Source organism: Podarcis cretensis (genome assembly GCF_951804945.1).
Source record: "Podarcis cretensis genome assembly, chromosome: 4".
Lineage (NCBI taxonomy): Eukaryota > Metazoa > Chordata > Lepidosauria > Squamata > Lacertidae > Podarcis > Podarcis cretensis.
The window spans coordinates 16,929,585-17,073,581 of NC_137173.1; the positions used below are offsets into that span (position 1 = coordinate 16,929,585).

The following is a 143,997-nucleotide window of genomic DNA, read 5'->3' on the forward strand; positions in this document are numbered from 1 at the left end:
ATTCATTTATCTAGTCCAGAAAAGGCTTAGTTTGTGTGCTCTTGGAGGTCAGTCCATCATTACATGGATGGGGAAGGGGATATGTAGCCAGATGCACAGCTGCGTCGGCTACTCAAACAGAAAACTGGTCCAGGACACAGATATCCCTTGCTGGCTTGGGACAAATATTAGCTATTTTATTTTGCCCGTTTAGTTTCAAGTGCTGGAAAAGGGCAAATAGCTCAATAAAGCTGCCTGAAACCTCACAACAAGAAGGAGGGGACAACACCCTCTTTTGGTACACAGGTATCAACAAGGGCTTGAAAATGCATAATGCTAGGTCCATTCTGTTGTAAACAAAAATCTGCCCTTTTTTCCCTTATGGGGTATTCAAGAGCCCATATAGAGTCCTTATGCAAGTTCCCTATTCGTAGGAGAAGATAACAGAGGCCAACCAGAGAATATTGAGAAGCAAAGCAGCTAGTAAGCCTGATCTTTATTGATCTGTTGCAACAGGGTGCTCCCCTCACACGCAGGAAAGGAAGAGGAAGAGGAACCCAGAACCAAGGTGTGTCTGCACTTATATAGACATTTTAAATTCCCTTCCCTGGAGCTCAAGACCATCCCTACATACATCATACATACATCACAGAAGGGGTGTAACCCAATACCACCCCCTAGATACATCATACCTACATCACAGAAAAGGAGGTCTACAGCAGAAATCTGAGTGCATGGTTCATCTTATCTGACAAGTTACCTGTTAATGCTCACTTGACTGGATACCCTGGGGAACCTGGCCAGTCTTTTGTAATGATAAATACTTAGTTCCTGAGCCAGGTCACAGGCTCACCCTGTTCAAACACAGACATACCCTTAAGACAGGATTTGTGAAGGAAAAGACAATGGGGAAGCTTTTCCATTTTCCTTTGACCTTGCAGAGAAAACATTTGGTCAGTTTGGGAATCAAAAATGGTTTCAGGTCGGTCTTCCTGTGCTGATCTATGTACGTGCTTGGTTGGTACATTTATGAACATTTAATATATATCCAGGGCAGCTGTCTACCAACTCCACCTGGTACGCAGGCTGAGACCCTACCTGCCCGCGGACTGTCTCACCAGAGTGGTGCATGCTCGACTTCCGGGTTAGCGCGATCGGATTAATGGCGGATTCCCTCCGAGCTCCGGAGGGAATCGGCTCTGCTGAGGACGGGTCTTACCGCGCCGGCGACGCGGGGACCCTTAGAAACCGCAGGCGCGGAAGCCTGCGGACTTGGTGACTCGGCGGGCACCTTTAAGCACCTTCCCCGACCCACGAAGAGCCTTTTTAAAGGCTACGGAGAGGGTACGGGGAGTGGCGTGGTGCTGTGAGTAGACCGCTACTTCAGTGGAGCGTAGCCACGAGCCATGGCCGGAGAGCGCTGACTTTTTTCCCAAAATTCGGACTGGAAAATAAACAACCCGTGAGTAGATTGGAATCTGGACTTTAAAATTTATACCTTTGAATTTGGTACAATCGGGGGATGTGCTAAAGGGAAGTCCGCACCCCCCCTACCTACAAACGATCTAAAGCAAAAATTGGAGAACTAAGGTGGAGAGTATTGTTTTTGCTGTCAGATAAAAGATACTTCAATGAATTTGACAGAAGAAGTCTTTGTGCTGGAGAGAAAGTGAGGAATTTTGGAAGCTTTTGTGTAAACCCCCCCCCCGAACCCGGGAGTGTCCTGTGCGTAAGCTGGAGGAAAAAGAATAAGGAGTTTGACAGCTGTCAAAGGAGCTGTCAAACGGGCGGTTAAAGTTAAGAACTTTGTTACTTAAAAACTCTCTGAATTAAAAGTGTTGCATTTGAACTGAGGTGGTTGGAAACAACGTAGCTATAAACAATAAGTAACGGACTGTTGGAAAAGGACTTTCAAGTAATTGGAATCCCCCTAGGGGGAACTAGAGACATTACAATGGCTGCAGAGGGAAAATTACTGGCAGAGATAGAAAAAATGTTTTTTCTCGTGGGAATCCTGCAAGAGCAGAGTACGGCTATGAACAAAGAACTTATGACCTTGAATTCTAAAACAAACAACTCTGCTGAATGCATAAAGGATTTGACTAATAAGAAATCTGCAGCTGAACCAGAAGAGACATTTTTGGAACAGGTGGAGAGGAAAGAAGGAGTGGAAAAGGAAAATACCAATCAGAAGCCTATATTGTCAGGAAATAAAGAAGAAGATCTTCGGATTACAAATCTGCGAAAGATGAGAAAGATGAAGGAGGAAGTCCCTGGAGTACCTGGAATTCTGGAATTTAAAAGAATAAAGAAATATGATTGGGACTTCCTCTTTGAGTATGGGAGATCAGCTGACCTTTTGCAGCAACTGCTTTTAAGTATTTTGGATGGAAGAAAACTTGGTGTGACTGCGACTGAACTCCTTCGAGACCTGAGGACCAACAAAAAGGGTTACCAACAAAATCGGCGGAGAGAGACTGACAGAGACTTGAAGGCCTCGGATGTGAGGAATCCGGGCTAGGAACTGTTTCTGTGGACATAAGGGATGGAAACCGGGGTAGGGAGGGAGGGGAGAACAGAATTTCAAAATTTTATGATTTTTGTATTTGGCCATTATGACATATAATTAATTAAAATATAAAGGGAGAAATTCGTGGGAGGGAAATTAGGTCGACCTTAGAAAAAAGATTTAATGTTTATAAGAGAATTGGATAAGTTAAATGTGGACAAGTAAAAAGAGTTAAGTTTTAAAAATAATAATAATATGTTAAAGATGAGAGATAAGAACTTGCTGAATTAATTATTGGAATTGGGATGTATGAAGAGGGGGTGGGGGGAAGTCAAGGAAAGAGGGTAAAGAAAGTAAGAGTATGAAATTATATATGTTTTGTTTTTGTTTTTGTTTTTGTTGTGTGTGTGTGTATAAAATGTGAAAACCTAATAAAAAATTTTATAAAAAAAAAAAACACAGAGTGGTGCATGCTCTAGTTATCTCCCACTTGGCCTACTGCAATGCGCTTTATATGGGGCTACCTTTGAAGGTGACCCGGAAACTACAACTAATCCAGAATGCAGCAGCTAGACTGGTGACTGGGAGTGGCCGCCGGGACCACATAACACTGGTCTTGAAAGACCTACATTGGCTCCCAGTACGTTTCCAAGCACAATTCAAAGTGTTGGTGTTGACCTTTAAAGCCCTAAACTGCCTCGGTCCCATATACCTGAAGGAGAGTCTCCACCCCCATTGTTCTGCCCAGATGCTGAGGTCCAGCGCCGAGGGCCTTCTGGCGGTTCCCTCATTGCGAGAAGCAAAGCTACAGGGAACCAGGCAGAGAGCCTTCTCGGTAGTGGCGCCCGCCCTGTGGAGCGCCCTCCCATCAGATGTCAAAGAGATACACAACTACCTGACATTCAGAAGACATTCTAAGGCAGCCCTGTTCAGGGAAGCTTTTAATGTGTGACATTTTAGTGTATTTTTGGTCTCTGTGGAAGCCGCCCAGAGTGGCTGGGGAAACCCAGCCAGATGGGCGGGGTACAAATAATTAATAATAATAATAATAATAATAATAATAATAATTATTATTATTATTATTATTATTATTATTATTATTATTATTATTATATATCTAAGACCTTAAAATTCCACATACCCGGCAGACAGCCTCACTGAACTCAGTGGGACTTACTGCCAAGTAGGCATACACAGGGTTGCCCTGTAAGCCACTTGAACCTTAACTCCCATTGAAATTAATGGGATAACCCAATCATGCCTTGGTTTCAATGGGCACTCAATTCAAGCAACTTATTCTGAAGCCCAAGCTGAAGGCTGTGCCATGGAGGATGGAACAAGCTTGTTTTCTCCTGCTCTGGAGGGCAGGACTCAAACCAATGGATTCAAATTACAAGAAAGGAGATTCTGACTGAACATCAGGAAGATCTTTCTGACAGTGAGAGCTGTTTGACAGTGGGACGGTCTCCCTCTGGAGGCTGTGGTCTCTCCTTCCTTGGGGGTTTTTAAGCAGAGGTTGGATGGCCATCTGTCATGGATGCTTTCCCTGAGATTCCTGCATTTCAATGACCTTTGGGGTTTCCTTCCAACTCTACAATTCTAAGCCAACAAATCATATAGTAGAACCTACTGTAGGCATTCTCAGCGCAGACTTCTTTTTTTGCTGATGGAGTATACACATCACTACAGGAATGTTATTTAAATGTCTATTACCTCCTTGTGGAAAAGTAGCATAAAGTGGTACCTCAGCTTACGAACTTATATATATATATATATATATATATATATATATATATATATATATATATATTAGTTTTTTAACATATCATTTTCAACAGTAATTAAACATACTTTTCCATCTTATTAAATTTTTTTGACTTCAATCCGTCCTGCCTGAAAATTTTCCAATCTAATCTCTTAGTATGCATTTCTTATTTTCCCTATTACATTTCAAACTCATAACCAATATCTCTATCTTTTTCTACTTTGTAACACTTCGTATATTTCTCCTTACAAAATTTCTTGCAGTCCTACTAGCGTAATTTGTTGATTACAGCCGCTTTTCAAATAATTCATATACTTCTTCCAATCTTCTGTAAATCTCTGGTTTACGAACTTAATCTGTTCCGGATGTCCATTCTTAAACCGAAACCGTTCCTAAACCAAGGCGTGCTTTCCCTAATGAGGACTCTCGCCGTTGGTGCCCTTCCACTGTTCGACTTCCATTCTTAGAGGGACGTAAAGTTCGCAAACCGGGACACTACTTCCAGTTTTGCGGAATTCATAAACCGAATAGTTCATAAACAGGGCTGTTCTTAAACCGAGGTACCACTGTATAAGTAAACACAACCAATCAATCAATCATCAGGCTGAGGTGGGGTTTTTTCTCCTGTGACTTTTACATTAGGGATGGGGAAACTACAGCCCTTCAAATGTTGCTGAGCATGGCCATTCCTAACTACTGGTCATGCTGACTGGGGATGATGGGAGCTGGGAGTCCGACAACAACTGGAGGTTGTTGTTTAGTCGTTTAGTCGTGTCCAACTCTTCGTGACCCCATGGACCAGAGCACACCAGGCACTCCTGTCTTCCACTGACTCCCGCAGTTTGGCCAAACTCATGCTGGTAGCTTCGCAAACACTATCCAACCATCTCATCCTCTGTTGTCCCCTTCTCCTTGTGCCCTCCATCTTGCCCAACATCAGGGTCTTTTCCAGGGAGTCTTCTCTTCTCATGAGATGGCCAAAGTATTGGAGCCTCAGCTTCAGGATCTGTCCTTCCAGTGAGCAACTGGAGGTTATTGGTCCTTCAATCTTGTTTTGAGCTGTGTGCCGATTAGTTGGGTGCCCTGCCGCAAGTTCCTTATTCAGCTTCTTCTTGCAGCTCACTCCTCTTCCCCCACAGCTCCTTGAGGATGAAAACCATCTTGAAAAAACACAGGCGATTTAAAATGCCTTGAAGCAACCCAGAGGAGAGACTTCAAGAAAAACAGACACCCTCTGGATATGTGGGTTTCTAAATGCCTTGTCTCATTTGCAGCAAATATCAATTCCTCCAGGAAGGCCCTTCAGATAAGTATTTGCATAAGTAGCTTGATAAAACATTTTCAGTCAACACAAATTTGCCTGGAGGGGAGGGGAAGGGGGGGGAGGAGAGAATCAGCTACTCCGTCCCTTTAATACTTCTTGAATAACTTTTCAGAGCTGCTAGTAAGAGAACCACTAAAAGCAACAAAGGCAAAAACCCACCCACCCCCAATGCTTTTGTGAATCACATCGCTCCAAGAACAATGAGAATGCATCGCTAAATCTGGCTGGCGTTTGTATAAAAATTTAATAATAGTGTCATTAGCTTCACTTAGAGGGAAAACCAATCTCATTTAGCATCAAACCACGGCACTGCAAAAATATTTTGCGTTTCCAACAGTTCATAGCGCCTTTGAGGAGTAACCTGGGCCTCGAATTTAAATCAATCATGGGCTGCTCTCAGAATACACTGTCTGGAACCTCCCCAACGCCACATCCCAAAAAGAAACTTTCTTTTTTGTGACAAACAAGCCGGGGGGGGGGAGAGAGAGAGAGAGAGAGATTCCAGTTTCTGGATTGCTGTCATTTGTTTCCCCCTATTTTTTGCCTTGTCTCACTAAACAAGTATTGAAAGTCGATCATCATCAACGACGTGGGTGAAATTGAGCAGAAGAGGACAGAAGTCTTTGCACTGCAATCTGAAACACTCCCATCTCAGAAACTGGTTTGGATTTATAGATAGTTTTTGTACTCAAGGTCTGTTTTGAAAGCAAGATCGAAAGGAGAAAAGCAAGGCATGGTGTCCAGTTAGTTTCCTTACCGCTCCTCAAGGTATTTTCAAACACAGATCCCTTTGGGAAAGCCTGCGAGCACTCCAACTGGAGAACAACCTTTACCAAAGGTGTCATGGACTGTGAAGTCGCTCAAAGTCAGGACAAAAGGGGAAAACATGCTAAGAGGAAGGTACGTTTGGCAAACCCTCACCATGATCAACTCCCGCCCGGAAACCTATGCCCCCACTGTGGAAGGACTTGTGGATCCAGAATTGGCTTCCATAGTCACTTACGAACTCCCTGTTAAGACCACGGAAGACAATTTTACTCAGCTACGAGTGATCGCCAAAGAAGAAGCAGCAGCAGCGCTGGAGTCAAAGGCATCTCTCCCAGCCAGCCTTCAGCCAGCCTGCCCAAGATGGATCTGTCCTTGTTCTCCTATTCCAAGCCTCCTGCAAAAAAGGCCCTAAACTCTTCCTGTGATGACACACCTTTTACCCTGGCAACCTTTCACATGTCCACCTCAGAACTGCAAGAAAGGACAGTTCTCTTGCATTGCCAATGCCTCTCACTGGCCCTGTATTGTTTCTTAAGGGCCCTAGCTTGTCCAAGTCCTTTAGCATAGGCTAGCTCAGGAATTGCTCTGCGGCTTGGATTTTCCCTTCCTATCCCAAAATAATCAAAATTCCACCCATTTATTAATTTATAGGGTTTAGCAGGGTTCCACCCCGCAAAACCTATAGCAATGACTCCTGCCTCCCCACCAGTTTGCCCCATAATCTGATATACAGTGGTACCTCGGGTTACATATGCTTCAGGTTACAGACTCTGCTAACCCAGAAATAGTACCTCGGGTTAAGAACTTTGTTTCAGGATGAGAACAGAAATCACATGGCGGTGGCATGGCAGCAGCAGGAGGCCCCATTAGCTAAAGTGGTGCTTCAGGTTAAGAACAGTTTCAGGTTAAGAATGGACCTCTGGAACGAATTAAGTACGTAACCAGAGGTACCACTGTAGTTTCCTGATCAAGGCTAGCTGTCATGAAACTCAGGTCCTCCTCTTCACCTTAAAATATATATATACCTGTAGCCATGGCCCCCAGGTGGGAGGGTAATAAGCAATAACAAGGCAACTCTGATCAACATTGTAGGTAACTTTTCCAATTCAGATAACGCAAAGAGGAATGGGATTATATTCCCCATAGTACAATGTCACTGTGGGGTTCTGACATGGGCTGTTCCTTTCTTTCCCCTGTTCAGTCATGTTGCGTATCTTTTACCGATCTAAAATTTCATTTGAAACTTTTGGATTAATTCAGCCCGGAATTAATCATTACAGACTGCTGGGAGAAAACACACAAAAAACATATTCAGTAACCAAGACTGCAGCTTTCCTTGCCAGCATGGTGTCATCTAAGAAGCTTCGCGACAAGAGAAAATTGTGGGATGTTGGAGAGAATACCTGCTTTGGAATAGATTTAGGACAACGCCGTGTAATTCAGAATATATTCCGAGGCTTAGCTGTTTGCAGATCACCCCTCCAGGAGCTCAAAAAAGCACCAGAAGGGAGATATGGAAATGCTGAGCTGAAGCAGGATTAAGAATCCCTTTTTAAAATTATTTATCACCAGGCACTATTGCAACTCTTTGGGCAGAAATGGATGTTTAAAAAAAATAAATAAAACATGGAATGCTCGCAGGTGAACAAAAGCCAGGTGGGAACTTTCCATTTCTTCAAAACTTGGTGAGGGAACAAAACAGATCTAGCAGCAGTTTTAATGTGTGTATAGGGGAGGGAGGCAGCTTAAAGTGTTTACAGGCCAATATTTTTCACGGCTGCAAAAGATTTATTCGTGGTTCCTTTCCCAACCATGACTTGGGTGCTGCCAGACATGGCTGAGATTGTGTCATTTGCCAGCAGAGAAAATTGCCCCTTCTGCTTCCCCTTCTCCTTTGGTTTCATGGGCCAAATCACGCCTTCTGAGATAGGAGCAATAATACAAACAATGATGGGGAAGAGATGTAGCTTGGAGGGCAGAGCATGTGGTTCAGGTGCAGAAGGTCACAGGTTCAGTCCCCAACATCTCCAGGTGGGGCTGGAAAAGACTCCTAGCCCCATAGCCTGGAAAGCTGCTACAGGTGGGCAGGAAGCTGATGCACCTCAGGTCCAGCTGGCAGGCCCTCCGCAGGCATCTGATGGGCCACTGTGAGAACAGGGTGTTGGGCTAGAAAGGCCAGTGGCTTGATCCCAGCAGGATGTAACAGTGCCACTTATTCTCCATATTAAGCCGAGACCTATTCGGTTGCAGGAGATAAGGCTATTGATCAGAAACTGCTAGTCACAATGGTGATTAAGTGCTTCCAGGATAAGAGGCAGCATGGTTCTGAATGCCAGTTCCTTGGGAACAGCAGCAAGGCATGGCTATTCCCTTCGTGCCCTGCTTGCTGTGGTCTAAACCACTGAGCCTCTTGAGTTTGCCGATCAGAAGGCTGGCGGTTCAAATCCCCATGACGGGGTGAGCTCCCGTTGCTCTGTCCCAGCCAACCCAGCAGTTTGAAAGCACACCAGCACAAGTAGATAAATAGGTACTGCTATGGCGGGAAGATAAACGGCGTTTCCGTGCAGCTCTGGCTTCCGTCACTGTGTTCTGTTGCACCGGAAGTGGTTTAGTCATGGCCACGTGACCCAGAAAGCTGTCTGTGGACAAACACGGGCTCCCTTGGTCTGAAAGCGAGACCCCATAGTCGCCTTTGACTGGACTTAACCGTCCAGGGGTCCTTACCATACCACTCTCAGCACTGTTCCCCTATGAGCTGTGAGGCTGGGACTGGTGAAGCCACAACTCTGATTACAGTGTAATTGGAGTGGGGAGAAGGAGTTAGACTGGGCCCGGTGGAAGATACCTGGAATGGACAGATAAGGGTGATCTCAAGGTCTGAGCTTGCCACCATCATCACCATCACCTTCCTGACCATGATGGGCAAAGCAGATGGAATCTGTGTTGGGAAATAACTGGGGTTGATCCCGAAGTCTCATGTGTTTGAGGCATAGCTGTCAACCTTCCCTCTTTTTGCAGGAAATTCCCTTATTCCAGCGCCGTTTCCTGCTGGTATCCCAGATTGTTAGATATCCCATAGACTGTCCCTGGGACAGGTGAGGCTGCTGATCCCTTATTTTCGAGGCTGCTGATCCCTTATTTTCAAATCTGAAAGTTGACAACTATGGTTTGACGAACTACAGAAGAAAAAAATGGCTGACTGCCTGAATTCAAAAAGCACACCGGGCTTGGCTCACTCTTTAGCCAAAACAGCCCTCAGCAGAATTTAAACACAAATCTATGCAGCATTTGCAAAGCGTGGGAAATATAGGTTGCTAGACCTTTAAATGTCCCAGTATTAAGCGCTTACAGTTCTCTAGCCCTCCCAGAGTAAACAGACCACAAACCTGAGTGAGTTTAAATGCTTTGCTTACAGTAATCACAGGTCTCACTCATGCATCGTTCAACACTACAGCAGAAACAGCACAGGTAAAAGCTTCTTTAGTATAAAGTACAAAAGTATCTTCAAGCATGGAGTATGGACCTGGGAGCTCCAGCCACATGAGTTAAAAACATGGTTAAAAACAGAGAGAGAGGGAGGGAGAGGAACTGTAAACAAACAATACTTCCTCCCCAGCTGTGCCTTATCTAGGAATTTACAGCTCTGTAGTCCTTAACCCTTTCATTTGCTAACTAGCATAGATATGCATTGTTAGGTTTGACTGCAAAAGCTCCCACAGTCTGGAAGACTGTTGCCCCACTAACACAGCTTCCTGCAGGCGGGGCCTGTTGCTGACTTCTGCTGGATTCTGCTGGAGCAGGGTGAGTTCCCTGCCTCTGGCCAGTATCCAACAGTTGGGGGAAAGGATAAATGAGTGGTAAAACACAACCAGGTTCTTCCTTGCCGCTGTTCACAGGGGGAATGGGAGAGATGGGAAGCGGGGCTCCCTCCATCAGCTCTGCTGTGACAGACCAGCTCTATCAGACTCCCTTTCACTCAGCTGTCACCTGGGGCAGCTGTTCCCTAAGGCTGCCTTAGTAGGAGAGATGGGAAGCAGAGCTCGCATTGTACTTCATTATGAAGCTCCCTCCCAATTGTGAACAAGCAAGAGACCACCACTCTTGTGTCCTGAGAGCAAAAGGTCAGATTCAGGAAGGCCTTTCCTTACAGCTAGCAAAAATCCCTGACTAAGTGCCAGAAGTCTCCTGCTGAGCTCATACAAAACAAAAAACAAATGCCGCCCTCAGGAACATAATGAATGCATTTCTAGAGCTTAAAACTGCAAAATAAATGAAAATTTGAAAAATCCCATCTACAGGTAATAAGTGTACCCTTTGCAAAACGATTAGTTTAAGCTCCTAATTTATGCCTGCAAGGGGAGATGGAAGATGAAGATAGGGTAATTTATGACACAATGTTTATTCTTCACTATTATAAAAACCAGGAAGAAATAAAGCAAACCACTTACAACTAACAGGCAATAGACTTACTTGTTTTTATCCACTAATTCCTTGTTGCCCTGAAGCTCTTGAGATCCATTTTGCATTTAGCTGATAATGCACGCCTTACATAAATGCGCAACAAGCGACGTGAGCTAATCTTGTGTGGAAACCTCCCCCCTCCCCCCCATTTCTCAAATGTTTTCTTCCCCATGAAAGAGGCTCCTGTTTTTCTGCCTCCTTAGCAAGGTGCCTTATAATGTCTTTATAACATGGATGGGAAGCTTCAGGTCCGGGGGCCAATTGCATCTCTGTCTGGCCCTTGGGACACTCTAGAGCAGCCTTTCCTCAACCTGTGGGTCCCCAGATGTTGTTGAACTACAACTCCCATCACCCCTAACTAGCAAAGCCAGAGCTCAGGGATGATGGGTGTTGTAGTCTAACAACATCTGGGGACCCACAGGTTGAGAACCGCTGCTGTAGAGGCTACATCTCCTTTCTCTCTCCTCAGGCTCTACTCCTCACCAGTCGTCCTGCTTCTCTGTGTGTCCTGTTGCCTGGCTGGAGTGAGTCCTCAAACTCAGATGATGACTCCTTCTCGCCTGGTTGGAGGATGGAGATGGGTGTGTGAGCGTGGGTGGAAGCTCCTCTTCTGTGCTGCAGAGAACGACAGCAGAATGTTCCGGAAACAATCCATTTGCAACCCAGTTAACTCAGGAGCAAAGCGACAAAAAGTGGGGGAGGCATACCAGCATTCAGTTCTTTTCTGCTCTTTTCACGCGGGAATTGTGAGGTAATAGAAAGTTTGGAAAGGTTTGGGGAGCAGCAATGTTGTTCGGCGATGTCTGATGTTGTGCCACACCGCACAACACTGGTGTGGACAAAATGTGGCACGGCATGGCAGCGGATCGGTCAAATAGCCAGTGTTTTGTAATGCAACAAGTTATTGCAGTGTGAAAGAAATGTTAGGAAATGGGACAGAAGCTAACGAAATACTCCACATGTCTGAACTAAGTCTCTTCAGGAAGCGAGGAGAGGGTTGCCATGGACCGAGTGAGGGAAAGGGGCTATGTACCAGTCGCCCTGTTTGATAACCTAAAACAAGTTTGTTTCTCTCCCCACTCCAATAAAAATATGACAAAATGGATGGAATGTAACAGTGTGGTTGGAGGAGGCTGGCATCAAAACATCTCTCTTGCAAAAAGGAACAAAGAACCTTTGGAAGGGAAAAGACAAGACCATGTCGCTGGGGAAACCAAGAGGCTCCAGAGGCATTAGCAATAGCAGTAGCTTGTTCTATCTGCATGTTTCTGCTGTGCTCACCCAGAGTTACTTCCCCAGAGCAGCAAATAACCACCAGGGAGTATGAGCAGCCAGCCAGTACTATGTCCTGAGGATTCCTTCCCTCCTGTGTACACAATTTCCAGAGCAAGGCAGCTTTTTAACAGTTGTTATTTGCCATGTTGTTTCAGTGTCAGAAGCTGCTCGTCTCTACCTCAGAACAGTGAGGAGTGTTGTCTTAAGGTGAAAAAACAGGGATGCTATTTGTGTAGCTGTAGCACCTTTAGTGGGCCTGAGCCACCCCCCTCTGACAGTTTCCTCCACCCGGGTGACCTCCTTTAGCTCAAGACGACAAGCAGATACACACCACACATTGAAAGCACACCAAACAGGCATTTAAAGGACATGGCCTCAAAGAATTCTGGGAGTTGTAGTCCCCCTCCTCACAGAGCTGCAATTTCCAGCATCTTTCACAAACCACAGTTCCACAGTTGGGGAAGGCTGGTCTGACATAAGCTGCACCTGTTGCATGCTGTATTCATTTAATTCTCCTAGAGCCCCTCAGGTATTATCTTAAGAGCAAAGGAACGGCCATTGTGTGTGTGTGTGTATTTTAAAGGCATTTTATAATAAAGTTTTGACATCGCACTGGATGTGGTTGAGATTACAGAATGTTTGCTGCTCGCTTTCCAGCAATATTTACCATCTGGCAAGGCGATTATGGACAGGATGGAAGAGAAATTGCGCAAGGGCTATAGACAGAACACACCACTATTTGAAGGCTCTGAACAGATTCAAGTTACCAGAAAGGACATTCCGACTAAACATCAGGAAGAACTTTCTGGTGGCAAAAGCTGTTCTGACAGTGGAGCAGACTCTCTCGGATGGCGAGAGGCTTTTAAGCAGAAGCTGGGTGTCCATCTGTCGTGGATGCTTTAGTTGAGATTCCTGCATAGCAGGGGGTTGGACAAGATGACCCAACTCTACTATTCTATGGTTCTAAGGCAAATGGCAACTTTTTTTGCCTCAAAATATCGATCGTCAAATGACGGGCCAGTCCTACGGCTGAAAAGCTACCCTAAAATATACTTGTTGCTTACTTTGAAGGTCTATCCTGTCTTCCAATCAAATGACTCCAAAGGCAGCTTACAACCAACAGGTAATCTCACTCACTCACAAATAGTCCTTAGTCCTCTAGATGACGGAGGAGCCCAGAACATGGGTCTGGAGCTGAGTGTCCTTTCAGGCAGGGAAGAGGGAAGCCAACTCCCGGCGGCTGCTTCTCTTCTTCGGCCAATGGATGTCGCCAGGCTGATCTCTTCCCTTACCACAATATTCTTCCTGGGGGGACAGGGGTGCAACCTCACAGGAAGCTAACTTCACACAGTGAGTCAGACCACTGGCCGTTCTACATCAAAATGATGTCCACTCTTGATGGCCAACAGTTCTCCCAAGATTTCAGAAAAGGGATTTCCCAGTCCTGTAGTTGGGAGATGGTGGGGATTGAGCCTACGACCATCAACCCAAGCCTCTGCCATCAGCCAGATTGCCTCTCCCAGTAGACCTTTGGTGGAGGCCAGAGCATGCATTCCTTCCCCACTGCACCCTGAAGGTCCATCATGAAAGCAAAGGAAAGCACAGAATTGTGTTTCCATTTTTATTTGATACAGGCAAAGTAGGGCTACCGAACACATAAACTCACAGCCCTCTGGCCCAGCATCTGTGAAAAAGCTACATTAAAACTGATCAGAATATAGCCCACTTAAATATAAATTCCCATACAGCATATAAACATAATTCAATTGTATTCAATGCTTTGTGAACATAAAAAAACAACACACACCATTTATCTTACTTGCGGATGATTATTTCTGTTCCCATCTTTAAATACATGTCAGAGTCAAGTTCTACAGTCATTCATTAGTGCCATCTGCCTTCATCTAAGCATCTCATCTCATTTGTAACATCTTTTTTAAAAAATCACTACGTCACTATCTTATTTTAAAAAGAAGATTTTTGCTACATTTAAAGATCTTTGGCAAGTATTCCCCGGAACTTTTATTTTGTACATGCCAGCTGCTCTGGTTTCAATGTCTTTAGACCAGCTGAAGCCCAACACACAACGCTAGAATACAAGAGTAGTGCCATTGACACAAGAGGCAATACACCTGTGCAAAATCTGCTGTGAATCAGCAAACCCAGAAGTAGCGAGGTCCTACACAGTAGGAAATACACGGAAAAATACACAGTGCGAACGCTTTAAATATTCACACATACAGAACGAACTCCCAGGCGCCGCGCGGTTTCCAGTTAAGCCGCATCTGTCGGCATTTTCAAATACGCTAGGCGGAAATTAAGGAGTCCTTCACACTCAGGTGGTGCCCAGGAAAGCAAGCCTGACCAGCTGGCCAAGTGAGGGGAACAACCAGATGAGAAAGCATTTAAGCATTGCTGGTAGGGCGGAGAGTCTGCCACACGCTTTTGCCAAGGTTGTCGGCATGGAATCCTTGCAAGAGACAGGAACTAAACGCTCCCGGTGCCCTGGATTTTGGAAGAGGGAGTCTATTTTACAGCGGCAGGTGCTGGGGGTGCTCAGAGCTTGAGAATTCTGCCCCCAGCCCTGTTTACAAAAGGCACTTGTGGACTTACCAAACATGACTTTGGACGGCACGGCCTCTCAGCCTCGCCATCCAGGTTGTGTGGGCCAAAGACTCCTGCCAGCCAAGCGTTAAGGGCTCAGTTCTTTCAGTGCATTTGGAGCGGGCTTTGCGCAGTCGTCTCCAAGTGGGATTTATGGGGCAGGGAACAGATAAGCCAAGTGGATCTGGCAGCTTTATATCCCCTGAAGGCACACAGAGGATTGCCAGAACCACGGAAGCAGGGGGGAGAGAGAAAAAATAAACTCTGCACTGCCTTCGCTAGAGTTCTCGATCTGATTTAAAGTCTTTGCACAGAAGGGTAGCAAGCAGGGTGCGCTTCAGATGTTGCACCCCTCCCCAAATCTCCCCTGGCTGTTGGCCACTCAGGCCAGGCCTGATGGGAGTTATAGTCTGACAATATCAAGAATGCACCATGTGAACAGATGCAGAGTAGTCAAGGGGAGGGCTGAAGTGAAGGAAATGGCAGCCAACCTGAGGTTCTGAACATTAATCTGCTGTGTTCAGGGTGGAAAAGAGAAAAGGTCGGATTTCGGGATCAAAGCAGGGGGAGCGTGGATCTCTCCCCATATGCCGCTTAGCTGCCAGCAGCAGCCCTAGATGCAGAGCATCTGGGGAGCAAAGTGTCGCTTTTGCTCATGGCGGGCATTCTACCAGCTCCGTAGGCTTTTTTTCCAGGACTGCAGGATTAAAGAAGCACACAGATCTAGTGGGGAAAGAGCCATCGCAGCAACATGCGTTTTCACCAACTCAGTACAAAGCGGCTGCTTTGCAAAGCAGGGTTTCTGAACCATCATGCGTGGCGACGTGTAGCCTCCAGGTATCTTTTGCAAACAGCCCGGGGGGAGAGGCAGGGAAGAAGAGTCGAAAACGTTGATGCTTTATGTTTTTATCTTGTGGTGCAGGGTTTCCCAAGCTTGGGTCTCCAGCTGCTTTCAGACTACAGTTCCCATCATCCCTGACCACTGGTCCCTGCTAGCTAGGGATGATGGGAGTTGTAGTCAAAGAATAGCTAGAGACCCAAGTTTGGGAAACTCTGGTGTAGTGGTACGCATGGAATGAACAACATTAGTGCTGCTGTTAACTGTTGCATAGGCTTTTTCATTTAAAAAGTGCAGGACATGACTACAGTTTTAAATGTAATTCAACACATACACACACACCCAGGCAGGGATCCTGGACAGGAGTTAAAGCAGGATGACTCCAAAAGCCCCACTCTGTGGCATGTAGTGTTAGCACTCAATTCATACACACAGAATTCACACTCCCCCCCCCCCCAGTTTTAGGAGGGGGAAGGATCACATGAATCAGGCCTACATTCAGGTGGGGGGAGGTGGTACAGATCCTGGGGGCCAGGATAAGACCCCTAGCTGGGTTTAGGTGTGATCTGGCTTTTTATGAAGTAAGGGGTTCCATCTCAGCTGCTGATGGAGAGAAGTTAAAGGAGCCTGTAATACAGAACACACACACACACAACGTCATTTGAACAGGGCAAAAATCTAGCCTGTGTCCTCCTGGGCAAACTTCACTGAAATTAAAAGGGATCTGCGCACCGTCATTTCCATGGGAGCTTACACAAAAGGAGCTTCCAAAAGCATGGAGAAGAACACCATACTGGCTGCACTCTTTAACAAGACTACAACAAAGGAGAGATCTTAGGAAGCACGAGTGCAGCCCCAAGTTAAGAGCCCTTTAACATCTGAAGTCCAAGTAGTTGGAACACGGTTCAAAACTCTACATACAATCAAAATTTGTTTCCTCAAAGCAGAAGTGGGTGGGAACCTCGTGAACTCCATGCAGCATGTTATGTTACTGTTATTTTTTTGCTTAAAGTAGAATACTGGAGAAATATCTCCTTCGCAATGTACACCGCTCAAGTACAAAATAGAGGAATTGCTCCATAGTGTTAGGAATAAAATAGAAAAATATACAGGAGCTTGCAAGTTTGTAGAGTCAAAATCAAGTTACAATGGAGAGAGAGAGAAAAAACCATTTAAAACAAGCTTGCATGGGTACTCATAATCGTGGTTCTGCTCCACAAAAAATAACTAAGCAGACATTGCACGTGCAAAATCTCATCGCGGCAGAGGTTATTTTTGTTGTTTTGCATAAACAGGTTTTAATATCCTCATCGCTGCAATCGAAGACACAATTTTGACACATTTGGTCTCTCTTTACCCCGTGCTATGGAACCTGTTCATTTAGTTACACTTCATTTCATGGGCAGTGACCTGCAAGGGGAAGGAAATTGCAGCGGAGGAGCTAGCTCAAAACCTGGTCCCAGGTGGAGCAGAATCTACTGGGTGGTGCCTGTGGCTAAGCCCCATAACCAACCTAACACAATTCACATTTTAAAAGCACATCTGTATTCTCTCAACTGCTGTGGGGCTTGCGACGGCGGAGATCTTAGACAGGCCGAGTGTGGCCAAACAAGACATGAACGGGAAAGTCGTTGGTTTGTATCGGCCAAACATGGTGTCAGAATAGTGTTTTGCTCTCTGGTCCCATTTGCAAATAAATATGTGGAAAGCCATAATGCTTTGAAACCGTGCTCTTCACGAGGTCATATGGAAAAGGAAGGAATGCAAAGACCTTGGGCCCGAACAACTTGAATGTTGGAACAGGAGTGGCTTTAGGTCCTCGGAAATGCACTTGACAGGCTCCCTTCTCTAAACCTTCCCATTCAGAATTTTTGGTTCTCAAAGAAGTCCGGAACAAGGAGTTCCGGAAAGTTCATACTTTTCCAAGGTTAACCGGCGTTCCGGCCAAGTGCGAAACATTGAAAGAGCCCGGAGACGGCTCTGTAGTGTTGAGAGAAAACAAAGAAGCCGGACAAACTATCTCTTTCATGGCCACGTACGTTCCGGTTACGAAGCCAATCACACCCATGGAGGCGATGCAGATGTCTTTCAGAAGCATCCACAGACTTTGCTTCTCCTTGTAAAACGTGAGGATTTCGACCAGCGGCGGCAGGATCAAGGCTAATGTGCTGCTGCTGATGGCTCCGACGAGAGAGATGACGATGTCTAGGCGAGGGACTGAAACAGCCAGAATGCCTAAGAAGAGAGGAATGGGAGAGAGAGGCATGTTATTTTCAACTTTAAGGTATCTGGCACAAGGATGGAAGAATGAGGAAATCCCGACGAAAGAGCAATGGCAAGAGAAATTGATGAACTACGCAGAAATGGCTAAACTGACATACAAGCTGAGAGATAAGGATAACTGTGACTTTGAAGAAGAACGGGAACTTTTCACATATTACTTAAAAAGACAACAAAATGAATTGGACTCCTTGGAAGGTTTTGAATAAACATAGGTAAATCTATTGATTTTTAATGTAGTAGATAGAAAATATAAGGAGTTATACAATTTTACAGTGTGCAGAGAACAATATGAGTTGAGAAATCAGAGAGAGGAGCGGAGGGAAGTCTTGGGGGAGGGGGTTGATGGGAAATGGGGGGAAATGATGAATATGAGATGTTTTGATATGTTATTATGTAGAAATTGTTAATATTTTTTAAAATAAAATAAAATAAGGTATCTACATGAAACAGAAGTGAACAAGTTGAAGCTCTCAGAGCTGAAGGATTCTAGAGGGTCTGAGAAAGCAGAGCTAATTCACTGCCAATAGTCTTAGGATGGATGAACCTATCAATTTTGCTTTCTTTCTGTTTCATATTTTCCCATTGTAGGGTTCCATTTTACCATATTTCCACATCAGTTTGCAAAATAAAAATAAAAATCCCCATGAGAATTCGCCAACATTTCCCCTAACACAATCACTTCTGCAACGGATTTTGCCTGCTGCATGTATCTTTTCTACTAAATCTTCTCTAGCAAAATGCACATTGTATCTTGGTTACAACAATACATGCATTTTTGTGCATATTCTTGGGTTGCGGAACTGCACCGCAAAATTTGGAGAACCACGAATTCTGAAGAACACCTAAAGTTTTGGTTCTCCTTGCATTGTTTCCAGCAGTATGAATTAGGTCGACTTGCATTAAAATGCCAACGAAATTTAATTACTTCGTCATCCCTACCACCGGACAGCCAGCAGACAGCTGCTTTCCACAGAAGGATACGGGTCAAATGGGACCATTGCACAGAAATGTGCAAGACTTGATGTTAGAAGGAAAAGTCTCCTGACTCAGATGTTGTGGGGAAACAGATCTGGGCATTATCGGCGTATTGTAAGTGCCTCCGCTATGGAGGTGAGAGATCACAGAAATGTTTATTTCTCTCTGCTTTGTGGAAGAGACAGACAGACAGACTAAATGGCCTTTGGGGGGTTCGAGGGAGGGGTGGAATTCTGTTGCTTCAGTTCAAAAGAACTACCAGTCCAAGTGTGTTAAGCCTGAAGCCGTATTTAAGTCTACAAATTATATCCCACAGGAATGTGGTAAACTCGCCAATATATTATGCACTTAAATTTTAGATAAATCCCACTTTATCCCAGATGTTTGATGTGGGGAGTGTAGAGATGCAAAACCAAGACAGAGTCCCACCAACAATAGCAAACCCAGGGCACACCATGTATCCCAGCTTCACAACATTTAAAATCCCAGCTATATCATCATCCCCACCTCTGGGTAACAAATTTGACCAGCAATATTTGATAAACCGTTCCCAAATCTCTTACACTTCTCTGCTGGGATGGGAAAAAAGATTATCAGCATAAGCATTTTTTGTACTCTCATAATTCAGATGTCTGTATAGCATGAAAATTATACAAATTGCCCCAGCAGGTGAACATCAGTTATAAACTAATCTCAGCCTCTTTTAATTGGGCGTGAAATCCAGGTTGTTCTATAAAATGAGAAAATTCATCACAAAGTGCACTTTGCTAGCACATTTTTAATTCCGTTCTCTCTCCACGGAGTTTAGGGACAAAATGCAGGGATCTCTCCGACATGATTCCTCACGACAACCCTGTGGGATATAGCAGCAATTGGAGCAAGGTCACCTAGCAAGCTTAAATGGGGGGTGGGGTTGAAACTGAACCCAGACCTTCCCTGTTACAGACCTTCAGATACACCGCTTCGCACCTTTCGGTGCACTGTAACTTCCAAAGCAAACCAATTTTTGTGCAGCAGAATCAGTGCAGCTGGTTTGTAATCTGCAGCAACGGGTGCAAGCTCTGCATAATGACCCATCTGTCAGAATCTCCGCTCGACCGAGCTGATAAAGCTCATCTTCCGGAATCGCCCTCCGACGTGCTTAACGACCTGAGCCTCTGATAAGGCTCCAGGCACATCCCCCATTCAGCAGAGTTTTCCAGCACAGGGAAGAGACGAGAAGGTATGAGCTGCATGCTAGGTTTTATTACTAAGCTACGCAGACAGAAAGAAATGCATCCTCTCTCTGTGAGAGCAGAGAGCAACTGAAACTAAGGAACAAAGGAACAGGAAACCAGTACGTCACATCCGCCTCCCGTCTCCCGTGAGACTTCCAACAGCCTGGAATGTCTCTGGAATGTAAACAGAGTCTTGTGACTCCAAAACACTGCACAGTGGCAAACAGAAACTAACACCATCTGCAGCCGATATTGTTGGGTTGAAATGAATGACAGACGAGTGGTGGGTGTCATATGGGAGGCATCTCCCGAGCATGTCTCGAGGAGTCTCTTTTATTGAATATTACAGCATTGCCACATATGTGCTTGTTGCTGATTGGTTAACACAAGTACAAAGCAAAGGTTGCATATAAGCATTAATCACCAATAGATTAAAGGCTGGGAAAGGGAACACAGAACTAGACAGGCATGGAAACCTCCTTATTAAACTATAACTAGTGATTGATATAGCAAAACTTAAACAATTACTAGTAATTAATATATAGCATTCTTCCGTAAATGTGGTCAACCAAGCACTAAGAACAGGTCAGACTAAGAACAAGTCAGAATGCAATGTTTTCATGAACTCATGGTGAACTGAACATTCTAGGGTGATGTGCAGAAGCAAAAACTTTCCTTCACGATATTACTATGCAGAAGCCTTGAGACTCGATACATATATTTGGGGAGGGAGAAGGGAAAGAATGGACGCCAGTCAAACAGAGGGCAAGTGCTAGGAATTTATGAATTAGTGAAACCGTTATACACAGCATCTTCCGAGCCCAATAGCCCCTCCAGGGCAACTTAACAATTATAACTGTTGCAATAAATTCAATTAAATCTGAGAGCACCGAACAATTTTTACAAACTAAGGCGTTGTCCTTTTCACCACAACAGACTAACAGCGCTAGAATCCCCTCTAAAAAATTTTCAAGAGAATGCACTGCAGTTTTCCTAAATACACCATCAGAATCAGAAGGCTGTTGCCAAATAATTTCCTGGGTTCATCTGAATAAATGTGGCCTCCCTGCTCAGGACCTGCTCAATCTCACAGGTGTTGAAAATGCAGTGTCCCGTGCACAGCGGAATGATGAGGAATACGTGCACATACTCTAAATTGCTTTATTTACATAGATTACAGAAAAACATCTTGCCTCTGCCGGAGCAGAAAAGGCATCCTCTCTCCTCTGAAGCACGGAGAGAACAAAACACTGAACTGCAAAGAACAGTGAAAAACAGGAAACCAGTGTACGTCACATCCAGTCTCCCTTTCCCGTGAGAAAACCCAACAGCAATTGACTGTAGAATGTAAACACCTGTCTCGTGACAAGCACTTTCGCTGCACAGTGAAGAGAGCAGAAACCAACAACAGGTACCTTAGCTTTATCAGGAGCAAAGGCAGCAATGATGGGAAAAATCTGGCGGCCTTTGGACTTCTAAGCTCTTCTTAAGATGTCTCAGGTTCTAGACCTGGCAATTCTATGTTCTAGATCTGTGTTTCTCAACTCTGGGTCCCATCATCCCTAGCTAGCAGGACCAGTGGTCGGAGATGATGGGAGTTGTAGTCCAACAGTATATGGGGACCCAAGGTTGGGAAACGCTGCTCTAGATAGCTTTCCCTCAGACATCTCTCTCTCCCTGACCTCAGACTCAAGTCACACTTGAAAACACAGGGGCAGTAAGGCTTCACTTCTGTGGGGAAAACAGGAGCAGCCATCAAGCAAGTGCTGAACCAGCATTATTACAAGCCACTTTTAAAAAGGAAGGACTTAATTAACTGCAGAAGTAATTACATAAACAAGTTTAATATAATTAATTAGAGTAGGGACCTGCTAATCCCAGTAGGACTGCAGAATGAGGCCAGAGATGACTCTCCTCTGCCGTTACTGTTTCACAATTCGGAGACGCCATGTTTGCGAGTGACAGGACCAGAAATCTGCAACAGGGAGCCCTCCCATCTGCTATAGATATTTTCTTCTATGGTCTCTGCCCAGCTGGAAAGAGGTGCACCATTAACTGCCCTCAGACCCTCTGGACTAAGAGCTTGACTTCCCGAACTGGCTGCCTTTTCAGAGTGCTGGCAGCAGCTGTGAGAAACCTATTTCTCTCGTCTCTCTCATGCCCTGACCTCAATTGGGGCCTGGGCCAAGCCCAGTGGATCTCCCACAGCCCCTCTCTACCTGAATCTAATGGTGAGACAGGAAGATATGGGGGAGGGAGACAGAACAACTTTACCCACCCTAGATCTCTCCAGGCATTGGACTACAACTCCCAGAAGCCCCAGTCAGAACAGCCAACAGTCAAGGACTGTTGGGAGGGTACCACACTGGGGAAGACTGAAATCAAGCCTTCCCGTCCCCATTAACTGCCCCTCCCCTCCTCAGCAGTAGCATTTCCCAGCCTTCTCTGCTTGGTCAGAGACAATATCGCTGCTCTCCTCAGTCAGGCCTGTAACTGCTGCATGAGGTGGTGCAGTTTCAGTCCGTTGTTCCCCACTGCTGGGTGAAGGCGAGAGTGTGAAACTTGGGCAACGAGTGCCACCTTTGGATTTGGCCTGGCACCACCCTGAGACCAGACTTCTCTGCTGCCAAGAGCTGGCAGACACACGATTCAGGACAGTCGCACAGGAAAGATCAAGCAAAGAATAGAAGCAGTAAGACGATAGTGTTAGGAGGGCAGCCATGGCACACCCTTAATAAGATTTGCATTAAGGCTCTCTTGCTGGCAATGCCACTTTAAAGGGCCTCTGTGACAGTCTGTTTCTGCACAACAGATATCATCCAAGACTAAAATTTTGTTAAGATGTCATCTGTATGAATAGGTGTTCTGTGGCTAGGGCGCAGAGCATCTGTGAAGAGAGCTGAAGGGCGGGACAAAATTATGTTGACTCTTCTCACCCACCCCTGCCTCCTGCCAACCTCAGATGCTGCTCCAATGCAGAGCGCAATTTCTTTGCCTCACTAATATTGACAAAATGAAGGCCAGAATGCAACGACTCCAGCAAACACGAAAGACACGTCCGAGAGCTCGCCGTCCCCTTTCTTCCATCATATCCCAAGACCAAACCAGCATACACATTTTAAGTAAGTTCCCATTCTTTAGAGACTCCTGCTTTGACCCATGGCAAATATTAAGACCTCGTCTCTTAACCATGGTTAAGAGATTGGGGGTTGGGCATGGGACAGAGTAGACCATGACTCCCATCCTCAGCCCCTTCCATTTTATCTGCACATTCCTCCCTCACTTTCCGCGATGGTTTCAACCAGGGTTCAGCATTACACCTGCCATGATCACTACAGATGGTGACAGCAGTCATGAAATTAAAAGACGCCTGCTTCTTGGGAGAAAAGTGATGACAAACCTAGACAGCATCTTAAGAAGCAGAGACATCACCTTGCCAACAAAGGTCCGTATAGTTAAAGCCATGGTTTTCCCAGTAGTGATGTATGGAAGTGAGAGCTGGACCATAAAGGCGGCTGATCGCAGAAGAATTGATGCTTTTCAAATATGGTGCTGGAGGAGACTCTTGAGAGTCCCATGGACTGCAAGAAGATCAAACTTATCCATTCTGAAGGAAATCAGCCCTGAGTGCTCACTGGAAGGACAGATCCTGAAGCTGAGGCTCCAGTACTTTGGCCATCTCATGGACCAGAGCATGCCAGGCACTCCTGTCTTCCACTGCCTCCCGCAGTTTCGTCAAACTCATGTTAGTAGCTTCAAGAACACTGTCCAGCCATCTCGTCCTCTGTCGCCCCTTCTCCTTGTGCCCTCCATCTTTCCCAACATCAGGGTCTTTTCCAGGGAGTCTTCTCTTCTCATGAGGTGGCCAAAGTATTGGAGCCTTATCAGTTTTCCACACCCAAACCTGAGCTACCAATTTGGCTCTCCAACACAACACACTGGATATAAATGAAATAAACACCACACTTTGGAGGAGAAATGCCGCTAGGTACTGCTTGGTTTACAAACACTTCAGAATCCCCGCTTGAAAGAAAGCAAGGCTTTAAAAATGAACCAGGGACCTGTTAGCCTGAAGGATGCAGTAAGAATGTGGCTAGGTTTGCTAATCGCTCCCATCTTCTGAACACCCCTGTTCTGTGCTTTTGTGCCTTCGCTTGCAGAGATCCCTTTAGTGAAGAGGAGTCCCCCCCACACACACTTCTTGAAATGCCCAGATGTTATTCAAGCAGCCGAAGGCAGAGGCAATCTGTGGCCTGCAGTTCCACTTGCTCATAAAGCATGACTGCAAATGAACGAAGCAAGAAGAAACTCTGCAATTCGGGTTTTAACAAGTTCACGATCTGGTGGTTTGATAAAGAAACACAGCTGCAATATGGAGCAGTAGCAACTTAAACAAAGATTTTCTGTGAACGCATTGAACCAATATAGAATTTAGGATAGTGTAGGGATTTTGTTTTGGGTTTTCATTTTGTTTTTTTTGTTTTTTAACTGACAATACACACGGAGAGGGGATGCGGGTGGCGCTGTGGGTTAAACCACAGAGCCTAGGACTTGCCGATCAGAAGGTTGGCGGTTTAAATCCCCGCCACGGGGTGAGCTCCCGTTGTTTGGTCCCTGCTCCTGCCAACACAGCAGTTCAAAAGCACGTCAAAGTGCAAGTAGATAAATAGGTACCGCTCCGGTGGGAAGGTAAACGGCGTTTCCGTGCGCTGCTCTGGTTCGCCAGAAGTGGCTTAGTCATGCTGGCCACATGACCTGGAAGCTGTACGCCGGCTCCCTCGGCCAATAAAGCGAGATGAGCGCGGCAACCCCAGAGTCGGTCACGACTGGACCTAATGGTCAGGGGTCCCTTTACCTTTACTTTACACAGGGAGAGAGATAACACACATCTTAAACCGGTTAGTTCATTAACTCTCATTTTTAACTCTCATTTTTCCTGCAACAAGGGCAAGGTGGCGTGCATTGCTCGCCCCATCTCCATATCATCCTCACAGCAAACTCAAGAGGTACGTCAGGCTGAAAGTTGGTGACTGGCTTAGGGTCACCCAGTGAGCTTAGCTTCATGGCTGAATGGAGATGAGTGGAGATTTAAACCCTGTTCTTCCAGGTCCTGATCCAACACTATTACACCGCATGGGGGTGGGGCATTTTTTTTAAAAAAGCGAGCAATCTGGCACAGAGGGGAACAGATGGTCTGACGGGCACCTTGGCATACCTAGAGAGTTTATCCCCGCAGCTTGACTGTACAGTCTTAATTCATGTATTGTTCAGAATCTTCAGAGTTTATTTTTGTCTTCATACTCATGGCTCAAATAAAAACAGGGGATGGGGCACCATTCATGTACCATGTTCATACAGACAATCTGAGTGAGAAACGACTCATTCTGGCTTGGAAATAGCTGCTTGCCTGCTCAGCAAGAAATAATTGCATCCAGGTAACATATAGCATCTTAAAAAGCAGAGACACCACCTGGCGGCGGCACAGCAGCAGCGGGAGGCCCCATTAGCTAAAGTGGTACCTCAGGTTAAGAACAGTTTCAGCTTAAGAAAGGACCTCCAGAACGAATTAAGTTCTTAACCCAAGGTACCACTGTATTTGAAGATGGCTATGATATTTTCCTCTCCTCTTATCCAGGCCAAACATACCCAACTCCCTCAACTGTTCCTCATCAGGCTTGGTTTCCAGACCCATGATCAACTTGGCTGCCCTCCTCTGCACACGTTCCAGCTTGTCAACATCCTTCTTAAATTGTGGTGCCCAGAACTGGACATAGTATTCCAGGTGGGGTCTGAGCAAGGTGTCAGGTATAGAGCAGGTGCGTGTGGCTTGTGGGGCCAGAGCATGTTTTTGTTGTTGCTTAGTCATTTAGTCGTGTCCGACTCTTCGTGACCCCAAGGACCAGAGCACGCCAGGCACTCCTGTCTTCCACTGCCTCCTCAGTTTAGTCGAATTCATGCTGGTAGCTTCGAGAACACTGTCCAACCATCTCTGTCATCCCCTTCTCCTTGTGCCCTCCATCTTTCCCAACATCAGGGTCTTTTCCAGGGAGTTTTCTCTTCTCATGAGGTGGCCAGAGTATTGGAGCCTCAGATTCAGGATCTGTCCTTCCAGTGAGCACTCAGGGCTGATTTCCTTCAGAATGGATAAGTTTGATTTTCTTGCAGTCCATGGGACTCTCAAGAGTCTCCTCCAGCACCATAATTCAAAAGCATCCATTCTTCGGCGATCAGCCTTCTTTCTGGTCCAGCTCTCACTTCCATACATCACTACTGGGAAAACCATAGCTTTAAGTATACAGACCTTTGTTGACAAGGTGATGTCTCTGCTTTTTAAGATGCTGTCTAGCATAGCTAGACAGAGCATAGAGCATAGCTGTCAACTTTTCCCTTTTCTTGCGAGGAATCCTATTCGGAAGAAGGGAATTTCCCATAAAAAAGAGGGAAGCGTTGACAGCTGTGGGCCAGAGGCTCCCCACCAAAGAAGTTGAGTTTCATCGAGCTCCTTAACTTGTCTTCAGGACAACATGCAGCATCCAAGCCCAGGATGAAAAAAGGAGGAGGAGGAGAAGCCACCCACATAATCTATATTCTCTTTCAAGATTACAGCATCTTTGTTAGATGTCCTTCAAAGGGAGTAAATTAATTCAATCTGCTCAACTTTTAAATATTCAGTACTATACATTTATTCCATAAGTACTGTTCGTGTGGGGGCAGAGTAACAGTGAAAAACACCTCCAGCAGGAGTTATAATTACCATCATTTATCCCTTAGGCTTCTTACATTATCATTTCATAACCAAAAATTTTACATCTCTTCCTATTAGGGGTAATTAAAAAGAAGCCAATAACAGGAGAACAGGAGATTAATTTTTTTTAAAAAAAAAGTCTTCTACCCAGTTCTCTCACTAGCAGAAGATTATTATAAGAGTAGCCAGGAAAGTGATGTTGATAGTTGTGGATAATTTATTTTCTCTAATTGCCACCTCAGGAGTAATGTGTATTTAATAAGATAAGAATATTTTTTTTTAAGAGTTCCAAAACATGAAGGACTTCTCCGGGAGCCTCTGGCAAGAAACGCCCCCCCCCCCCCCGCAACTCATTAATACTCCATTAACCTTCATCTCTCTTCGCTGTCACTCTAAGGAGTCCATTAAAAAGTGGGGAACACAACTACGCCAGGAAAACCGGCACGGCGTGACTTACGATGGATTAAAACACAGCTTCCTTACACCTGAGTGAAAACAAACCGGCAAATTGATATGTATTTGTTCTTAAGGGTCTGTGCCAGTTCCACGTGTGCCCCAAATTATGACGCAAATGGGTGAACTGGAGAAGGTTCTATATCCAATTATGGCATCCCACTTGCACAACAAACTCCAGAGGGTTGACGGATCCCTACAGAGTTGCAGGGCATTATGGCAGGAGGAGTGGAAAAGGAAAATCCACTGGCCCAACACTGGATCTTGCCCACACAGTTCAAACCTAGGCATGTTTACTCAGAAAGAAGATCCTTGGCATTCAAATGGACTTATTCTCAGTTAAGCGTCCCTGTGATTGCAGCAGATTTCTGCAGATCGGTTGAATAACACCCTAGTCCAGAAAATACCAAATGGTGGCCCACAGGTTGGAACTAACCTCCAAAGGACACCCACCCTGCGTCCCCCAACCACACTTTAAATGAAGCTGTGGTACAAAGTTTGTCTGAACTTTGGTCCCCTCACAGAGCTACGATTGCCACAATTTGCCAGGAAGGGGGATTTGACTGTTGAACCACACAGAGAATTATAGCTCTGTTATGGAAAAAGGGGTCTCCTCACAACACTCAACTTCCTAACAAGCTACAGTTCACAGGATTTTTTTGGGGGGGGGGCATGATTGTTTAAAGTGATATGATACTGTTTCAATATATAGTGGCCTCATTCTTACAATTTCCTTTCCCCACAAGAACCTTTATGCAGATGCAATCAATTAACTGATGAACTGGCAGTCTCCTATGATGTGTAAACTAAGATTCCTTTAATTGGACAGCAGCCCCAATATATTTATCTCATTATATACAGATCCTGCCTTTCTCCAGTAGACCTCAAACTCCCATCCACGTACTGACCAGACGAAGACTAGAAACTGGGTTTCAGAGGCCTCATTTTCATCAACGCAATGCGAGAATTTATCATTCATGGAAACTACCAACGAAAGCAGAAGTTTATGGTTCCAAGGAAAGACATAAATTCAATACCAGTGTGCCCCATTTTCAGTCTCTGGATACAAACTTTGTGAAGCCAAAAGGGGAATCTCACGGGTACAAAAACAAGAGACTGGTACACCCACACAAAGAGCAAACCTTTAAAAGAATTTCTAATAGTTACCTTGCAGTTAAAAACATTTAAGCTTCAAATCCCTTCTTTAAAAGGAATTTTTTTTCTTTTTTTAAAAGCACCACACAACATCAGAAGGCCCCGAAGAGGCAGGTTTTCAGATAAAATCTTTAATTAAAGTTTAATTTAAACCTAGTATTATATATTTACTTTTCCTGAATAATTAATCACTGAACAGACAGTTAAAGGTAATAGGATTTTGCTCGCTCTCTCACTTTTTTTGCTGATATAAACGACTCTGAAGTTCAATGTCAACATAAAAGGACATGTTAAAAGGAGACAATTACGCCAGTGTTTGGTTTCAGCATGGGCGTTTGAATACTGGGGAAGTATCGGCTAAAAAAAGGGTCTCAAGAGTGGCTGGAGATTATCAGCTCTGGAAACCCTGCTATTACCAAAAAGAAAAAAGAGTGGGGATGACTCATCAAGACAGAGAGTACCAGTCCTTCAATATGGCCTCACAGGTGCTCAACGCATAGGGAAAAAGCAACAAAAGGAAATCCATCCAGCTCCTGGGGAGTCACACCCACAACCAGTAGGTTGCATTCACCTTGGTGAGTCATAAAATTGTGCAGGGCTATGATAACTCAGGATCCAGATAGATGTAGAGTGCTCTGTTGTTGTCAGCAGCCGTCTGTCTCAGGAGACAACGGAGGAGAGCGCCTTTGGGGTCAAGTCAAACTGCCGGAAGGTTACAGCGCCCGCTGTGGCTGTAGAGACGGATATGGAAGAGACATGTAGGGTTGCAAGGATAATAAAATAAGACCCTCTAGGTCAGCGGTTCTCAACCTGTGGGTCCCCAAATGTTGTTGGACTACAACTCCCATCATTTCTAGCCAGCACGACCAGTGGTCAGGGGTGATGGGAGTTGTAGTCCAACAACATCTGGGGACCCACAGGTTGAGAACCACTGCTCTAGGTGTTGTGGGACTCCAACTCTCGTAAGCCCAGCTAATTCACTAAGAAGAAAAAGGCTTGTGGGAAAGCCAGCCTCTTGCAAAATAGCCTTTTCTAACTGTTTTTTTCAAGGGAGAAACTGCATTATCCAAGAGGATTCGCATTTCAGATACTTTTGCAAGGATCTTAAGGACACATGCAATATTATTTCTAGTGCCCTCATAAATGGCTTGGGGATGTTGTGGTACGGAGGGAGACAACAGAAGATGAGAAGAATAGCAAATAAGACTTCAGGCATGTTAGGAGAAAGCAAAAGCAATAAAGCAAGTTGTTTCCACCGCACTCCATTAAAAATAAAACAAATGAACAGAGGTTTTGAAAATCAGTCTTAGTAGCCTGGTAACTAAAATTCTCACAGCTCTTACAAGGCTTATATGCAAGTACTGAAAAAGTATCAGAGATATGCCTAGAGTCAAATGTTGGTTAAAATATTTAATGTGCCCACACCTAACTGAATCTTCTTAAAAATGCAGAAAGAATGAACCGTTTTCATTTAAGATGCAGCTGGTCAACAGTGTGCAAAAAACAACAACTCCTCTTCAGAATATGAATTCTCCTTCCAGTGGCATACTGAGTCATTAGCAGGACTGAGCTGCACACAGATGCAGAATCAGCGCCTCCCTTCATCTTATGTAGAGGGTAGTACTAAAAGGGCAGAAATATTTAATTCTATATATTTAACCATCAAAGTGGGGAAGGGGAAGGAGGGGAACATCAACATGTGGAGGGGATCAGTATCTCTATCTGTGTATATACAGGGGTACCTCAGGTTAAGTACTTAATTCGTTCCGGAGGTCCGTACTTAACCTGAAACTGTTCTTAACCTGAAACACCACTTTAGCTAATGGGGCCTCCAGCTGCCGCTGTGCCGCTGGAGCCTGATTTCTGTTCTCATCCTGAAGCAAAGTTCTTAACCCGACGTACTATTTCTGGGTTAGCAGAGTTTGTAACCTGAAGCATATGTAATCTGAAGTGTATGAAACCTGAGGTACCACTGTGTGTGTGTGTGTGTGTGTGTGTGTGTATTACTTACCCTTATTACAATTCTGGGGAATTCTCTTGCATGCTTCTTATTTATGATCTGCAGCCTTGACTTTTACAAAATTAATTAGGACAACAACAACAAAAAACCACACACACACACACACACAATGCAGTGTGGTGGGAAAAATGTGTGGACAGGATTCACCTAATGAGAACCTGTGAAAGGACTTCCGCTCACACAAAGGGGTTTTCCCTTCCTTTCCTTACCCCCTGCAATGCCCCCTGAAGTGGGGGACAGTCAGGAGAACCCCCAGAATAGTTCACAAGGAGAGGAGAGAGGTGGGATCAGAGGTGCGATGCTTGCCCAGATGGAATGTTGCATCACTGTATTCTACCCTGTTAGATTTTGTCCAAACCCACAGACTGAGTCACATGGCACTTGCAACACCCCAAGACAGTGAATCTGTAACAGGATCAAAATGTCTTCATCCAGCCACAGCCTAGCTTATCCTTGCCAGCTTTGATCAGCTCATTAAGAATCAGAACACTACAAAACTGAACAGCCTCCTATGTGTATCATAGAAAATGAAACTGTGGCATCACATTCAAGGGGTGGTCTTAATATTTAGGGTTTTGCTATTGTGCACTAGCTGACTGTACACTTTGTTAGGATATTTCCGTTCCACCTTAAAAAGGGAGCAGGCTGTTGTGTGTCACAAGCCTGCATACTTCCTGCACACAGGAAGTTTCTGTTTTGTATATAGCTTTTGTTTTCAGTCTGTTGCCTCGACACGAAGGCAGGTAGTCATGTTTTTCCTTTGTTCTGACCAACGTTGAGTAAATCTGCAAAATATGCTCTCCTGGGTGAATCTTTCGTTGTGGAAACTCTGCAAAAAGGGCGTGCACGAGTCCTGGAATGTGGACAGCTATTTCTGAGGCTCGTGTTGCTAATCGACTGATACTGTTTCCATGGGAGACCGGGAGACGGCGTGGAGGCATGATGGCCTTTGTCTCCCTAGCAGTATCCGAACACCCTTCCCATGTAGCCTTTTGCAAACCCACCAACTCACGCCAATAAATTTTGGACTACAGTTCTGACAAAACTTTACTGAAACAGCTAAGCAACATGCCCCTCAGTGCCATGTGCCATATTGAGCACCAATCAATAAGCTTCACCATCACTTCATCATTTCTAAGCCCACCCTTGAACGGACTTCAATAAACAAATAACGATTTCAAGCTTACCCGTGCAACAACTTTAGCTTTGCAAAAGTAAGAGTGTCTTATGGAATTGCTTTGTGCTTATAATTCACTTCCACCAGTACTGAAGCATGTAGTTTAACTACCGCAGAGTTGCTTCAGTGTTAACGCAGCACAGCACTGGGAAATACAGTCAAATTAAAGCTAGCTGATAATCATAGAAATACAACATTGCGAACACTTTAAATGGAAGAACAGTTAATCTTATGGCTCTAAAAAGCAACTTGGTGTGTTTCTAGTACAATCAATTTACAGAGTTTCTACGAACCCAATAACAAAAGAGACAATAGCATTACTTTAGGTTGGGATAGCCAATGTGGAGTTCCTATGAGTGGTACTGGACCAGAATTTCCATTATCCCAACCACTGACCAGGCTGGCTGGGGCTAGAGAGTCCATCAGCATTGGGGGTACATCATGTTGGCTGCCACTGTCCCACTGGATTGGGTAATTAGACCTCTGTTCAAATGCCTACTCAGCCTTGCATCTCACTGGGAAAACCTTTGGCACTTCACCTTCTTCCAACCTGGCTAGGCCACAGCAAAAATGGTCTATGATAGGCCACTTAAGCAAGAAACTATTTCGTGATTTGGTCATGGCAAGGTATGTCTTTTATGCCATCTTGCATCACCTGAAGCATACCACCAACAAAATACAAAAGTAGGGGAAATGTTTTTTTTAAGCTTCTGTTCTACAAGACACAACATACTGGTCTTGAACTCCACTTGGGAATTAACCCTAAAACCCTGCTAGCGATCCAGAGCAGTATGGAGCTATAACAAGAACTTGATTCTTCCAGATTACAGAATGGCAATCCATTTTTAATGGCTTGCTATCGTTCATGCCCTGACTCAGAAAATTGCTATGGCATGCGACACACGTTACTCTGCACGGTGTATTACATGGGGCATCGGGCTGTAGCTACACGTGGCTCAGGACTGAGTAGCAACTAATGGACTGCTAAAACCAGGTTCCTAGAAGCGAGTCCAGGTAGGAAGCACAGGTTCAGGACCTTGGAAAGCTCCAAGGCAAGAAAGAGGCTTCCATGGTGATCTGAGCACCCAAAACATCTCCCGAGACTCCCAGTCTTCTGCTAGCAAGTGTTTTAAAAAACGATCATGGACTTGGCACATTGGCACTCCTGGGTAGTGTTCTCTAGATGCACCTTCCATCTTCTCTAACAGCAATGTAGAGCAAAGGGCCTTGCAGCTGCAAATTGTTGCTTTAGGAAGCTCAGCTCCTGAAAAGCAGGAAAGCCTATGGAATGGTGAACCACCTAACTTGGCAGGAGAGCTCCCTTACTAGAGCATCATAGAACTGCAGAGTTAGAAGGGGCCACAAGGGTCATCTAGCCCAACCCCCTGCAAGGCAGGAATATTTCACCCAACATGGGCCTTGAATCTACAACCCTGAGATTAAGGGGTCTCATGCTCTAACCAGTTGAGCTATCTGTATGAATTCTTTTGCACCGGCAAAAGAAAAACAGCCTAGGAAGCTGCCTTGTATTATGGCAAGACCATTTTTCCATCTAGCTTGGTATTTTCCTAGCCCAACTGGAGATGCCAAGGATTGAACCATCGAAAGCAGGTTCTCTACCACTGAGCCTAACGTACACCATTCTTCTGGCCCCCTCATTATGGAAAGCAAGCACAATCCAACACTGAATGAGATTATTTTCAGTATGGAAAAAAAACCATTCTCCATGAGAAATTGGAGAGTAAAGCACTCTCCCCCTGCGTGGAAGAGGACAAAAAGCTTCCAACGCGAGCCAGTTCATATTTTTGGCTTCCCACTGTATTAGCTTACAATGGTTGTTGTATAAATAGCTTACTACAAAAATAGATTATCTGAAGCAGTAAATGTAACAAAATCCATAAAGTCTCTGCAGCTTTCTTGGATAACCTTGTTTGTTGAAGCTAGACTTTAATAAGCTGTTGTGGTTATTTTCGAACACCCCTCCTGTCCTCTGTGTAACCTCACATCTCTTTGGATTCCCTTGCCAGTCCACTCAGCTGTGTACACACTCATGGTGGACAAGGGGAAAGCTACACGACCCTCCTGCCCTCCACAAAGAGGAGAGGGGAGTATTTAAAGAACTGAACTGCTGACTCCCAGTTCCTCAATTATTTAAAGGCAAGATTAACTTTGTACCCACACTTAGGTGAAGTGTGTAGCTCTGCAATCACGGGTCTTAAGAGGCACACAACACTCTTAAACCCTCTGGCATACCGACTGCATAGCATTCCAGATAACACAACACTACCATCTCAGCAAAGGGATGTGGGTGGCGCTGTGGGTTAAACCACAGAGCCTAGGACTTGCCGATCAGAAGGTCGGCTTTTCGAATCCCCGTGACGGGGTGAGTTCCCGTTGCTCGGTCCCAGCTCCTGCCAACCTAGCAGTTCGAAAGCACGTCAAAGTGCAAGTAGATAAATAGGTACTGCTCCGGCAGGAATGTAAATGGCATTTCCGTGTGCTGCTCTGGTTCGCCAGAAGCGGCTTAGTCATGTTGGCCACATGACATACACCGGCTCCCTCGGCCAATAAAGAGAGATGAGTGCTGCAACCCCAGAGTCGGTCACGACTGGACCTAATGGTCAGGGGTCCCTTTACCTTTACCTTACCGTCTCAGCAGATACATCAAATAATAATCAACGTGCTACCAGACAGTCAGTACCTTTATAATGGTCATCAGAACAAGCTAATGTTAAAACACAGAGCACAAATTATTATCAACTGTTGCTATTAAACATTAGATTTGTATACCGCCCTTCATCTGAATGCTCACATCATAAAAATACAAAATGAGAACGCAAACTACATAATGAAGCAAAAACAAACCATTAACACCACTCCCACAGACACAATTAAAAGTCCATGGATGGTTTAATCAGCCAAAGGCCTGGTTATAGAGAAACATTTCCACCAGGTGCCTAAAGATATGTAGTGAAAGTGTCAGGCATGCCGCCCCGGGGAGAGCATTCCACGAGTGGGGAGTCACCACAGAAAAGGCCCGTTCTCGTGTTGCCATCTCGTGTGGCGGAGGCCCACAAAGAAAGGCCTCAGATGGTATCACAGGGACCGGGTCAGTGAATACGGGGAGAGGTGGTCCTTAAAGTATTGCAGTCTGGAGTCATTTAAGGCTTTGTAGGTCAAAACTAGCACTTTTAAATTGGGCCCAGAAACTAATCATGCACAAATGATAAAATTTCTCCAATTTAGTTAATATTCAATGTGCTACTACCTAGGACCTCCCTCCCCCAATAGCTGTGTGCCAGTGGACGTGGACGATGTAAATTAAAGCTACAAAGGCAACAGAGTGCCTGGGTCAGAGAGAGGGATCAGCCATCAGTGGCCTTTTCACTGAAATTTTTCTCTCCAGCAAAAACAGAAGGTGAGGGTAATCAGTGATCTCTTTGTTGGTCACCAAGGAAAACTGGAAAATACAGCTAAAAGGGAGAAGGGTGGGGGAGAGAACGGTGTTTACAAATTAACTTTTATTCAGAGCAGGCCTACTGAAATTAATGCACCGAAGTTAGCCATGGCAATTAAATGAAACGAGTCTAGTCTGAGTAAACATTAGCTGAATACAACGCCAGGCTTCATGCCACGATGGAATCTGAGTTGAGCAATATATGGGCCTTCTGGCCTAAACCTGAAAAGGGACCCCCATGTAAAGAACTGTCAGAAGACCCCTATTCAGCCTTATCCTGAACCCTCCAGACAAAGAGACCCGACACTGTCCTGTTTCCTAGGCATTTCTGTCTGTTTATGGCCACCCTTCCCAAGCTGTTGCTCTCCAGATGTTCAGGACGCCCATTTCCACTGTCTACGACCACCAGCTGTGCTGGATGGGAATTGTGGGACTTTGGGTTCAAAACATCTGGCGCAAAATGAGCTGGGGAAGGTGGATTTAAGGCATGCTTAATTCCAAGGCAAGACACAAATGAGGAAGCTTTCTTCTATGTTTAACCCCATTCATTATTATGTAAGTGAAATAGTTTCAAGCTGGCCTGTATATCTTATTACAGAGCACTGCACTAAGCTTATTTTAATGCTTCGAGGCATTTTTAATGTAATTTTTGGGAATATTGTTAACATAATATTACAACGTTGCTGGTAGTTTTTAAATTAGCAGTTGCAAGCTGACCTAGACTCTTGAATGTGAGCAGGGTAGAAATGATCTGGAATGAAGAAAGATAACCCTACCTTCATTTTATTACGCCTCGAGGACACAGGCAGAGGCATTTTCAATTCTTCTTTGAGAGACTTCTAAACAGTTAATTTCCTAATTTCTAAACCATTTAAATCCCTGTGTTAAATATTTAAATATCCATAAGCACATTTTATCATTCCCCCGAAGCCCACCCCTAATTGATATTTTCTCTAGGCAATAAACCTATCCTCACAGGATTTCAGGCTAACAATTTATTTTTCTAGATCCTTTAGAATCCTCTGAACTTTGTGTCCAGCTTGTTAATATCGCTTTTGGGTTGTTGTTGTTGTTGTTGTTGTTGTTTAGTCGTTTAGTTGTGTCCGGCTCTTCATGACCCTATGGACCAGAGCACGCCAGGCACTCCTGTCTTCCACTGTCTCCCGCAGTTTAGTAAAACTTATGCTGGTAGCTTAGAGAACACTGTCCAACCATCTCGTCCTCTGCTGTCCCCTTCTCCTTGTGCCCTCCATCTTTCCCAACATCAGGGTCTTTTCCAGGGAGTCTTCTCTTCTCATGAGGTGGCCAAAGTATTGGAGCCTCAGCTTCACGATCTGTCCTTCCAGTGAGCACTCAGGGCTGATTTTCTTCAGAATGGATAGGTTTGATCTTCTTGCAATCCATGGGACTCTCAAGCGTCTCCTCCAGCACCATAATTTTGGGTAGCAACTTCCAAAAATGAGAGCCAGTGTGGTGTAGTGGTTAGGGTGTTGGCCCGGGATGTGGGAATCCAGGGTTCAAATTCCCACTCTAGAATGAAGCTCACTGAGTGAACTTGGCCCAGTCACTGCTTCTCAGCCTAATCAACCTCCTCTTCCTGTTCCATCACAAGCAATCTGAGGTCTTGCCTATCTTTGCTCCACCCTCTTCATACCTCTCCTGGTCCTGGGAGACCGGGGTGGTGGTGGCGCTTGTTGCAGCAGGAAGGGGAGACAGCCTGGCTTCCTCACCAGCTCAACTCAGCTCTGCCTCTTGCCTCCCTCTCCTGTCAAGCCTCTTCTTTTGCCTCTGGTTCTGGACTGTTCTCTGCCACAGCCTCTTCCTGCTCACTAAGGCCTGTTACCGCTTCAGCAGGAGTAAGCTAGGCTACAGTCCTTTCCTGGGCACCTAGTTTTCCATGGGCAAGGAACAGCAGTTCGATCATGCCACCTCCCCCTTGCCATCAGAAGTGGAACGGTTCAGGAAAGATTTTACCATGTGATCCCTCGCTCACGTAGTTCAGGTCTTCGACGCAGGAAGTTCAGCTAACTTTCTTGCTCGAGATTCTTTGCCACAGTTCAGCTGAGGTTCCCAGCGCAAGTGTATAAGCGAACAGAATCAAGACAAGGTTTAATTTCCTCCTGCGGCAATATGCAATTAAAAAAAAAGGAGCAAGGAGGGAGTGTCTGAGGGGGAGTTGCAGAGGCAGCGATATGAAGCTTCCCGACAGGTTGTCAAAGAGTCCGTGGCTCTAGAAGATTGTATCATCTCCTGTGTTTCTGCTGAGATTTAAGTTTCTCTCTCTTCAGTATTTCCCCATATTCTTTAAAAATTAAAAATAAACCCCCCATTGCACCAACTTCCCTACCCCCCCCCCGGCATGGCCATTAAGAGGAGACTGGAAGTTATTGGCTTCCATTTTTGTTTATCCACAGTTTAGTGTTAGGTCCAAACTCCTAAACTGTGGTTCATCTGAACTATGGCTTCCTGAAACAAGCCAGTTCAGCTAAGTAGTTGCACATAGTTTCCACACATCAACTTGCAGAGAAAGCCAGAAATGTGAAGTTGCATAGAGGCTGCAAAAAGGAGAAAGGCACCAATCTGGGTATTTGGCAGCAATATTTCACCCCCAAAGGAAGATGTGAAGTACACCTGTTCTTCACTCCCCAATCCAGCACCTTCTCCTGCCTCTGGCTCTCATCTCCTGGTTGTTACAAGTTTCCCTATTTCGCCAATCCCTTCTTCCAAGTCAGCCTCCAACCCCCATTTCTCCTGGTGCCCAGAATCCAGCCACCCCTCCCCAGCGTCCAGCCAACCCCTGATAATGCCCCATTCTGTTCTTCATCTCTCCCCTCTCTGCTGATGATGCCATGCTGCTCCCTGGCCTTTCCTAAAGATGCCATAGTAGGGAAAATCAGTGGCATGATTAGAAATAAAACTCTCCGGATGTCATAATGCCATTAACACAAATCTATGGCGAGACTGCACTGGGAATGACTGTGTAGAGAGTTCTGGTCACCTCACCTCTAGAAGAATACTGCAGAGTTGGGAAAGGTTCAAGAAAGGGAACCAAAATGATCAAAGGAATGGAGCAACCCCCCCCCCTTTGGGGAACGGCTGCAGCGTTGGGGACGTTTTACTTTAGAACAGTGTCTCCCAAACTTAGGCCTTCAGCTGTTTTCGGACTACCATCACCCCTGACTTGCTAGCTAGGGATGATGGGAATTGTAGTCCAACAACAGCTGGAAACCAAAGTTTGGGAAACACTGGTTTGGGAAACACTGGTTTAGAGGAAAGGCAAGGTGGCGTGTTAGAAGTTCATGACCCTCAGGGTCCCCTTTCAACTCAACTCTATTAATAGTGAACTAACGGTACCAAGGGATGCGGGTGGCGCCGTGGGTTAAACCACAGAGCCTAGGACTTGCTAATCAGAAGGTCGATGGTTCGAATCCCCGCGACGGGGTGAGCTCCCGTTGCTCAGTCCCTGCTCCTGCCAACCTAGCAGTTCGAAAGCATGAAGTGCAAGTAAATAGGTACCGCTCCGGCGGGAAGGTAAACGGCGTTTCCGTGTGCTGCTCTGGTTCGCCAGAAGTGGCATAGTCATGCTGGCCACATGACCCGGAAGCTGTACGCTGGCTCCCTCAGCCAATAAAGCGAGATGAGCGCCGCAACCCCAGAGTCGGCCACGACTGGACCTGATGGTCAGGGGTCCCTTTACCTTTTAACTGTACCAAACTTGTTAGTATATGGTCACATACATACACACACACACACACACACAGCCTTTACTTCCATTTTTGGACCACCACATGCATCTGCAATCAGTTTCAAGATTGCTGTTACAATGCTGAGAGAGGTGGGGAGCTTATTCCACATTACAACTCAGAGGTGGACTATAAATGTACACGGCGGGGACTCTTTTCAGGGGCCGCACTGGAAAAGACCCAAAACATTGCCACTTCGCCAACCTGAGAACAATCTCCTGATACAAAAGCCATGCTTGCGGCTGAATTGAGATGTTACACCTGCATTGGATAAACCAACAATCCCACTCCCACCCCCACCCCATGAACAGACAACAGAAAAACTACAGCCTACTCGCCTCCCGAGCTTAATTGATGCTACTGGGCATCTCTATATCTGGAAACCGCTCCGTATATTTTAGTTAAGTATAGAGGACCAGCCCCAGTTGCTCAACAAGCCATAATCAGCATGTTGAGGAGTTTCCAGTTGTGCCTGGGCTTTTCTTCCTCTTTTTTGGGAATCCTGCATTTCCACGCAACAGCTGCATGATAGAAACAATATAGAGAATGCTGTGAATAAACAAGGGGGGTTTTTTGAAAAAGAAAAGAAACTGTTTCAAGGGTTGGCAGAGCAGCTCTGCATTAAATGATAAATGTAGCTTTTTGGAAACCCAAGGTGCTGCACAAACAGAACGTCTCGTTACGGCACCAGCCGAGCTGCTAAGTTATTGCTCAGAAAATACCAAGGCCTCTTAGCAAGAGAGGCAGAAGGGCCACAGCTCAGTGACAGAGCAGGTGCTTCTGAAGGCACAAAATCCCAGGCCAAATCCCTGGTATTTCCGGTTAAAACCTTCCAGGCAGCAGGCAATGGGAAAGACTCTCTGCCTAGACCCTGGGGACACACACACAACACTCAGTTGCATCGCTCAGTGCAGAAGACATGCTCCACATGCAGAAGTATCCCAAATCAGATCCAGTGCACATCATCGTAGGTGAGAGATGGTGAGAAAGGTATTTCTCTGCTGCAGACTTGTTGTTGTTTAGTCGTTTAGTCGTGTCCGACTCTTCGTGACCCCATGGACCAGAGAACGCCAGGCACTCCTGTCCTCCACTGCCCCCCGCAGCTTGGTCAGACTCATGCTGGTAACCTCGAAAACACTATCCAACCATCTCGTCCTCTGTCGCCCCCTTCTCCTTGTGCCCTCCATCTTTCCCAACATCAGGGTCTTCTCCAGGGAGTCTTCTCTTCTCATGAGGTGGCCAAAGTACTGGAGCCTCAGCTTCACAATCTGTCCTTCCAGGGAGCACTCAGGGCTGATTTCCTTCAGAATGGAGAGGTTTGATCTTCTTGCAGTCCATGGGACTCTCAAGAGTCTCCTCCAGCACCATAATTCAAAAGCATCAATTCTTCGGCGATCAGCCTTCTTTATGGTCCAGCTGATTTTTACCCATACTGATGAGTCCTCTAGAGCTTTAAACGTGACGCATTCGAAGAGATGGTTTGCAGTCCTCCTTTGAGGACTTTCCCTGAAGTTTCGATTTGTATGCCGCCAGCCGTGCCAAATAATAAATTAGCTTGGAGAGTTTCTATACAGTGAAGTTGCTACATCCCTTTTCCTCCACATCGCCTGTTGACAACATTAAAATTTTAACTAAGAGAGTAATTATACAGTCTGGGTCCCTCAAGGAAAAGCCAATCCAACCATAACTGGTAAGGCACAAACAACTCATTTTAATGTGCATCCAACGAAAATTCAGCTTCTGGGCATTAATAATAAAAGGCACCCCATACATGATGTTTCACTGTAAGCTTTTTCTCACATGCAGAAAATTAAGCATGAGAATGCTTAACTCCTTCGCAACGGGAGTTTGCAAACTAATGCGTATTTTTTAAAATCTGAAATGCGGATAGCCAAGCACATGATCTACAGATGGTCAATTTGAAATCCGGGTGAGAGTCATGGCCTGGTTCACATGGCAAGCTAAGCCAAATTCACACTAAGTTTTGTGTGAATGTGCAAGCAGACAGGCAGGCTCCAGGACAGGAGAACAAGGCTGCTTGGCTCCTCTGTGCTTATTTTGAGCTCATGATTCACTGGTTCAGCTTACCCCAAACCTTGGACAAATCTTGGTTACAGCTTGTGGTTAGTCTGGAGAATGCTAAACCATGGCCCCATACTAAGCCAAACCATAGATTAATACAGTACAGCAGTTACGTACTCCATCTGCTCTGCTGAGAGACACCAGCTTTGTTTGTCTCCAGTGTGGTGTAGTGGTTAAGAGTGGTAGACTCGTAATCTGGTGAACCGGGTTCGATTCCCTGCTCCTCCACATGCAGCTGCTGGGTGACCTTGGCCCAGTCACACTTCTCTGAAGTCTCTCAGCCCCACTCACCTCACAGAGTGTTTGTTGTGAGGGAGGAAGGAAAGGAGAATGTTAGCCGCTTTGAGAATCCTTAGGGTAGTGATAAAGCAGGATATCAAATCCAAACTCTTCTTCTTCTTCTTCTTCTTCTTCTCCTTTCCCTACCCAACTTCCATTCTAGCTTGCCATTATGTTTAACTTTGAAGAAACGGTGTCTGAGCTTAACTCATTTTCTTCTTTCCTCCTCATCCCCTTTTTCCTTCTGTATTGTGGCTTTTAGCCTATGGGCAAGGGCTGTCATGTTATGTGCTGATCTTCAGCCACGTTTTCAGCTGAGGAACGCTTTAAAACCAACAAGATGTCTCGCCAGTTCTTGAGACTCTGCGAGGTTTCGTATAAACTTCAAGAAAGACCTCGTGACTCCTCTCGCACGTCTGGAACTGAGCATCTTGGTAGTAAAGGCCAGTGGTCAACTGACAAGTGCATTTGCAGACCCCTTGCTAAGACTTCAGTGAATTTAACTGAACTGTTGGTCACTCAGCTTTCCAAATACGCTTCACACGCTGCTGAAAACTTCTTCTTTTTTAAGTGTTAAAAGTTCCACTGCAACGTTTCCGCATCAGCTATTAAGCGCACCCCTATCAGAAATGCCCAAATCACAACCAGCCAAATCGCAAGTTGAATACATTTTTTAAAAGAATCAAAATATGGTATTGGAGGCTGTCGAAAGCATTCTGAGAGAAGTACAGGGAGAAGGAAGACGAGGGAACAGCTGAAAGAACTGCCAAGAGAATAGGTACAACCCTTAAGGTATCTTCAAGCTTTGGCCTAATACATTATCTTCTTTAAACAGCTTCTACGCAGGTCGACTTCTCTCTCCTGCAAGGCTAATATAAACACGGGAGGAGGGATCCAAATCCAAATTAAGTCCTGGGATAAGCCGCCCGAAGCAGTGTGCTCACAATCGCTAACGCTCCCAAAAGACAAAAGCATTATTCCTACACGTGCATCTATTGCATGAAATGTTAGAGGGAGCGTATCGTAAAGTCGAGCTAGCTAGCTTTTCTGCGGCAGCCGGCATTCCATGAGAAAGGCACTTAATAAATTGAAGAGAAAAACCAAGCTGGGCGTGGAGGCATCTCGGCTCTTGTGTGTTTAACTGACAACTTTTTAAAAACACTCATGGCACCTTAGGCTGCCATCCTAACTGGCCTGCAGCAGGAGGTCTAGGTGGAGTGGCATTGCCACTGTAGCATCCATCACCCTGCCAATTGTGCTGGCCAGAGACCGCCTCTCCTGGTACACCCCGCAGAGGACCTTAAGGTCCATGAATAATCATATTTTAGAGGTCCCGGGCCCTAAGGAAGTCAGATTATCCGCCACCAGGGCCAGGGCCTTTTCAGTGATGGCTCCGACCTGGTGGAATGCTCTGTCCCATGAGACCAGGGCCTACAGGATTTAACCTCCTTCCACAGGGCCTGTAAGACAGAGGTATTCCACCTGGCTTTCAATTTGAACTTGGCCTGATCTTTTTCCCCCCTTCCTTCCCTCCTTTCCCCCTTTTTATGAAGATTACCCGCTCTGGGATTCCACAGTTAATTCTCCCTTGGTCTCCTCGCTGGCCCAAATAGGACTAATTTAGCCAACTAGCCCTGGTGATCATCTAATGTTTATTTGAATGGATTTTTACCCCTAAATTGATTTTTGAATTCTGCATTTATTGTTATTCACGTTTTAAGCTGTATTTTATGCTGTTTTTTTTGTTGCATCAATTAAGTGTTTTAAATTTGTTGCCAGCCACCCTGAGCCTCGTTTTCTGAACCGGGAAGGGCGGGGTAGAAATAAAAATTTGAATTTGAATTTGAATAAGCTGGAAGGGACCCCAAGGGTCAGCCAGCCCAACCCAGGCAATGCAGGAATCTCAGCTAAAGCATCCATAACAGATGGCCATCCAACCTCTGCTTAAGAACCTCCAAGGAAGGAGAGTCCACCACCTCTCTTGGGAATCTGTTCCGCCGCTGAACAGCTCTTACTGTCAGAAAGTTTCCTCCCAAATGCTTAGTCGGAATCTCCTTTCTTGTAAGATGAGGTGGGGGCGGGTGTCTATAGGAAAATGCCCCTTTGCTGAGCCAGCTCCAAGGCTGGTGCAATAAAGAAGCCCAGATTGTCTGGCTCAGGACCCAGAGGATTGTGTGTCAGCACAGCTGCGCCCCCAAAATCTCTGCCAGTGCTAGTTTCCACTCACCTGCTGCTTTGGGCAGGTGCACTGGGCTGCTCACAAGCAGCGGTGGATCTCCAATGACAGCAAAAGCCAGCAGAACCAGCCAGGGCAACGCCTGTCAGTTTAATTTCTTGGTGCAGAAAGTATTGACCTGGTGTGTAGAGATCTTTCCTACTCTAATTAAATTCAAGAGGGTTCTGGAAGCTCCTCTGCGTGAAAGAAACAAGCTGAAGGCTCATGATGTTTGGGTTATTCCTTCAGAGAAGCTGAGTGCAGCTGGTTTAAACTGGTTCTTTCAGTCAAGGTCATGCTGACAATACAGTGGTACCTCAGGTTAAGTACTTAATTCGTTCCGGAGGTCCATTCTTAACCTGAAACTGTTCTTAACCTAAGGTACCACTTTAGCTAATGGGCCTCCTGCTGCCGCTGCGCTGCCGGAGCACGATTTCTGTTCTCATCCTGAAGCAAAGTTCTTAACCCAAGGTACTATTTCTGGGTTAGCAGAGTCTGTAACTTGAAGCGTATGTAACCCGAAGTGTATGTAACCCGAGGTACCACTGTAATAATAAGGCCAGAAGGAGCCTGGGTTTCATTTACTCTTTCTGTCTCTTTTCATTCTGGTATGGTGTTCTGTACATAGTCTGCTTATTAGACTTATTTTAAGTTACAGTGGTACCTTGGTTTATGAACATAATCTGTTCCAGAAGTCCGTTCTTAAAGCAAAGCATTCTAAAACCAAGGCACGCTTTCCCATAGCAGCGGGAGACTCAATTTACAAATGGAACACACTCAACAGGAAGTGGAACATGTTCTGCTTCCAGGGCAAAGTTCACAAACCAAAACACCTACTTCCAAGTTTGCAGCATTCTTAATCCAAATTGTTCATAAACTAAGCTGTTCTTAAACCAAGGTACCACTGCATCGTAAGTTTGAGCTAAGTCTGCTGCAACTGGATTTCTTATGGACAGTGCCAACCCTGAATGTATTGGATTTGTGACCATTATGCTCATTTGCCTTCAACAGCAGTAAAGCTCTACTGGATGAAATACAATTGCCTCTGGTCTATTTTTGGGGAATCCTGCAACGTGTTTAAGTTGTTACTAATTATTATTATTACTATTATTATTTATTTATTTATACCCCGCCCATCTGGCTGAGTCTCCCCAGCCACTCTGGGCGGCTCCCAATCAAGTGTTAAAAACAATACAGCATTAAATATTAAAAACTTCCCTAAACAGGGCTGCCTTCAGATGTCTTTTAAAGATAGGATAGCTGCTTATTTCCTTCACATCTGAAGGGAGGGTGTTCCACAGGGCGGGCACCACCACCGAGAAGGCCCTCTGCCTGGTTCCCTGTAACCTCACTTCTCGCAATGAGGGAACTGCCAGAAGGCCCTTGGCGCTGGATCTAAGTTTCCGGGGCTGAACAATGGGGGTAGAGACGCTCCTTCAGATATACAGAACCGAGGCCGTTTAGGGCTTTAAAGGTCAGCACCAACACTTTGAATTGTTACTCTGCTAACTATACATCAGAGTTCTGCTCTGGATCAATAATGAGTAGAATTTCAATGACACTTTCACCCCACCCAAATCCCCTCCAGCACGGTGAATCTGAATCATAAATTGCTCTGCCCGTTAATGACTAAAGGCTGTAGACCAGTAACTCAAAAGTCACAGTTTGGTTCTCTGCACAGTACCTATATGCCACCCCAGGTTTAAACTCAAGAGACTAGAGGTTTATAGGAGGTGCAACAGCTGAGACAACTAGATTTGTTGGCAGATCCCTATAGGGCAGTGTTTCCCAACCTTGGGCCTCCAGATGTTTTTGGCCTACAACTCCCATCATCCCTAGCTAGCAAGACCAGTGGTCAGGGATGATGGGAATTGTAGTTCAAAAACAGCTGGAGGCCCAAGGTTGGGAAACACTGCTCTAGGGTACAGAAGACCCTTCTCCGTAGAATCCTGCATAGATTCCAATTGAGGTTTGAATCAAGACTCCTTAAAAAAACAACACCAACCACTCTTTTTCCCAAGGATAACCTGCCAAAAGAAGCAGAAAGAAAGTGTACAATAGGGGAAAATGAGTGTGGAGTTCGGCATTGCTGAACTGCCATTAAAGGATAGGAATTTGCGCTGGAGAAAACAAAACCATGCAATTACGTTGTAAATTTCTGCTATTTCACACAGCGGAATGTCTGGCGAGAGACGGCATTAAAAAGCAGGCTCAAGAGATAAATACTGTGTAATCAAATGGTGGTTAAGTTGAATGTCGAATAATTAAAACTGCCCTTAATACAGCTGAGAGTCACAATGACTTCTTCGTCCTCAGCGGTGCGGAACATAATCTACAATTCTGAGAGATTTATAGCACCAAGCAAGAAAAGCAAACCAGGAAACTTGAAGTCCAAAGGGCTTTGGAGCCATGGGTTTTCAAACTGAGTATTGGGGGACTCTGGTGGTCTTCAGGCGCTTAGCCTCCTACTCTTGCAATTGTGGAAGTTTATGGCTTAGTGGCAGAGAAGATTATCCTGGATTTGGTCCAATATGACCTTTCACCAGCCAGCTAAAAGAGCCGAGAAACTCCTGGTTCTATGCATGGCACATCTTTTGCAAAAGGACACTTTTTCAGACCACAAATCGATCACCCTTGAAATATTCAGGGCAGAGGAAAGATAGAATGGATTCTTTCTTGTAGATACACGGCTGCCGGATTTGCCATAGATCAACAACAGTTTGACTTAAAAGAAGGGGTCATCTGCCACGGCAGACCTTGTGCTAATTATTAATTCCTCTCTCGCCTCACTTTCATGCTTGATCCAATTTGATTTAATATCTGCATGCCGCTTTCCCAACAACCAACGTGATCATGCTCCAGGGCAATTACTGCAGGAGGATGCCACCAGACCAGTCAATATGGAAGTCTTATTAGATACTGGAAAGATCAAGAACCCCTGCTTAGGTTAGGGGGTTTGTTCTGGGTTCATAGAATCGTGGAGTCGGATGGGACCATTAGGGTCATCTAGTCCAACCCCCCACCCCACCCCAAAAGGCAGGAATCTTTTGCCCCATGTGGGACTCAATCCCACAACGCTGAGATTAAGAGCCTCATGCTCTACCGACTGAGCTATCCCAGCGCCAGTGAGTTCCTGGTGAAGAGCACAATTCAAAGTGTTGGTGTTGACCTTTAAAGCCCTAAACGGCCTCGGCTCAGTATAATTGAAGGAGCATCTCCACCCCCATTGTTCTGCCCGGACACTGAGGTCCAGCGCCGAGGGCCTTCTGGTGGTTCCCTCATTGTGAGAAGCAAAGCTACAGGGAACCAGGCAGAGGGCCTTCTCGGTAGTGGCGCCCACCCTGTGGAACGCCCTCCCGTCAGATGTCAAAGAGATAAACAACTACCTGACATTCAGAAGACATCTGAAGGCAGCCCTGTTCAGGGAAGTTTTTAATATGTGACATTTTAGTGTATTTTTGGTCTTTGCTGGAAGCCGCCCAGAGTGGCTGGGGAAACTCAGCCAAATGGGCGGGGTACAAATAATGAATTATTATTATTATTATTATTATTATTATTATTATATTATTTGTCACATTACACATGCCATTTCCACGAACCATTCTCCAGCAAAGTAGTTTGCTTTCTTCTGTGTGCAGAAGGATGAGAGAGGTATGCTAAAACACTATACAGTGGTACCTCGGGTTAAGTACTTAATTTGTTCTGGAGGTCCATTCTTAACCTGAAACTGTTCTTGACCTGAGGTGCCACTTTAGCTAATGGGGCCTCCCGTTGCCGCCGTGCCGCCAGAGCACAATTTCTGTTCTCACCCTGAAGCAAAGTTCTTAACCCGAGGTAATATTTCTGGGTTAGCGGAGTCTGTAACCTGAAGCGTATGTAACCTGAAGCGTATGTAACCCGAGGTACCACTGTACCAGAGATGGGGAACCCCATGCCAAATGTGCCCTCCAGGCAATCTATCAGGCTCTCGGGACTCTATGCAGGCCAAACCCCTCACAGTGGCTTACTCTAGTTCCCCCCTGAGTGCTTTTGCCTGGGTTGAATGGCCCTTGCACTATTATAATGCTTCATGCTTACTTGGATAGAGAAAAGAGTGTGTGCATTGGCTGGGAAGCGGCCTACAATACAAAGGTAAGAGTCATCCACTTATGGCTCCGGACCCAGTGCGCAAGTCTTGTGAAGTATTGTGCATCTTTTCTGTCTCTCCTGAGCCACTGTAGTGCTCTGTATTCTGCTCTGGTCAGACCTCACCTGGAGTACTGTGTCCAGTTCTGGGCACCACAGTTCAAGAAGGACACTGACAAACTGGAAGGTGTCCAGAGGAGGGCAACCAAAATGGTCAAAGGCCTGGAAACGATGCCTTATGAGGAACGGCTAAGGGAGCTGGGCATGTTTAGCCTGGAGAAGAGGAGGTTAAGGGGTGATATGATAGCCATGTTCAAATATATAAAAGGATGTCACATGGAGGAGGGAGAAAGGTTGTTTTCTGCTGCTCCAGAGAAGCGGACACGGAGCAATGGTTCCAAACTACAAGAAAAAAGATTCCACCTAAACATTAGGAAGAACTTCCTGACAGTAAGAGCTGTTCGACAGTGGAATTTGCTGCCAAGGAGTGTGGTGGAGTCACCTTCTTTGGAGGTCTTTAAGCAGAGGCTTGACAGCCGTATGTCAGGAGTGCTCTGATGGCGTTTCCTGCTTGGCAGGGGGTTGGACTCGATGGCCCTTGTGGTCTCTTCCAACTCTATGATTCTATGATTCTATGATTCTGTCAATCCCGCTGGACCACGAGGTTCCAGCACAAATGGAAGAAGGAAACTCTTCAGCCAAAACAACCCTAATTTCACATGCCTCTTATAAAATCCAGTGTGCTGCCACATGACAAAAGCAGTGCTATGAAACTAGGAGATCCACAGGCAGTTTAAGGTCCAGTGCAGGCGGGGGGAAACTGTTTGGGGGCTGTGTGTGTCGTGTGTGAATAAAAGCTGGCTTTTACCACCCTCTGAAGACTCATGTGGACAACTCTCTTCAGCTGCAAGCCTTGGTTATTCTGCATATGCAAAGTATAAGAGCAAGCAATACTCAAGTTGACGAGGTTTTTATCTGCATAAGCACGGAGGACTAATCCACAGCCTTCTCGCATGCTAACCTAAGATAACCACCAATCCGAAGAAGAATTTGGCAGGGAGTCAGAAGAAACTAGAGTGCGGGAGAGAGGGAATAGAGGTATCTAAAGCAGGAAGAGATTAGAAAAATCAGATGGGGAAGGAGGGACACTGTCCAAGCCTCACAGGTGCTTTTCTAATCCAGCCAACTTCCAGAAGATTCTAGCTGGCTCAATACATTAAATCCATGAGACCGGACAAAAGACTGCCTTGTATCAAAATTGAAGGCCCTCATTGCCAACCATGGATGTTTTTCAGAACTCAACACCATTTATTCAGTGAGAGATTCACTAGCAACATGGGAAGCTGCCTCATTCCAAGTCAAAGCACTGGTCTATCTACCTCAAGTATTGTTTTCTGCAAGCAGCTCCCTTATGGTTTCAAGTCAGCTCAACTCAACTCAGTCTTACCTGGAGAGGTCAGGGTCTGAACCTGGGACCTTCTGAATGCAAGTGCCGCCACTGACCCGCCAAGCTGCAAATAAGTGCACTTGTCTGAAGTTATGCTTGAAAAGGCTCCTCCCTCTATCGCCACATCAATCCAGGGGTGTTTGCTCAGACTCAAGTTTGGCCAAGTGCCACAGCAATTATTCCCAAGCAAGGCTGCCCGGAACTGTAGCTTTTTGGAATTTTATTCTGCAGTATCCCTTACGTGAGGTATTATAATGCAAAGCCATCTCACCTAAAAACCTCTAGAAGCTTTCCTCTAGTTGCAAACAGGTAAGGGAGGCTCCAATTCTGAACGGTAGCATAGCAGGAGTAGAGAGTTAAAACCTTCGTTCCCCATCTCACAGACTAGATTTGTCTGGGGCTGGGGCTCAGTATACTGTAATAAATATAATAACAATAACAATAATAATAATTTATATATTACTATGCATATAATATTTATCCTATTTTTATTATTTTTAGTAATTTATTATTATTAATGATTAATTATGTTATTTATTATTTTTTATTATTATTCAAAGTATTGGTCTGACCTTTAAATCCTTAAACCGCCTTGGGCCGGTATACCTGAAGGAGCATCTCCACCCCCATCATGCTGTCCAGACACTGAGGTCCAGCTCCGAGGGTCTTGTGGCAAGAAGTGAGGTTACAGGGAACCAGACAGAGGGCCCTCTCAGTAGTGGCACCCGTCCTTTGGAACGCCCTCCCATCAGATGTCAAGGAAATAAACAACTACCTGACTTTTAGAAGACATCTGAAGGCAGCCCTGTTTAGGGAAGTTTTTAATGTCTGTGTTTTATCATGTTTTTAATATTCTGTTGGGAGCCACCCAGAGTGGCTGAGGAAACCCAGCCAGATGGACGGTGTATAAATTAACAACAACAACAACAACAACAACAACAACAACAACAACAACAACACATAGATTCCACCAAACTCTTTGAGAAAGTCTACATCTAGTTTCGTCTCAAGTTCTGACACAAAACAAATCTTTCACAAATTCTCTACCCACGCTGTAATTATTTAAGATCTGAAAGGTCTTTACACCTTTTCTGCTCAACGTTCTTTTCTTTAGGTCATTCATCTGTAAACGAAATGAATTCTATTTCTACTACAGATGCCAGCATAAAATGAGCCGTCAAAAATGAGCAGTTCCATTGACAGTTCCTAGTTGCCTCCCACTGTTGCACAGATGAATTAAGTTCTCTCAAGGACTTCAAACTGAAGCCTCAATGCATACCGGTTCCTATTTACTGGTACATTCATATCCCAAGCCTTTTAATAAATGAAACCTCAAGTTCGCCACTCCAGCAGTAAAAATAAAATAAAAATCCTGCCATAGCTCATAGTAAGATTTATAGGTTTAAGTACAGTGGTACCTCGGGTTAAGAACTTAATTCGTTCTGGTGGTCCGTTCTTAACCTGAGGTACCACTTTAGCTAATGGGGCCTCCCACTGCCGCCGCTGCATGATTTCTGTTCTCATCCTGAAGTAAATTTCTTAACCCGAGGTACTACTTCCAGGTTAGCGGAGTCTGTAACCTGAAGTGTCTGTAACCTGAGGTACCACTGTACAAGGGATGCCCAGACACCCATTTATATATGAAAAAACTTACTGATTAAAAGCAAATAAAATATCTGGTGCCTTCCAGATATTGCATTACAACTCTGTGTTGCATGGGGCTGATGTGAGTTCTTGTCCAAAATAAGCTGGAGGGCACCATGTTGGGGAATGAAGTCCTAATTTCCCATATTTTCTACCCTTCCACAAATGACAGGCACAAAGTGATTTCAGCATAAGTGTATATTCCCTGCCTTTAGTTTGCCTGAGACCATATTATACAGGATTTTAATAACCTCCCCTCCTCACATCCCTAACCAGCATTAACTGCTGGTTGCGCAGTTTGCTAATTAAAATACATGAACAGAACAAATAAAAATTTATGATAAAAATTCTGCCAAGGCAAAAGTAGCACTGAACAGCTTTCAAAACTTGATAAACCTGCACAATCGTGCTGCTTCCAAGGAATGCAAACTACTTTAGAATTCCCCTTTCCTCAGGCAACAATTCTTAAATAAAATTTCCTTATACGGACTCATTTCAATTAAAAAAAAAATCCCATGCCAATTTCTTTTAAATATGATTAGCAAAGTTTACATTTATGGGGAGAAAGTTACTACCCCCTCCCAACTTCCCAATAAGCAAAGCATGCATTTTTATTTTTTTTTAAAAAATTGCCTGCATCTTGAAGTTTCAAGTGCTGAGCTGTGTTGAAAGTATTTAGATTTTTAAAGAGAAAGAGAATTAAAGAACTTGGGCTGCACATTTAATATTAATTAAGGAAATAAAGGAGGTGGAGGGGGGAGAAGAGAGAGCAAGAATGCATATGTAGCGGAGTTGATTTGATGTAAAACAAATGTAAAGGGATGCAAATTTGGGGCACAAGAATTCATAATTTCATATATTCACTCAGGGGTCTAAACCGGGAGCATCTGACCGGGAAAGAGAGACCGGGGTGGGGGCAGGTCATAGTGCACAGTTTGATGAAAATGTTGACCCAGTGTGCAATGGCTATGCAAAAGGCAAAATCCATGCTATGGATCATTAGGAAATGGAATAAACAGAAAACTGCCCATATTGTATTAAAAGTAAAGGGACTCCTGACCATTAGGTCCAGTCGTGACAGACTCTGGGGTTGCGGGGCTCATCTCGCTTTATTGGCCAAGGGAGCCAGCGTACAGCTTCTGGGTCATGTGGCCAGCATGACTAAGCCGCTTCTGGAGAACCAGAGCAGCGCACGGAAACACCGTTTACCTTCCCGCCAGAGTGGTACCTATTTATCTACTTGCACTTCGTGCTTTCAAACTGCTAGGTTGGCAGGAGCAGGGACCGAGCAACAGGAGCTCACCCCGTCATGGGGATTCGAACCGCCGACCTTCTGATCGGCAAGTCCTAGGCTCTGTGGTTTAACCCACAGCGCCACCCGCACCCCACATTGCCATTATGCAAATCAATGGCGAGACCAGACTTGCAATACTGTGCACCATTCTGGGTATTAAAAAGGATATTGTGGACTTGGAAAAGGTGCAGGAAATCCAGTCAGTATTTGGGGTGTCTTAGCTTAGAGAAAAGGCATGTTAATTGCAGCTATGATCGAGATGTTTAAAATTATGCAAGGTGTGGGGGGAAAGGGAGGACGTGAAGGCTTTTCTCCCTGTCTCATAATACGTACAAGAACTCGGGAACAAACAATAAAGCTGAATGTCAGAAGATTAAGGACAAAAGTTTCTAGACGCAGCACATCGTTCAAGCACAGAATTTCTTCCAGTTGCATGCAATGATGGCCACTAACGTAGATGGCTTTAAAAGAGGGTTATTTATTTATTTCATAAAATGTATATACCCCTGGATTGTAAAAAAACAAACAAACCTCAAAAAAAAGGTTTATAAAGAGACAAAACCACAAAACCGTACAGTCGTACCTTGGAAGTCGAATGGAAATCCGTTCCGGAAGTCCGTTCGACTTCAAAAACATTCAAAAACCAAATCGCGACTTCTTCTTTTTTATGATATTTTATTAAATTTTAGCAAGAAAAAAGTTACAAAACGATAAACAAAAAACACAAGAAAAATACAAAAACCAAAATTTAACATAGAAAACAAGAAAAAGAAAGAAAAAAGAAAAATCCCTTTTTTCAATTTCTTACCGTTCATTTACTTATTTTCCTGACTTCCTCACACCTCCCTTTTTTGTATTCCATTTAAAAGTTGTTTCAGCAAATTCATACCCTCTTATTGTTTATCCTCCCATATTATCACTTCAAATTTTCATCTAATATCAATCCGTTCTTGCAAATTCTTATTTTACCTTATTACTAGAACCACTTCATTTCATTTCAACATTATTAACATTCAAAAATTTTACAGTTCAATTTACTGTTAATTTCTTTAACCTTATCTTACCTTCAAAACAATAAAATTTCAAAATTTAAACCATATTTTTAAACTTAACTCCTTCAAACCTTTCTGTAAGGCCAATTAATTCCTTTCCAGCACATTCTAATATTCCATTAGTATTACACTAATTCCAAAAGTAAAAAGATATATAAAAAGAAATTCTCATTCTGGTTTTATCCAACGTCCCTTCTTCCTGGTTACGGGTAATGTCAGTCCTTTCACCATTGTGTCCTGTCCATCAATCTGGTGTTCTAATATCTGAAGCTCTCAGGTCCCTTCTATGCCCCCTCTGCAGGTTTTCTTGTTCCTGTTTATACTTGCACACATACTTGTCCCTTGTTGGGTTCTTATGTAGTTTCTTCCCTTTCTTCTTGGGGAGTGAGTCTCCGGGGAATTCCATACAGTAGTATCCTCCATTTCCTTTCATCAGGTTGTCCCATTCCCCGCTAATCCACTCCCCTATGTTTAATTTATAATCCAAAAGGTAGTTGTTCCAAAAATAATCTTCAACTTGTTTCACAGTCCCACGAGCTAAAGACTTTCTTAACTCCAGAGTCTTGCAAATATTCTCCAAGTTCAATCTTCCAATGTTGCAGCTTTTGGTCGTGCGGGGTTTTGAGTCTCTGTATCTTTTAAGGTGCAGTCGCAACCTCTTCCATCTTCCTCTGCCCTTGGACTTGCCTTCAAATCGCGACTTCTGATTGGCTGCAGGAAGTTCCTGCAGCCAATCGGAAGCCACGGAAGCCCTGTTGGATTGTTCGGGTTCCAAAAGAACGTTCGCAAACCAGAACTATCACTTCCGGGTTTGCCGGGTTTGGGAGCCAAAACAGACGAGTTTCAGGGTGTTCGTGATCCAAGGTATGACTGTATTTTAAAACATGCAAAAGTTACAATACTGTAACAGATTAGAATGACACAAATTCACAATGGCTACCACCAGTTGCTGGGAGCCAGAAATATGGGGGGTGGGGCAGGGGAACACTCAGTACCTATTTATGGGTTTCAGACTGGTCACTGCCAGAAGACGACGCTGGACTCAAATGTGCTTTTGGCACATCCGATTTATTTTTGAAACGTTTAACCCACCAAGGTAGCTTTCAGAAAAGGAATTTATAAAACAAAACAAAAAAAATGCAAGTTGGAAAATAGCGCCGGGTCATGTTGCACTAAATAAATGCCAAAATAAGTTTCTGCAGATAAGATGGGAAACTACTGATATACTCTAGAATCACAGGAGAGATGTACCCTCACCATTCATAGTTTCATAAACTATGTCTACCCACAGTAATTTTTTTATATACCGTCTTTTTCGCCCTATAGGACGCACCTTTTCCCCCTATGGGAGAGGCACCGACCCCTCTCACTCTCCAGGCTTCGGACAGATATCCGCAAGCCTGGGGAGCCCAGTGGGAGTTCCTGCCGGGCTCCTGAGGCTTGCGGATAGCAGCCTGTTCTGGGGACTGGGGTCGGGGGGAAGCTCGGGCTTCCCCCGCCTCAGCCCAGTGCCTGGGGGGGAAATAATTTTTTTCTCCTTTATTCCCCCCCCCAAAAAAACCTAGGTGCACCCTATAGGGCGAAAAATACAGTATATTAGATACTCTGGAATTGCATGGTGAAGGTTAAAAATTAATACACTGATAAATACAACCTTAAAAACCCCAAATGCTCTAGCCTTTACCTTGGAAAAAGGAGGGTATTCGAAGACTTCTGGAGTTTGTAGTTCTCTCACGTACACCCAAACACACTGCTGCTGCTTATTTGTGGTTCTATGACAGCACCAGAGACCTACATAGTAGTCATCTTCTGAATCAGGCATAGATGTCTGACGACAACCAATTGGTCCATCAAACTTTATCTGTCAAGTAATTTCCAAGCCCTTGGTTCATTGTCTGCTATCAGCATCATGCTTACGGATCCATTATTTCCTTGAAGTTTCTTCCCTTCCCCTTTTTTTAAAAATTAAAAATAAGGCCTATTTCAAACAATGGAAAATAATTCCTGAGCTCGCTGCAATCATCGCACATTTCCTCAACTCAGAAAGAGCACAGCTTACCAAAGATGCAAAGACGATCAACGTGTAGATTCAATATTCATTTTCATTCAGACACAAAATCTAAATTACGTTTATTAGAGCCTTGCCATTTATTTTATCATTAGCATTCTGCCAGAGATTGGTTGGGAGGAATGATTTGATGAATTTGAAAACGCCATTGTTACATTTCCACGACTCCGCTAACGGATAATGGCACTTCCAGTTTCCAAATGGCTTTTAATCACTGTCACCCCCCCCCCAAGTTTTACAGCAGAGTTCCTCAAAGTAAACATCCTTACATCTAGGAATGTGTGTCATGTGACATACAAAGAAGGGCAAAAAAAAAGCCATATGATCTCCCTGAGCTAAGGAAACAGACACATTCCTTGTTCTGATTAAATTCATGGGTGGAAAAAACTTGAAAAGTCCATGTGGTCAGTAAGGATGCAAAACCCACCGTTAGAAATATTCAACGGAACCCTGGAGAGCTGGACCATAAAGAAGGCTGATCGCCGAAGAATTGATGCTTCTGAATTATGGTGCTGGAGGAGACTCTTGAGAGTCCCATGGACTGCAAGAAGATCAGATGTATCCATTCTTAAGGAAATCAGCCGAGTGCTCCCTGGAAGGACAGATCCTGAAGCTGAGGCTCCAATACTTTGGCCACCTCATGAGAAGAGAAGACTCCCTGGAAAAGACCCTGATGCTGGGAAAGATGGAGGGCACAAGGAGAAGGGGACGACAGAGGACGAAATGGTTGGAAAGTGTTCTCGAAGCTACCAGCATGAGTTTGACCAAACTGCGGGAGGCAGTGGAAGACAGCAGTGTCTGGCGTGCTCTGGTCCATGGGGTCATGAAAAGTCGGACACGACTAAACAACTAAACAACAAAAACAACTCACCCCAGTGCACTGACTTGGCCCTTTTTTGCTGCTGGTGAACTTATTGCCTTCCACAGAGGATAAAAATTGCTATGATGTCTGCAGAGGGAGCAGAATGTTCTGCTTCTCTCTTAGCTGGCTGGAAAATAAAAGTATTGTAAGCAGGGGGGAAACAGATAGCAGCCTTATTAGTCTATGGTCTAAGCATCTAAAAATGGGGTGGTTGTCCCCATTTGGGGTGAACAAATGCAGTCACCTATTGTTGTTGCTTTTGATAGCCTATGACCCTAATAAAATTATCAGCCTCTCTGGTCATCGGTAAGGAAAAGGTTTTCACTGAAAAAGCACCTTAATTATGGAGGAAATAGCCAAAAAGTGCAATATCCAGTTTGGGGCTATAGGTTTCACACCTTTTGCCCAAGAGGGCTCCAAACTGACAGAAAACAACCATAATGTATTGAAATAATTTTTGGGAGCATTACTGGGGGGAAACAGAGGACCTAGCAAAACCTGTAATTAATGCAAGTAAAAAAAGCTCTGTCTTTTTCTTTTTTTTAAGAGTTCACTTACGCATAAAATTGTTCAGAGAAACTGAATGGTGCTCTAAGAAACTAAAATGTTCCAAATTTAGCCTGCCAATCTGCACTAACCTGTGATCAATTATTTCTCTACTGCCGTGATATTCCTGGTGCAAAACAATAGTCTCCTCTCGTCATCTGTCAAGCCAGTTCCACAACTTGAGATCTACTGTGTGCAGGACACATGTGGCCTCTTCCCCAATAATTGGAGTTTTCTTTACCCGTAAGTAGGCTGAGCAAGTGGTTGTTTAAAGGAAGAGACTGGGAAGCAACAGAATGCATAACCGGGATGCACCCTCCAGAGAGTTACCGTATTTTCGCTCTATAGGACGCACTTCTTCCCCTCCAAAAATGAAGGGGAAATGTGTGTGCGTCCAATGGAGCGAATGCAAGCTCCTTGGCTTCAGCGATAGCAATGCAAAGCCTCCGAAGCGCAGAGGGAGCCATCCCTCTGCGCTCCGGAGTCTTCGCGTTGCTTTTCGCTGAAGCCTGGGGAGCTAGAGGGGTTGGTGCACACCGACCTCTCTCGCTCTCCAGGCTTCAGGGATAGCTACCTGAAAGCAGCGCTTCCCCCCACCACCAGCCCCACAAGCTTGGGGGACAGCGGGAAGGCAGCGCACCTCCTTTGAGCTGCTCCCCGACCTGGTCTTTGAGGCTTTTCCCCGAGAAGGGAGAAGGGACTGACTGGCCACGTCAGTCCCTTCTCCCTCCTCGTAGAAAAGCCCGCAGGAGCCGTGAGCTCCTTAAAGGGTGTGCAGCTCTTGTGGGCTTTTGCGGGAGATGGGGGAATTCCCTCACCTCCCGCAAAAGGACGCAAAAGCCAAGCGCTCTTTAAAGGGTGAGCGGCTTCTGCTAGCTTTTCTACGAGGTGGGGGAATTCCCACCTCCTGCAAAAGCACGGAGAAGGTCTGGGAGAAGCGCACAGGCTGCGCGCAGCCTATCCGCTGCTCCCAGAGCTGGGGGGGGGGGGAATCATATTTTTTCCCTTGATTTCCCCCTCTGAAAACTAGGTGTGCCCTATGGTCAGGTGCGCCCTATGGAGCGAAAAATACGGTAAATCCTGGGTACAGTGTAGAAGATTGAGCTTTGGTCAACCAACATATTAACTGAACACTGATACATTATCAACAGGCCTGTGAATTAAGGGCTAAGTTATTTAGTTGAGAGGAAAAGCTGTTTTGATTCTACACAGTGTGAACGTTAATACGGAATGAAGGAGAGTATTCACGACGGTGATGAACAACATCCTTTGTGGTTAACCTGAAAATCAGCACACTTCCTTCAGTATCATAAAGAGGGATTGGTAATCCAGAAATGCATATCAAACCAATTGACTAATTAGTTGGGGGAGCTAAGGATTCTCCTTGACAGCTCAGGCGTTTCCCAATGGCGTTGGAAAAGCATATGAAGGAAGCCGTAAGAGTATCAAAAGAAATCCAACTGGAGAGAGACCTGTTGGAAATGTAATGTAAAAGTGCTGTCTAAAATGTATAAAATATTATTGGAATGGGAGACAAAGGATGAGGAAGTAAAATCCTCAGTGATACACTGGGCAATAGATATTGGTCATTAAGTAGACATGGTCGCATGGGAACGATTGTGGAATATGGATATAAAAATTACAGCATGTTATGGTCCAAGAGAGAATTATATAAAAATGATATATTGATGGTATCTAACACGGAGTAAATTGGCAAAAGTGTATAAATCTAAATCAAATAAGTGTTGGAAATGTAAGGGGAAAGAAGGTTCTTTTTATCATATGCGGTGGTCTTGTAGTAAGGTTAAAGCTTACTGGGAAATGATATATAATGAATTGAAAAGGATGTTTCAAATAAGTTTTGTAAAATAAAATATATATAAAAAACCCAGAAGCTTTTCTTTTGGAAATTATAGGGACAGAACTACCTAAACTGTATAGAAACTTATTCGTGTATGCTACTACAGTGGCAAGAATGTAACTTGCCCCAAAATGGAAAGAAGCAGATGTCTCAGTAAAGGAAAAATGGATACAAAAACTTATGGAGTATGCTGAAATGGCAAAACTTACCGGAAGATTAAGAAATCAAGACAACAAACTTTTTATGAAAGAATGGAAATGGTTTATTGAATATTTACAGAAAGAGGGGGAAGGACGTCAAGTTTTGAAATGTTAAAATGATTGTAAAATTAGTGAAATGTACAAACATGAAAAGCATAAATAATTTTTATATTTTAAAAAATCCAGTCTATTCAGAATGCCTTGCTAAATTCACGCTTTGGAATTCCTCGCTGCTTTAAAGTAAAGCTACACAATTATATACCAGGTTTTAATTTCATCCAGTATTCAGATCTGTAACAGCTTTCTACAATAAAGGCCAAGTTTAATAAATAATAGTAATAGTAATAAGTGGCAGAACTGAAACAGTATATCAACGAAATGTCCAGAGTAGAATTTTCTGCGGATTCATTTAACCGGCAAAGCTTTTAAATATGACAGCAAGTTCCCTGGATTTCCTAGAAATCCAACATCTCTTTTCTACAATAAAGGCCAAGTTTAATAAATAATAGTAATAGTAATAAGTGGCAGAACTGAAACAGTATATCAACGAAATGTCCAGAGTAGAATTTTCTGCGGATTCATTTAACCGGCAAAGCTTTTAAATATGACAGCAAGTTCCCTGGATTTCCTAGAAATCCAACATCTCTTTTCAGAGTTTAAATACTGCAGTTTATACATTCAGGTAGATTCCGATTTACTTTCACAGATATTTTTTCCTTCGGATAAAAATGTGGTGTTAGAGGCAGCTCTTAAAGGTAAAGGTAAAGGGACCCCTGACCATTAAGTCCAGTCGTGTCCGACTCTGGGGTTGCGGCGCTCATCTCGCTTTATTGGCCGAGGGAGCCGGCGTACAGCTTCTGGGTCATGTGGCCAGCATGACTAAGCCGCATCTGGCAAACCAGAGAAGGCACGGAAACGCCGTTTACCTTCCCGCTGGAATGGTACCTATTTATCTACTTGCACTTTGACGTGCTTTCGAACTGCTAGGTTGGCAGGAGCAGAGACCGAGCAACGGGAGCTCACCCCATCGCTGGGATTCGAACTTCCGACCTTCTGACCGGCAAGTCCTAGGCTCTGTGGTTTAACCCACAGTGCCACCCACGTCCCATTGAGGCAGCTCTTATTGTATACTAAAAGGCTCCAAGGCGTGATTCCTAAACTGCGCTCTGGGACACACAACACAACAGGTAGGAGAATTGCTGTACTGAGCCTTGAAAAATCCATGATGCCATGCAAGATAATACCCACTTAAGAGGTTTTATTACAATCAAGTGGTACTATACATTTTGTTAAACGAAAAGGAAACAAAATGCAGGCATGTTTTCTGATCAACAGCGCAGTCGCCCATCGCCAATGTCATGGGCGGTAACGCCATGCTGAGGGAAGAAGCAAGGGCACCGTCAACAGAATTGCAACATGGCAGCCTGAATTACGGTTAACAGACTGGAGGGAATGCCAGAAGCATCACCACTGTGCAAAAAAACCCCCAAAAACCCAACGATGTCAAGGTTCAGGATAAAACTAAACCAGGCAAATGAGAAGAAGAGCATGCAATGTTAACCAAGTTATCCTACAGCCGCAAAATGCATGCAATGTTTGAGAATGTGTGTGTGTTTGCATTCACACACCATATGGAACATAAGGCTGAAGCAGTGTCTTCAGTTTTTATGTAGAAAGAAACTCTGTACATTGGGAGTTTGGGGGGAGACAAGTCTAAGGAAACAGAATTGTTTTTGCAAGATTGTGAAACTTAAGACTTAGGGATTGATAGCAACCTCAGCCACTAGAATAGGAAACCCAACATATTTGTTATTGCCACTTGTCGTATTTTATAGTTTCTATCCAAACACAGAAGTTTTCTCATTCATTCAACTTGTGCGGTTTACCCTCTTTTTAAAAAAGAAAGCAAGCCAGCCAAGTCTAGCTGCCACATTTCCTCTGCATAAGACTCATACAGAGGCTGTGTTCACATGCCACAGTAAACTGCAGGTCACATCAAACCCTAGTTTATGGTTTACCTTGAGCGGGTCAAACAAATGACAACCAGTAAGCCAGGAATCAAAGTTTGCTGCTGCTCACACTTAGGGAATGACTTCTGCGTTCAAAGTAAAGAATTAACTACGGTTTACTGTGATGTGCAAAACTGAGCCATCACTTTTATCTACAACCAGACAGACTCAGCGAGTGGGTATGAAGAAACCGGTCACAGTGCCTGCCCTTTATTAGAGGAAAACCAGGATTGTTCTAGCAGTATCACACACACAACCACAGCACTATGTTATCTAATAAGACATATTGCAAAAGGTGAATAATTCATAAGCAAGGAGCAGCTAACTATAAAACAGAGAAAAAGAGTATGTTTATCTTAAGAACAGGGCCTTGTATTACTCAGAGTTCTTTTAAGTTATAATTCGATTGATGACTTTGATTTTTCCTCTGCCCCTTAAAGTCCTTTTTGGGGGGAAGGGAGTACATTACAGCTCAATCATTCAACGTTCTAGCCAAGGCAACAAATGAATAAAGAAAACTACTGTATATATGTTTTCCAGGAATATCCCAACTATTTTCAGATGAAACTGAAGGAGTGCAGTTTCCCTAAATTATTTTGCATCAGACAACAGGTAAAGATGTACCTCTCCATCCAGAGTTTTGGTGAGGGGTGAAGTGTATGGCAATACTTTAATTCCTCTTCTGTTGCATGATTTATCTGTGATTGTTACTATTTTGATTTGCCCAAGTGTGCATGAAGTTTGGCCTTACCATTAGCCGGAAAAACACCAACAACATGGGTCAGGAGATGTTGCCAGCACTCCGCACATCAGCATTGGTGACCACAACCTGGAGGTGGTAGATGATTTTGTCTACCTGGGTTCCACCATAACAAGCAACCTCTCCATCGATGCTGAGCTGGAGAAAAGTGTTGGCAAGGCGACTATGGCCATGGCCCGTCTCTCCAAAAGGAAATGCAACGTTAACGTCCAATACCAAGAGGAAGGTCTACCAAGCTTGCACATTGAGCATGCTGCTTTATGGTAGTAAGATATGAGCAACTTACACCCATCAGAAGCATCAACTCAACACATTCCACATGTGCTGTGTCAGGAGGATTTTGAGCATCACATGGCAAGACACGAGTCCGAAACAAAGAGGTGCTCTCCCCCAAGCCCACATTCCCTGCGCGTTCACACTCCTGTCTCAGCAACCTCTACACTGGCTTGGTCATGTCCACGGAATGGAAGATGGCAGGATCCCCAAAGACGTGCTCTACAGGGAGCTGGCTTCAGGCACCAGGCCCATTAGTAGATGTCAGGAGCTTACCGGCTGCCGGCTTGAGAAAACAGCACACAAGAGTTCATTAACAGAAGATTTATTGCATACAAGCAATTAGCCTCCAACCGCTCTCTGTGAGCATCCATCACAATCAAGTTGACCCCTCTGAAGAATCCTTCCAGCTACTGCAGAATATCCTGAACCTCCTACCCTTACATTTCGAGGGTCGTCTTCTGTCTTGGACTTTTCCCATTTGTCTAGTCCTAGGACTGATGGGTTCAGCTACCTCCTCTTCCGGTGAGGAAATGCTCTCCCTCCCTGGTGCCGTGAGTGACTGTGATTCCTCAAAGAGGAATCTCATCTGGCTCTCATCCAGCCCGCCTTTCCTGAGCTGCTAAGCCTCATTCCTGCCAGGTTCAGAGGGAGGATGAGGCGTCAGCCCACTGGTTCCAGCTGTCTGAGAAATCTGCAAGTCTCTCTGTTCTCCTTCTGCCTGCCTGCCTGCCTTCTATCTCAGGATGTCCTTCTTGGTTTTGGGCTGTTATGTCCATGACAGTAGACCAACTCTGTTACAAGGATTTCTGCAAACGTGTCATGAAGACTATTAACATCAACCCTGCCGTGTGGGAATCCCTAGCAGATGACTGGGAATCCCTGGAAACATGCGGTCAGGTCAGCAGTGCCAGAGGAGAAATGCCCATTGGGAGAAGCGCCCTGGTGCATCTGCAGCAGCACAAGTGGATGCCTTCATCTTCCCCAGCTGCAACAAAACATGTCTCTCCCACATCAGTCTCTACAGCAACAGCAGGAGCTGTAACTCTCCAATGGTTTGATTTTACCCCAAAGGCACATTCTTCCATTGTCCCGCAAGACAGACAGATGCCATCCAGTTACTAAAGGGATGTTGTTTAATTTTTTCTTGTTAATTGTCATCGTAAGGTCTCCTTTGTGCCACCCTCATAACCTTGGGTGAAGCGTGCATCACAACTACCTCCAAATAAATCTCAAGACTGTAAAGTTGGCAGGGACCCTGAGTGTCATCTAGTCCGACCCCCCGCAATGCAGGAATCCCAACTCAAGCATCCCTGACAGACGGCCACCCGGCCTCTGCTTAAAAACCTCCAAGGAAGGAGAGACCACAACAAAAGAGAGTCCACTACAGTTCAAATAAAAACTGGAATATAGAGCAATCCACAATTCAACAGATAAGATCAAAATATTAGTATAAAAACCCAGAACAATTACAAAAATAATTTTACACCTGCTTCCTGAACATGCACAAATTCTATCAGAATACTTTTCAGATAGTTCCCCGCCCCTCCCCTCCGGCTCAGAGCATATTTGCAACATTCATAAGAACCACACAGAGAATTACCGAACTCAGTACTTTCAAGTAGCCCTAAATAAAGAGATGGTGGGAGTACAATTGAAGTTTTGCATACTTTATGTGAATGATTCATGGTGATGGTGAGGATTGTTATGGGGGGAGGAGTGTCTCAAACATTTCCCCACATCTCCCTTTCTGAAACAATAAATCTCTCGGTTTACTTATCACATTTGCATCCTGCCTGTCTTCTACAACATCAACTCAAGGTAGCAGACAGCACTCCTATCCAAACACTGATGAGATTAAGGCTGCATTCACATAGAAGTTTATTCAGTTTCCCCAACATTTCTCTAACTCTTAATTTCCGCAAAATATTTGCACTTTCCCATGACATGACAATCACTTCCAGAAATCCAGCAGAATATTGGGGAAGTATAGTGTGGATTTCTGTGTTAATTGCTTCCGGGGGAGAGGACCACATCTGCAGCCCCCTTAACCCAGAAAATGTGAAGAGTAAGGTGACAGAATTTGGGGTGGTATCCCAGCATACAGTTCTTTCCTGCTGTTTTCGTGAGTGACTCATGAAGGAATATTACATGTGCAGAAAGGGGGGGGACGACGACAGCAATGTTGTTCAATGACGTTTGCTGTTCTGCTACACTATGCCCATTGGTGTGAATGAAATTTAGTGCGACATATCAGTCAAAAAGTCACAGTTTCATAACACAACAGGCACTGCTTTCTGAAAAGAACATTGGAAAACAGGACATACATGTACCCTGGACTTTTTGCATGCACATCAGATAGATGCTCTACCACTTTCCGTGTGAACTGATCATAAACAAAACTTACACCGATTGCATCAGCAAGCAATATTAAATGGTGGAGTGGGCAAGCAAGGTCTGTAAGCATTACGGTGATGGGAAAGAAGAACATAATACTGAGAAATAATGGCTGGAGGAGCAAATAAATAAGGTGCTTCCAGGCGTCTGCTTACTTGCACAAATATGTTATGCCTCACTTTCTAAATACTGTACTTTTCCGTGTATAAAACTAGGCTTTTTTCTTTAATAATTATGCTAAAAAGTGGAGGTTGTCTTAAACATGGATAGTGCATAGGGTGGACGTTTGATTGGTTGCTGCCTTGGCTGTCAACGGCTATTGGGCGTGTTATTGGTATGTCTGATTTAGGTTTTACAGACTACCCTTAATTCCTCTCCTTCTGCTACTAAAATGATGGTTACCAGAAGCTGTGCCACCGTAGTGAAAAACCAACTTTCAGAAGAGACTGCCCAACCGCCTCTGCAGTTTAGGATCTTTATGGCAAGAAATCTATGAAGCACTTGCCTGGAGGTCAGTCAAACCTGCTACTCAGATAAAGGCTTCAGTGTTCAAATGCAGGGTTCAAATCAAATCACCGTGAATGCATCTGGAGCAAACTGTTAAGATATTTGGGGGGCAGGCACAAAGAGAGAGAGAGAGAGAGAGAGAGAGAGAGCGCGACGGAGACAGACAGAAGGGGAGAGGATAGGAAATAAATTCTTGGCACCCTCTGGTGTTCTATTCATGCAAAATGTGTGCAGCACACATGTTCACTGACAGCCATGTAGGTATTTTAACAAGGAGCTTATCCCAGCAAACGCACTTAAGATTAGGCAGATAATTTCTTCATGTTTGCCTTGTTGCTTCCGCCCACCTCCCTTGTTCCTTTGTTGAATAATAATAATAAATTGCTCGGTGCACCCTCTAATGAAATGTGCTACACATGCCTTTGGCAGCATCCGACTCACTCATTCCATCAGCGCAAGGATTACTGCCAGCACAGCAAATCCCACCCCCCTCCACATCCCACATAATCTATTCTAAGGGATACCCCAATCCTCTGGAACAGGTCTGAGAAGGGTGGGGCACAAACAGGGAGCGAGGGAGGAGAGTTCTACTGCACAAGAAGTAATCCTTTTGCTGATGGAACGAGTTAGCTGGATACTGCTCAGTTACTTTGGCCATAAGTTCTGCAGTTCACAATTCAGTTTAGACTGCTCAGTGTCACCTTTGCCCTTTCCTATTCTGTAAGATCACTGCCTGAGTCCCAATCCCAAGTTCCAAATGAGGAATGGTGGCTGGCTAAGAGTTTGGGCCTTTTCGGTGGTGGCCCCTCAGTTATGGAATGTCTTCTCCAGAGAAGACCACCTGGCTCTGACTGTTGTATTACTGGCACCAGACACAGAGCTTTTTACTGTGCTATGGGTCCAACGTTATTTTAGCTTTGCAATGGGTTTAGCTTCTGTGCTGTCCCTTGGTGTTTTTTTAATTTTCTCTTGCTCTAACAAACCCAGTTTGTTTGATCTTTTAGCTGCAGGGTTTCCTGTGTTTCAGCTGCATTTTATGCACTTACGGTTTATAACGTTGCTATTCACCCTCACCCACAACCCGGAGAACTGCCAGCAATGGGCAGCTGATAAATTAAATGAGTAATAAATAAAATTTGGCTCCCTTCCCTTTTACACCAGTGTGAAGGCCTTGGGCAGAATGTATGGATTATGCATTAACTGCCCTTGATCTTCCTTCGTTCCTTTTGGAAGGGGGAAAAAAGGGCAGCGCGAGGCGAGGCTCGTACGTCACGCCTGAACTTTGGTTGCATCACTGATGGTTTGGAGAGGCTGTTGACGCATCTGGGTGTATCTGACGGCCTACGCAGCAGGTAAAAGCTTCCCTCCTCCCATGGCAAATCCAATCACGTCTCCCTAGAAAATCATCTTGACACAAATGCACACAGCATAATCGAATTAAGCTGCGCAGAAACCAGAACGGTTTGAATGCAAAGTGGAAAGATACTTGACCGGCACCTCTTCTTCAAAGGGCTTCACGACTGTGCCAATTGCCCAGCTGCAAGAACAGAAGTCACGATCAAGTCTTTATCTTATTTAACACGGCACCATCAGATGAGCAACAAGGGGAACAGCAGAAGAGGCGTTGTAGAATTCCTACGAATTATCACATCTCTCTCTCGTTTGAGCTGAACATCTTAGTTTTATCAATCCTGATGGGCCTTCGTGCACGGGGAAAGCTTAGCCACAGCAGATCCACACACTAGAATCTTCCAGGCTGGACCAGTGAAATGAACTCTACACAAGGCTCACCTTGAAGAGCCCCACATGAGCTGGTGGTTTTTATTGGGCATCTATCTATATATAATTATTGCGAACTATGGGGTACTGGTGTTTCGTTATACAGTGGTACCTCGCAAGACGAAAGAGTTTTTCATTTTTTGAGTTGCTTCGCAAGATGAATTTCCCTATGGGCTTGCTTCGCAAGATGAAAACGTCTTGCAAGTTTGTTTCCTTTGTCTTGCAAGTTTGTTTCCTTTTTCTTAAAACCGTGCATTCAGGGGGTGCAGTTGCGACTTGACTTCGAGGAGCAACTCATAGCACGCGGTGTGGTAGCCTTTTTTGAGGTTTTTGAAGGCTTTGGTGATTTTTGAAGCTTTTCCAAAATCCGTGCTTCGCAAGACGAAAAAATCGCAAGATGAAAAAACTCGCAGAACGAATTAATTTCATCTTGCGAGGTACCACTGTACGTAAATAAAAAATGAAAACTGAATCCAGATCACATGGATATAGTACACACATCCACAAAGCTGCAAGGTTGGTTTAAAACTGAATTAGCTTTAAGCTCAGAGCAGGACTACATTATAACGGCACGCTGCAAACATTGCATGCAATGGAAACATCTCAACGGCCAAAAGATAACAGCAAATCACATGAATCCAGATACATTCCTTGATGTGTCTGTGTTCATAGGATATATGTGGGCATTTGGCTACTTTATGGGGGCTTAAAGTTGAGTCAAATATCTTACAGAAATATTGTAAAATTAATGAGCTTTAGAAAAATGGTGGAATGAATATATATGGCTTTGGCAGAAATGTTATAAGGAACTAGGTACAGATAGATTGTTAATGTATTAAAGAAAAAAAAATAAGGTTAGAATATGTTAAGATTAATTACAGGACAGAAAACAGAGGAAGATGGAAAGGAATTGCTGAAACAGTTATTTAAAGTGGAATACAAAAAGGGAGGCATGAGGAAGTCAATAAAACGAATGAAAGCTAAGATTGAAAATATTGGAAGTGTTTTTAATTGTTTTTGTTTTGTTTATTCAATGTTTTATGTAGTGTTTTTGTTTTTGTATTGTATTATATTGATTTGTTTTAATTTTCTTTCTTTCTTTTTGTAATCTTTAAACTTAATAAATATTATTAAAAAAAATAAAGTTGAGTCAAATATCAGTAAATGCAATTTACCGTAAATCCTAAATTCACCAGGCCCCAGTGAACCCTTTCCTCACTGCCCAAGATACTGCTTGTCAAGGGAAACCCAAAAAGCTAGCTTCACAGCTGCCTTCTGTAACCTAGGACCCTCCAGATGTTCTGAATTGCAATTCCGACCAGCATCAACCAGGGCTGATGGGAACTGAGGTCTAACACATCTGGAAGACACAAAGTTGGGGAGGTTTGCCTTGCACACAGCCTCGTACTTACAGGTTGAGCAGACCAAGAGCACCCTGACCGCCATTTCGCAGAACAGCTTCAGCTTCTGCTGCACTCGGGAAGCAATGGCCGGAATGAGGATCTCAGCCGGAACGTAGAACTGAATCGAATAGGTAATGAAAATCCCAAAAGAGTAGAGAATCTTGACCATATGGTACAACCTGTTGGAGGAAGAGAGAAAGCCACACGTTTGGACAAAACTCACACTGGTCAGAAGGATACGATGAACAAGTCTGCTTCAAGGAAAAGGTGTAATTTCACAAAGCATAGTCTAAGCACCTGCCCAAGCATTTACTTGAAGGATCACCTCACTACAAATCTGCCCATTTGACCGCTAAGAACTGTGCAACTGGCACTTTTACAAATGACACATAATGCTCATTTGCACTCGCAAGAAATCAATCTTTTAGCGTTTTAATGTGTTGGAAGACGCTGAGAGTGGGTGGGGCAACCCAGTCAGATGGACGACATATAAATTATTTTTATTTTTACACTTTGGAACTCCCTGCCCATTGGTATTAGGAAGGTTCCTGCCTTCAAGGTATTGTTTTCACCGGCTGCTAAGAACTTTTTTGGTCTAGCAAGCGTACCCAGGCATGTACAGTGGTACCTCAGGTTACAGACGCTTCAGGTTACAGACGCTTCAGGTTACAGCCTCCGCTAACCCAGAAATAGTACCTCGGGTTAAGAACTTTGCTTCAGGATGAGAACAGAAATCACACGGTGGCGGCGTGGTGGCAGCGGGAGGCCCCATTAGCAAGGGGTGGGTGCTTCAGGTTAAGAACAGTTTCAGGTTAAGTACAGACCTCCGGAACGAATTAAGAGAGCATGCTCTGGTCCATGGGGTTACGAAGAGTCAGACACGACTAAACGACTAAACAACAACAACAGGCTGCTATGATGTAAGTCATGGGCCCCGCCTGCTAGCCTGCTCCCTAAAATATCACTGGTTTGCTTATTTCTATATACAGGGTGCCTACATTCTGCATGGATTGGTTGCATGGCAACATGTGCAAATGGCTTTAGATACCTATCAGGTCCATAAATTACCATATAGCATATATTCAACACAAAAACAGTGCCAATTTGTTGTTGACGAAGGACAGCTGGACATATAAAGGGCCCCTTTACCTTTAGTAGATTAAAAGGTAAAGGTACCCCTGCCCGTACGGGCCAGTCTTGACAGACTCTGGGGTTGTGCGCCCATCTCACTTAAGAGGCCAGGGGCCAGCGCTGTCCGGACACACTTCCGGGTCACGTGGCCAGCGTGACATCGCTGCTCTGGCCAGAGCCAGAGCCAGAGCCAGAGCCGCACACGGAAACGCCGTTTACCTTCCCGCTGGTAAGCGGTCCCTATTTATCTACTTGCACCCGGAGGTGCTTTCGAACTGCTAGGTTGGCAGGCGCTGGGACCGAGCAGCGGGAGCGCACCCCGCCGCAGGGATTCGAACCGCCGACCTTTCGATCGGCAAGCCCTAGGCGCTGAGACTTTAACCCACAGCGCCACCTGCGTCCCCTTTAGTAGATTAGGGCCTCATCAAACCCAAATCCGGCCCTGGGTACAGCACAGAACTAGGCAGATTGTTGCAACAGGGCAAACAAAAATCAGATGGACTAGACAAGCATGGCACATGTATAGATAGCCCTAGGCAAAACCAGCCCATCCATGAGGTGCGATGGAGCAGCTGCCTCAGGCGGCAGAAATTCAAGAGGCAGAACCCATTCACCATAGAAACAACCCAGGTAAGGAAGGTGGTAGCGGAAGAGCAGCACAGTATTTCATTGGCCAATTTTGCCACCCCTCACGGTAGTGTGGGACCAGTGGCAAAGCTCTGGGGAACACGTTGACTCTCACTGAGCCCTCGCAAAGCCTCACTGCCAGGAGGTGAGGCTTTGCGAGGGCTTTTCCTCAAGGAGAGCGTCATTCCGCCCCCCCCCCCCCTCCCCGGCACATTGTGGGCGGCAGCAGACCATTTTGCCTCAGGTGGCAAAACGTCTTGGGCCACCCCTGCCATAGGGCAAAGGTAGATCCAAGGTTGTTTGCAATAGATATTGTAAGGGGACAGAGAAGAGGATGGAGAAGGAGAAGAAAACTCATTAGGATTCTTAACCTGAAAAAGAAATAACTTCACAAAGACTTCAAAGCTGATGACGGTACAAGCTGACTTCAAGCAAAACTCTCCATTCTAACAGAGTAAGCATATTTCCGGCACTAAAAAGCACTCAGGAAAAAAATGTCTCCATTTCTGGAAACTATTTTAAGAAGTATTAAATTAAAATTAACTGCTGATTTATTAGCTGCTTCCAAGCAAGCTTTTTTTTTTAAAAAAAGGGGGGGAAACACAGTCAAAGGAGATTTTGTTTGCGACTGTAAGGAACTAAAAGCATTATTTGTTAATCCCTTCATTCCTGCCAGATTCGGTTCCAATATGTGTGTGTTTGTGTGTCTGTGTGTGAATTTCACATTTGAAACAGCTAATAGTAACAGTAATGTTAAAATTCTGCATCTTAACTAACATAAGGAAGCAATGAATCTCTGAATGATGTACGTAAGTAAACTAAAAACAAGAATACATTGATAGAATACAATAGAGGTGGTATTCAACTGAGTTATAACTCAAAGTAGAGCCAATGAAATTAATGAATGTGAATGACACAAAAAAGCATCCTGACATGCAGATAACACAAATCAGGAACTCAATAATCTTACTGTCATACCCACTCATTCAACGACCATATTCTCCTTGCAACCAGCCACTCAATTATCACTTCAACAGAACACTTAGCAACCAATAACCACGTACAAAACCGAAATATAAATAGTGCGAGACCCAGTCATTTCTTCCCCAACTCTCACCTGGAGCAATGCAAACACGCTGGGTGGCATACAGCTAACTCAGAGTAAAGGTAAAGGTAAAGGTACCCCTGCCCGTATGGGCCAGTCTTGACAGACTCTGGGGTTGTGCGCCCATCTCACTTAAGAGGCCAGGGGCCAGCGCTGTCCAGAGACACTTCCGGGTCACGTGGCCAGCGTGACATCGCTGCTCTGGCGAGCCAGAGCCGCACACGGAAATGCCGTTTACCTTCCCGCTGGTAAGCGGTCCCTATTTATCTACTTGCACCCGGAGGTGCTTTCGAACTGCTAGGTTGGCAGGCGCTGGGACCGAGCAGCGGGAGCGCACCCCGCCGCAGGGATTCGAACCGCCGACCTTTCGATCGGCAAGCCCTAGGCGCTGAGGCTTTAACCCACAGCGCCACCTGTGTCCCTCAACTCAGAGTAGTCCCGCTGAAATTAATCTAATACTAGGCCCATTAACTCCTGGCTAAGTTTACAGCTGTTATATCAGCATCGAATACTGGAGAATATGGGACACAACAACAGAGTTAGGTTTGGAGAGAACAGCCTTCCAACAAAAATAAAACTGCTTTGTTAAAAGGCATCTTATCAGCCACTGATGCACAAAGAAGAATTATTTGGACATATCCCATCCCACCCCCAAAAAAGTTTCTTCAGAATACCTTTCCTGAGGACTTGAGACCGATTAGGACATATTTGAAAAAGACTTAGCAGTCAAAATAGAGCTATAGCCAGTTGTTCAGGAGTATTATTGTCCTCCATTCATGTGTGTTCTCTGAAGTACATTACAAGTATATTTTCATATTTGAAGGTCTCACTGCTAATCCGTTTTTTATACATAGGGACCCTGTATTCTCTGTATTCTGCCTTAGGACCAACTGTAGCCTGCTTGAGTGTTTCCAAGCTTAGCTTCCTGGAGTGAAACATGCCTCCAACCTTGGTTCAGAAAATGAAATAAACGTGTGCTTACTATCTGAATTTCCATTATTTGTGGAGGCAGATGGACCATACAGGTCGCCCTCAACCCTGACACAACTTATGCAGCTATGCTAGACTCAAAGCCACAGCCAGAAATTACCAATTCAAGTAGCCCTGTGGATTAAGCAACTTGACAGGACCTAGTACTTTCATATCCTGCCTTTCTTCCATAATGGAACTCAAGGTGCATGCAGAAAACATTCTTGTTCAGGCAATCCTATCCAGACACATAGAACGCTGGCACGTGTTTTAAATCAGGTTTGCATCTTTCCAATGATTTTAATTATTCTTCTGGATCATTCATTCATTCATTTATTTTTAAATGACAAAAACTTTATTGAGTGATGAAAAACTAGGTGTAGCATTAGGACAAACAAGGTTTGAGCATCACTGTAACATTAGTTTCCAGCTTCTCTTCTTTATACTAGAAGCGCAATAGACTGAATATTCAGAACATTAGTCAATTAAACTTCACTCCCAAACCCAGAAAACTGCATAGTTAAGCAGTAGTACAAATACATTTCTGCAAAACCCCTGAAGATCAAATTTATTTTTTGCTGTGATTTTGGTACAAATGTGATCACCAACACTGATCTTCTGGATCTTTTAAATATTGTAGTTGTTTTTCACTAGCAATCTTATTGTTTTTGGAAAACCGCTTCGAGTTTTTGTTACAACTGTACAAATTTTGCAGAATGAGTAAAAATCAGTAAGTACGTGGAGTTCCTAGGTGGTCACCCATCCAGACGCCAACCAGGCCTTGACCTGCTTAGCTTCAGGACGTTGGGCTGCCTCATATGCCTTCGGACTATGGCCTGGGATGGCAGCAAAGGAAAAGCAAGTCTCTGCCCATTGCTGGCAAAGAGAGAACAATACTTGCCTCTGCACCTTCCTTCCTTTCCTTTCATTCTACAGCAGAACTGGGTAGAAGGTGGATTGGGATCAAATGGCAGATCCCTGAGCCATATGGGCAAGGGTTTCCAACTCCCAGCAGCTTCAATGTTTCCCAACAAGCTGACTTTCCCCACCTGGATTAGGACGCTGAAATAGAGAAAGCTAACCAGGAGAAGACTTCTGCATGAAAGAACTGTGAGCTCAGCTCAGTTGCAGCACTGAACACCTTCTGTTTTGTCATTCTAAGGGCAGCTGGCTCTGATGGGTAAAGGGACCCCTGAACATTAGGTCCAGTCATGGCCCACTCTGGGGTTGCAGTGCCCATCTCGCTTTATTGGCCGAGGGAGCCAGCGTACAGCTTCCGTGTCATGTGGCCAGCATGACTAAGCCACTTCTGGCAAACCAGAGCAGCACACGGAAATGCTGTTTACCTTCCCACTATTTATCTACTTGCACTTTCAAACTGCTAGGTTGGCAGGAGCAGGGACTGAGCAATGGGAGCTCACCTTGTCGCGGGGATTCGAACCGCCGGACCTTCTGATCAGCGAGTCCTAGGCTCTTTGGTTTAACCCACAGTGCCACCCGCGTACCCAGGCTCTGATGGGTAGACGCTAGGATTCTAGCAGGGAGGAGAAACAAGTTGTTTCTGGTAAGACTGCAGTCTGTTCCTCTGCCCTACAAAACTAATCTCTTTTACAGAGCCACAGCCACTTCCTGAATCACATAAAAACTATGATTCAGCAGGCAGACCCTTTAACAAGCTCTTCCCTCCGGTAATTACAGGTCCTAGTTATGCCATAACATAGTTGTCTACACTGATCAAATCCCATGGTTGAAAACTTGACCTTGTCCTTATATTCCCCTGCCACCGCTCACCTTCCTACTCATCATCTTCCCAATACACTTTTTACACAGTGATGGGTAGCATTCAGATTAGCATTCAGGAGCGGGAGGCGAATTAAGATCCCCTAAGGATACTGGAGTTCTGCAAAGTTATGCCTCCGCTTACCATGCATGCGGCAGGTTCAGAGTGATGCTGCCTTTGATTTCGTCCCCAAAGCACATATACCCCAGGGTGGCCAACGAGACGTACAAGGTCATCACAATCGCCATGCCAATGTTGAGGGCCAAGGGGAAACGGTCGACTTCTTTCATCCTATTCTGGAGGGGAAGGACCTAAAAAAGAGAAAGGGGGAGGAATGTAAGCTCTTTTTATATGCAATAACAGCAGCAAGAATATTACTGGCCCAAAAATGGAAGCAAGAAGAATTACCGACGATTGAAGAATGGAGAATGAAGTTAATGGACTATGCAGAACTAGATAAACAGGAAGGATTCGAAACCGGCGGGACCAGAAATTCACAGAAGACTGGAATAAATTTACGGACTACTTGAAAAGTATTTGTGAAGATCAGACGACGTTTGTAGGTTTGCAAGAAGTTTTCTGAGGAGTATTATTGGAAGTATTGCAAAATTGGAGAAGGGGAAGGATGATTTGTTAAGAGATGTAAAGGCAATATAAAGTTAAGAAATGCATAAGAAGTGGTTAAAACGGTGGATCATCAGAGGTGCTGATGGAAGTCTAAAAAGATTGTATAAGTGATAGGTTTTGTGGTACATTTTATAATTTATATGTTAAAATCAGTTAAAAAAATTAAAAAAGAAAGAAAGAGAAAGGGAGAGGGAGGGAGAGAGAGGAAAGGTAGGCGAGAATGATCAAAGAGCTTTTTTGTTTAAAGTTTCTCGCTACACGTTTTGAGAACCATTAACCCAAGCTATCTCAAAAGAAGAGGGAGGGGTTTTTTCAGGGTGGGGAGGTTGCATGCAGAAGCCTCCTCAAGAAGGGAAGAGGAAATGGGTTCCATCCAGTGTTAGAAACTCAGGTATATAAGCTAAGCGCCAAATGGCTCACAGGTGTGTGAAGTGCAGCCCTCAGTGTACCTGAAAATGGATGGGTTGCATTATAACCAATGAGGTTGGATGGAAATAAAATGCAAAAACTGCAGACTGGTTCAATACAGTTAGAGCTAGAATGCATGCAAAATACAGTGGTGCCCCGCAAGACGAATGCCTCGCAAGACGGAAAACTCGCTAGACAAAAGGGTTTTCCGTTTTGGAGGTGCTTCGCAAAACGAATTTCCTATGGGCTTGCTTCGCAAGACGAAAATGTCTTGCGAGTTCCTGCGGGTTTTTTCCCCTTTTCCCCCCCTTTTTCTAAGCCGCTAAGCCGCTTATCCGATAAGCCGATAAGCCGCTAAAAGCCGCTAAAAGCCGCTAAAAGCCGCTAATAGCTAATAGCGCTAATCCGCTAAGCCGTCAATGGGCTTGCTTCGCAAGACGAAAAAACCGCTAGACGAAGAGACTCGCGGAACGGATTCTTTTCGTCTTGCGATTCACCACTGTAAACACAGTGACATTTTGCAACAGCGTTGGTAAGTGATTGTAAAGCTCTTGAAAGTTCTAGTTCTTACATTGGGATTGGAAAAGCTCAGATAGTATGTCCGAATGGCTGCTACTAGGTGAATTTTAATTTAATATTGAGGGTGGGGGGCGGAAAGGGGTGTTGCTACAATATGTTGCATGCATCAGAGCTGTTCCACTTGCGCAGTGGACCCCCCTCCTCTCATCTACTGCTGCTTTGCTCCCTCAAAATAGGCTACAGAAGGTTGCCCCCACAAGCAGATGGGCTCATAGGGAGAGGCAAGGAAGGTGAAGTTCCATTGGTCAGGCTCTGCTTTTGGGCTTTCCAATAGGTATCTGGTTGACCAATGAGTTTGCAGGATGGTGGATGAGATGGTCCACTAGCCCGATGCAGCATGTTTTCTTTATGTTCTTCGGAGATCTTGTTGCATGAGCAGGAAACGCTACAAGAAACGGACTATTGTATTTTAATATTTTGTTGGAAGCCACCCAGAGTGGCTGGGGTATAAATAATTTTTTTATTATTATTATTATTATTATTATTATTATTATTATTATTATTACATTTTATTAAGTACAAATTAGAAAAACACATATTTCCAACAAAAGAAAAAGAAAATGCATACATAGTTGTCAGTGGAAAGCCTCCTACCCTGATCTTAGGGCACCAATAAAAGAAGACTGTAGAGAAAAGAGTCGTTTGCAGGGATAAAATATAAAGCTGTCCAAAAAGGGGAGGGAACTCTGACAAGTGGCCGCTTGCTTTTAACTCTAAGCATTAATAAGACTGTTTGCATCATCTGTCAAGATCCAAGTCAGTGGCATTTTGAAGATGATAATCCTGTTCTTTAAAAGACAGGGAAGGAAGAAGAAAAAAGTAATTTAGCAGCCATTCAACAAATCCAGAGCTTGTTTGCTTTCTACAAATTAACATGTTCTCTCTGAAAAGCAGAGATAGCCCCAATTTTTTTAAAAAATGAAACTGAGAGGCATCCAATTCAAAGAAGGTTCACATCTAAAAGAAATTAAACATTTTCCTTTTGCTTAGCTCATCATTATCTAGAACACCTCACAGGGAGGCAGGGAACTGCAAACATTCACTTTTAAACAGAATGCAAAGTTCACCTGAGTTCCTTTCAGCAGGAAGGAGCTGCCTTTAGGAATGTTAAAAGCGTATCTCAGCACGAGTTCAGAAAATAGGAACAAGGTATTCCTACAAAGATAATCTGCCAGACTTCACCTGTGCAGAACAAACACTGTGCAAATTTCGCAGGCAGGCTAGCGCTTTCTGGAAACCTAACCCATATGAATATCTAGGAATAGCTCTTTGCTGGGAACCATTTACAGTGAAAGTTAGCTATTAACATGCTTTGGGGAGGGGTGGTCTTCATAAGGCCACCTGAACTTATTTAATCCAGATCAAAGATGTGGAGTTAGAAAACAGAAAAACTGAAGATCAATCCTCACTTACTACTTTTCTGCTTACAGAGGGTGTTGTATACCACTTGCCACGACCTAGAGACTGAGATAATATTCTTCAAGGGCAGCAGTACTACTTGACTGTTGATCAGACAACTATCTGACTTTTAGAAGACATCTGAAGGCAGCCCTGTTTAGGGAAGTTTTTAATGTTTGATGTTTTATCGTGTTTTTAATATTCCGTGGGGAGCCACCCAGAGTGGCTGGGGAAACCTAGCCAGATGGGCGAGGTATTAATAATAATAATAATAATAATAATAATAATAATAATAATAATAATAAATTACTATTATTGTTGTCGTTATTATTTACTATTCTTATTAGCTGTCAAAAATATTAAGCAAGAAACTGACAGATGTCTGGAACAGCCCCAAATAAAAGGGTGCAAATATAAGAATTATTTCCAAGTACGGCTGGAATATATTGCATTCAAATCTTTCGTTTCCCTAGTTTCCCGTCCCACCCTTCCTCCTTCCCCTTATAATTTGCATGCAAAGAATTAAAGAGGGCTGACAAGACTGCAACACTGCTGTCAGCTCCTACTATCAATACTCCCTCAAGTCATTGTCATGACATTTACAAGGTTAAGGTCAGCAGGTAACCTCCACCCGTCACTCTGCGGTGACAGCACCCACACCCCAGAGCCCCCCTATATACAATTCAAAATACGGAGATTTAAGAAAGCCAATTTAAGTCTGAAGCCATGTCCTAAGGCTGCAGCCAAGTCCTGTAAACAGAAGCAGTCAGTTGAAAGGCACAGATTCAGCATTTAAGCTCTGGTGCCTCTTATTCAGAGCCAGTGTGGTGTAGTGGTTAAGAGTGGTAGTCTCGTGCGTGCCCAAGGATTAAGGCTTTCTGGGAGATGATCTAGAATGAAATGAAAAAGGTATTTAAATATACCTTCCTGAAGAAACCAGAGGCCTTTCTCCTGGGCATAGTCAGCCAATTGGTGCCAAAGAAGGATAGAACTTTCTTTATGTACGCTACAGCAGCAGCAAGAATACTCATCGCAAAGCATTGGAAGACTCAAGATCTACCCACCTTGGAAGAATGGCAGATAAAAGTAATGGACTATATGGAATTGGCGGAAATGACTGGCAGAATCCGAGACCAGGGAGAAGAGTTGGTGGAAGAAGATTGGAGGAAATTTAAAATCTATTTACAGAAACATTGTAAAATTTTTGAATGTTGATGACATTGAAATGAAATGAAGGGGTTCTAGTATTAAGGTAAAAATGGATTGATATTAGATGAAAGCTTGAAGCTAAAATATGTGAGGAAGAATAATATGAATTTGCTGAACCAATTTCTAAGTGGAATACAAAAAAGGGAGGCGCGAGGAAGTCAGGAAAATAAGTTAACTAAAGAGGAGAAACTAGAAAAAATCGTTTGTGTTTTTGTATTTTTGTATTTTTGTGTCTTTGTATTTTCTCTTGTGCTTTTTGTTTTTGTTGACTGTCTTGTAACTTTTTTTTTTTTGTTGTTGGGAAAATTTAATAAATATCTTTAAAAAAAAAAAAAGAGTGGTAGTCTCGTAATCTGGTGAACCGGGTTCGCGTCTCCGCTCCTCCACATGCAGCTGCTGGGTGACCTTGGGCCAGTCACACTTCTTTGAAGTCTCTCAGCCCCACTCACCTCACAGAGTGTTTGTTATGGGGGAGGAAGGGAAAGGAGAATGTTAGCCGCTTTGAGACTCCTTTGGGTAGTGATAAAGCGGGATATCAAATCCAAACTCTTCTTATTCCAACAGTGAAGTTTTGCTAAGGGTGAATCAGCTTCCAAGGCCCACAGAGATGGAAGAGGTCCAAGCAAGCAGTTCCCTCAGTGGTTTCAACAACCAACCACCCTTTCCAGGAGGGAAATAGGAGTCTCACACAGTACCCTTAGAAAACCACAGTCCACAGGATTATTTGGGGGAAGCCATGAGAGTTAAAGTGGTAAAATACTGCTTTACATGTGTAGTGCAGATGGGGACCAAGCAAAGAGCATCAATTTAAAGTCCTCTATCACTGGGCTCCAGAACAGATCTCGCAAGCTTCTGAACGGTCTCAAGGTGTTATGCATAAGCAGCCCTCTCTGTATTTTGCATTAGAAGGGGGCAGAGGGTTGCACCCTGGCTAAACAAAAACATCTTGGAGGTCCCAGGCCACAGGAAGGTTAGGCTGGCCTCAATTAGAGCCAGGGCTTTTTCGGCTGTGGCCCCGATCTGGTGGAACGCTCTGTCACAAGAGACTAGGGCCCTGCGGGACTTGACATCTTTCCGCAGGGCCTGCAAGACAGAGCTGTTCCACCAGGCCTTTGGCCAAGGCACAGTCTGACCCCCTCCTTTGGCAATCCTCACAGAACTCTAGCCCAATGGTTGGCATTAATTCGATTTTGAATTGATTTTAAAATGAATTGATTTTAGAATGCTGTGTTACTTTTATTGTTGTTGGCTGCTCTGAGCCCGGCTTTGGCTGGGGAGGGCGGGATATAAATACTTTATTTATTTATTTATTTAATTTATTTATTTATTTTTAATATCCAAATTCTGCTCCCCAAGTAAGGCATGCCAGGTGATCACGTCTAAGCAATTTCTCTTATTCGCTACGGAGCACTTTCTGCTATTTCGCTTTATTTATTTTGATACGCTCTTTACCTTCCACTCTGGGCTATTTGCCTTGCCATATAAAATTGTCTATTATTTTCTGCCAACTTTCCAGTTCAGAAAGATCAACAAGTAAAAAGAATGATACAAACAAGAACTGTAACTCAGAGAGGATGGTCGTTTTAAATGGCATAAATTTCGTCCTCTTGGGAACATGTTTAATTTTGTTCCATATTTCCGAGACTGACTTTACGCCCTGAGCCAAGGTCTCATGATTTACTTTGCCAACCCTCTTAGTTTCAGATGCTAAGTTTATGCATCTAAAGACCTAAGTGAAGTGGTATATGCATTCTATCCTGTGAAGCAGCGAAGGGGAAGCTGTGTCACTCCAAAAACTGCTGGACTACAACTCTCATCAGCCCCTGCCAGTGCAGCAAAGGATGATGGGAACTGAAGTACCAACGTATCTGGAAGGTCATAAGTTCCCCACCTTTGCTGTCAATAAATATCAACTGTGACGGCAGCACATTTTGAGATAACTCCATATATTTCCGTAATCTGGAATACATAACAGTAGCAATAACCAAACTCATGAAAGAAACCAGAGAAACAGGAGTGGTAATCTGGGAGAAAGCTTTTAAATGAGGAAGAGCCCGAATAAACTCAGCAATTGAAGCAGCATCAGCAAATTTTGAGACATAACACAGAGGCTCAGTAAAATGGAAGAAACTGAATGGGATAAAGCCACCACTTCCACTTTATTTACCTCATTAAAAGCAGTTATTAGTAAAAAGAACCCCCCAAAAATCCCATAAGCCTAACTGAATACAATATTGAAAGAACAGGCAGCCCAAACTTCATCAGACACTGGAAGACAGACACTAGAATTTTAACAATACTCTGTCTGGTACGAGGTAAGAAAATAGAGGCAGTGCTTTTTTTCTGGGGGGACGCAGACCCCTAAACATTTGGTGAATCTAATGGAAGAAGAAACTAAAAAAATAAAAAAAAAATAATTTATTCTCTAGCATGGTGAATCGTCAGTTCTGTTGTTACTCCTGATGGCGGCCTCATTTCCTGTCTTGGTGTTTCGTGAGTCTCAGACGAAAGCGAGGGTTTAATGAGTACCCCTAAATATATATATTTTTTTGGGGGGGAAGCACTGGATAGAGGTAATTTCAGACAGATAATGTCTAACATAACTGCTTTGGAAACATATAGGAGACTTTTCGGTCTTGTCGTCCAAAATCTAACCTGCACGTGGATTATCAAATGATCAACGAATCTCTTACAGTGAGGCTATTATTCTATTTGCCTGGTTTACTGGTCAATTTCTAGCTTTCAAGTCTATTACAGGAAGACAGGTATCTCATGTGGAAGAGCCTGGGTTTTTTCTTTCCTCCTTAACTTCTCGCCCCCAAAATTTGCATTCATCTCTAGTCTTTGGCCCAAAGTCCTTCCAGTGTTTTGACTAAGGTTTCACCTTCCTGCCTTGCTCCCAGCAGAGCAGCATGCCAGAGTCTGAGCCCACCTGAGCTCAGCTGCTCTGGAGACCTTACAGTAGCACCAAGCAGGGAGAAACATCAAAGCCCTTTCCCTCATTCCAGGAGAGATCTGCAGCCTGCCGTGGAAGCTATGGTACAGCATCTGCTTCTACCGAGAGAAGGGGAGGCTGGCACAATCTGCTTCCCGCCAGCTTCTTCCACTCTCTGCCCACGCATTTTTGAAGCATGCTATTCTCAGCGCTAAACACACACACCTAAAACCTTAAAAAAGTCATTTTTAGGTTCTTGGGAACCTGGATTCTGAACTCGGTGCCACACTCAGCGCTTCTAAGTCATCGTGGCATGCACAAAGCACGTGATCTGGGCTCGAAGGGCAAAATTGCGGGGGCGCAATTAGTGCCAGCACCGTCCGTTAAGAGTTTGGGTGTAATCTTCAACACCTCCCTTTCCATGGAGGCACAGATTGCAGCTATAACAAAGGCGGCATTTTTTCATCTCCGCCAAGCTAAGCAGTTGGCTCCTTACCTCTCTCGCCCTAACCTAGCCACTGTGATCCATGCAACGGTCACCTCCAGACTGGATTATTGTAACTCGCTCTACGTGGGGCTACCCTTGAGACTGACCCAGAAACTCCAGTGGGTGCAGAATGCTGCAGCGAGACTCCTTACGGGGTCTTCGATGCGAGATCACATTCACCCAGTGCTATACCAGCTGCATTGGCTCCCGGTGGAGTACAGGATCAGGTTTAAGGTGCTGGTTTTAACCTTTAAAGTCCTTTCTCCTTCTGTATTGGAACTCCTATTTGGGGACTTCCCTGGCTTTTTTCTGGCCCATGTAGGACCAGTCTGGATAGTTAGCCTTGGTGAAGACTTGACGTTTTTATCCCCAAAAAAGTTTTTGATTGCGTTTCCACTGAAATGAGGATGCATTTTAATGTTTAAATGTTGTATTTTAATCTTGTTTTAAATCTGTATTTCAATCTTTAATCTTGTTTTTTAAGCTGTATTTCAATCAATTGTTTTTATATTTGGTGTTAGCCTGGTGTTAGCCTGGTCTTGGCTGGGGAGGGCGGGGTATAAATAAATTTATTATTATTATTATTATTATTATTATTATTATTTCAGCTGCCATCAGTTCTCCAGGGTTTCATGCAAGGTTTTCCTCCAGCCCTACCCAGAGATCCCTGGGATTGAACCAGGAAACTTTTTGCAGACAAGAGTGTATGCTCTACCACTCAGCTGAAGCCTTTCTCTTAGAATAAAAGCCTCTTGTGCCTTCATGGAAAAGCACTAGCAACAATTCTAGGTCCAGGCTGTCAGTGTTTTGCGGGAGTGATTCAAGCGCATACTGGAAATTTTGGTTTGCACAATCAATACAGATTAAAGCACCCTGCTGACCTGGCACAACACAACCACTGAAAAGAATCAGATTTTTTTGCAATGGGGAAATGCACTGAAAATTGTGGAAAGAATCTTCCCTATCAAAGGCACACACAAATTTGGGGGTCTCGTTTACCCTGAAGGTCTAGTTCTGGCCACTGGAGTAGAACAGAGGCCAATTCTATTTTCCCCGAGATGGTGAAGAGATGCATTTCAACTGCCGTTGCCTTTAGGTAATAATCTTAAATTCTAAAACGGCACTTACCACTCCTATTCCTTCAAAAGCGAAGACAGCCGTGCCAAAGAAAAGCGGGTACCTCTTCCAGTCTGCCACTAGAGAAAGTTTTCGAGGAATGGATAAACCCTGGCAAGAGACATCATAACGAAAACAATATTGACTTTCTGTAGTCCATTATGCCAACCCAATAAAAGCCTGTCCTGAGCATTCTGGACCATTGAAGATACTGGACAGACTTCAAGGACAGCCCCATATACAGAGCATTACAGCCTTCTAACCTGGAAACGACTACAGTTGCAGCCCTAAGCATGTCTTCTCAGAAGTAAAATCCAGCTGGATTCAATTGGGCATACTCCCCAGGAAGCGCAGCTAGGATTGCAGCCTAAGGCATGAATAACTGAAGTTAGGCCCGATTTCTCCAGGAAACTAGATACAAGTAGGTAAAAGGCAAATCCGAACATCTTCTAGGTGCGTTAGTAGGTGGGAAACTATTATTTGTGGAAGAGCTGGGCCATTTGAGTGCACTAGCACAGCCCAACAGCAAAAAATCTCCACTGCTGGAAGAAGGAAGCCTCTGAGTACCAGCTGCAAAGAACCGCGACTGGGGCGAGTGCTATTATGCTCAGGTTCTACTTGCAAGTTTCCCATAGGTATCTCATTGGCGAGAACAAGATGCATGGGTCACTGGTCTTATCCAGCAGCCAGGTTTTTCTTATGTGGAGTCATTTTTGAATTTTATTGATACTGATGCTGCAATTTATGTTGTATTTTATGCTGTTTTTAAGTCACATTTTAATCAATGTTTTACATTTGTTGTTAGCCGCCCTAAGCCCAGTTTTTAAGCCGGGAAGGGTGGAGTATAAATAAAATAAGAAGAAGAAGAAGAAGAAGAAGAAGAAGAAGAAGAAGAAGAAGAAGAAGAAGTAGAAGAAGAAGAAGAAGAAGAAGAAGAAGAAGAAGAAGAAGAAGAAGAAGAAGAAGTATACCAGAATTATACTCTACCTAGGGCTGGGTGATTCTTGGTTCTCAACATCATGATATATCACCAGCTAAACATCGGGATGGGACACGGGTGGCGCTGTGGGTTAAACCACAGAGCCTAGGACTTGCTGATCAGAAGGTCGGCAGTTCGAATCCCCGTGACGGGGTGAGCTCCCATTGCTTGGTCCCTGCTCCTGCCAGCCTAGCAGTTCGAAAGCACGTCAAAGTGCAAGTAGATAAATAGGCACCGCTCCAGCGGGAAAGTAAACGGCGTTTCCGTGCGCTACTCTGATTCGCCAGAAGCGGCTTAGTCATGCTGGCCACATGACCCGGAAGCTGTACCGTTGGCCAGTGAAGCGCGATGAGCGCCGCAACCCCAGAGTTGGCCACTACTGGACCTAACAGTCAGGGGTCCCCTTTACCTTTACCTTTATCAATAGATTGCCCAGACCTACTCTACCTAGACTGGTAGCATCCATACCAAATGCTTGGGTTTGGAGCACGCCAGGTTTGTATTTTACCTGTTAAAAACGCCCAACTATAATTGGGGAGTGGGTCAGGAGGATTCCCATGCAAGACAAGAAGGTTGAAATCTTGGGCCCCTTAAGGCTCACTAATGGACAAGTCAGTGTTGCCCCTGCGCCGGACCCTTAAAAATGCACAAAGGAAAAGGTAATTGCCCTGTATTTCCTAAGTAATGGAGATGCGGTGGTGAATCACAATGACCTTTAAACAGATGAGTGAATCTGAACAAGTTGACTAAAAGGTCGTTGTCATTCAGCGGTGTTGGTTCTGGCTATCCACCGGATGCATCACTCAGAACTGTCAGCTTCTGTTGTTGTTTTCACTAATCTCCATCCACCCCCAAACCTCCACACAACATGGGGCTGAAAGTTTCATTACACGTATGCAACGAAGGTGGGCTGGGAATTAAGCCGAGACCTTTTCGGTTGCAGGAGATAAGGCTATTGATCAGAAGCTGCTAGTCACAATGGCTACTGAGTGCTTCCAGGATAAGAGGCAGCATGGTTCTGAATGCCAGTACTTTGGGAACAGCAGCAAGACAAGGCTATTCCCTTTATGCCCTGCTTGCTGTGGTCTAAACCACTGAGCCTCTTGGGCTTGCCGATCAGAAGGTCGGCGGTTCGGATCCCCACGACGGGGTGAGCTCCTGTTGCTCAGTCCCAGCTCCTGCCAATTTAGCAGTTTGAAAGCACGCCAGTGCAAGTAGATCAATAGGTACCACTGCAGAGGGAAGGTAAATGGCATTTCCATGCACTCCGGCACTCGTCATGGTGTCCTGTTGTGCCAGAAGCAGTTTAGTCATGCTGGCCACATGACAGAGAAAGTTGTCTGTAGACAAACACCGGCTCCCTCGGCCTGAAACCAAGATGAGCGTTGCAACCCCATAGTCGCCTTTGACTGGACATAACCATCCAGGGGTCCTTTAACTTTTACCTTTTTACCTACCATCTGGTTGGCCAGATGTGGGGAAAGGAATTGGGGACTTGATCAGCCTTTGCTCACATCTCGCAGGGCTCTTCACACCTAGCTCTGTGCATGCTTCCAGCTAAAGCAGTGCTAAAATGGATTATCACCCGTGAGCCAAAGCGCAGCCCCCAAGCGGGACGCTGGGAGGAAGGAAAGAAAAATGAGTGCAGAAGCAGGTCCTTACTCACCTGGATAACATATTGATAAATGATTACAAGACTGGTGGCCATGGCTATGTTTGCGAGGAGTGAGAGCACAGACAGACTCCGAAGATCGCGGATGAAGACCAAGAGGACAGTAAAAGGGAGGAAACACAGCATATATATTCGCAGATCAGTAGTCATTTTGTCTGAGGCGCCACTGACTCCTGTGGTGTTCACACCAGATTTATTTCCAAGAATCCCTTCGTGAACCTGTAAGAAACAATACAGGTTATTTTTAAATTACTGAAATTAGACAATTAGTACAGTTTCAAAATGAGGAAAATGCCTTGTCTTCCCAGGATAGGGCACCTTTATGCTCAGCTCTTGGGCCAGGGGTTGGCAACCTAAGGCCCATGGGCCACAAGCGGCCCATGGGGGTTGTTTAACCGGCCCATGGACCCCCGCCACCCACTCAGTTGGCTCCCGTACACTGTGCTAAACCAGTGCGGTGCACAGCGGGGACCGCCTTCCACAATGCTGGCCGGCTTCCCATTGGCTGCAGGAACTTCCTGCTGTGCACGCCTCCTCCGCGCCAGAAGGAGCGCCGGAAATGGCGTTTGCGCATGCGTGTTGCGCGCATACTCCGGCCCACCGTGGCACCTGCAGGACCATGAACCGGCCCAAGCCACAAAAACTTTGCTGACCCCTATCTTAGACCTCCTTTATGCCAATTAGCTATCAGGGCAAGCTAAAGGTGCTGGTTTTGGTGTATAAAGCCCTGCAGTTTGGGGCAAGGATACCTGAAATATCGTCTCACCTCTTAAATACCCGATCAATCACTGACAAGCTGCAGCCTTTGGGTTTTCTGCACAGTTGCCATACAACCCAAAAAATCTTGGTCAATCAAAGCAAATTTTTGCCCGTGAAACCTGCACACATTTGATTCTGGACAATAAAAATGAGTTTCGAAGGAGGAAAGCGTGCGGTGTTTTGACACATGCATCCCAGACCAGACGGGACCTTAAGAGAGGAACTAGCTCCTATGGATGAGTGCCTCTGAGATAGCCTTCCCCATCTTGGTGTGCTACATTTGTTTGGAACGAAACAGCAAGCATTGGCTGGTTCGGCTGATGAGAGCTGCCATCCAAGATATCAAGAGAGCACCGGGATGAGAGAATGCTCTTCTAAGACATTAAAACTTTTCAGTAGCAGACACCAGGGATGTGTGTGTTAATAACGATTCACTGAAATGATTATCAGGTTGCAGAAACAGGAATGTTTTTGAAATATCAACCATGTAAAAATAACATGCTGCCCGAAGAATAGGTGATGCCTTTCATTCATTAAAAAGCTTTTTATGATCAACCAATGTCAGCTAACCGTCAGCTTTAAAAGGTTCAAGCCCCACATTGGGTGAAAGATTCCTGCATTGCACAGGGTTGGAACGAATAGCTTTTAATGCTTTTAATGTTTGATGTTTTACTATGCTTTTCTGTATTTGTTGGAAGCTGTCCAGAGTGGCTGGGGCAACCCAGTCAGATGGGCGGGGTACAAATAATAAAAATGTTGTTGCTGCTGCTGCTGTTAAACAAAATGGCTGCACTTCACTAACTTCAAGGATGCCATGTTACATGACAGGCAAAATATCCGATTTGCCAATTGCAGCACAGCCAGGACTGAAAAGCAGACAGCCTGAAGAGAGACACACACGCGCATGAAGTTAACAAAACAACCCTGAAAGAGCAACTGGCCTCCTCCTCCTTCTCCCACATTTCGTCTGGGGCTGAGCAGCAGTTTACTGCTGATTGTGGTAAGATGATTGGTAGACGTGTGACTCATCTTCTGCCTAACCTAGTCTCCTTCGCAATGTCAGACTCAATATCATCAGCATCTCCAACCACTCGGTCACCATCACTTTGAAGCAATGGCAATTTCCTCCAGTGCGTCACATCACAGAGTTAGTCATGTTGGGCCAGGCCATGGTAAACATTATCCCGCTCTCCCCACACGCACACACACACACACAAAGAAGAAAAAGAAACATGGTCAGAAGTAACTTGGCAAAATAATGCTTCCAACTTTGTGATTTCCTCCATGCAAGATTTTCAAACCTGCAATGGTCTTGCTGCCCCCAACACCATAAAGCAGAGGGTTTCCTTTTTCTTTTTTTTTTCAAATGCCCTGCGAGGACCTTAAGGTCCACAAATAACAACACTTTGGAGGTCCCAAGCCTCAAGGAGATTAGATTGGTTTCAACTAGGGCCAGGGCCTTTTCAGCACTGGCCCCCAATGTGGTGGAACGCTCTGTTACAAGAGACTAGGGCCCCGCAGGACTTAACATCTTTCCACATCTGTTCTGCCTGGCCTTAGGTTTGGAATCGGTCTGACCCTTATGTTTCCCTCCCCTTATGGTCTTGATTTATCAGCTACTTTAAAATGAGGCTGCATTTTAAATTGCATTTTAACCTGTATTTTAAATTGGTGGTTTTTTTCCTTTTCCTTCCCGCCCCCCTCTTTCCCCCTTATTATGTTTTTACTGCGATTTTATTGGTGTTAGCTGCCCAGCTCTGGCCGGGGAGGGTGGAGTATAAATAAAATTCAGTATTATTTATTATTATTATTAAACGTTATACTTAAAAGCTTATATGACGTCTGTGCAGTTGTACCGCCCAAGGTAGCCAATGGCGGTAAGAGCAAAAGCAGCATGCAAAGAGCACGAGTGACCCAACAGGCAGGCAGCCCTAAGGCTGGCTCCTTAAAGTAGGGTTGTGGACAAGTTGCAGGAAAGGCTCTGAAGAAGAAGAGAAGAAGAGTTTGGATTTGATATCCCGCTTTATCACTATCCTAAGGAGTCTCAAAGCGGCTAACATTCTCCTTTCCCTTCCTCCCCCACAACAAACACTCTGTGAGGTGAGTGGGGCTGAGAGACTTCAGAGAAGTGTGACTAGCCCAAGGTCACCCAGCAGTTGCATGTGGAGCAGCAGGGAATCGAACCCGGTTCACCAGATTACGAGTCTACTGCTCTTAACCACTACACCACACTGGCTCAACACCAGTGAAGGAGCTCAACACTCATGAAAGGTAGCAACATCCTTCCCAAGCAACCAATGGCAAAAGGAGAACAGAGATGGCTTCCGAAGCCGTTGGGGTAGCTTGCGGAGGCTTGGAGCAACATTCAGATGAATAATGGACTGCTATTAGTATGAACAGGGACGCGGGTGGCGCTGTGGGTAAAAGCCTCAGCACCTAGGGCTTGCCGATCGAAAGGTCGGCGGTTCGAATCCCTGCGGCGGGGTGCGCTCCCGCTGCTCGGTCCCAGCGCCTGCCAACCTAGCAGTTCGAAAGCACCCCCGGGTGCAAGTATATAAATAGGGACCGCTTACTAGCGGGAAGGTAAACGGCGTTTCCGTGTGCGGCTCTGGCTCGCCAGAGCAGCGATGTCACGCTGGCCACGTGACCCGGAAGTGTCTCCGGACAGCGCTGGCCCTCAGCCTCTTAAGTGAGATGGGCGCACAACCCCAGAGTCTGTCAAGACTGGCCCGTACAGGCAGGGGTACCTTTACCTTTACCTTTTTATTAGTATGAACAGATCTGCAGCCTTCACTCTCGGGTAGCTCTGAAGAACAGCAGAATACTGCAGCACACTGCCTGAAGAACATAAAGGAGACAGAGGCTTGGTAGCGAAAGAGCCCTTGCCCAATCAGGAGTTAAGAGCCTTCTGCTCGTGCAAAGTGGGGGGTCTCCGATTCCCCTCACCCCCCAACTGCAGCCCCTGGATCTGTGTTGTTAGGACACCCTTGCAGAAAGTCCCTCGGACTTCCAGAGGGACCACTTTTCAGGGGGCTGCAGCGGGAAAGGGTGAGTCTAGTGAGACCCACTGCATAAGCGGAACTCTTGTCTGTGGCTCTTACTCAAGTCAGTAATGGCAGCGGCATCAAAAGCAAGACCACAAGTGGTATATCAAAGAGAGCTTGGAGAGAGCAAGACAGAGACAGAGGAGAGAGAGAGAGAGAGAGAGAGAGAGAGAGAGAGAGAGAGAGAGAGGAGGCACGATGCTTTGCTTGACACAAATAATGCTAGGGTGGGCCTGCAGAACATGGCGCACAGCCAAACTACGGAATTCACTCCTGCAGTGATGGCTGCCAGCCTGGATGGCTTTGAAAGAGGCTTAGACAAATTCGCAGAGGGAAAGGCTGTCAATCCACGGCTTCCAGCCACAATGGCTAGGTTCCCTCTCCACTGTTAAGAGGCCTCCAAACACCAAGTGTGGGGATCTGCAGGTGAGGGGAGTGCTGTCATGCTCAGGCCCTGCCTATGGGCTTCCTGTGGGCATCTAGCTGGCCACAGGGAGAACAGCTGCTGGCCTAGATGGACCTTTGACCTGACCCAGCTGGGCTCTTCATGGGGAATTACAGATACGCACACCCTGCCATTTTTTCCTACGTGCCCCAAGTGTTTCCACATTGGTAATGAATTTGGGAAAAGTTGGATGGAGGCGATCTTGGTTCCTGGGTAGGAATTACCGTACTTTTCCATATATAAGACTAGGGTGTTTTTTACTAAAAAATAATGTTAAAAGGGGGGGTAGTCTTATACACGGGGGGCAATCTTCCCCCATTTTCTTAATTTTGAGTCCCCCCAAAATAGGGGGTGTCTTATACATGGAAAAATACTGTAATTTGGGAAAATAAGGTGACTTCATCTAGACCAGTTTCCTAATGTTGGGTCTTCAGCTGCTTTTGGACTACAACTCCCATCATCCCTAGCTAGCTAGACCAGTGGTCAGGGATGATGGGAATTGTAGTCCGAAAACAGCTGGAGACCCAAGGTTGAGAAACACTGATCTAGACATAAGATGGGAGCAAAGAAGGGGGGGAAGGGGTAACTGAATTGATTTTGGAGCAGAACCTATTGGGAGGAAATTAAGAGAAAATGACTTGGGACCATCTGGGTCTTAGTACCCATCTCCAACTTCTGCAGTGAAGCAGACTGTATGCTGTCAGAGAATAGATTTATAATTAAATAATAATAATAATTTATTATTTGTACCCCGCCCATCTGGCCCAACTTTGGCCGAGGGAGAATTGGAAGTAAAGGTGACCTCAGAACAATGTCCCCAAATTTTGCAGGTGGCTTTGGAAGAACGGGAAAGAAAGTTTTCAGGCAAATGAGCATAATGGTCACAAATCCAATACTGGGGTGGGGTGTCAACTAAACAAATTGCTTGGGGGCGATTTGCAGAGGTAGCTGTTTAGTTTGCCTTTGGCAACAGTTGTTATTTCAAATTTCCACCTATACATACAAATCAGCATTCAGATTTTATGAAAATGAAGTCTTTAGGCCTGTGCCCAAAATACTGTAAGGACCTAGCAACACTCTTGACTGCTTGGGTGGGAACAGCTGGTGAAAGGGCCCACTCTGTTCCCTCTTATTCTTTGCAAGTAATCAGCAACTGCTGCCGCTTACCTTCACAACACAAAAGGGAAATGGAAAAGGAACAGCCAACACTTAAGCCAAGCTGAAGATGCTGTTCAGAAGAACAACACAGACAGTTTTCACCGGTGTTACATGTGGGCGTATGCAACAGCTCTTTTGAACAGCAGGTGTAAGAAGCAGACAGAGCGAAGCTGTACCCACAAATTTCAGCGCAGTTGCCACAGCAAGAAACAAAGGAGGCAAAATTGCAGGGCATTTTTATGAAGACAAGGGGCTGCATTCAGGCCTCACCTTCGCCAGCCTCCTATCCATGGTTTGATGATCGAGAAGAAGCCATGTGCTCAAGCACTCTCCCCCCTCTTCAAGTTCTCAGCAGGGCTGGGTGATATATTGCCCCAAACTGGTTTGTACTCCATATTATGAATCGGTTGCATGATTTCTGACCTGGCCATAGATTGCAAACCAGTGTGGTGTGTGTGTGTGTGTGTGTGTGTGTGTATGTATTTGTGCGTGCTATGCCAAAATCACAATGCAAGAAAAACCATGAAACCAGCCAGTGTCTCTACATAGTAGTAATATTATTATTATTATTATTATTATTATTATTAATTTATTATTTATACCCCGCCCATCTGGCTGGGTTTCCTTATTTCAGACATTGTAGTATATCAATATATCATCATGTTTAGCTGGTGATATATTGCAATGTTGAAAACCAGGTATCACCCAGCCCTTGCTCTCCGTTGAGTATAACAGTTCCCTCTATTTATACTGGTCCCCTCCTTTTGTGTTGCATTTCAGATTATAAGCTCCTTGGGGCAGAGACCTATCCTCTACTACTTTGCAAAGGTCCATGTCCAATAGTTTAATTATTATTCACTGGTGTTTAGTTTTACTTTTTACTATTAGTGGGTTAAACCGCAGAGCCTAGGACTTGCCGATCAGAAGGTCGGCGGTTCGAATCCCCATGACGGGGTGAGCTCCCGTTGCTCGGTCAGGGGTCCCTTTACCTTAATATTAACAACGACAACAACAACAACAATAAGTATTAATTTTTATACCCCGCCCATCTGACTGGGTTGCCCCAGGCCAATCTGGGCAGCATCCAACACATACAAACACATAATAAAACATCCAACATTAATAGGAATAGTAAAAAGTCACAATAACTTTACAGTAAAGAAATTATATCAAACAAACCAACATTAAACAATCCATCAGAATCTAATAAAGGTAAAGGTAAAGGGACCCCTGACCATTAGATCCAGTTGTGGCCGACTCTGGGGTTGCGACGCTCATCTCGCTTTATTGGCCGAGGGAGCCGGCGTACAGCTTCCGGGTCATGTGGCCAGCATGACTAAGCCGCTTCTGGAGAACCAGAGCAGCACACGGAAACGCCGTTTATCTTCCTGCCGGAGCGGTACCTATTGATCTACTTGCACTTTGACGTGCTTTCGAAGTGCTAGGTTGGCAGGAGCAGGGACCGAGCAATGGGAGCTCACCCTGTCACAGGGATTCGAACCGCCAACCTTCTGATCGGCAAGTCCTAGGCTCTGAGGTTTAACCCACAGCGCCACCCGCATCCCTATTATTATTATTAATGGCACTCTATTATTAATGGCTGCTGCTCCTCCTCTTCCATTATTATTATTAATGGCACTGTATAAAGGAAGAGGAGGAGGAGCAGCCTGGTTACTCAATCAGGCCCAAAAGGCCATCTAGTTCAGTATCCTGTGGCCAAGAAGGACTTGAGCACAGTATCAATTCCCAGAAACAGGTATTCAGAAGCAACACCCCTTCCATTACTCCCTAGGTTCCTCCTTCCAGTACATCAGAGAAAGCAGAAGGAAGAGAGCGATGCCTCAGACATTACAGGTTCACTGTGCATTTGCTTTGCAAACAGAAGAGTCTCTACCAGCATGCAGTAGTTCACTGCAGAGAAAGAAGGTGCGCATGGTTTCGAATAGAGATACTGTGCCACAAGGAATGTGGAACAGCAATTTATATTATTTTTATTATAGGTAGTTTACTGTGGTTGACAAGTGCACACTGCAAAAAAAAAAAAAAAAAGTTTTCCCTTTATGAAATAGAATTACATTTAATAGCCATTCTGATAGCTAGCCCTTTGGCTCCCCCTACAGAGTGAATATTCCATAGCAAATCTTCTGACACGAATACGAACCGGCCAATCTTATCCATGATGACTGGCAATGGCTCTCCAGAGTCTCACACAGGAGTCTTTCCCCAGCCTACTTGAGATACAAAGAACTGAACTTGGGATGTTTGGCTTGCAAAGAACAACCCTATGACTCTTTCCCACTGAGATGTGGTCTGGTCAGCAACCGGATAGCAGACAACATACAACCAACAACAAACTGCACTGGCCTGTGAGCGCTCCAGTTGGAGAACAGCCTTTACCAAAGGTGTCATGGGCTTTGAAGACACTCGAACTCAGGACACAAGGCAGAAACGTGCTAAGAGGAAGGCCCGCTTGGCAAATCCACACCATGATCAACTCCCTCCCGAAAACCAATGTCCCCACTGTGGAAGGACATGTGGATCCAGAATTGGCCTCCACAGTCACTTACGGACTCATTGTTAAAACCGTGTTTATGGAAGACAATCTTACTCGGCTACGAGTGATCACCAAAGAAGAGAAGAAGAGACCGCCAAATATCCCATGCACACTCAATCTGACTCAATTCAGAAGAATTCAGAAGAATTCAGAAGAATTCAGAAGAATTCAGAAGAAGAGGAGGAGGAGGAGGAGTTTGGATTTGATATCCTGCCTTTCACTCCCCTTCAGGAGTCTCAAAGCGGCTAACATTCTCCTTTCCCTTCCTCCCCCACAACAAACACTCTGTGAGGTGAGTGGGGCTGAGAGACTTCAGAGAAGTGTGACTGGCCCAAGGTCACCCAGCAGCTGCATGTGGAGGAGCGGAGACGCGAACCCGGTTCCCCAGATTACGAGACTACCGCTCTTAACCACTACACCACACTGGCTCTCTGAAACGTGAACTGGATTGAACTGGCAGCGACCTTTCTCCGGTTGGCCTTTTCAGCAGTGGCTCCTCATTTGTGGGATGCCTTCCTAGTGTGCTATACCTTTATCAGGAGGAATTTGAAAACCTTCCTGTCTACCCAGGGATTGGATGGCTGAAGAATACTTTTCCTAGCCACCCCAAGATCACTGGAGGGAATAACGTTTTCAGCTGTAACAGCTTTCAGAATGTGTTTTGTTTTGTTTTTCAAATTCTGCATCCTTTTTTAAAACCCTGGGCTCCTTCAGGAAGACGGGTGCAATATCAATTCCACGGATAAATTCATTTGCTTACTTGTTTCACGTTTTCTGCCAAGAACACGATATAAACGCTGCAGAAGCCCAGCTGTGTAATCACAAGGAAGAAGTCCACAACGTATCTGTAGTGGCGCAACGAGAGAGAGAAAACTCAAGTTAACTAGTGTTTATCTGCAGGGAGGCAAAGATTTGGAGGTCACATCCAATGCACTGAGGAGTCGTATGCAATCAAATGAAGATTTCCCTGCAAAACAGCAATTTGCTACCTTCCTTCTGGAGTGCCTAAACTGACTAGGCAATGTACATAAAATCAAAATATAGTGGTGGGCAAATCTTCCCTTTTTTTCTTTCACTTTTTAAGGAAGGGAAATGGAAACAGGCTAGTTAGTCAGTGCAAGGACAGAGATATGTTTCTCTTAAAACAGGCATGAAATCCAGGTTGACGTCGAGCTTTCCAATAATAATAATAATAATAATAATAATTTATTATTTATACCCCGCCCATCTGGCTGGGTTTCCCCAGCCACTCTGGGCGGCTTCCAACTGAATATTAAAAACAATACAGCATCAAACATTAAAAACTTCCCTAGAGAGGGCTGCCTTCAGTTGTCTTTTAAAAGTAAAATAGTTGTTTATTGCCTTGACATCTGCTGGGAGGGCGTTCCACAGAGCAGGTGCCACTACCGAGAAGGCCCTCTGCCTGGTTCCCTGTAACCTCACTTCTCGCAATGAAGGAACCGCCAGAAGGCCCTCAGCACTGGATCTCAGTGTCCGGGCTGAACAATGGGGGTAGAGACCTGTTAGTACTCCCTGAACCACAAGGATCAAAGTGTTCCATGAAGTCTCCAGGCAGATTTCACACCCGTGCAAGAGAGTCTGTTGACGGGTTGGTGTTGTGCACAGACAGAGGCAGCATTTGATTTACAGGGCAAATCAGACAGGGACGACTCAGCAGAAGGCCTGGGAGCAAACAGTGGTGCAGCAGTGCTAAAGCAAAGCTATGTAGACCTTGGTGGCTAGATTAGAGATCACTGGGAGTCTTCAGAACGGAGAGTGGGAAGAATACAAGCATGGTGGGAGCAACACTTGGGTGATGTTTCCAATCTCTGGTTCAGAATTGGGGACATCTTTATCCATTTTAAGCATGTGAAATTTCAAGCATGAGTGTGGTAGGATGTTCAGCTTGGACCAGAAACACATGTACACTGTTCCAAATTGCTTGGAGAAGGTGGGGAAATGGATATATCAGGGATGTCCAACAGGTTGATCCCCGGGAGGTTGCAGTCAATCGCTGTCAATCGTGGGCTCATTTTCCTTTGCTTTTGCCTAAGAGCACCCAGCCCTGGCCCCTCTCCCTGCCTGTATTTTCTCCTGATATCTGTAACAGAAGACGGAGCTTTTGTTTTCGCAGCGCTGTTTCGGTGAGCGACTAATCCCCTTCTCCCTTAAAAGCCCCCCCCCAAAAAAAACCAGAACCCCAACAAAATGGGCATAAAACAGGGTATTTCCCATCTCTAAAAAAGCTCAGATCGCAGTCCCTCGGGAGTTGGTCACCCCTGGGATATATTATGAATTCATTCTGGGTCCATGCCAGAAGTATATAAAAGATGTACTGATCAGTTCATCAAGGTAATCAATGAATAGTCGTCCAGAGCCACTTAAGCAAACCCACATGATAGATGCTAATACAATTTACTTTGAAACTTTTTAGGGGGAAAGGTACTAGCAATATGAATCTTGGATTCTGTAACTTGTCCTGAGCCATCACAACAGACTCGCTTCAGCCCATGTTGATATAAAGCAGCCCTCCCCAGTTGTCAGGGACCATGCTGAGGAGTGCTGCACTGAGGAGGAATGGTGGGCGCCACCCCCTCCCCCTGATCCTGAATCTTCCCAGGAACCGGAGGACAGCATGGATTTGGAGCAGTGGTTTGCAGAGGGGCATAGTTCAGAAGGCAGAAGCTGGGAAATACTGGATGGGGAACAGCTAGGAGAAGAAACACTGGGGGAGAGAGGATTAACAGATTCACAGTCGCTGGGCAGCATTCCTCCACCGCCCTCCCCAAGATTAAGAAGAGCTAAGAAAGTCTTAGAATAGAAAACACAGTGGGCACAAACTCAGATTACTCAAGATTAATAGGGGCGGAGGAAGGAAACCTTAATTTGGAGCACCGCCATTTCTAGTGAGATGCAATCTTTTGTCTCTCACTGTGCTTATTAAAGAATCTAACTGGTAAGACAGTCCTTTCGTTTGATCGTCTTATTTACTGCCATGGGGGAGGAAGCCTATTCCCTGAAGCCTGACACTGGCATGTGCACTAGGATGACGAAGAAAGCCAAGGAGGGGCTTGGCTCCCCAAATCATATCCTTTTCGACATGCACTGCAGTAGGAATGGAGAACCTGGCATATTCCAGATGTTGTTGGGTCTTCTTTTCTTCTTCTTCAAACTTTCACTTTAAACAACAAACAGTAAATTTCAACATTCCTCTACACAACTCCTTTTCCACCACTCTGCCGAGCAATGACTTCTCTCCCTCCCGGCAGCAGGCTTTCTTTTTCAATATACATCTCACAGTTTCCTCTCCTTTCATCAAATCCATGTCGTAAGATTTATTTCAATCCTGCTAGTGTCTTCAAACTTCTAGTTATTACTTATATGGTCAATAAATTTACTCCAATCTCTTTGGAATCTTGATTCTTCCTGGTTTCGGATCGTGCAGGTCAGTTTTGCCAGTTCCGCATAATCCATCATCTTCATCTGCCATGCCTCCAACTTTGATAACTCCTGTAATTTCCACTTTGGGGCTAATAAAGTTCTCGCCACAGTTGTTGCATAAATAGTCTTTGATCTGCCTTTGCGATTTCCTCTCCCATCAAGCCCAGCAAAAAGGCTTCTGGCTTTTTGGGAAAGGTGTATCTAAACATCTTTTTCAATTCATTATAAATCAGTTCCCAGAATGATTTTGTTTTCTTGCATGTCCACCACATATGATAAAAATCTCCTTCCTTCTTTTCCATTTCCAGCATAATTTATTACTCATCCTAAACATTTTAGCCAGCTTAACCAGTGTTAAGCTGTACATCTGTACATCATTTTCATTACATTTTCTTTTAAGGTGACCCCTGACCAGCAGCCATTCTAACCAGGCCTGATGCGAGCTGGGAGTCCCAACAAGTAGACGGCCCCAACCTTCACATCCCTGAACTGCAAGGTGCGTAGAACCCAAAGCCATCCACATATAAGCTCTGAGATTCTTCTTCTTTTTTACAGATAAGGGTATACCGCATTTTGTTGGCAATACATGTTGGGAATCTGAATACGTGCAGCTACTCACACAGAGTCAATTAGGGTTTGGCAGACGGCCAAGGCAATGTGAAAGAGTAAGTCTGCCTGGTGATACAGAGGCATGGAGACAACTCTATGATTGGTCAAGCTCTCTCATGGGAATAATGATTAATGGCCTACTAACTGGAATGTGTACAAGTTCGAGTGTCAGTGTAGGAGTTGTGAGTCGTGAATGAGAGAGCTAGTCAAAGATCCGTGTTCTGTTCTGTTCCTGTAAATAGTCCACTGTATATAATAAACACCTAACTACAAGTTCCTGGTTCCTGCTTCAGCCATCCTGTCTGCAGCCAAGTTGCCAATTGCTTTTGTGAACGCTGCGTATACTCTGCTAGGTCTGGCTAAGGTCCTACAACTAGTCAGAAATTTGCGAAACACCAATAGGTTTTGTCAATAATATATTTGCAACCCGTCAAGGACCCCACCTCAGTACGAAGCAGTCCAACGATTCAGAATACGTCCACTCTCTGCTTGCCCCTGCTTTCCATTCCCAGAGCCATACCATTTGGTAATTGGGACATGCTAGATGCTGGATAACTCAGTCGGTGGAGCATAAGACTCAATCTGTGGGTTCAAGCCCCACCTTGGGCAAAAAGATTCCTGCATTCCAGGGGCTGGACTAGATGACCCTCATGGTCCCTTCCAACTGTACAGTTCTATGATTCTAGGTCACACCGCCACAGTGCCTGCAATGGCAATATCACTTTTGCTGGCATTTGCATCAGTAGGCTGTGAATGCCAACTCTATTAACTAAAATGTGTCTGCATTTGATTAAAGGTAAAGTGACTAGGGTGGGACGCAGGTGGCGCTGTGGGTAAAAGCCTCAGCGCCTAGGGCTTGCCGATCGAAAGGTCGGCGGTTCGAATCCCTGCGGCGGGGTGCGCTCCCGCTGCTCGGTCCCAGCGCCTGCCAACCTAGCAGTTCGAAAGCACCTCCGGGTGCAAGTAGATAAATAGGGACCGCTTACCAGCGGGAAGGTAAACGGCGTTTCCGTGTGCGGCTCTGGCTCGCCAGAGCAGCGATGTCACGCTGGCCACGTGACCCGGAAGTGTCTCCGGACAGCGCTGGCCCCTGGCCTCTTAAGTGAGATGGGCGCACAACCCCAGAGTCTGTCAAGACTGGCCCGTACGGGCAGGGGTACCTTTACCTTTACCTTTACCTTTAAAGTGACTAGGTAGTCGTGATCGGCGGAGATCTTAATGGATGCCTTTTTTGGGGGACAAAAGAGCCTGGGGATTTTGCCTGCAGTAAACTTACCCCTCCCCCCCCAATACTTATTTTTTATAAAACCAGCAACACAACAGCACCTATATGAGCTGCAAAATTCCCTTCCAACAGGTAAGGGTACCTTCATTACATAGCTTTAGCAAACTACGAAACATGTCTTTACCCTGGCTTACAACACCCGAGATACAGTAGTTTTCATGACCCACCTAGCCTTCTGATTGTAAAAGGTTTTATCTGATCGGAACATTCTATATTTGCACTGTTCACCCCTCCTTATGGTGAAAGGTGAGCAAGAAACCGAATAATAGCAATAAATGAATAGCAACAATATAGATTCTGTGTACTGTTCTTTAACTACTGCGTTCTTATCCTATGGGATAGCTCAGTTGGTGGAGCATGAGACTTTTAATCCCAGGGTCATGGGTTCGAGTTCCGTGTCAGACAAGAAGATTACTGCATTGCAGGGGGTTGGACTAAATGACCCTCAGGGGTCCCTTCCAACTCCACAATTCTATGATTCTATCCTACTTTTCAGGAAAGGACTGCCTCCCAAAGCACCTCATATTGGTATTGAGGGGCTCTACAATCAGACTTACAAACTGAAAAGGCAGAGGCAAGGAGAGTGGAGGGTGATAGAAGAGGGAGATCAGTTTCAAATTCTTGTAGAAGCTTACCTTCCCCAAGAAGCTCGTTTCTGCAATACGTTAAAAGGACCAAATTCCATCGCATAGCTAACTGTGTCGCTATACCCTAAGGTAGTTTTTTTCAATCTGGCATGAACGAGAAAAGAAAATACTGATTATTTCCCAACTACGGTTATTGAACAAGATGCAACTTTGCAGAAACAAGTTTTGCCTTGCTTTTTTTAAAAAAAGCACTCAACCAGCAAACAAAGTCCAAACTGACTAACATGCATTTCAAATTAAGCAGGCTAATTGAAGTGGGGCAATCAAGAGCGGATAATGCCAAGAAATGCAGATAAATCCAGCCCCAGACGTATGGCCACTGCGGCACACTCTATATAAGCTTCCAAGAAACCGAGAAGCAAACTAAGGAAGGTATCTTGCAAAGTGGAGGGGAGGCAGGTTTTGACTTCCCTTCAGCCGTCGACAAGCGCTTACCTTTGGGATAGGTAATGGCTGCATCGCACCAAAATGTGCATGCAGTGGATGGATACAATCCCAATGAACAAAAGACTGAATGGCCCAAGCTGTGTAGAAGACAAAAACACAGGCACAGTAAGAAGAACCGCTTCCCAGGCCACACCCCTTCCAGCCACACCTTCTCCCCAGGCCACACACCCCTTCTGGCCACACCCTCTCCCCAAGCCACACCCCTTCCAGCCACACCTCTCCCCAGGCCACACCCCTTCCAGCCACACCCTCTCCCCAGGCCACACCCCTTCCAGCCACACCCTCTCCCCAGGCCACACCCCTTCCAGCCACACCCTCTCCCCAGGCCATTACCCCCAGGTCCCACCCATCACTGCCCCTGTTTTGTGCTTTTCACCTGGCTGAAATGTGTCTAATAACGCTTCTTGCTTTTCTGAATGGAAGGTAGGGGGGGTGAAAGAGTGAGAGTGAGAGTGAGAGAGACTAGACTGTTGTACCAAGGTAAAACTTGCATTCATTGCTCTGCCCATTTTTACTCAGGCCGACCACCATCATGTGGCCCCTGAAAGCTTGCACAGAAGGGAATTCGGCCCTCGGACTTAAGAACGATTCCCCACCACTGTCCGAAAGTGTTTAAAGCCTTTGCTTGCAAGTCCATAACCCTGTACGCTAACAGCAAACTCAATTCCTCCTGGTGCTGATCTGAACGTTGCCAAAACAGCACCATCCACACAGGGCCGGCAGGCTTGGGAGTTACCCAAAGGTAAGAAGAAGAAGAAGAAGAAGAAGAAGAAGAAGAAGAAGAAGAAGAAGAAGAAGAAGAAGAATTATTTCAGAGTGACTCCGCATTGCAGTGCTTTGGGTTGAGTGACTCCTAATCCGAGTACACCCAAGGGAACCGTGCATTTTAATTTCAATGGGTGTGTTCCAAGTAGGACTAACATTAGATGCAACCCCTTTTTTTGCAGGATGCATTTGGAGACTGCCAACGCACAGCTGCCAACAGTAAAATTTAAACTAGACGTTCCCCCCTCACCGGAACTGATGAGCCACTTACCAGAAGGCCTGCATTTTTTATTGCAAGTGGGAGGCCTAGAAGTCCAGTTCCAACGTTTCCTTTGAGGAGATGAGTGAGTGTCTGTAAAAACCTAAAAATGAAAGAGAGAGGCCAACATCTGTAAACTAGGACAATGTAAAACAACTAGAACACATGTGCCCCAAAGGATAGGGCTTCCCTGCAGCTACAGGGAAGATGGGAGGGCACTAGGGAATTTTATTTAATTTAATGATTTCAACAATTAAATTTAAGAGTAATGCAATTGAAAGCCAGTATGTGGTATAGTGTCAGACTAGGTGCTGGGAGACCAGGGTTCAAATCTCCCCCAACTCAACCATAAAGCTCACTGGGTGACCTGGGGCCAGTCACACGCCCTCATCCCAACCTACCTCACAGGGTTGTTGCGAGGATTAAATGAGGAGGGAGAGAACTACCCTAAACTCCTTTGAGAAGAAGGTGGGATATAAATGCAATAAAGGTAAAAAGGTAAAGGGTAAAGGGTCCCCTGACCATTAGGTCCAGTCGTGTCCGACTCTGGGGTTGTGGCGCTCATCTCGCTTTATTGACTGAGGGAGCCGGCGTACAGCTTCCGGGTCAAGTGGCCAGCATGACTAAGCCGCTTCTGGAGAACCAGAGCAGCGCACGGAAACGCTGTTTACCTTCCCGCCAGAGCGGTACCTATTTATCTACTTGCACTTTGACGTGCTTTTGAACTGCTAGGTTGGCAGGAGCAGGGACCGAGCAACGGGAGCTCACCCCATCGCGGGGATTCGAACCGCTGACCTTCTGATCACCAAGTCCTAGGCTCTGTGGTTTAATCCACAGCGCCACCTGCATCCCAGCAATAAATGTATAGTATTTTATATACAGATATGTGTTTTCTTAAGTAGAAATACGGTACTTACGAAATGCTGTCCTGGTTATCGAGTTGATACTTCTTCTCTGGGGGTAGCAATTCATTTTCATTCTCGTCTTCGCTGTCCGAATTCTGCTCTGCTATTAAAGGCTTCATTACTTCCAGATCTATTAAAACATGAGGGGAAGAGGGAAGAACCCAATACGTTTCGAGGTCGTCAAGCCGTTCATCCTGCCAGAAATGTTCTTCAGGCAGCACAGGAAGCAGCAATGGCCACCAACTTGGATGGCTTTAAAAAAGGATTATGCACAAGTTTGTGGATGAGGTAAAGGACCCCTGGACAGTTAAGTCCAGTCAAAGGTGACTCTGGGGTCACGGCGCTCATCTCGCTTTCAGGCCCAGGGTGTTTGTCCACAGACAGCTTTCCGGGTCATGTGGCCAGCATGACTAAACCGCTTCTGGTGCATGGAGGACTGTGACAAGGGCCAGAGCGCATGGAAATGCCATTTACCTTCCCGCTGGAGTGGTACCTATTTATCTACTTGCACTGGTGTGCTTTCGAACTGCTAGGTTGGCAAGAGCTGGGACAGAGCAACAGGAGCTCATCCCATCGCGGGTATTCGAACCACCAACCTTCCAATCGGCAAGCCTAAGAGGCTCAGTGGTTTAGACCACAGCGCCACCCGCATCCCAGTTTGTGGATTATAAGACTGTCCATGGCTATTAGCCACAATGGTTTCAAGGTAGGTGACATTACCAGGCCTGCCTGGAGATGCCAAGGATTGAACTTAGGAACTTCTGCATGCAAAACAGATGCTCTACCACTCAGTTGCAACCATTTTCATTATTCTCACGAAGCAGGGGGAGACCAGCTGACCTGGAACCAACTATGACATCATTTGGAACCAGGCAAAGCTTTCTGTTTACACTGGCTTATCATCATACAGCTAGTTGCATTTTTTTCGTGCTATCCATACCTCTGAATCTTATAGGATATTTTCAACTGCTGCTTTTCTCTATTTGACTTGTTGCCATTTCTTTTTATTACTTCTGTTATAAGCCAAGGTCGACATTTTTTTTCTGATGGGAAGCTTAAATAAAATGAGTGGTGCAGACTCTTGGGTTCCAAATGTTCTTCAACTACAACTCACATCAGCCCTGACCACTGGTCCTGATAGGGATTATGGGACTTTTAGTCTAACAACTCCTGGGGACCCAAGGTTGAGAAAGGCTAGTTTAGAAACAGGTTTCATACCTCATCTGCTCTTTGGATGAACAAGGCAATCACCATCATATTACAGGGAAGCCAACATGGTTCCTTCCAGATTTTGCTGGACTACAAGTCCCATCAACCCTGTCCGTTCAGCATGACTGTTGGAAGCTTATGGGAGATACAGACCAGGGCTTCCCAAACTTGGGTCTCCAGCTGTTTTTTGGACTACAACTCCCATTATCCCTGGCCACTGGTCCTGCTAGCTAGAGATGATGGGAGTTGTAGTCCAACAACAGCTGGAGTGCTTGGGAAACACTGGTGTAAACCAACATCTGGAGAACACCATGTTGCCTAACCTTGCCATATTAAATTTCACTGTGCAGCTTACATTAGCTAGTTGGAAGATTGAAATAATATAGCATACAGAAGTTGCGATCACCCCATACCCTCTTCATGAAAAACACATTAGTTGAAGGTCATATTTCAGTGCCATCTTATCTATGCCTTAATTACAGACGAATTCCTATTCAAAGATAGCTTTAAGTATTTCCTCATCAGTGCGTCACAATGGCACATTCTGCTTCGGCATAACAACAGTAAGAATCGAACGCTTTGGAGTCTTACTAAGCTGGAGATGCAAAAGCAGTTCAGTGCTTTTTCCCCCGCAGCTACTAGATCTTGATTTTAAGGATTCTGGCGCCCTCAGGTGAGAAGGTGGAGCCAGGGAACAACCCGGTGGCCCACGGGGTAGAGATTGGGGAAATTTTAACACCTTTGCATGCCCCAATCCACTTCTACTGGTTAGCAACTCTGCTGGAAGACTAGGCCCGATGTCACATAATGCAAGAAAGGTATCCTCAGTCACTGGGTAGCAGCAATAAGGTACTGCATTATAAAGCCCTAAAATGACTCAGGGGCCTAAATATCTTTGGGGCTGCCTCTTCCAATACCAGCCGACTCAAATCTTAAAACTGGCTAGAGGCTCTGATCCTGGTCCCCACGGGTTTATAAGCAAGGGGCCTCTTCTCCATAGTGGGGGTCTCAGCTCCAGAATGACCCCCACCCCCCTGAAGTGAGGTCTTCTAGGTGATTGTTATTTATCCAGACTTCGAGAGTTTGGCAACAGAGGGGCCTGATCACTAAAAGCAGCATCGCTCCTTCCTTGGAGGTTTTTTAGCAGAGGTTGGGTGGTCATCTCTCATGTATGGTTTAGCTGAGATTTCTGCATTGAGGGGGTTGGACCGGATAGGCGCTTGGGAAATAAACAACTATCTGACTTCTGAAGGCAGCCCTGTTTAGGGAAGTTTTTTAAAGTTTGATGTTTTATCGTGTTTTTAATATTCTGTTGGGCGCTGCCTCGAGTGGCTGGGGAAACCCAGCTAGATGGGTGGGATATAAATTAATAATATTATTATTCCAACTTTACAATTCCAAGTGAGCTTGCGTTATAATGCTCCTGTTTTGTTTCACATATGCTTTATTCATTGATGTATTTTATTGCTTATTGGTGGTTGTGCATCACTCTGGCCCCCCTCTGGAGGAAGGGCAATTTCTAAACAACATTCGCCGCAGGGATGGTTTCCGCGATCAGCTGTAGCCCTGGCATATCAGCTCAAGAACTCAGAACTCTGATAGGATGGTTTTGCTGGATTACATGGCATTTCTCCCAATCGATCAAATCTCCCAATCGATCAAATCTGGCCTCTCTACAGCCAGGTAACCCGCTTGCCTTGCATTTATCAGCTGTGAAATCTGCAGCCAGACCCAACTAATCCATCTGACTTCTCTCTCTCTTTATCCAGAGAAGCCACTGAGAAATCTACCATTGTTTGGTCGTGTAGCAGCTGGACTGTCAGGAAACAATGCATGTGAGCCACCAGTCAGCTCAACATTAAGCTAAACAACACATTGGTCTTTTCAGGCACTCACAAAAGGGCTGCTGGAGTTCTAGAACAGTGTTTCCCAACCTTGGACCTCCAGCTGTTTTTGAACTACAATTCCCATCATCCCTGACCACTGGTCTTGCTAGCTAGGGATGATGGGAGTTGTAGGCCAAAAACATCTGGAGGCCCAAGGTTGGGAAACACTGTTCTAGAAGCTTCCGAAGGTGAACTTAGCCCCCACTTCTGCCTCAGAAAATAGCACCCAGAGACATAGAATAACAGAGTTGGAAGGTACCCCGAGGGTCATCTAGTCCAGTGTTTCCCAACCTTGGGCCTCCAGCTGTTTTTGGACTACAACTCCCATCATCCCTAGCTAGCAAGACCAGTGGTCAGGGATGATGGGAATTGTAGTTCAAAAACAGCTGGAGGCCCAAGGTTGGGAAACACTGATTTCTAGTCGAACCCGCTGCAAATGCCGGAATCTCAGCTAATGCATCCACGACACATATAGCCATCCAACCTCTGCTTAAAACCACAAGAAAAATCCATAGCCCCACAGGCATCACATAAAGCTGGTTCATCAGGTTTTCAGCTCATTTACTCTTGCAGCATAATGCTAGACTAGAAAGCAACATAAGGGAGTTTAGAAACAGGGAGTAATCTAGGGCAGAGGGACCATCTATCAGTAATGGTTGTTAAGGCTGCTGTAGCTGTGGCTTTCTGGGGTCAGCAGCATTGCTAAATTACAATTCCCAGGATCCTCTGGGGGAAGCCATGACTATCAATAGGGCATATATGTGGATATCATCTGTCCTGGATTATTTATTTTGCTCATGCCGCAGAAATATGCTTCTGATCACTTTGGTTAGAAGATGCGACCTTTCTCCCTGTAGAACCGTAACTTAAAACTTCCTTTCCTGTTCTTCCAAAGCCACCTGCAAAATTTGGGGACATTATTCTCAGGTCACCTTTACTTCCAATTCTCCCTCGGCCAAAGTTGACTCCCATTTCCCTCAGCTGATGGGCAAAAAGCTCTTTCCCAGCTGACAAAGATCCATTTCCCTAGCAAATGGCTAGTAATCCTTTCCAATTTCCTTCCCACAAGAGTGCAAAAAGGAGCCTCACAATAGTAACAACTTTTTTTTTTTAAGTTTCTTCATGTGAAATCAATATAAATGGTATCTCTATAATGCGATCCCAAATTATGATTGCCCAATGTAACTGACTCACTTTATCCAGTAAGATGGGTAAATCTTACAGCAATGACGCCAAACTTGGTACATTTCAGAGGAAATGTTTCAGGCACTGAATTTGATTTCAGGGAGTGGGAGCAAGAGAACAAGTAAAAGTAATCCATTTAGGTCCTTGATGGAAATGCAGGTGTAAATAGGAGGGGAAAGTGTGTTCAGGAACAAAGTCAACATTTCTGCATCATTTAGCCTCCCCTCTCTTTTGGTCTTCAACTAATGGATTGAATCAGTGTACAATGGAACCTCGTGTTACGTACCGCCCTCTTTGCGAATGCTTCGGGTTCCAAGCGCCGCTAACCCGGAAGTAGACGCCCCTTCTTGCGAACGTTGCCCCGGGATGTGAGCGGAAGTTGCGCACCGGTGGCGCGGCAGCAGCAGGAGGCGCCATTAGCAAAAGCGCACCTCATATTAAGAACGGTTTCGGGTTATAAACGGAATTAAGTTCGTAAACGGAGGTACCCCTGTAGCTTCAAACTACATTTTTGCCCAGCAACAGTTTCCAAAAGTCTTCACTCACTTACTTTTCTATATATTGGTCACTATCAGTTCCATGCTGTTTCTGTTCCTAATCTATAGCTTTGGTTCTTTTATACATATATTTCACTTCATTAAAGGGTTACACCAGCATCAGGACCCAACCAATCCGATTTGGCTATGGGGTGAAGCCAAATCAGAATGAAGGCAATAAGTGCCACTATCACTCTGAATAGGCTTCATGATGAGGCCATATAACATGAGGTTTTGTTGCTTGGTGAGCGTAACTAAGTCAAGTCAGGGTGAGGGCATTACTCCTGCCCTCATTCTGAATGAGCAAAAAAAAAAACCTCTTTGGTATAAAACCAAATGGGGTAGGAAAAACACAGAAAGACAGGGAAGAAAACTAAAATGCTGCTGCTGAGCACTTATATTAGCATTTTGGAAGACTGGGGTAGAATGAACAGGAAAGAGAAAAAAGGAATTAGAGGGAGGGCACAAAATAAGAGAAGCTAGTTGAAACCTCCAGTTGGCAAGGGATACCTCAGGCGGTAGAGCGTGTGATTCTTAATCTCAGGGGTTGTAGGTTTGAGCTCCACCTTGAACAAAAAGATTCCTGCATTCCAGGGGGCTGGACTAAATTATTATTATTATTATTATTATTATTAATTCATTTATTTATTTATACCCCGCCCATCTGGCTGAGTTTCCCCAGCCACACTGGGTGGCTTCCAATCAAGTGTTAAAAACAATACAGCATCAGGATTCAAAGCTTCCCTAAAGAGGGCTGCCTTCAGATGTCTTTTAAAGATAGGATAGCTGCTTATTTCCTTCACATCTGAAGGGAGGGCTTTCCACAGGGCAGGTGCCACTACTGAGAAGGCCCTCTGCCTGGTTCCCTGTAACCTCACTTCTCGCAATGAGGGAACCGCCAGAAGGCCCTCGGAGCTGGACCTCAGTGTCCGGGCTAAATGATGGGGGTGGAGACACTCCTTCAGGTATACTGGACCGAGGCCGTTTAGGGATTTAAAGGTCAGCACCAACACTTTGAATTGTGCTCGGAAACGTAATGGGAGCCAATGCAGATCTCTCAGGACCGGTGTTATGTGGTCCCAGCAGCCACTCCCAGTCACCAGTCTAGCTGCCGCATTCTTGCAATTTCCGGGTCACCTTCAAAGGTAGCCCCACGTAGAGCGCATTGCAGTAGTCCAAGCGGGAGATAACTAGAGCATACACCACTCTGGCAAGACAGTCCGCAGGCAGGTAGGGTCTCAGCCTCCGTACCAGATGGAGCTGGTAGACAGCCGCCCTGGACACAGAATTAACCTGCAGCTCCATGGACAGCTGTGAGTCCAAAATGACTCCCAGGCTGAGCACCTGGTCCTTCAGGGGCACAGTTATCCCATTCAGGACCAGGGAGTCCCCCACACCCACCCACCCCGTCCCCACAAAACAGTACTTCAGTCTTGTCAGGATTCAATCTCAATCTGTTAGCCGCCATCCATAGATGACCCTCGTGATCCCTTCCAACTCTACAGTTCTATGATTCTAAGTTGAAACATTTGCCTAACCATGCAAATTATCACCGGGTCAATGGAGAAAGGGACATGAAAGGCCCACCCCATCCCTTGTGCCCCCCTCCATCCCTGCCAGGGGTCTTCCACTTGTCTGCAAGAACATTGGGGTGGAGTTTAATGCACACCCTTGTCCCCAACCTTACTTGGAGAATCTACATGTCCAGGCAAATGCCTGAATATGCTTATCCTTGCAGTCCGAGGTTCCAGACCCACACCAGAGATTTGACTTTATGTAGGGACGCAGGTGGCGCTGTGGGTTAAAGCCTCAGTGCCTAGGACTTGCCGATCGAAAGGTCGGCGGTTCGAATCCCTGCGGCGGGGTGCGCTCCCGCTGCTCGGTCCCAGCGCCTGTCAACCTAGCAGTTCGAAAGCACCTCCGGGTGCAAGTAGATAAATAGGGACCGCTTACCAGCGGGAAGGTAAACGGCGTTTCCATGTGCAACTCTGGCTCGCCAGAGCAGCGATGTCACGCTGGCCAGGTGACCCGGAAGTGTCTCCGGACAGCGCTGGCCCCTGGCCTCTTAAGTGAGATGGGCGCACAACCCCAGAGTCTGTCAAGACTGGCCCGTACGGGCAGGGGTACCTTTACCTTTACCTTTACCTATCATTTACCCAAGTGGCCCGACTGGCTCAACAAGTGAGACAGGGCCAGAAGCAGACTCCTTTGCTGAATCAGGCATTTGCTCAAAAGCCAATACCAGAACGGTGCTTTCCAAGATTTGCAAACAGTTGTAAAAGTGCATGCCTAGAAGAAATTGGACGGTGCTCGTGCAAACAGATTCTGAATGAAGCACCTACCAGTGCAGAGATCAACACTAAGCCATTTGTTTGACCAAATAAGCATCACAAAGATCCAGATATTAACGAATAGTACAATGTTGTATGTTAGCTAATTTATAAAATGATGTATAAAATTATTGTATTTTCCTTTGCAGACCAGACTCAGCTCAAGTCAGCCTATCAGCAATACCTGTGTGTCCCATTTCCTTTGATTTCAAACCACGTGTGCAAAGTTACAGGTAGGTAGCCGTGTTGGTCTGCCGTAGTAGAAACAGAATTAAAAAATTCCTTCCAGTAGCACCTTAAAGACCAACTACAGGTGTAACTCGGAAAATTAGAATATCGTGGGAAAGTTCGTTTATTTCAGTAATTCAACTTAAAGGGTGAAATAATAATAATAATTTATTATTTGTACCCCGCCCATCTGGCTGGGTTTCCCCAGCCACTCTGGGCAGCTTCCATAGAAACCAAAAATACACTAAAATGTCACACATTAAAAGCTTCCCTGAACAGGGCTGCCTTAAGATGTCTTCTGAATGTCAGGTAGTTATTTATCGCTTTGACATCTGATGGGAGGGCGTTCCACAGGGCGGGCGCCACTACCGAGAAGGCCCTCTGCCTGGTTCCCTGTAGCTTTGCTTTTCGCAATGAGGGAACCGCCAGAAGGCCCTCGGCGCTGGACCTCAGCGTCCGGGCAGAACGATGGGGGTGGAGACGCTCCTTCAGGTATACTGGGCCAAGGCCGTTTAGGGCTTTAAAGGTCAACACCAACACTTTGAATTGTGCTCGGAAACGTACTGGGAGCCAATGTAGGTCTTTCAAAACCAGTGTTATGTGGTCTTGGCGGCCGCCCCCAGTCACCAGTCTAGCTGCCGCATTCTGGATTAGTTGTAGTTTCCAAGTCACCTTCAAAGGTAGCCCCACGTAGAGTGCATTGCAGTAGTCCAAGCGGGAGATAACTAGAGCATGCACCACTCTGGCGAGACAGTCCGCGGGCAGGTAGGGTCTCAGCTGCGTACCAGGTGGAGTTGGTAGACAGCTGCCCTGGATACAGCATTGACCTGCGCCTCCATGGACAGCTGTGAGTCCAAAATGACTCCCAGGCTGCGCACCTGGTCCTTCAGGGGCACAGTTACCCTATTCAGGACCAGGGAGTCCTCCACACCAGTCCGCCCCCTGTCCCCCAAAAACAGTACTTCTGTCTTGTCAGGATTCAACTTCAATCCATTAGCCGCCATCCATCCTCCAACCGCCTCCAGGCAGTTGAGATAGACTCATGACATGCAAAGGTTATTGATATGAGCTTTTATGTGCATGCACACAATTTTTGTATTTTGTTTAATGTGTGCAAAGGTAGCATTTCGCTGCAGGGCTTATGAGCACCAGTCAGCTGATTGGCGCTTTGAGCAAGCCCAATTTGGACAGCGACTAACTGTATTATATCAGTATCAGCTGCTATTAAGTGTCAATCAGCTGCTTGGCACCCACAGCAAGTGTCATTTGTCAATGAGCAATTGAGAGTACATTTTGAAGGCTTCCAGATCCATCCTTTGCAGAAGTGTCTTTACCTGCCCTGCACCTGGTGTCACGTATGATGCCAGCTATGGGACAGGTTTGAAGGAAAACAGCCTCCCAGTACGAGGCATAATTTGGCCCGTCAACCAGGGGTTCTCCCCACCACTGATTAAAATGATATAATTTGTCCAGCAGATAATTCTTAGTGCAAAGGTGGAAAGCAATCTGTGCAAGAAAAATAATTATCAAGCAAGCACAGTCTCTTCCCGTACTTACAGATGGCTGAAGAGAACCAAATCAAAACTTCATGCTAACACATCAGCCCGTATTCTATAAACAGGTAAGACTAGATACCATACCAAGTATACCAGTAATAAAATAAGCAGTCCTGGAAAAGATTATTAATATTAATGTACTAGCTCTGTACGGTCTGTATTCACACAGTAGTGTGAAAGAATGCACTTTTTATGGCCTAAACCCAACCCAAAGAACGACAAGGCAGGCTTCCTTTGCTATCTCACCGATACACAATGAAGTATTTGTCTCTCAATTTTGTAATCACATGCACGTTGCAGTATCTTACAGGGTGGATTTGATTTAAATCATCCATTTAAATCACTAGTCAGTAAGTCTTGATTTAAATAATTTTTTTACAGAAAGACTCATTCTTGCTGGTATAATCTAAATATTTACATCCAGATGAAGGTTTCATTTTTGGAACGATAAATTTTCAGAGTAGTTTTTACAGTTATATAAAAAATTACTGATTTGGTTATACTATTAGAAATTTGTTTCTAATAGACAAGTAATTATGAAATTATTGTTTATGTTTGGACAACTTTTCTGCTGGACTTTATTGGAAGGAGAAAAATAACCATTTCCTTAACAATTTAAACAATTTATTTAAATAAAACAGTAACATTATAGCATATGTATCCATGTTCGTTAACTGATGTGGTTAAACGATTTAAAAAACCAAAACAACAACAAAGACACACAACTTTCATGTGTGTCTCACATGAAAAACTTACAACAAATCCTTATTTCCTGATGAATAGCCTTTGGACTATAATGTAACTTAAATAGAAAACTATATTTGGAAAGAATTTTCTCCTAAAGCATTTTATTTTTAAAAATCCGATTTAAATTATCATGGATTTTTATTCACCCTGGTATCTTGACTAGTCAGAAGATGGATAAATACTATATCTGAAAGAGCAATTCATCATACATGAATTGGGACGGGGACTATGATTATAACGGCAATCCATGTTGCTCAGGTCTACAGATCACCAGATTAAATTATATTGAAAGGTCAAGGAACAAGGCTTGTAGTTAAACGCAGTCATGTGGCTAAGCCAAATATGTAAAGGATTTCAGAAATCTGGAAGATTCATATAAAGCATCTGGATGAACAAGTCAACCACACCAGTGTTTCAGAAATAGAGAGAAGCAGTGCTCTTTTTCTAGAAAAAAGAAGTGCCGGAACTCACCATGAACTTCTCCCTTTTTCTCCTAGGAAGGCAATGGCGCCCACCCGAGAGGTGCCAGAGTTGAGCAACAATGAGCTCCAGCTGGGGGGGGGGGAAGCCCTGGATAGAAGCATGTTCAATTGTTGAATTAAGTAACCCAAGTGTTCTTTCGGAAGACTGATCATGTACCAGTTATGCTTAGCCCGTTCAGCTTGGTCATGTGAACACAAGCCAGCAAAAAGGGTGGCATAAAACAGACCATATTTAAAATGTTCATTTTCTCTCTGCCAGGATTAGGTTAGCTCTAAGCCAGCAGCCCAGAGCCCTTAGTGTTCACTGGAAGGACAGATTGTGAAGCTGAGGCTCCAATACTTTGGCCACCTCATGAGAAGAGAAGACTCCCTGGAAAAGACCCTGATGTTGGAGGGCACAAAGAGAAGGGGACGACAGAGGACAAGATGGTTCGACAGTGTTCTCGAAGCTACAAAGATGAGTCTGACCAAACTGCGGGAGGCAGTGGAAGACAGAAGTCCCTGGCGTGCTCTGGTCCATGGGGTCATGAAGAGTCGGACACGACTAAACAACAACAACAAACCAACAGTAGCCCCACTGCTGAACCCAGTTTGAATCTGATGTAATTTTAAGCCAGTTTGCTTCACGCCACCTTTCTGTGTATAGGATTGCTCCCTCAGATTGTGTTTTTAATTAATGCTACTTTAAGATCTGTGAAAAGGCTTACAGTGTCAAGGTGGAAAAGGAGGATGCAAATATTTTGAGTTCAGAATTTGATTCGGCACATCTCTTAGTTGAAAGCCAGTTGGAACATGTGGTACATAGAATTTCTTGCATGCAAAACAAGCATAGGAGAAGCTTGCGTGTTAATAAATCAAGAACAGTTGGGCTTATCTTCGGGGGGGGGACTGCTTTGAGGGGTTTTACAATCAAGCTGTGGATAAATTTCGTGAAATAAATAAATAAGTAGTTTATTGTCTCAGCAGCTTGTGTGGCTCAGTGCAGTTTGTTTGATGGTTTTTTCCTTCCTTGCAGCCACAGTAAAAGCCAAGGGTAGATTTCCATTACCCAACTCCTTCTTGCACAATGCTGAATGATCAGGTCCAAGGAGGAATACAGTAGTCTTAATTGCATCTCAGTACTATTTCCAAAGTAAACCTTGTGGCTATCACAGCCATCATATCCTCCACAGGGCAGAAGTCCTAGCTATGGTGTTCACACACACACACACACACACACACACACACACACAACCATTAACCCATTGGAAAGTCAGAATTCCATTGAAATTTGGGTTGATTAAGGCAAGCTGCTCAGATGGTGAAACCACACCATGTGAAACAAGGGCAGGGGGTGTGTTAGAGCTGGTGCAGGAACACCTCATATGAACACATTCACACATGGCAAGATCCATCAACTCTCACTGTCTCCTTCCTTGCCCCACATTTAAGGTGATTATGAGAGTTTACAGCATGCGGAATCAGAATTGGAAGTGCCCTCAAAAGGTTATGTAGTCTAAGCGCTGACAATGCAAAAGTAGCATACATGCAAAGCAGAACCGTCACATCCAAATAAAAATGTGCACATCCCTTTCAGGTGGCCTTGCTTCTCCGCTTCAAATCACCACTTATGTATGACTTTGTCTGAATTCAAAGAAATCCAAAGAGACCACTTGCACCCCCACCCCCATCCACTCATTGTGCAAAGGGGAAGAAATAAATATTTGCCGCAAATATGAAAAACTCAGCCACACAGTTCTTGGAGAGTGGGCCATTTGGAAACCTGCATGCATTATAAGTGGGGTCAGTATTAAAAATTAACTAGTTTAAGACAGGATTACTGCAATGCGCTGTTTGTGGGGCTTCTCTCGCACTTGATCCAGAAGCTGCAGTTAGTGCAGAATGCTGCAGCATAATTGCCAATAGGAGTGATACCTTGTCAACCTACAAGTGCCTACTCGACCACTTCAATCGGCGGAACCAGCACCGCTACAGCTGCCACATCACACCTGTTATTGCATTTGCAATAAGTCCAATCACTTACAGCTAGGTAGCCGTGTTGGTCTGCCATAGTCGAAACAAACAAACAAAAAATCCTTCCAGTTTGGGGGGGGGGGGTTGGATTTGAGATCTTGTTTTATCACTACCCTAAGGAGTCTCAAAGGACGCGGGTGGCGCTGTGGGTTAAACCACAGAGCCTAGGACTTGCTGATCAGAAGGTCAGCGGTTCGAATCCCCGTGATGGGGTGAGCTCTCGTTGCTCGGTCCCTGCTCCTGCCAACCTAGCAGTTTGAAAGCACGTCAAAGTGCAAGTAGGTAAATAGGGAAGGTAAATGGCATTTCCATGCACTGCTATGGTTCGCCAGAAGAGGCTTAGTCATGCTGGCCACATGACCTGGAAGCTGTATGCCGGCTCCCTCAGCCAATAAAGCGAGATGAGTGCCGCAACCCCAGAGTCATCCACAACTGGACCTAATGGTCAGGGGTCCCTTTACCTTTAAGGAGTCTCAAAGCGGCTAACATTCTCCTTTCCCTTCCTCCCCCACAACAAACACTATGTGAGGTGAGTGGGGCTGAGAGACTTCAGAGAAGTGTGACCGGCCCAAGGTCACTCAGCAGCTGCATGCGGAGGAGCGGGGAAGCAAACCCTGTTCACCAGATTACGAGACTACCGCTCTTAACCACTACACCACACCGGCTGCATGCACACCAAAGCTCATACCAATAACAAACTTAGTTGGTCTCTAAGGTGCTACTATTGGGACCCAGGTGGCGCTGTGGGTTAAAGCCTCAGCGCCTAGGACTTGCCGATCGAAAGGTCGGCGGTTCGAATCCCTGCGGCGGGGTGCGCTCCCGCTGCTCGGTCCCAGCGCCTGCCAACCTAGCAGTTCGAAAGCACCTCCGGGTGCAAGTAGATAAATAGGGACCGCTTACCAGCGGGAAGGTAAACGGCGTTTCCGTGTGCGGCTCTGGCTCTGGCTCTGGCCAGAGCAGCGATGTTACGCTGGCCACGTGACCCGGAAGTGTCTCCGGACAGCGCTGGCCCTCGGCCTGTTAAGTGAGATGGGCGCACAACCCCAGAGTCTGTCAAGACTGGCCCGTACGGGCAGGGGTACCTTTACCTTTTAAGGTGCTACTGGAAGGAATCCAATCACTTAGTGCAGCAGCGCCTGCACTTTGGAACTCCCTGCCTATTGAAATCAAACAGGCACCTTCCCTGCTCTGTTTTTTGGCGCTCGCTAGAAACATTCTTGTTCAGGCAAAGCTACCCAGGTGCTTGGAAAGCTGAGGTCCCTTTAATCTGATTTCAACCTTTTGCACGTTTAAAAGTCGCTGCCTTTACAGTTTTGTCTTTTGTAAACCGCCCTTGAGGGTTTTGCAAACCGCCTTGAGGTGTTTTGTTTTTCACAATCAAGAGGAGTATAAATCTTATTAAATGAAGTAAATACAATAAAAATACGGTTCCCCACCCCCCCACCCCTTTTTTTAAACACATTGCAATCCCCCTGCAAGAGTTAAAAGCAAAGGCGGCTTTTGCTAACTCCAACGCACCGGCCTCCCCTCACTCTCCCGAGGCTGCAGCGCCAGCCCAGGCTAAGCTGGGGAAGGGGCTCGGTTCAAACCTTCGTCCCCCACACCCCTCCACACAGGATGGTCTCTCCCGACTCCTCGGATACAGCAAACGCGAACGGGGCAAACCATGACGGGCGGAGAGGGGTGATATGGAAACAAAAAAAGGGGAAATAAAAACACTCCCCCCCCCACTCCCCGTACTCTCAACACTTCTCCCCATTAACGATCAGCGTTACTCCCCCAACCACCCATTCAATCCCCTCCGCCACCCGGCAAACATAAAGGTACGTACCTAATTCTTCTCTTGCCGCCGTCTCCATCTCTGCCCTCTCTATGGTTCGCTCCACGACTCCTTCCGCCAATGTGGAGTCCCAGCGCCGCAGCAGCTGCTGCGCATGCGTCTACAAAGCCGGTTCAGGTTCCCCCTCCTCCCGCTGGGCTCGCGGGCAGCGGCTTACCATAGAGGCGCATGGGGGCTAGAGAGGGCACAGGAGAGACTGCCATCTCTCTGTGTTGTGGAGGGAGGAAAATTCCACAGCCAGCGAGGCTCTTTGAAGTAAACCCTAGAAGGGCCTTTTGTTTTTATTGGCTGTTGTGACCCAAGACAGCTGTTTTGTCTCTCATATACAACGCCAAATCTCAGGGATACTATGTGCTACTTCCCTAGTGTCTGTTTCTCACATACATTTTATACGTATATACACACAAATACATTTGTATTGTGTAAGTGTGTGTGTAGGAAAATAAATCACCCATTCTTCACAAGCAGCCAGAACGACTTGGCAACTGAAACATATTTTTTTTTAATTAAAAAGACAAGCAATGATTTATTAAATTTCTATGACGCCCTTCATCCGAGGATCACAGGGCAGTTTGCAATGTAAACACACACAAACACACGACATAGTAACAAGCAAAACAATGACCCCTTTAATTAGTGTTAAATTTGTGAATGAGCCCAGGGTCTTGTTTGAGAATACACAAAGAACCAAAATGTAAAATACTAGCAACAGTAACAGGCCCAAAACTGTTTTAAATAAATAACCCACTTAATTTGCAGGATTACCTTCAGAGAGAATTGCAGAAGAAGCCATATCAGTTGAAGAAAGCACAACAAAATGAAAACTATCAGCGCAGGGGAAAACATCTCTGCAAAAGAGCTGCTACTTACACTCACTCCTCTTTTAAAAAGAGTATGAAGAAACTCTCACCTTACTTATAGCTCAAAGTACTATGGGAAATCTCAACCCCACAAACAGGTAGACATCTTTCTCAGGGGAGGAGACTCACCCCACAAGTAATGAAACAAGAAGGTGGCCAGGTTGTCTTGTAAGAGGGAAATGAGAGAATAAGCCATAGTCTTAAAAAGGACTAGCATAGGTCCATCCAGATTTTAAACTACAGTATATGCATTTTAGAACAAACTCTTCTGAAAACTTGTATCTTACCAGGGGGGCGGGGCAGGGGAAATTGGTGATTATTTTATACATATTTCGTACAGTGTTTGTCTAAGTTTGCTGAGGCTTATTGAAGTATATGTATGTTGTTTAATTGTTTGATGCTAGCTAATGTATATGATTTGGCAATTGCTTTGTAAACAGTTAATTTTCAGTGCTTATCAGGCATATATATATATATATATATATATATATATGCTTATTCGGAAATAAGTCCTCCATGTTAACTGAGGCTTACTCCCAGGTAAGTGCACAATTATTTTTGGGTGCAAGTACAATAAGCAACTCTTAAAGAAACAGGGGTACACTGAGCCATGGGAGTAGCCAGGGGGCAGGGAGGGGCAGCTGCCCCCCAAATCAATAAAAATACATAGCAAACTGAGGTTCTCCCCCCCTCCCGCCCCCAACAAAAGGCCTGCCCCCAAAAAAAACTCCTTGTTACGCCCGTGTTAACTGAGCCTACCTTGCATATTTTGGTTTTTTTAAAAAAATAAAGTTTTGCATACCTCAACAAAGATCAAGTTAAGAAATAATTCAATGCGGGGTATCAGCAGCTTATTTTAAGAGCTCTGTTGTAAACAAAATCTGCCCTTTTCCCCTTATGGGGTATCCAAGAGTCCTTAAGTGGGTTCCCTATTGGTAGGAGAAAATAACAGAGGCCAACCAGAAATACTGAGAAGCAAAGCAGCTAGTAAGGCTGATCTTTATTAAACTGTTGCATCAGGGTCCTTACTCATCACATGCAGGAGGGAGGAGTAACCCAGAACAATGGTATGCAAGCTCTTATATAGACTTTTGGAATTGCCCACCCTGTCGCTCAAGACCACCCGCCCCCCAATACATCATACATACATCACTGAAGGGGCGGTCTACAGCAGAAATACATCATAGGAGGCAGTCTACAGCAGAAATCCTGTTTGGCAGGAAACCTGTTAATGGTCAGTGATTGGATTACCTGGGCATCCTGGCCATTCTTTTGTGATGATATATACTTAATTCCTGAGTCCAGGTCACAAACTCACCCTGTTCATATCTTAAATGTGCCCTTAAGGCAGGATTTGTGAGCACAGAGACACTGGGGAGGGTTTTCCCATTTCCATCCAAACTGCAGAGGAGTATTTGTGGCCACTGGAAGAGTCAAAATGGTTTCAGGACTGTCTTCCTGTACTGTTTCAGACATGTGGTTTATATATTTATGTACGTGTTTGCCTTGTACATTTATGAACATTTAATTTATATATTTAAGACCTTAAATTCTTATAACAGCTTCATAGTGGATCCCTTTTGAATATTTCAAAATAATAAGAGCTACAGGTGCTCTTGGGAAATAAGCATATGTTGCCTTGAAATGTAGGAGAAGGGAACTGAAGGTTCCCCCCCCCCCCGCTCCTCATTAATTTGTGTCATCTTAAGGTTTTCTGAATTGCACAGAAGCAGAGAGATGATTATCACATGCAGCTATGCCACTCATTATACTTGACATTCTTATAGTACATCTCAAGTGTTCGGAGTCCTGCACATTGAATTTCCATAGCCCTGAAAGATTTAAGCCAGTCTTGATGTATTTGTATTGCAAAAGGAGTGTGCTATGAGAGTCAAAAGGAAATCCTTAAGATTGTGAACGACTGTCTCATTCATATATATATATATATATATATATATATATAAAACAACCTCATGAAATCCATCAGCATTTTAGTGCAAATTTCTAAACATTAACAATTCCAATTCCAGATGTACTTATCTAATGTATAGGTATTATAATTACCCAAATAGATTCGTGTTTATTTTTAACCTACTACATTATGTATAAATGCTTTCCAAATGTCATTATACTTGTCCACACAAAGGCTACGTCTATAAGAAATCCGTTCGTAAGTCGCAAGTGTAGTCCTCTCTTCAATGGGTTGATTAAATGGAGCCTTACACTTAGCTTTCCTGTGCATCAGTATCACTCTCTTGGCCATAGTAAGGGCGCGAAGAATACATTTACGTTGTCCAGGTGTCAGGTTCCATATGGTAGCAACTTTGGAAATCCCATTGTCTCCACATTCCTTAAGATTAGGGTAAAGGTAAAGGTAAAGGGACCCCTGACCATTAGGTCCAGTTGTGACCAACTCTGGGGCTGCGGCGCTCATCTCACTTTATTGGCTGAGGGAGCCGGCGTACAGCTTCCGGGTCATGTGGCCAGCATGACTAAGCCGCTTCTGGCGAACCAGAGCAGCACATGGAAATGCCGTTTACCTTCCCGCCAGAGCGGTACCTGTTTATCTACTTGCACTTTGACGTGCTTTCAAACTGCTAGGTTGGCAGGAGCAGGGACCGAGCAACGGGAGCTCACCCTGTCGCAGGGATTTGAACCACCTACCTTCTGATCGGGAAGTCCTAGGCTCTGTGGTTCAACCCACAGCGCCATCTGCATGGCCACTTACAAATCCCGCCCCCCCAAGGAAAGGCAGAACCAAAAGAGATGAGAAATGAGGGCACAGATTTGTAAAAATTATGTATCTGCTAATTTGTATGTCTTCATGCAAGTGTAGAAACAATGACTGAAAGAGCTGCTGTCAGTCAGATGGTCGGCTGCTGACTCACAGCCTTTCTCCCAAGCCAGGAAAGTAGAAACTATTTGAACTGGCTTTGCTCCACATTCTAAAGATAACCTATGATCGCTTCCAAACTGACCCTCAGGTCTTTTATCTTTTAAGTCATTGGAATGAATGTACTGTTGTTGTTGTTGTTGCTGCTGCTGCTTATTTTATACTTTTCATTGTTGCTTAATCTCTTGTAGGTTTTTGTACTGTAACTTTCATGTTTTCTCCTGTTTCCTCATCAAAATGGAAATTTACACTCTACTTGTTTTCTTTTTTTGATTTGTGGACAGGTGTAATGATGAAAGGGGAGAAATAAATGAACGGGTATTGATTTTGGAGCAGGATTTGAGTGGAAAATTATTTGGTGACAAATTAATTGGAAGCAACTGACATGGGGGATGTGGGGTGGGTTGCAGACTAACTTGAAGAGTTTATTTGGAGGTGAAATTAATTGGCTTCTGTGAAAATTAAATTCTAGTAATTGTTTCTAAATGGACATTTATACTGTTACGGTTGGAAGGTGAGTCTGGATGTCATCTTTGGGGATCTTAGTCAAGCGTGCAGTTTTTTATATGTAAGATGGAATTCTGTAGGAAGGCAGGCTACTAAAGTGGTCAAATCAGTGTCTTTGGTAAGTTGAAGGCTCTAGCCCAGTCTGTTAAGTATCTCTTTGCATGACCAAAGAGTAGTGGCTGGTTGCCACAGAAACTAACTGGAGATTTTTCCAGAAGAGGCTGATATCACTGGTGAGTACAAGAGAACAAGAGGCTTAGACCAGTGTTCGCTGAAGCTGGGAAGTCACATACAGTAGTAGTAATATCCAAAGGCAACACAATGACCAAGTACAACAATGCAATGTCAATACTGTGGTACCTCAGGTTAAGTACTTAATTCGTTCCGGAGGTCCGTACTTAACTTGAAACTGTTCTTAACCTGAAGCACCACTTTAGCTAATGGGGCCTCCTGCTGCCGCTGCACCACCAGAACACGATTTCTGTTCTCATCCTGAAGCAAAGTTCTTAACCTGAAGCACTATTTCTGGGTTAGCGGAGTCTGTAACCTGAAGCGTATGTAACCTGAAGCGTATGTAACCTGAGGTACCACTGTATAAACTCTTTATATAATCTATACAGAACATTGAACAATATGACATATATGAAATATGCACTCTCTGCAAAACCAAATAAACAGAAATCTTCTAAATCTCTGAAAGTCCCAAAATATGCATTCTTGATGGATTCTCTTGAAAACATAGAAGCAAATAAACCTAAGTCTTATAGGTCTCTGAAAGTCTTTGTAGGCTATGCAAGTCTCTGAAAGAAGCAATGGGTCAGATTCTTATTTGGTGAAAACAAGCCGTAAAACTTTGTTTTATGACGTCCAACGCTGCCGAAGTGTTCCGCAAACAGACGTAGTGAACAGCGATTCCGAATATACCCACTGTTTCGTGGAATTCTTCTTCAGCACAGCAGAAGGATACAGAAATGCTTCATAAACCCATCTATATGATGAATGGAATTGTATAGCAACAATTGCTATGGAGCAGTGGTCATAAAGTTATGTAAGGGAAGTCGTATAGACCTGACTTGGAATCATAGAGTTGGAACAGACCACGAGAGTCATTTTCTAGTCCAGCCTTCTGCAATGCAGGAATCTTTTGCCCAACAAGAGGCTCAAACCCACGACTCAAGATTAAGAGTCTCATGCTCCACCAACTGAGCTATCCCTGTTCTCCTGTTCTCACAGTGACTAATTAGATACCCCTGGGAAGCCTGAAAAAACTGGTGCCTACATTTGATTTTCTTCCCCCCTTCCTTTCCCTCTCCATCCATTTCCCCTTTTGCATCATGTCTTATTATTGTAAGGTTGTGGGCAGGAACCGTCTGGTTTTAAGCAAGCCTCTCTGGGAGTCTTTCCAGCTGAAGAGGGGAGTAAAACAAAATGCTTGAAATAAATAAGTTGTCTCCCTCTTTTTTTATTATTATTTGTAGAAGTTGCCTCCGTCCCCCTTGTAGAACTCCAGCTCTTTGTGAAATGGGTTTGTTGACTCCATGCCCCATCTTCGGAACACTTCTAGCAGTTTCTGATTGTTATGTACTGAGTTGAATAGGATCCAAACTGCAGCAGTCTGATTGGTCCTAGAACAATAGGATCCAAAACGCAGCAATCTGATTGGTCCCAGAACAATAGGATTCAGAATGCAGCAGTCTGATTGGTCCCAGAACAATGGCAGGAACCACCCAATCATTCTCCAGATAGAAGCGAATCCACAACCTGATTGGCTTACAGTAGAATTCCGGAATTAGCCAATCATGTGCAGCCCATTGTGTAAATAATGTATATAAAGCAGATACTTTGAGGGGACACTCATTCATTCCTCCTCACCACTATGAGCTGAATAAAGAGCATGAAATCACTTTGCGACTCTGAGTATATTTCACTGGCGACGAAGGTGGGATCCCGCTGAGCTGACTGCCACACACAGCACCACAACACCGCCACCTGCCGCACCGCTGCCTCGCACCGTGTATCCAGGCTTCAGCTCCAGGACACACAGAACTCAGAATGGCAACCGACAGCAGCTTCTCGCCGTTCAACCCAGCATCTGGAGACTGGGAAGCATACGCCTCCCGTTTCACCTTCCTCCTAGAAGCCAAAGGGGTCACTGATGAAGAAGACGCCAAGAAGAGGGTGATATTCTTCAGCGTCTGCGGAGAGGAGACGTTTGAAATCGCCCGGGCTCTCCTTGCGCATGAAGACGTCGCTACTGTTCCATACAAAACAATAATGGAACAGCTGAAGGGGCACTTTTCGCCGCAGCCCTCAGTGGTGGCTCGTCGAAATGCCTTCTACGCAAAGCGGCAAGCCCCTGGGGAAACCATAACTGGGTTTGTGACCTCTCTCCGCCAAGCCGCCCGGTTCTGCAACTTCTCAGAGCTGGAGAACATGCTTCGTGACCGCCTCGTTGGTGGCCTGAAGGATGAGAAGCTGCAACGACACCTCTACGCTAAGAAGTACCTAACATTCCAGGTCGCTCTGGAGGAGGCCCTGGCAACGGAAGCTGCCGAGAGGTCGACGCAAGAGGCACGGCCGAGCCTGCTGTCCCAACTGAGGGTCCACCATGAAGACCTCACCGACGACTCAGGATCTGACAGGGAGGAGTTGCACCGAGTACAGCAGCGCACTCAAGCAGCACACATACCACACCTGCCTCGACGAGAAGGAGGGAACTGCGCAAGCTGCGGGGAAAGTCACGAGAGGAGGACCTGCCGTTTCCGCAACACAGAGTGCAGGCAGTGCAGAAAATCAGGACACATCACCCGGGTGTGTTGAGCTTGGCCCACCCGACGCCAGGCATCAGATGACCAATCCAAGAGCCCCAGGTCCCGGGGCCCAACGCACCAAGGCAACTCGACGGAGCTCACGGACTTCCAGGTATACCAATTGCCCCACCCCAACGTAGAGAAAATTTATGTAGAGGTACAGATAGAGGGGGCCCCATGCCGCATGGAGCTTGACACGGGTTCAACTCTATCCATAATCTCGGCAAGGACCTTAAAGAAACTGTGTCCTACTGGGGGTCCCAAACTCAGGCCGGCCCCATTCACCCTCCAGGACTTCCAGAAACGTAAGGTCCCCACAATGGGGACCTTTAGGGTGCAATACCGAGGGCGGACGCGGCAACTGGACTTGCTTGTGGTCAAGGGCCCCTACATTAGCTTACTGGGATTCGCATGGTTTGGACCACTGGGGCTAGCTGTCACCGGGGTGAACCACACTAGCTTACAAGTGGACGTGGACGCCATATGCAAGGAATTTCCGGAGGTTTAATCACTTTGCGACTCTGAGTATATTTCACTGATATTTTAGAGGGTTCACGGTCTCTGCATTCAAAGTCACTGTATGCGAGAGTTTCTTCACCCACCATCATTCCTGAAGAACAACATTACCCTGTAATTAGAATGCTACAGCAAAGGCTATTAAAACCTGACACACTAACAAATCCGTTCACCCCACAGCTTTAATTCTCCCTGGTCTGTGGTCTTTGCTCACAAATGCCAGTTACGTAAAGGGGTGTGTTGGCAACCCACATATGCAGAGTAAAAGATACACTGACATCTATTGTCTTGCTGGTGGAATATTAATTGGCTTCCGATGCATACAGTGAACCACCTCTTCTGCTTCCGCCTCCTTTCTGAAAAACAACAACAACGAATTCTCTTATTTTCATAAAAGTCTCTGGCGTTAATGATGGGGATAATCCATATATTGTCATGAATTTTGCCTTGTATTTTGCAGAATCGTAAACAGTAATTAGGGTATGTCTAACACTTAAAACTAGACTCAACTCTGGACTATTAACAAGAACTGTGTGGGAAAAGATGAATCACGCTTCTTTATTATTGGTATTATAGAGCAGGGATGAGGACCCTCATGGCCGGGGGCTGAATGTGGATCTTCCTATCTGGGAACTCTTTCTTCTCACTATCCCTACTTCATGCCCTCCTTGAATGTCTTTGCCCGGCTAGCATAGGTGCTTGAACTCCGTGCCTCTTGCTTGCTAGTAGAAAGCTACTTCAACAAAGGTGAAGCTTCCATCCATTGCTCCTCCCACTTTTGCCTTTGCCTCCACCCACCTCAGGTCTGTGGCCCTAGGAAGAGTACGTGGGTACGTGGCCCCTAGACTGGAAGAAGGCTGTCACCATCCCTGTTACATAGAAGCAGAACATGCTTATGTCACTAGAGTCATCAAGCCTCTGTAGAACTCTATACATAAAAGAGACAGATCACATACCACTTTTAACAGCTAGGGCTTCCTCGAAAGAATCCTGGGAATTGTAGTTTATTGAGGGTACTGAGGGCCTTTTCTGTAGTGGCTCACTGGGTGTAGAATGCTCTCCCCAGAGACGTTCGCCTGGTGTCATCACTTACATGCCTTTAGGTGCCAGCCAAAAACATTCCTCTGTACCCAAGCCTATGGCTATTAAATAATCTATGGCTTGTGAAAGTAGGAGTGAGTGGACTGTTATGATGACTATATTATTATTATTAGGCTGTCCATCAAATTATTTTTTATTATGTTTTTATCATTGATGTTCTGCAATGTTGCACACCGCCCTGGGATCCTCTGATAAAGGGTGGTATATAAATTGCAATTATTATTATTATTATTATTATTATTATTATTATTATTATTATTATTCCCTATTTCCCTCGGAGAGGGACACGGGTGGCACTGTGGGTTAAACCACAGAGCCTAGGGCTTGCCGATCAGAAGGTTGGCGGTTCGAATCCCCACTACGGGGTGAGCTCCCATTGCTTGGTCCCAGCTCCTGCCCACCTAGCAGTTTGAAAGCACATCAAAGTGCAAGTAGATAAATAGGTACCACTCCGGCAGGAAGGTAAACGGTGTTTCCATGTGCTGCTCTGGTTCGCCAGAAGCGGCTTAGTCATGCTGGCCACATGACCTGGAAGCTGTACGCCGGCTCCCTCAGCCAACAAAGCGAGATGAGCGCCGCAACCCCAGAGTCTGTCACGACTGGACCTAATGGTCAGGGGTCCCTTTACCTTTACCTTTATTTCCCTCAGAGAACTGCAGTTCTCACAGTGGTTTAATTGCCAGAAGAGTTTGGATTTGGATTTGATATCCCGCTTTATCACTACCCGAAGGAGTCTCAAAGCGGCTAACACTCTCCTTTCCCTTCCTCCCCCACAACAAACACTCTGTGAGGTGAGTGGGGCTGAAAGACACAAAGAAGTGTGACTAGCCCAAGGTCACCAAGCTGCATATGGAGGAGAGGAGACGCGAACCCGGTTCCCCAGATTGTGAGTCTATTGCTCTTAACCACTACACCACACTGGCTCAACAGCAGTGAAGGAGCTCCTCTTCTCAAGGAACTCTGGGAACAGACCTCAATATTATATGATATCTACACGTGACTCATTCCCGTTTTTTCTGCCTGGCCTTGTCTCTTCTTCCCTTCTCCATCCTCTCACATGTCTAGAAAAAGGAGCTGCACAACTGCAGGTCCATTGACTCTAGTCCACAAGTTTGCAGGGAGCACTGTTTGATCTTTGCAAATATGGCACTCCCCCAAGAGTCAAGACTGTTAAAGTAATTTATCTCCTGCTGATCCAAATCGTTTGCCACTCAACCAGGATGCGGAAATCTCCTGGTACAGCCGGAGTCCATTGTCTTCCTGCTCAACGGATCACTGTGTTCTTACTCGCCTCCATCTTCCCTAAAAGGAACGTGTATAGAATTTTGATCTGGTTCAGCTAAATCCAGGTCACATCCCCGGGTGATTTCAACAAATGTATTGCAGGGGTTGGCAAAGTTTACCTCGCCTGGGCTGGTTCACTCCAGCGCAGATCCCTTCGTGGGCCGGATTGCATGCAAGTGCCTGCGATTTCCAGTGTCGACGTCTGCACAGATGCGATTTCCAGTGCTACGGAAGCAAGTTCCCATGCCACACAATGCTGGTTTAGCGCAGTGGGCGGGGACTCGCCGAGCAGGCAGCTCGGTTTGGGGGAGGCTCGTGGGCCAGTTAAACGATCCCTGTGGGCTGCTTGTGGCCCATAGGCCTAAGGTTGCCTGCCCCTGACGTATTGTTACAGATTTATAGGTGCTAGAATTTAATTAAGGTTTGGGGTGTCGACGCTAATTTCCTTGGAGGTGATAGCTACTCATATGCATATTAGGCCAAACCCAGTGTGTATTCTTCAACATCAACTTCGTTGGACTTGTCATGTTGTGCAGATGCCTGATTATTATCTTCCAAAGCAACTACTCTATTCCGAACTTCAAAATGAAAAGCATAATGCTGGTTGTCAACAAAAGAGGTTTAAAGACTCTCTCAAGGCAAATCTTTAAAACTGTAGTATAAACACCGACAACTGGGAAACGCTGGCCTGCAAGCTCCCCAGTTGGAGACAGACTTTACCAAAGGTGTCATGGGCTTTGAAGACACTTGAACTCAGGACACAAGGGAGAAATGTGCTAAGAGGAAGGCATGCTTGGCCATCCACACCGTGATCAACTCCCACCCAGAAACCAATGTCCCCACTGGGGAAGGACATGTGAATCCAGAATTGGCCTCCACAGTCACTTACGGACTCATTGTTAAAACCGTGTTTATGGAAGACAATCTTACTTGGCTACAAGTGATCACCAGAGAAGAAGATTTAAGCTGTGTGCTAGGCCTTGTTAATCCTTTAATTAAGCCAAGTGTTAAAGCTAACAAACTCAGGTAATTTCCTTTTGAGGTGATTTGCAAATGTGTGGGTTTCCCGCCCGCCCCCCTCAACTGAGGGTTTGGTTTAAAAGAAAATGTCAGTGTTTTAGGGGAAGTTATGGTTTAGAACACTCTTCCTCAGCCTCGGCCCTCCAGATGTTTTGAGACTACAATTCCCATCATCCCTGTCCACTGGTCCTGCTAGCTAGGGATCATGGGAGTTGTAGGCCAAAAACATCTGGAGGCCTGCGATTGAGGAAGCCTGGTTTAGAATAACATTCAGGAGCTAAGGAACAAAGTTATTCAGCAGTGGGTTAGAGACAGAGAGAGTAAAAAAAGCAGAATGCTGATGTCTGTTTTGAATCCAGTGCTTTGGCTATGGGAGAAGCCAGAGCTTTTTGGAATATAATGGTGGAAATCTCTCCATGGTAGACTTATGTGTAAATAAACCAAAAACACCACAGTCTTCGCTGCCCCTCACTATCCAAAAGGAAACACAGACTCTGGGTTCAAGTGCTCCTGGTACTCCCGGTATCTCACACCACTTGGAGATTTGGGGTTGCACGTAATAGTATGAAATAGCCTGAGTCACTTGCTGTATTACAAAACATCTGCAGGGAAGGTATTTTCCATGGGGAGGGGAGAAAACTTTGAACCTTTACATAAATACCGTACTTTTCCATGTATAAGACTATGTTTTTTTCATCAAAAATCATGCTAAAAAGTGGTGGTCGTCTTATACATGGGTAGTGCATAGGGTGGACATTTGATTGGTTCCTGCTGAGGCTGTCAGTGACTATTGTGTGTGTTATTGGTTGCTGCATCAATGGGTGGTGTTGATTGGCTGATGTGTGCGGGCAATTGGCAATGGGACAGACGGGAGGCAGATTTAGCGACACATGCAGGTGAGCAATTTTCGGCAATCCCCCCTAAAAAAAAGTCAACAACCATGGATAATCCTCTGCAAAAAATAAACCTCAACAACTTTGTGCCATCTCCCCCCATTTTCTTAAATTTGAGTTCCCCAAAATAGGACATGTCTTATACATGGGGGGGGTCTTATAGACGGAAAAGTACGGTACAGTCACATCATGTGTAGCAAGCATCTGGTGGTCAACGTGTAAAACAGGATGCAAGATTTAATTTTATTTTTTTGTGGATTATGCTTTATTTCACTTTTTTAAAGAAGAAAAGAATAAAACCCACTAAAACAGTGTGATGCAAACAGATACCAATTTAGTAATAACAGGGTACAATCTTATGGGTCAAGGAAAATCTGGGATAAAAGATCTTTAGCTGCATAGCTAAAGCACAAGGAGAAAAGTGATCATTTTCCATTTGCAGAACTCATTCACAAAAAATCATCTTTCATTCACAAAAAGGCTGCACTATCTCTCTCCCGCCCCTCCCCCCTTGTGGTTTTTGCATGATAAGACAGAAATTTAAGCAGCAGTTCTTTGGGAAAGCGTTCTTTAAAAAAAAATCAAAAGTTTCTAAACAAAATATCCGAAGGCAGTCATTGAGCGACTAACCCACACTAATGAGCTCCCACCGGAACAGACATCACGACAGCTTAGCCATGTTGTCCAAGCAATTAATGCAAGCCGGCATATGCACCAAATAAAAACAATCAAGCATTATTTATCTATTTAATGAAGCAAGACCTATCGAGTCCCCCATCTAGTTCCCTTCACGGTTGCCAATCTGCTGTTGTTGCCGACAGCATTTTGAGCTACTTTTCAGCTGGCACCTAGTAGCAGCCAGGACCAATATTGAACTCTCCCACTGGTTTAATTTAAGCTCACTTTGACTGCCTGCAAACAATCTAGGTGCTCCAAATAAGGCACATGGCATTCTTCAGCAACTTTCTTCACTGCGCTCCTCCGCCATTTTAAGGATTCTTAGAAATATTTGGCTTCCTGTAACAAGGATCCATTGTTGAGAGTAGAAGAAACGCTAGGTCAGATGGGTGCACCTATTGCCACCAGATGTCACAGACAGGCTGGATGCAGTTGGAGAACCCGCAGGGGAAGAAAGCTCAGAGCCGAGGGATTGGTGGTGGGACGATGACGTGCGGTCAGAAGGAGAAGAGGGAAATGACAGTGAGGAGGAGGTGTCAGAAGCCGAAGAGGCAACAGGGTTTAGTGAGCAGGAAGAGGCTGGAGCAGAGAGAAGTCCAGATTCAGAGGATGGAGAGGAGGGGTCAGTGGTGGACCAACATTTTGGGGACCCTGAAGCTTGAACTCTGCAACCAAAAATGAGGTTGGAGTAACCACTGTTATCTTCTTCAATGGGGTTGTTCCATGACAGATCACCACATTTTTAAAAAAAAAAACAATTAACTACTACACCCCAGATTTTGCTTAAAATTCCTGTACTCCACCTTTACAACATTTGTGCTATTGACTCTTGCTGCATTGTTTTTTTTTAACAAGTGGTTGAAACTTTTAACAAGTGGTTGAAACTTTTTGGATAGAAGATTTTTTAAAAAATGTTTCAGACTCTCATTTTAGAACATTAAAAAGGTAAAGGTACCCCTGCCCGTACGGGCCAGTCTTGACAGACTCTGGGGTTGTGCGCCCATCTCACTTAAGAGGCCAGGGGCCAGCGCTGTCCGGAGACACTTCCGGGTCACGTGGCCAGCGTGACATCGCTGCTCTGGTGAGCCAGAGCCGCACACGGAAACGCCGTTTACCTTCCCGCTGGTAAGCGGTCCCTATTTATCTACTTGCACCCGGAGGTGCTTTCGAACTGCTAGGTTGGCAGGCGCTGGGACCGAGCAGTGGGAGCGCACCCCGCCGCAGGGATTCGAACTGCCGACCTTTCGATCGGCAAGTCCTAGGCGCTGAGGCTTTAACCCACAGCGCCACCTGCGTCCCCTAGCAGCAGGGATACTTGTAGCTAAATATTGGAAAACTCAAGATTTGCCCACGCTGGAAGAATGGCAGATGCAACTGATGGACTACATGGAGCTGGCAGAAATGACTGGCAGAATCCAAGACCTGGGAGAAGAAGCAGTGGAGGAGGACTGGAAGAAATTCAAGGATTATTTACAAAAACATTGTAAACTATATGAGTGTTAAGAAGGATGAGAGATTTGAAAATAACAGGGCACCATAAAGTTAGTTGAAAAGATTATGAGAACGAGTGAATTGTATGAGAATAATAAACTTTGAATAAATATTATGTCAAAATTAGGTATTTAAGATATAGAAAAAATTTTCAAAGTTAGGGACAAAATATTGAAAATGTGTATAATAAGATTGGAAATAAGGTGATAAATTGCTGGCTAAAGTTTTATTAATGTGGAATGCAGGAGCGGGAGATGTGAGGAAGTCCAAAAACGAAGAAAAGTTGGTCATTATATGATGCTAAATTTTATGTTTGTTTTTTCTTTTTCTTTTTTTTTTTTTGCTTATGCTGTTTTTTCTCTTTACTGTATTAAAAAAAAAACCTTTAATAATAATAAAAAAAAATTTTAAAAAAGGAAGTACTGAGCTGTTGGGGAGGGAGGTGAAGGGATTAATTGAAACTGTTAAAGATTGGTATAGGATTTAAGAGAATTAAATTTTCATAAGGATTCTATAAGGAAAGCAGAAAGCAGCAAGAAATATCAAGTAAAGGTATCGGAGAGGAGATCAGTGTAAATGAAAACATAAGACTTACGACTTTGTTACATATGGTTTTATTTTGGAGTTGTCTGTTTATTTTGGAGTTGTTTGTTGTAAAGAATGTATATTATGTGAATAAAATAATAAATGATGAATCCTTTTTTAAAAATAATAAATAAATAAATAAATCCAGCCCGTGGACGGTCTGGGAATCAGCATGTTTTTACATGAGTAGAATGTGTCCTTTTATTTAAAATGCATCTCTGGGTTATTTGTGGGGCCTGGCTGGTGTTTTTACATGAGTAGAATGTGTCCTTTTATTTAAAACGCATCTCTGGGTTATTTGTGGGGCATAAGAATTTGTTCATTTTTCCCCCCTTCCAAAATATAGTCCGGCCCCCAACAAGGTCTGAGGGACGGTGTACCAGCCCCCTGCAGAAAAAGTTTGCGGGCCCCTGAGAGCATGAGACTCTTAATCCCAGGATCGTAGGTTTGAGCCCTACGTTGCGTGAAAGATTCTCGTATTACAGGCGGTTGGATTAGATTACTCTTGTAGCCCCTTCCAGTTCTACAGTTCTATGATTCCATTTCCCATCACCCTGTTCTGAAAAGCACAGCTACTTTGGTTTGACCTTTCTACAAAAGATCTCTTGGAAAAAGCATTCAGCTGTGCTGCTTGCATCCTAACGCCAACCTTCAAGGTGAAAAAAACGGTGACTCAGAAGTGGACCAGCCATTTTCTTCTCAAAGCAGCTGTAATTCAAGGTGGATAAATAATCAATTCCAATTTTCTCCCAATTACAAGTTAGGCACAAAGAATTTTGGAGTAATTGTGTTGTGGGGAGGAAGTGAAGTCCTAGGGGCGGTGTTCCTTTTCAGCATGATCAATTCACTTGTGCTCCGTACCAGCCCTTGAAACCTGTATTTAACATTCAGTTTTGTGCATGACTCGAAAGTTATTAGGGATTATTCATGCAAATGTACAGTTTATTGGCATTCTGAGTCATTCCAGGCAACTCAATGTAACTGGAAATATGAATAGAAAATGGGTTCTAGCACTAGGGATGAGTGCAAAGGTTGTTTTTGTTGCTTATGGCTGGAACTTGGGCAAATGGTGTGTGTTTTTTCCTATTCACTAGCTCAGCATCCAACATCCTGGCTGACCCCACCATGATTACCGTATTTTTCGCTCTATAACACGCACCTGACCATAACACGCACATCGTTTTTAGAGGAGGAAAACAAGGGAAAAAACATTCTGAATGAAACAGTGGATGTATCATTTTTGTGCTTCATGCTGTGGCCACAGACATGTGATCTGATGGTGAATTTGGGGTGACCCAATGCAAAAATCCTGAGAATCCCTGTGGATCCATGCTTTGTAACCACGTTTTTGCACCATTGCAGCCCCAGGCAACAGTGGGTGCGTGATTTTTGGGGGGCAGGCTGTAGCCATGGACATGCTATGTGATCTGATGGTGAATTTGGGCTGACCCAATGCAAAGATCCTGAGGATCCATGTGGATCCATGCTTTTTAACCACATTTTAAGTGGGGAGGGAAGGAAAAACACAGAACGGACAAGGAGCACGAGAGGGTTGTGCAGAGAAGCAGCTGGCTAAGAATGCAGGAGAGGGGTATAACGGGAGGGAGGAAAGGAAGGCAAAAGTTTTCCCTCACCTACCCACCCAAGCCAGCCAGCTTGCGCGCGCGCGCGCTCTCTCTCTCTCTCCTGCATGTTTTCAGCAGCACGGAGCACAGAGACAACACTCTGCTTTCCCCTCTGCTTGCCTGGAGGGGAGGGGCTTTCCCTGCTCTTTGTTCCGTTTGAGCAAACACAGCAAGGAAACAGAGGTGGGTGGGCAGTAAGACCCTGAGGCAGAATGCAGGAAAGCAGCCGCTTCCTCTTTTCAGGTTTCCCTTCTCCGAGACGCGCGATTTGATTTTTGCCTGATTTTTTTTTGCTTCCCCTCGCGCCATTTGGCTCCAGGGACCACACATTCGCTCAATAACACGCACAGACATTTCCCCTTCCTTTTTAGGAGAAAAAAATCTGCGTGTTATAGAAGGAAAAATACGGTACTTCCTTTCCCAAACCCTAAATCATACATGGGTCAGCTTCTTCTTCCTGATCAGTCTCTGTGGGCTTGTCCACACCAGAGTGTACTCTGTGTTTGCTGCTGTTAGTGTTCCTATTTAATTTGCATCAGTGCTTTTTTTTTAAGGAAAAAATGTGCCGGTACTCACCATGAAGTTGTTACAGTAAGTGCCACACTTGTAACATTTTTTTTTGGGGGGGGGGAGAAGGTGCTGATACTGTACCCCCCAGAAAAAATGCACTGATTTGCATGGTCCATGTAGTGTTACTGAAATATACTTGGAGTCAAGAGTGAATTTCATGCTCTTTATTCAGCTCATAGTAGCAATGAATGAAGCTTTCCCCAAAACGTCTACCTATATATACATTATTTACACAATGGGCCCCATGTGATTGGCTAATTCTGGGCTGCTTCTGTAGGCCAATCAGACTGTGGATTCACTTCCACCTGGAGCTGGATTGGGTGGCTCCTGCAGACCAATCAGACTGCTGCATTCTGGATCCTATTGTTCTAGGATTCAGCACAGTACATAACAGTTACCCTCAAACAACACGCATCTGTACACTTCCCTTTTTAAATTCAGGTTTACCAAATACAGTCATACCTTGAATCCCGAATGCCCTGGAACTCGGATGTTTTGGCTTCCGAACACCACAAACACGGAAGTTATTGTTCTGGTTTGCAAACGTTCTTTTCAAATCCAAACATCCAAGGGGGCTTCTGCGGCTTCTGATTGGCCGCAGTTTGGTTTTTGAACATTTTGGAAGTTGAACGGACTTCCGGAACGGATTACGTTCGACTTCCAATATACAACTGTATGCAAATAATCCAATACGTTTGGGGAAATAAGGCTCCAAACTGCTCTACTCAGGGTTGCAGTCAATTTGTGTGTGTGTGTTTTTGTGTGTGTGTTTGGGGTAGATCAATTGTCATTTTCTGCTACTCGCTTTTCCATATGCATGACTTCCTCAATGCTTTCTTTTCTGGCAATGCTTGTACAGGCAGCCCCACCGTTGACACACATTCGATATGTGTGTGACCGTGTAGATGCACATTACACCGAACCCAGAAGTGAGAGGAGATGTCATAAAGACGTCCCTGAAACGTCCTTCAAAGGGCGGAACAGGGGTAGGGTAGGAGCAGTGGAATGGAGTGTTTGAAAACATGTAAAGGGGGGGAGACTTACCTGTAACTATTTCTTAGCAAATCCTGAAGAGGTGCTCCGGATAATTAAGTGAAGTGTTGTGTCTATCTTAGAGTGGCTGCAGGTAACCTCTAAGATGAAGGTGTAAATCAAACCTGCAGTTCCCAACCTTTCCCCACCAATGGACCTCTTGAAAATTACTGGTGGACCCCTTAATGATTTTTCTGCTTGTACCAATGGGAGCACGCTGTGCTAGATGCTATATACCGTATTTTTCGCTCTATAAGACGCACCAGACCACAAGACGCACCTTGTTTTTGGAGGAGGAAAACAAGAAAAAAAATATTCTGAATCTCAGAAGCCAGAACAGCAAGAGGGATCGCTGCGCAGTGAAAGCAGTAATTCCTCTTGCTGTTCTGGCTTCTGGGATAGCTGCGCAGCCTGCATTCGCTCCATAAGACGCACACACATTCCCCCTTACTTTTTAGGAGGGAAAAAGTGAGTCTTACAGAGCAAAAAATACTGTAATTTTTAATTGTGTTTTTATTGCTTCGTTCCTTTCTTCTATTGTATTTTATTACATGGCAGTTTGAACGTAATGGAGTGCAAACTGCAACACAATAAAATACAGTGTAAAAAAATAAATAAGGGAAGGAAGTGATGAAAATGCCATTAAAAATCGATCTGAATACTGAATATGGACATGCCACGGACCATGTGAATGCAGCTTGTGGACTATAGGCGGTCCCTACAACTTGGAAAGCAGTTTATCCTTAGTTAGAGTCAGAATTGAAAGGTGAAGGGAGATGAAGGGTTTCTCCTCCTACTGTCGAATTGCAAGAAGGAGAAATGTACCTATTCCCAACAGCGTCAAGAAGTTTGTGCTTTGCATTTTTTTGAACTCTGCAGTCCTCTTTGAGCTTTCTATCCTCCTACACTAATACCTGAATGTCAGCAATCAGGTTTGCTTGCTTACGTAGAGTTGTTAAATGTCGCTTATATAAGCTTTCATTTTGGGGTGGTGGTGGGTAGGAGCAGAGAAGGAGACTATTTTACCCCCCTCCCTCCTTCCACAGCTGTTTTTACATCCCACAGCCGCTTTTGAACGGAGAAAAACGCTCTGCAGCATAACACACAGCACTTAAGAGCATGACGGGAGCCACTTTGAAAGAAGCTGCGCTGTGAAGTTAACAATTTAATGCTGCGGGAAAAGGCGCTGTTATTGTTTTTATTTCTACTTGACATCACAGTTCAATGAAAAGCGATAACAGAAGCTGTTTTCCTTCAGACAAAGAAAATGCAAATGGCTTCGCGGGGTGCAACATTTAGAAAAAATCACACACACACCACATCCCATAAATACTTACTCATATGCATACCTGGGATTCACTTATACTTTCAAAAGCCTGGAACATCTGCTAAATTGAAATTCAACCCAGGATGGATGAAAAAGCATCAGAAATTGGCACCGGTATCAGGCGTCACTTGGGCAGATAAGACCCCAGTGCTTGGCAAGGCCAACTGCTGCTGCCTGCCCTGAGCTCCACACACACACACACCTTGGCCCACCTCTGCCATCCGCAGCCATCTTAATTTTTATCTGACCCAGCAGTCGAGGCTGCCGGATCCAGCCCCCATTTAATTTCCCACTGTTGCACATGCCCCTCTTTCCCAAGCTGTGTGAGAGATTCTAGGGGGCACTGAGCATACCCAGAACCTGGTGCTTTAGCTGAGTTTCCTGTATTGCATGGGGGTTGGACTAGATGAACCTTGGAAGAAGAGAAGAAGAAGAGGAGTTTGGATTTGATATCCCGCTTTATCACTACCCGAAGGAGTCTCAAAGCGGCTAACATTCGCCTTTCCCTTCCTTCCCCACAACAAACACTCTGTGAGGTGAGTGAGGCTAAGAGACTTCAGAGAAGTGTGACTGGCCCAAGGTCACCAAGCAGCAGCATGTGGAGGAGCAGGGAAGCGAACCTGGTTCACCAGATTACGAGTCTACTGCTCTTAACCACTACACTGTTGGGATATCAAGCCCTTTATTAGGAGAAACTGGCAACTCTCCCAGGCACCCGGCTTGATTCCCTGTTGACCTCCCTGGCTGTATTCCCCAGCAGGCGCAGGCAAGGTCTCGATCGGCGATTCTTCTCAAACGTGAGAAGAACACACCCCTCTTTCCTGCCCCCCCGGGCAGGGGAAAGAGATAGACAGAAACGTATTTACATGCCTTTATTTCTGTCTTTGCAGCATTACAAAAACATGACTGCTCTCTTCAAGCTCCAGCAGTGAAGAGACAAACACTTCCTGGATAGGAATAAACGGAAGAGCTCATATTACACTCTGAGCTAATTCCGGTGCTTCGCACTGTGAATAGACTGCCCTCTGATTCCCACGGGCAGTCCCAACATGTTTACTTTTCAAGCTAGCACTTTGCAGCTGCATTGCATCCATATTGTAACACACTGCAGATATGCATTCCAGTCTCCCTTTTCTATCTAAATCTTTAAGTCCCGTTATCTGAATAGCAGCAGAATATCATGGACCTACGTCAGAGAACAGGCAAAATTTATATGCCTTGCTTTTAACCTGCAGCCATTAGAAACACAGTGAATGGGGAATATCTGGATAATTTGACCGTTATGTAATTTAGTGAGCAAGATAAAAGGCGTCTCACCACAGGAACATCATCTTTGGAGGGATCAAACTGACACAGATGCACTGTTCCGCTCTTTGATATCTTAATACCAGGGCAAATGAAGTTTCCGAAGCTTTTGCTCATTCCGTATTGAAAGGCCCACAAGTTGTGCCACGAAGAGTTCAGGAAGCCACCTAGGAACTCGGGAGTTGGGCTCTACTTCGTTAATATAAACAGCTCTATTTTACGGTAATATCCTTACATTAGGCCAAGCAAAATGTCACAATATTGTGCAAGCTTATACATGGCCAAAGACAAGGAAATGCATCACACACGCAGGGCACAGGTTTGCATATGATTTGCAGGTGTCAACGTATACATATTTATAATTGTATATTTATTCCATGACATTTATACATTTCTTGATTGTCAAACACCCACCCACATCAAAGCGGTTTACAGAAAGCTAAGGCAAGAAAATCTAGAGTGCTCTTACTACCCTGCTTTAAAACATATTAAAATACTAAAATTAAAATTACCCCAACTTTCTAAGCATCTGGGTAAGGCTTGTCTAAACAAGAATATTTTTAGCAGGCCCCAAAAAGTGTACAGTGAAGGTGCCTGCATAGGCAGGCAGGCAGTTCCAAAGTGGAGGTGTTGTAAAATTATGATTTTACATATGATTTACAAACATGTAAACATACATATAATTTATATAGAGATGTAAACATTAAAGACCCCCGTTCCTTAGGCTCTTTATCTTTACCTCAGGACTTTCGGTAAAGCTGGATTCATGCTGGATCCTTTCTGCCCCTCAAAACATTACCGGCATTAGCGAAGTATGCTTTTTTGATGCACAGTGATGGCTCGAAGGCCATCCCTTGTTTCCATTAGACATCCTTTGAAAAGACATGGTTTAGACAGGCCTTTAAAACATGATTTTTCTTCTTTTAACCAATCAGTATTTATTTATGTTCTCTCCCCCCCCCCCCGCCCCGACCGGCATTTTATCCTCACAACAATCCTGTAAGGTAGGTTTGGTGGAGAGAGAGAGAAACAGACAGACTCATCCAGCAAGCTTCGTGACTCAGTGGGGAATTTGAACCCTGGTCTCCCTGGTCCAGTGCTCTAACCACTAGGCCACACTGCTGTCACCTTCTCTGGCTGTTTACCCCACCATGCCAAGTGGCGACACCGAGAGACTAACTCTGTGTGGGTGGACATTTGTGCCCCCCCCCCTTTATGGATTTTTAAACAAGCTGCAAAGGTGAAAAAAAGTTTGTAGTTCCCTCTCCTTACACGGGGGGGGGGGGTAGGGGTGGAGGGGAACAGTCTGGTAAAATACACACTCTAATAAATGCTCCTGCTCAAGTCGAGAGTGCAAAGCAATCTGAATGCTTGTTGTTGTTTAGTTGTTTAGTCGTGTCCGACTCTTCGTGACCCCATGGACCAGAGCACGCCAGGCACTCCTGTCTTCCACTGCCTCCTGCAGTTTGGTCAAACTCATGCTGGTAGCTTCAAGAACACTGTCCAAGCATCTCGTCCTCTGTCGTCCCCTTCTCCTTGTGCCCTCCATCTTTCCCAACATCAGGGTCTTTTCCAGGGAGTCTTCTCTTCTCATGAGGTGGCCAAAGTATTGGAGCCTCAGCTTCAGGATATGTCCTTTCAGTGAGCACTCAGGGCTGATTTCCTTCCGAATGGAGAGGTTTGATCTTCTTGCAGTTCATGGGACTCTCAAGAGTCTCCTCCAGCACCAGAATTCAAAAGCATCAATCTGAAAGCGAAAGGGGCTGCTTTTCTTCCATAAGAAATTTGGTCAGAGACTCTTGACAGCTCCCCCCTCCCACGAACGATATTGAGGACATGGATAAGGCCACCTACTCTTGGCGGGGGTGGCAGCGGCATGATCCAATGTGTCACTGCAACATATTTAAAGCATCCCCCCCCCCAAAAAAAATCCTATTTCTGTCATGGTAATTATTCGTTTGGGTGGACAATTTAGCTCAAAGGACTTTGGGAGGCAGGGAGCTGAGATGTGATTTTCTGGTTTGGCAAGAAAATTATACACTGGGCAGGGTTTTTATTGGGTCTGTGGGGCTGCACTGTTTTTAAACATTTGTCAGATGTTAAAACTACAAAAATCTCTAATTTTCCAGGAAATTGGAACTGAGTTCCTGGTGCAAACAATTAACAGTTAAAGAGGGGGAAACAGAGATGAGGCGATTTGAAACAAACAAGGACAGCAGGTTTCAGTTCTTGAGGCTTTTAATTTCTTTATTACAGTACATTGATATTCCCCCATTTTCTTCAGGAAAAAATAATGCCACAAAAAGGCAGATGATGAATGGGATTGGGATTAGGAGCTGCTTTTGTGATGCTCACAAGCAGCACATAAAGGCAACAAGTCTCTGGTGGGTTTTGTGGGGTTTTTTGTCCCCAGATTTTGGTGTTCAGAGGCAGACCTCTGTAATGAGATGAGTGGGGTTGTTTCCTCTTAAAGGGATGGAGAAGAATTTTAATTTTTCTTTGCATTTTAATGAGAAACTACCTAATTCACACTTCTCGAATCAACACAAGAATACTGAAATCTTTCAACATTCACACATCCCTGAATTTTGAAATGCCCTTCCCCACACAATGTGTGCAAAAATGCATACATCAGGCAAAATCGTGCATGGAGTTGCATACATTGGTGAAAATAACGTCCAAAAATGCATTGTTATGGGGGGGGGGGAATTGCTTTCAGAATATGTATATTAGGGAAAATGTGTAGGAGAAACACATGAAAGGAGAATTAATAATGATAATGATAATGATAATGATAATGATAATGATAATTTATTATTCATACCCTGCCCATATGTCTGGGCAGCTTCCAACTGAATATTAAAAACAATACAGCATCAGACATTAAAAACTTCCCTAAACAGGGCCGCCTTCAGTTGTCTTTTAAAAGTAAAATAGTTGTTTATTGCCTTGACATCTCCTGGGAAGAATCTTCCAGAGGATTTTTTTGTAAGAAACAGCAAATTGCTGTGGAAATGTGGAGAGCTAAATTTAAGACTGGGAACAGGAGAAAGTGGGAGAAACCAAAATTGACAGATTTATCCGACCCTAGAAGTATTTCTTCAGGATTTCTCTCTCCCCAGTATTCCTCCAATTCTGTTTGTTTGTTTATTTAAAGGTTCTTTAAGATTCTTTTTAAAGTTTCGTGGGTGTCTCTCCCGCTTGCTGCCACAAGCTCCCCTTCCCTCTGGTCTCCCAGAACCAAAAGAGGCATGAACAGGGCAGTGTAGAGATTGGCTTCGTGTAGGCATAGTCTCCAATTGCTTGGGGAGCCAGGGACTTTCAGTCTTGGCAACTGATCCACGGGGCAAGACCTAGCGGCCTGATACTCTGCTAAGTCGGTACAGATCATGTTCTTGCAGATAAAGAACAACTCCCACTTGAATGGTGTGATTTTTTACTCTCTACTGTCATTTTGCATCTCCTCTTCTCCCTCTCCCTCAGGAAGCCTGAGTTGTTGGAGGGAGAGCACCAGCGACTGTTCTTTGGAGTTGGCTGCTTCTACGGTGCAAAGAAGCCAGAAATATGGCACAGATGACAAGCCAGGCAGATCCTGCGTGACTAAATGTGAATCCAGATCTAAATCACAGTGTGGGCAGCCTCATTCAACATCAAGAGCGCTACGCTGGGAAGACATTGCAAGCCCCAGGGCCTCCACTAATTTGCTCTTTTAGTTGCACATAATTAACAAGATGTGCATGTCATTTTTATAAACCTGGCAGATGCCAAACTCCAGCTGGTAAATATCTTGCATTTAACCTGCAATTATCTTGATCTGAAATTGCTCTCTTCCAGTGTGAAGGACTTTTTGAGTTGTTCCAAGGGGGCGGGGATGATACCTCGACTCGCGATGCATCCTTTTTTCCATACTTTTAAGCAAGTTCTGCTGTCACGCTTTTGAAATTACAGCCTGATCCTACAGATCTTTACTCAGAAGTAAGCCTCTATACATTCAGTGGAGCTTTCTTTGAAGTTAGGTTCTCCATTGGTCAGAGAAAATGACAGAGGCTAACCAGAGAATTATTGAGAAGCAAAGCAGCTAGTAAGCCTGATCTTTATTGAACTGTTGCAACAGGAAAGGAGGAGGACCCAGAACAAAGGTGTGCCCGCTCTTATATAGACATTTTAAATTGCCAGCCCTGGAGTCCAAGACTACCCCCCAGACACATCAAACCTACATCACAGAAAGGGCGGTCTACTACAGAAATCTGAGTGCGTTGTTTACTTCCTGTCTGGCAGGTTAACTGTTAATGCTCACTTGATTGGATACCCTGGGGAACCTGGCCAGTCTTTTATAATGATAAATACTTAGTTCCTGAGCCCGAACACAGGCTCACCCTATTCATACACAGACATACCCTTAAGACAGGATTTGTGAACAAAAAAAAATGGGAAGGCTCCCCCGCCTCCTCCCTCCTTGCAGAGAAAACATTTGGTCAGTTTGGGCGTGAAAATGGTTTCAGGGCGGTCCTCCTGTGCTGCTTCAGACATGTGGTCCACACATCTATGTATGCATTTGGTTGGTACATTTATGAACATTTAGATGATAGATAGATAGATAGATGATAGATAGATAGATAGATAGATAGATAGATAGATAGATAGACAGACAGATAGATATGACCTTAAATCTTTTATTTCACCTGTTTACTTAGAAAGCAGAGAACCCCAAAGTTTGAAGAAATAAAAAATAAAAAAATTGAGAGAGACCTAAGGGGGCCACCCCCCCCCAGCCAAAAATAAATAAATACCCCACTGGAATGAGGACTGAGCAGCATGATCAGTGGGCATAATTGCTGAGGGAAAACAGAGGGAAAGAGGGAATGGCTCCCTTGCTAGAGCCCTGAACTTAATCGCTCCACACTGCAACATTGTGTTGCAAGCCCCATTTTGTTCCCCATTTTCCTGCACATGGTGAAATGTCGCTGTCCATGCCACTGATGAGATCACCTTATATTGATTCAGGATATATCAGTTAGTTCAATCTACCCATCTTAAGTGTTGTTTGCTGGGCTTTTGTATCTTTAGACAAATAAGGCACAATAATTATATATACCTATTTCTGTCCTGCAACCAACAACCGAGGCCCTGATCATCATTCCCCATCTTCAAGGGGGAGATGAGTGGGCACAAAAGACAAGACAGGGATACAATTAATACATAGCAAACCATCCCAAACAGCAGGAAAAAGGGGGAAATAACAGAAGAGGCCATTAAAAGCAACACAGCTTCCTTCCGGCAATTGAAACAATTCAATAAGAACTGAAAAACCTCTCTTAGCTCAAAAGCCTTCCTCAAAATGAAATCAGCAGTGCCCATATACCATTTCCATATGTTGGCACTCCCATGGTCTCTTTTAAAAGCCCATTACTTAGATCAAAATGTCTTTGAGCTTCTTTTTTTAGGCATTTGATATCATCCTTCATATATCTGTTCCAGGCGGTTTACAATTTTTTAAAAAAATCAGCAATAACCTGGGACCTTTATGTCAGACATCATGCTGTTGGTTGGGTTGGAATGTCATGACTGCACAAACATTTTCTAGTTTCCCATTTTTTTATTCTCCCTGTCTCTCTCTCTCTCTCTCTCTCTCTCTCCTTTCTGCTTGCAGTTGCTGCAGTCCCATTACTATGGGCTTTGCTGCCACCATGTGGAATGCCAAAAAAATTCTCACATTTCATAGAACCGTATTTGTCACAGGCTGACATATTAGAATCATAGAATTGTAGGGCTAGGAAGGGCTACCAGGGTTAGCTAGTCTAATCCCCTGTAATGCCCCTGATGTGGGGCTCAAACCCACAAAACTGAGTCTCAGGCTCTACTGACTTTGCCGCTATAGTCTGGAACATGAAGAACTACACAACCAGTTATTCTATTCCTTTCTTTCTTTGTTTTATTTAAATATTTTCTTGGTTTATGAAAGTAAACCAAACCTTGTCTCTTTTTTTCGGGTTGTACAGTCTCTTACAAATCAGTTACATTTGTTGTGAGGCATTAGTGTTGAGTACAATATAAGGTTAGGGGAGAGGAGAGGTGGGGTGTTTATATAATGTACATGTGGGGTTTGGGGTCAGCGTTTGGGGTCGGTTCTCTTTCTATTAGTTTATTACATTTCCTTGGTAGCGAGAGGTATTGTAGGGCAAGGTGTTGGCTGGCTGTGGTTGGCTGCAGTGGGGTTTGTCTGCATTTGTGAGGTGGGAGAGGACTTATTGGGTCAGGCAAGCCAGATTGATTCATATGCTATCAGTGGATTCTTCTTGTTGGGCTGTGTATGTGAGAAAGGGGAGCCATACTGGGGTCCTCTTTTATTTGTCCCCAGGTCAGTTTCAGTTTATTGGTTAGCTTTTCTAGTAAGGCCGTTTCCCATACAATTTGATACCATTGGTCCAAGTTTACTCCTGACAGGTGTCTCCAGTGTCTGGCTGCTGAGAGTAGGTGGGTTATAAGCTCTGAATAATAATAATAATAATAATAATAATAATAATAATAATTTATTTATACCCCGCCCATTTGGCTGAGTTTCCCCAGCCACTCTGGGCGGCTCCCAATCAAGTGTTAAAAACAGTACAGCGTTAAATATTAAAAACTTCCCTCAACAGGGCTGCCTTAAGATGTCTTCTGAATGTCAGGTAGTTGTTTTTATCTCTTTGACATCTGATATAATAACGTTCCATGATCACTGCAGATGGCGACAGCAGTCACGAAATTAAAAGACTCCTGCTTCTTGGGAGAAAAGCAATGACAAACCTAGACAGCATCTTAAAAAGCAGAGACATCACCTTGCCGACAAAGGTCTGTATAGTTAAAGCCATGGTTTTCCCACTAGGATGTATGGAAGTGAGAGCTGGACCATAAAGAAGGCTGATCGCTGAAGAATTGATGCTTTTGAATTATGGTGCTGGAGGAGACTCTTGAGAGTCCCATGGACTACAAGAAGATCAAACCTATCCATTCTGGAGGAAATCAGCCCTGAGTGCTCACTGGAAGGACAGATCATGAAGCTGAGGCTCCAATACTTTGGCCACCTCATGAGAAGAGAAGACTCCCTGGAAAAGACCTTGATGTTGCAAAAGATTGAGGACACAAGGAGAAGGAGACGACAGAGGACGAGATGGTTGGATAGTGTTCTTGAAGCTACCAGCATGAGTTTGACCAAACTGCAGGAGGCAGTGGATGAGTGCCTGGCATGCTCTGGTCCATGGGGTCACGAAGAGTCGGACATGACTAAATGACTAAACATCAAAATAACGTGAGTAGTCACTATGATCTTGGAAGATGTTCATTAGGGCGAGTTCTGGGGTGAGTTCTAATAGCTTTTTAGTTATTTTACATATCTCTTGTAGGACTGCTGTCCAGAAGAGTTGGATTTTAGGGCAACCCCACCACATGTGGCGGTTCGAGGTTCTCCAGTCATTGCAGGCCTTCAGGCATGTCAATGGCCATATGCTGTGTTGTGTCAGTTGTTACAATGAGGTGAAGGGGGAAGTCCCATCGGTGCTTGATTCCTGCTTGTTGAAGACGTTGGATACATGGGCATAGGTGGTTTAGGGTCTCGCGATAAATCCTGAAAGGCCAGAATTGGGATTCCCCCCCCCCATATTGGATGTTGGTTGAGATTCTGAGGTTGTTCCATACTTCTTCTTTCTTTGTGTAGCGGGAGAAGCACACAAGGATGTCTCGTGGAGGGGCGTTGGCTTTCGGCATGGGTCTTAGAGCTGACCTCTGGACTTTGTTGGCGTGGATTGACCCCCGGCCTTTGAACTTTGAACTTGACATACTGATTTGCCTCCAGGTATGACAGGGGTTCAGGACAGTTAGGCAGTTAGTGCTTAGGGAGAGTCACATCCAGCCAGGTTCGGGAAGCAGCTATAACTGTATAACTGTATAACTGTAACTGTCCTGGGCTGGATCTACACACGGGGGAAACCCACGATAGAAAAGTCAGAAATTAAATCTTTATAACAACAAAAAAAAGACACAATGGAAAATTGCAAACGCCATCTGGTGTTGCATGTTTATAACGCATTCAAAATGCTGGTTGTTTTTTTTACCACTAGCTGTAGCTGAGTGCCTGGTTTTTATACTAACATTTTGATCTTACCAGTTGGTTGAACAGTGGATTGTTCCATATTCTGTGTAACTTTTTATTTGACAGACTCCCTCGAAATATGGTGGGCTCTCCTTCCTTGGTGGTTTTTAAGCAGAAGTTGGCTGGCCCTCGGTCATGGATGCTTTAGCTGAGATTTCTGCAATGCAGGGGGTTGGACTAGATGACCCTTGGACATAGCTGTCAACTTTTTCCTTTTCTTGCAAGGAATCCTATTCGGAATAAGGGAATTTCCCTTAAAAAAGGGAAAACGTTGACAGCTATGCCCTTGGAGGTCCCTTCCAACTCTACAATTCTATGATTCTATGATTCTATGGGCCAGCCCTGGTTTTCTGTGCTTAAAAAAAGTTCAAAATCTGCCCTTCCCTCTTTTCAGCCAGAATAATTAAAAACACACACATCAGGAAACAGCAAATTAGAAGGGGGAAAGTGTAGCAGTTGTGGAAAGAGG

General features: G+C 44.8%; 1 protein-coding gene across 4 annotated transcripts; it reads right to left on the reverse strand.

Annotated features, from left to right (window-relative positions):
• Positions 1-13,688: 13,688 nt before the first annotated feature.
• SLC36A4 (solute carrier family 36 member 4) lies at positions 13,689-114,993 on the reverse strand. Of its 4 annotated transcripts, XR_013838252.1 has the most exons (12): positions 102,492-102,537; positions 100,904-101,021; positions 99,999-100,089; positions 98,951-99,039; positions 98,504-98,599; positions 93,294-93,378; positions 84,568-84,792; positions 81,935-82,033; positions 73,308-73,474; positions 67,561-67,730; positions 40,176-40,355; positions 17,663-17,758 (listed from the first exon to the last, which is right to left on the reverse strand). XR_013838252.1 is itself a non-coding variant. In XM_079973888.1 (11 exons), the coding sequence occupies exons 1-11, from the start codon at positions 114,920-114,922 to the stop codon at positions 17,436-17,438; spliced, it is 1,491 nt and encodes a 496-aa protein (XP_079830014.1). In that variant the 5' UTR covers positions 114,923-114,993; the 3' UTR covers positions 13,689-17,435. The 4 variants fall into 4 exon arrangements, 3 of the variants coding, with proteins under 3 accessions (XP_079830014.1, XP_079830015.1, XP_079830013.1); XM_079973888.1 differs by lacking the exons at positions 40,176-40,355; positions 102,492-102,537 and adding an exon at positions 114,895-114,993 and having other exon boundaries at positions 13,689-17,758; XM_079973889.1 differs by lacking the exon at positions 40,176-40,355 and having other exon boundaries at positions 13,689-17,758; positions 102,514-102,636.
• Between the last annotated feature and the right edge of the window lie 29,004 nt (positions 114,994-143,997).

Coding starts and splice junctions, on each gene's coding strand:
- SLC36A4 (XM_079973887.1), bottom strand. CDS start 102,522: ATGAAGAGGGTATGGGGTGATCGCAACTTCT. Junction 99,040..99,998: donor TAAAAAATGCAGGCCTTCTG/GTAAGTGGCTCA, acceptor TCTTCTACACAG/CTTGGGCCATTCAGTCTTTT. Junction 93,379..98,503: donor AAACGAGCTTCTTGGGGAAG/GTAAGCTTCTAC, acceptor GCGCCACTACAG/ATACGTTGTGGACTTCTTCC.